The following is a 143,576-nucleotide window of genomic DNA, read 5'->3' on the forward strand; positions in this document are numbered from 1 at the left end:
ACACCCCCACACCCAGATGGTCAGAATGCAGCAGAATTTAGACAAAATCTATGTCCTCAGATTCCCCAGGGAAATAGTCAAAGGAGCTGGTTATAGTATTTTTACACAGACCAGGGACTCCTCACACTGGGCATACCCTGGAGAATATCTGGAGAACAGTACGTTTCAATGCCAGCCTCCTGCCTGGTGTTGCCAAGTTTGAAAGTCAGGTTGAAGAAAAGCTCTAGGTTCCTTTCTTTTTTACTCAGTACATGTTAGCAGCACTGTGGTGATGACACAGTTTTAAAAATAAAATAACAAAATAAATCAGACTTAGGAATGTTTTATAATTCAAGACCTAGACCAATGAAATGCTATAAAAAGGCAGGAAAGAAAACATGACAGTTAAGATTTCAACAGGATGGTTTCTCAGATAGGCTTAGAGCATGGAATTGACCAGAAAACTGGAAAAGCATTTATTTACAAGGCATGAAGACACAGGTCATACCTGTGTCCACTCTAAATATATAATGAATATCTAAATGCACATTGTTGAAACAAATTGAGTACAGACAGCTCTTTCTTTTTATATAACATATGGGAATGATCATGATGGAATTACTCTTTCCAGAAAAAGGCTTCAAGGAACTACAATAATATAATTGCTTAGAGAGAGAAAAACAAAACAAAACAAAACAAAAAAAAAAAAAACCAACAACCCAAACCCAGAATATTTCTTCTAGTAAGAAAGATTCTAATCCTACTTTCTTTGCTCCTATAATTCTTATGCAAACAGCTTCACTGAAGTCTGCTGCATGAAGAAGCTTTCTTCAGTGAGTGAAAAATGATAATAAAAAAGCTAGTAACATTATTAAAGCTTCACAAATAAATGTATTTGTCTTGAGATGGTAAATGAGAGGTTTGTCTTGAGAAATAACTTGCGTATAAATTTTTTTTCCACACCAGCATAGCAATTGCTGCAAGGGTTGTGCATCATATCACAGGTGAACTGATTCAATGCCTGCTCAACAAGTAGATACATAAGATATCTCTACAACAATGTTTCATAAAGCCTGTTTATTTGTTCAATTAATATCCACTCTGCTACTTTTATCCAAGAAGGATAAAAATATTTAATGATACTGACTATCATTGTTCTAGGCTATGTTAATAAAAACAAATCAGTAGAGCAATGCTTCACTACACAGTGTTCATTTTAACTGCTGTGACAAGGTTGCCCAGCAGCACCAGCTGTGTGTAACTCCAGGTAATTCAACTGCAGCACGTTGTGAGGACACAACAAAGTCAAATAACTTACTTAAAGTAGCTTCAGAAATTGCAACCCCACTTTTCCAAAACATGCACTTCACAGAAATGTTGTAAACCCTTTTAATGTCCCTGCCCTAGGAGATCAGATGACACAGATATGCCCAAGTAGAAATGCTTGAGCTGACACCTGGTGCTGTTTGACCAATGTACAGACTGCTAAAAACAACTGTAAATGACAGAAACAAAGCAAGTAAAGAGGCACAGATAAGACCTAATCATATTTATTATCAAGAGACAGGCTTGAGACATCAATCACACAAACTGGATTCCTTTTAAACAGTACCTGAGAAAGCTTTAAAAAACCCCAAAACAACCAAAACCTAAATGACCAAACTAAGAAATAAAGGATCATTCAGTCTCATTTCTGTAGCCTGCAGTTCACAAGGACAGCAAGTAAAGTTCATATTTCAAACCTTAGATAATTTCCAATAGCACACAACTTGCAGGGGTCCATCCAATTGCTTAGAAAAAAAAAAATTAACCTAGTTAGGTAATAACCTTACATCTTGTCATGAGAGAACAGCCATGAGTCCACTCTGGTCAACAATAAATATAGACCAACAAAGAACTAACACAGTCAGAGTCACTGAATAAATGTAAAAATCCATCTAGCCCTGTAAGAACTGAACAATAAGACTTTTTTCATCAGTTCTGGGTATTTTGTTGATGTTCATGTGATCACTTCTGTCAACGCTAGACAAAATATTAATTCGTGTAGATATGTCTAATTAAGCAAGTTCACATCTTAAGAATTTTTTGATTGCAAGAGGAATGGTGAACTAAAATCTGCATCATTTAAAATGTGTTTTATACTGAGCTTAACCTTCTTGCAATCTCTTTTTCCTGCATGCTGTGCTCCATTTCTTGAAGTGGCTATTATAGAACTTACTTGTCTCTGAGGAAATGTCAGATACCAAACTAAGCAACATTTCTGGAACACAGCATTTTATCTGTCTCCTTGAGTGCTTTGCCATCCTTGGAGCCATTCTTCCAGCTTTCCACAGCTTTGCTTCAGTCTGCAGTTCTGCTAAGGACTGTCCTCACCATTAATCCAAATTCCAGTTCTCTGCACAATATTATCACAAACACAATATTATCACCCAAAACTCAATTGCAAGAAACAGATAAATCCCACATTAGAGATGGAAAAATAATATATGGGCATCAGTGAGCTCCTAGGATCATAACTTTATGCACAAACAGCTCTTTTTAATAACTGCAAAGCCTGTTTCCTTCCATCCCTTAAACCAAATGAACATTAGAATGGTTTCTCTACTCCTTAAGAATATGGATTTATTTGTTTCCATTAAAAAAAAATCATTCCAACTTCAAGTTACTCACAGTGCCAACAATCGCCTGAATGTAAACAGCTGAGCCTCGAGCCAGGTCTGGGAAATATCACTCAAATAATCAGTTTATAAGTGTTTTAAGACAACAGGATTTTTTAAATATTTCTGAAAATTGTAGATAGGTATTAAAATAGTGTTAGTATAACAAAAAACCTGCTTATTTTTCTGACATGAAACACCAAGGGCTAAGAAAACCATCCCAAAACAAGAGCAAGACAGTTTTCTGAGAGTTTTTAAGAGAATGGTTGAGATGTTTCCATTCAAACCAAAAATCAACTTCAATCAAAAAAATTATAACTTTTACTTCAGTCTACATTTTTAAATAACTTTTCAACCTTTACCCTGAAACACAAAAAACTCCCACTGAACAGGTCTCCGTTCTAAAAATGCACAATTTAGAGTTAAGCATTTATTGTAGCAGTTATACCACTCTATTAAAATGGTAGTGACTGGTGAAATTGGGAATAATGTTTGCACTTCAAACCACAGAACAAACTTCCTTTTTTTTTTTGATTCAAGCAGTTTCTTTTAGTGCATTCATGATCAGACACCAAACTTTTAAATGTTTGATTCTATGAAGCAAATAACAGTTAAATAAGCCTAACCACAAATTCAATTAGAATGGTGAAATGGCTCCAAAGGAAGCACAGTGGTCTGCTGTGACAAACCACAGACCAGGGGAATCCACAGGAGAGTTTAACCCAGTGCAAATTACCCAGCTGAAAAAGGGCAAAGCTGAGGATGTCTTCAAGGAATGCACATCTAACAGCTACAGAAAGTTGTTGGTTCATTTTTCAAGTGAATAAGAGTATGGTTAGCTGCTGCATAAAGAAAAAAAAAATATAAGATCCAGCTACTTTTATGGTTCTTCTCCAAGGCAGGATGGTACAGGTGTAGAATCCTATGAAAATGGTTGTTTTCCTTTGCCTACAGAAGGAACGTGGCTGGTTTGCTTGTCTGATGTTTGGTGGTTTCTGTAGAGTTTTCTTTTTCCCTCCTCCCCTACTCCCTCTCTTTTAAGTGGAGAGATCAAATTTAGCTGGATGTTTTATTGGAACTCACAGGGCTTGGCTCATTATTCACTCAGTCTGATTCTATTCAAATACCAGGAAGTTAATATTCCACTTTACAGTTTATCACCTGCTGTCAGAGCTCTGGTGCCTCCTTACAGCTCCCAGGGTCTCCTTCAGTCCCAGGGGACAATGCAGCACCTCCTCTCTCACTTTGCTGCCTTTAATTCTCAATACAGAAACACAACCCACCTCTCCAATCACAGGTTTCAACTTCAAGTTGTTTTTATTTTCCCTTTACATGCTTTAGAACCATTTTTTTCTTTTTTCCTCATATCACAAGGCTATCTGGAATAGTAAGACCTGTGATTCTACTCACCAGGATTTGTTGTAAACCTCTGTGCTTCAACCCTCCTGTTTATGATGAGGCGAGCAACATAAAATTTTATCTTACAAAACGAACCCAGTCAGAGTCAGGTCTGTGACACACAAGAAGGGGCTTTTACTGACTTGCAGAAACCTGGCAATGCGGGCTGAGTGCAAAATATTGCACAGGAAACAGCTAAAAGTTCCTCTACAAGGTAGTTGTCCTTGTTCTGGGTTTTCTGACATGTAACTAAATTTCATCTTACCAGCATTATTTTAATAATCTCTGCTGTTGCTGTTTTGCACAATCTGTTTCTTAAATTCCCTCCGGGTTACCTGCAGGAAGGTGAAGGCACACAGTGTTCCTACAAAAACCTTTGCTGAGATCACTACTGTCCCCAGAGCTTTAGTGCCACCAATGTTACTCTGGTCAGTAAGCGTGCACTTGTTTCCTTGGAATACCATTCCCAACCACATCCCAGGATAGCACAACATAACCCTCTCCATTAAGGAAAAGCTAGGGCCCCTGTCAGGGAGCTTTTCTTTAGGGCACTGCACGATTTTCTCTCCACCAAACCTGTATAATTGTGTTCTTTATATTCCAGCTTGTTTCTTTTATTTCCGGTACTTTAAAAATATTCAAGTAGATTTCCAAGATGCTTTGTAATTGTTTCAGACCTATATGGGGCGAAAAAGCAATTGATGCTCCAATGGAACAGTGCTAATAAGGTGACTATTCTACCCATTTACTATCTAGTACATACAACTGTTGCTTTGTCTGTTCCATATATAAAATGTACCTCATGTCAGACAATTCTTAATGTTGGAAAAGCCGTCCAAGGCCATGGAGTCCCAGCCGTGCCCGATGCCCACCTTGTCCCCAGCCCAGAGCTCTGAGTGCCACCTCCAGCCCTTCCTGGGACACCTCCAGGGATGGGCACTCCAGACCTCCCTGGGCAGCCCTGCCAAGGCCTGAGCACCCTTTCCATGGGGAAATTCCTGCTGGAGTCCACCTGAGGCTGCCCTGGCCCAGCTGAGGCCGTTCCCTCTGCTCCTGTCCCTGTTCCTGGAGCACAGCCCGAGCCCCCGGCTGTCCCCTCCTGGCAGGAGCTGTGCAGAGCCAGAAGGGCCCTGAGCCTCCTTTGCTCCAGGCTGAGCCCCTGCCCAGCTCCCTCAGCCCCTCCTGGGGCTCCAGCCAGGAGAGAATACTGCTGCTGCACAAAGAGCAATCTAGAGACCTGACATAGGTGCCTTTGAAATAAATGGGCCAGGAGACCTGCTCCTTTTTGAGGCCTTTATTGAGTGACCAGCTCTTGGTGGGGGCCCGAGGGGTCGCACACACCACCGCTGCTCCCACGTGGCGACACAGAGGAGGAGATCGGGTCTGCTAGGCAGCAGAACCGGGGCTTCCGTCCTCGCGGGCGGGACCAGGAAGGCGATTTTCGGCTCGTCGTCTGGGGCCCTGATTCCGCAGTCGCACTGTTTAAGTTAGGGCGGCATGGCGGCGGCTATTCCACGGGCCCGGCGATGTCCGGGGACCTCTTGCCGATTGTCCGATCTGGTCCCCGGCCCCGAATTTGGCGTGGCTCGTTGTCCTTGGCGTTCTTTTTGGGATTTCGTGTACAGTTTGTGATTTGCATATTACTGGAGGTGGAGTGGCCACCATTTTGGGGAGCAGCAGCGGTAAAAACCCGACGGTCACACAGTGAAGGGCAAGCGGAGCAAGGGAGAAACATAACAAGCGTGCACATAAGGGGATTTTAATGGGGTTTGAACAGTTAACAGCATTTTAATTAACATTTTCAATATAAAACTGAATTTATTCATAACATGTTGCATTAGACATAAATTGGAAATTTCATCCCCCGTGGCACCCTCGAAGTTCTGGGTGTGTGGAGAGAATGAATGCTATCCTTAGGAACCATATTACCAAATTAATGATTGAGACCAGATTAGCATTATTATGGATCAGAACTGCTCCAAGAAAGGACATGGGAGTTTCTCCCTATGGAATGTGGTTTGGGTTACCTTATCTGGGAAGGGAGGAGAGTTTACCAATGGCTGAAACTAATTACTTGTATCTCAGAAATTATTTGCAGGCAATTGCACTTTCTTTCACGGATCTTAGATGAAAAGGGTTGTTACCCCAAACATCACCTCTAGACTTTCATATACACCAGGTAAAACCAGGAGATTGGGGTCTAATAAAATCTTGGAACGATGCTACCTTAACAGCAGCATGGGAAGGTCCCTTTCAGGTACTTTTAACAACTGAAACAGCTACCAGGAGTGCAGAAAAAGAGTGGTCTCACGCCTCTCAAAGGACCAGTGGAACCTCCTCCCCAAACTTGGACATTGGTACAAGGAAGTTGTGGGAGATGGCCATGGGAAAGATAGGGCTAGGATGTCATGGCATCCCAGCCCTGTCTTCCCCATGGCCATGCAAAAGTTGTTTTGTTTGAGGGATTTTGTGGGGGTGAGCCATACATTTTCTTTGGGTTGTGGCACAATCCATCCAGCCGCTGCTTGGACACAAAGATGATGATGGTGACAGTGACTTTCACAGTGTCCTGGGGTGTCTTGGGAGGTGTCACTAGGGTGGCCATTAAGTCCTCAAATGGGTCAGGTGTGCACTGATTAGATTGTAAAATAGGACCATATGTTAGGAATAGCTGGTGTAGTGTGGGTGGCACTTGCTGTCACTGCTAAGGTGTCTGTAGAAAATAGCAGGCTCCAGCACAGTGTCGATGAATGGAGGCAGAGATCTCTGAAGTTTGCTCTTGGGGAAAGAGGTTTATGGGGGTGCAGAAAGGTTCTGCCTCGTCCTCCCAGATGCAGCATGTGGCCGGGCTTGAGAGGTGGGGTAGGGGAGAGACAAAGGGATGTTCTAGGAGAGGGGAAGCTCCAAAAGGAGGAAGGAGGTTCCAAGAGAGGAGGAAGTTCCAAGAGAGCGCGTGGCCCCTCGAAGCCTCCTTATAAAGGGGCTTCAAGGTGGGTTGGAATAAGGCATGGCCAATGGGGTTACAATCTGGACATCAGACCATCACTTCTGCGTGTCCAGGTCCTTCCAGGTGAACACTGACTTCTGGGACTTGCTTGAGTCATCAGTGAACACTGTGACCACATTTTTGATTGGGGTTTTGCTTTTATATGATTTTGGGGCCAAATGAAGTGCATCTTTGAAAAGCTTATGTTTGGGGTAGTGGATCAAAAGCTGGCCAGGATAGCTATCTAGGGAAATTTGCAAATTTCATTAGTTTGTAACACTAATGCTAATTAGTTAGCATCCAATTATTCCAAATTAAACTGGAAATAAATGCACGCCAGATCGCAAGCAACAAGTTCAGGTGGAGTTGTTACTGTTTTGCAGGGTCGGTGCAGCAGGAAGATCCATTCAATAATAAGGAGTGGGTCTCTAGAGGTGTCATCCCACTGAAATATCAGGGCATGGAAGTTTGGGCACTTACCAAAGATGCCGATGTTCAGGGGAAGAGACCAATCCATTCTGTGCACCTGGCGAGACTGGATGGCATGCGTGACCCTCTCCAGGGCGCCAGGAGCCTCAGGTGTCAGCAGCCATTGGGAAGCCAGGTCACTGTCTCCCCGTAGCAGTTCAAAAAGCGGTGCCTGTTCTTCAGTGGTGAGGCCAAAGAGAGGTTGAATCCAGGTGAAGATGCCACACAGCTGTTGCATGTCTCGCAGTGTCCGTGGATCTTCGTTGATTGTCAGGTATTGGGGTATAATGGTCCTTCTGGTGCTTAGAAAACCAAGGTACTTCCATGGACTTGAGAGTTGGATTTTCTCCTGCGATATTTGGAATCCTGCACCTTCGAGGCTGCTGTGGTCTTGGCAAGCACTGCGTCTAGGTATGACTTGGTGGAGGCACAGATTAAGATATCATCCATGTAGTGTAATATGATGGCTTCAGGGAATAGTTTGCGCACTGGTGATAAAACTTGCGCTACAAAAGTCTGGCATAACACCGGGGAAGTTTTCATCCATTGCAGCAAAGTGGTCCACTGGTAGCTTTTAAAAGGTTCTCCGCGGTTGACTGAGGGAATTGGAGAATGCAAATATGGGGGCATCTCCAGGGTACAAAGGGATGTTAAAAAGCAGTCCCTGATGTCCAGGACTGCAAGCTGCCAATCCCAGGGAAGCATGGAGGGAGAGGGGAGGCCAGGCTGAAGGGGACCCATGTCCTCAATTACATCATTTGACCCTACGAAGGTCTTGGAGCAGGCACCACTTGTCTTTGCCAGGTTTTCTTATCAGAAAGACTGGGGTGTCCCAGAGGCTGGTAGATGGTACTAGATGCCTTGGGCTTACCTGCTCCTTGGCCAGTTTGTTGAGCGCAAATAATTTTTATTCGGTAAGGGGCCACTGGTCCACCCACACTGGTGTGTGTGTTTGTTTTCCAATTCAAAACTCTGCTGTTTTAGTGTGTGCACTCTGCAGTGGCCCACACTAAAAATCCCACTTAGGGTCAGGAATGTCAAGATGGACCCCCCACTGGGACAAAATGTCCCTGCCAAAAAGTGACATGTTAGATGAAACTACAAAAGACCAAATGGTGGCAATCTGCTCCTCAGGCCCCTCCACACCTACCAGCAGTTTCCTTCTCATGGAATTGGCAGCTTGCCCAATGCTGGAGATTGTACCACAATGGGGAACCAACTCCCAGTCACAAGGCCACTTTGCCTTGGAAGGATGATAATGTCTGTGCCGGTGTCTGCCATCATGTGTAGTTTGATGGACTTTCCTTTCTGGGAAAATGACAGAAGAAATATGAAGTGACCTTGTAATCTTCAAAAGATGATTTAATAGTGAGCAGTCAAAGGCAAGACTGGACTGACCTTTGCATTTGCCACCAGAGAGACTTTTGCTCCAGTGTGGGCTACAATCCCTCAGCTGTTGAGTAGTGGGAATATAAGTCAAACCAGACCTTGACAAAAGAGGAATAGGAAATGATGTTCAAAGACTTTGGAAATTGCTGGATGGAGTGTCACGGCTTCTATGCTTCACATCTACATCCCTGCAGTGTGCTGTTCCAGTGCACAGGACTAGAAGAAAGAACAGGAAGCAGGTATGGGTAACACAGAAGGTAATCTTTGATGCTGCAGTTACGCTCTGAGGTTTGCGTCATCCGAGCAAGCAGGGATGGAACTGCTGATGGGAGGCACTGACCACAAGTGTATCTACAACTTACTGTACTTGGAGGAGAACTATGGACAGCAACGTGAACTGACAAATCAGGAACTTGCAAATACACTGAATTTAACACTGACCTCATAAAAAAACTGATTAATCATATTTATAAGTAGTTCACAAAAGGAGCCAGTTTGTGCTGACCAGACAGGGTAATTAAATCAAGGGCTTCAGCAAAAAAAAAAAAAAAGGGATAATAAAAGGAAAGGGTGGATTGTGAGAGACGATGTGATATTTTGCTGAAGCCAAAAGGTTGCTAGGTTAAAAAATGAAAGGTGTTGGTTCTATGTGTTGTTGTTTGGGTTGTTTGGATTTGTTCTGGTTGGCTCAGTGTTGGTGCTGGAACACCATGACCTTCCCAGTGTGCATGTGTTTATTTATTATATTAAGAAGAAATAGCCACTGGTGTCCCTCTGCAGGAGTGAGGGAGGATGACCCTTTACTACATGGGCCAGAGAAGTCAGTACTTGGGTTTCTCTACAGAAAAAAACAAATCTCTCTGCACCCCTTGGCAGCTCCAGCTGCTTGCCCGCAGTGTATTTAATCTTAGTTTTACATGAGATGTGGTGATACGTACTCTGGAGGACTGAAGGCTGCTGCGGGGCCAAGGACATCTGCTACTGTGGCACATAGTCTTGGTCACACATCCCACCTCAAGCTGCTGCCACTGGAACCCCTCAGCCTTTACTGAGTCCCAAAGGGTGACCGACACCACCGGTCATGAGCTTCCCAGAGGTTTGGTTTACCCTTTCCCAGAAATGGCTTTTCCTTTAAATACTGTAGTTGGAAATTGGAGAGAGATCTGTATGGGGCCTGCCTACATCCTGCTAAGGGGTATCCTCATGCAATGGAAAAACTTCAGCAGGACAGAGGAGTCTGCTTATTAACTCCAGGACAGAAGCAGCAGTTTTTAGCCTGGATGCAGCCGAGGAAGCAGGAGCTGCCGCACGATGGCATTGTCTGCTGCAGAGAGAGCAGAGGCTCCTCCAGCTCTGAAAACTCCGCAGGAGCCTTCCCTGGGGGCAGAGCACGGTGTGAGCTCCTTGCACTGTGTTCAGGATAAGGTTACACTGCCACTAGACTGGACTAACCCTCTCAAAATGGCTTTTTCCTGATGGAGGAATCTCTCTGTTCCCATTCCTGGCTGAGGTGTTTGAGCAGAACAGACAGAGCCTGGCAGGAACCTGCTGTTGTGCTGCAGGATTGTGTGAGGGGGGTGTTGCCTTACACTGAGGGAAACTACGAGCAGCTATTTTAGAATTAGACAGTCAGGAATGAAATTAAGTCACTGAGACAAACATTTATTAGTAATGAAAAAAAACAAAATGAAAAAGGGTTACTCTACTAAAGATGGCTAGAAAAGACAGAGCAAGAGGAAGAAAAATGGGAAAGGAATTGGTGGGAGAGAGAGACAAAGGCCTGGCTTGGAGGCAGGGAGGGCTGGACACAGGTGGCTCAGGGACACAGACGAAGCAGGCAGGGCATCGGTCAGGGATGCAGGGAGACAGGACAGATGTGAGGACAAGCAAGATCCAGCGAGGGCCTCAGCAGGCTGGAGTCAAAGCAGAAACAAGACACAGAAAGCCCCCACATTCAAAAAGCAAGAGTCAAAGCCCACCCCCCTCCCCTCCAAAAGCAAAAAGCAGAGTCTCCAAAGCCCACCCCCCCCTCCACTCAAAAAGCAAGTTTCAAGAAAACCCCATGGCTTGTGTTGCAGTTATTTTTATGGCCCTGTCTCCTCCCAAAGTCTGCCTGCTGACAGGAGTGCATTAGCCCAGGCCAATGTCCCACTGCAGTCCATCGGCAGAGACCTTTTTCCATGGACTGCTGAGTGTCTCTGGGGTACAGTGCCTCTGGGATTCTCCTGCTGACACATGAACTGGCTGCCAGGCAAAGCTCCCCAGAGACAGGGCTTTCCTCTATCTTCTCCTCGGTGCCTCCTGCACCTGTGCAGCCCTTCCCCATGTGCCTCTGACAACCAGGGTTGACACAAGTCACAAGTAAAGTGGCTCCTCACACAGGGTAATATGCTGTCACTGGTTTTGACACTGATGGGTCTGTGCCACAGTTTCCTAATTAAAGGCCTCAATTTTCTCTTGATTTAATGATGTAAGGTTACCTCCTCCCTTGTAACTTCAGTTGTTCCCTTTCTGATGTTGCTTGCCAGCAGCAGGGAATATGATCACTGTACCTGTCCATGAGAATCTTTGATAAAATTCTTGGCAGCTCCCTCTAAAACTCGGCAAGACTTGGCTCTGTATTTAACTGTGGAGGCTGAGGTGCCCTGGTTCACTTCTGCCTGCTCATCCAGGGAGCTGTCTGATGGTTGTGCTGTTCGGTTGTTGCTGTAGAGCTTTTGAAGTCTCCTGCAGGCCTCAGTCTCTGTAGCCCTGAAGCTGGAGCATGACTGGAGGAAGTGTATTCTGTGTCCCTGATGCTTCTTGCCCACAGTACCTCAGACCACTGAACACTTAAAAGATCTCTTTCCTGTCCTAAAGGAATGTTTTATTTGGATAGGGCTCACACTTTCAAAAGTAGTTCACAAACCTTTTTGAACAGCTTCACATAGATTTTCTTTTTTGATGTGCTTGCTTCCCATGAGTTCATACCAGATTCTTTTCTTTAGGTGTGTTTGTAGGGCACTGCCTTTTGTCTTCATTTCTTCATGTTCCTACCCACGCTTCTCTCTCAAAATAGAGAAGGTTCAACACCCCTGCCACCACCACCTTGTTAAAATAAGAGAAATAACCAGCAATGTTGACTTTCTGGAGCACTGTTTAGCTTTTTCTATCTAATAATTGCTTATATTTTAACTTGATTAACCCAACAGTAAATTTAACTTTTCTAGACTGAAGAAATTAAACCATTGAATTAAAGATTTGGAAGTAGTATAAGCCGCTTCTGTCTTCCTCTTAAGGGGGTGTCTTTAAGGTGATTAGAGATCCAGCCTCTTAATGCAGAAATTCCTTTTTGGACTACACATGCTTGACAATCCCACTGATTTCAAGGTCTCTGGGGAAATTTGGGTGACATTCAGCAGAAATAATTCTGATGCTGCAGCTCAACCAAGATAGTGTTGGTATTTGGATCTGATTTAGTAACACAATCCCCTTCTCTAGCTGAGATTCCAGATACTAGTCAGCATCTCCATGTTTAAAGAGAGATGTTGGCTCGTTACCTGCCATGAAAGGACATTGCTTAGCTCATGATTAAAATATGAAGCCAGAAGTTTTCTATATCTTTTTCTTATGTGGGGGGAAAAATATCTCTTTTTATAGTGCAAAATGCCAATACTCCTAGAAACCTCAGTTTCCTTTGTCCTGACTTCACATCCCGTGTTACTTCTTCCTAAATTTTATTTTTGGCTGTAGAAATAAACTGCATTTTGAATGATTTCTTCAAAGACTAAGGCAAATGCCAGCACTTGTACTGTGATTTTACAAAGACATTCCTGCTGAATTCCAAATTCTTGTCTAAAATGGTTACCAACTTTAATTTAAATCATCTGATAAATTAACCAGCTAGACTTTAGATATAGAATTACTTCAAAGTAAGAGAAAATCAAGCTGCATGCTCAAGAAGTAGTTGTGGCCCTCCCTTTTTACCCTGAAATAAAAAATATTTATCTAGAGTGCCCAAGTTTTCTTGCAGGTTTTCTTACAGTGGATAAAAAAGATCAAACAAATGATAGTTTACATGGGTACCCAAGTGTGTTATGTCATACAGGGAGATAGCAGGTGTGATCTAAGCTTTCATATAGGAAGATCATTTCATGAGGACTTTAAAGCCCTCTACTGATGTTTCAAAAAGACAGAAACTCTTGAGACACACAGAGATCACAATCAGGCAGTGGCAGGGCATTGTGGCAGTAAGCAGTCCTCATTTTCACCCCTTAACTGGGACTTCAAAGTCTTATGTGGCCAAGTTCTGCCATTCATCTTTAAATACCTTCTCTGATCACTTGTTCATGATAATTCACAACTTACCAATATTCTAATCCATCTGCACAATTTCTAGAGGGAGAAGAATAAGAATGCTGCCCCCATACAACAAGATGTGCTTGCCACAATGAAAGAAACCTAAGAATGCTCTATGGGCTCTCATCTCCTGACCTTTTCCACTCAGAATTTCCAAACACACTGACAAACCCCGGAGTTTATTGGACCAGATCTGATTTCTCAAAAGACTGGTGCACTGAAGAATCATTTTTCTTGTTTGCAGCCTGGCAGGCTTGCTATGCAGCTTTTACATTAATTTTGTCTCCAGAAATCACCTTTATCTGACGTTTAGCTGATTATTGTTGAAAAGCACATCTGAAATTATTCTAATACTTTTTCAAAGCCTTTAAATTATTTCCAGGTGTTAGAAAAATAAATTACTTGTTGGTAGAATTGCTTTGTTAACTCTAGAGCTTAACAGGCTTCAATGATTTCAGAGCTGGAGGAGGTTAGCAAAGCTTGGAAAGAAGAACGTGATTCTGATAGCAGGCATGGAGAATGCAGAATTTACAGGCCACAAGGACACTTTGAAGAACTCCCAAGATAAGGAGGAAACTAACAAATTTAACTCAGCAACCATGCTAAAATCAACTCCAGCCGGGTAGAAGGCAATTCAGCCAGGGGAATATTGCAACCACCAGCTCACAGCCACTGACCCAAGAAACCCAGTGTCTGAAAAGAGAAAAACTGTGCATAAGACTAGTTAGCATGGGAAGCCAAATAACCATTTAACCATCAAAGGCAGAATACCAGTTAATAAGAGAACCAGATAGCTTTTAGCCAGGGAATGCTGATGCCTTTGTTTGCTAAAATGTTGTGAAGTTTCAAAAAGCCAGCCTCTGGTGGCTTACCCGCCGGATCCCTACTTTGCACAAACAAGAGCAGAAAATAGAAATACCTTGCCTTGGTGTGTGAATTGGCACTGTGCAGTGGGCAGCGAGCCCACAATGGGGTGAGAGAAGAAAAAGAATGGCACAGTCAGTCCTCTTGTGTAGTTACACTGCTGCCAGCAAATGGTCTCATTTCAGACTACAATGCCTTTTTTTCCATTATCTTCCAGTACAGTGAACTACAGCTACAGATGGAGTAAGTACATAGAATCACAGAATCGTAGAATGGTTTGGGTTGGAAGGGGCTTTGAAGTTACCTCATTCCAGCCCCCTGCCATGGGCAGAGACATCTTCCAGTATCCCACGGTGCTCCAATCCCCATCCAACCTGACCTTGGAAACTTCCAGGGTGGGGCAGCCACAGCTTCTCTGGGCAGCCTGTGCCAGGGCCACACACTCAGGATTTATTCCTGATATGAATTCTAAATCTACTCTCTGTCAGCTTGAAGCCATTGCCCCTTGTCTTGTCACTCCAGGCCCTTGCTAACAGTCTTTCTCCATCTTTATTGGAGCTCCTTCAGGTACCAGAAAGATCCAGTTAGGTAGCCCTGAAGCTTCTCTTCTCCAGACTGAATAATCCTAATTCTCTCAGCCTTCCCAAAATGATAAAACCAGAACACTTATCTTAGTGTTATTATAATATTTAGTACTGTGCCATTATCAATAGTATAAGCTGACCCAAAGAAGTTCACTAGCATGCTTAAGTATAAAATAAGGAACTACTTCTCAAGGTGAATGTGGCATTAAGATTTTTCGGGCCCATTTCCTAATTTATGAGTTTACTTATTAAAATCAGTAAAAAATAAGAGAGATGTGGTTTTGCTGTGGGATAACTCTGACAGACAGATAAACCCCACGTACTTTCTCATCTCTGCAATGGGGTGGGGCAGAGGGTCAGAAGGACAACACTGAGAAAACCTGTGCGTCCAGAAAAAGACAGATTAGTAAGTGAGGCAAAGCTTTATGTGCAAGCAAAGCAAAATGATGAATTTATTCCCTGCTTCCTAGGCAGGCAGATGTTTGGCAATTTCTAAGAAAGTAGGGCCTCAGCCATAACTCCAAATGTCCCCCTTTCCTCCTTCTTTCTCCCAGCAGTGTCTGCTCAGCAAGATGCCATGTGGAATAGGATTCACCTTCCATCTGGTGGGGTGTCCCAGCTGTGTCCTCTCCCAGCTCCCCATGCACCTCCTTGCTGCTGGGGTGGTGGGAGAAGCAGAAAAGGCCTTGATACTGTGTAAACACTGCCCAGCAATAACAAAAACACTGGTATATTACCAGCATCGTTGAGGTTGTAAATCCAAAGCATGGCATCACACCAGCCACTGTGAAGAAAAATAACTCCATTGCAGTAAAACAGAATACAGGTTGTGAACCTTGCCTGCAAACTCAAATGCATTTATTCAGTGAAAAACCCTGTTTTTACCAGCCCAAGTGAGATGCAACCTAGAAGCTATGTAATGAACAATTCCATTAGCATCTTAAGAGTGTTCAGAGGAAACCAATCTCTGAATAATTGGTGTTTATGTTTGGTTTTATTGGTAATTTTTTTTCCTCCATAGGGAGAGTAGAAAAAATACAGGGAGAGTAGAAGAGAATACAGCAGCATGCTCAGTTGGTTTATTAAAATCAATGAGTTAGAAAGCAGTAAGTAGCTATGGAACTGAGGAAAAGAGAATATTAATAGACCATGATAAAACACTCCACAGAAAGCACAGTAATGCTAAAGAGTATCCTTTTCCTTTCTGCAGAAGGCCCATCACAATGGGCACAACCAGGGTGGTACAAAAAGCTGCATCAAGAGATTGTGGGGGAAAGAGAGTTCTTTGTGTTGTAATGCCTATGAAAATTCTGTGCAGTGACAGAGCTCTTGTAAAAGCTGTAAATTGTACAGTGCCTTCAGGTTCAAATTCAAGCTAGAAGCATCTCTGCTCCCAGAGCAGCAATCTTTCTGTCACTGCTCTTGGACTGTAGCTTCAGGAACAGGCAACACAGACCTCAGCTTAGAAAACCTAAAAGCTCATTTTGGTTTCCTTGAGCAGATTCAGAAGCCACCAGTATTAGACATGTGAATACTTAACAAGGAAAAAAATAAGAGCCTGAAAAAAGGCAAAACAGCTTGGTAATTTGCAGAAAGTGACTTTGATCAGAAACAAAATGTGTTAATAGATTGGTCTGAAGATGGCATTCAATTTTCCTGGCAATATTGTGCACTGTACTGTAACAGTGGGTAACAATTGAACATAGCCAGTAGGATAACTGGATATGCTTTTCAAACTTATTCTTAGTATTCATTGAATTATTCATTGAATTCTTATCCTTCTGTACACTTCAGCTCTGCTGTAAACTTCAAAGACATTTTTTCACAAGCCTCTAACAAGTTACTCTAGGTCCATAATTACTGAGACCAAATTGAGTCAAAATGCCAAGTGGGATTACTCTTTCTCAAAGCCTGGAGTCACACAGAATGAAGCAGTACTTAAATCATCATGTGCATCCCATACACATAACAGTCCAGTTACAGACCATTTTACTTACAAAGGGAGATTCAACATGTGCAACAATTTTTTACTTTTGCTACAAATTACCTTAAAGAATAAGCTACAAATAATATCTTGAATCTGTTTAAATTCAGGGATGGCATTGCAATACCCTAAAAAATTCTAATGGTACCTAGTGCTGGTGCAGTAATACAAGGGAACTGTAATACACTGTGTGTATTGTTAGTTGTTATTCACATTAGGTAAAAATGGCTCAACTCAGCTTTACAAAGCAGGAAGCAAGTCTTGGAGAGTTGAAATGATGGAGCTGGGACAATGTAGCCGGTCTGCTTTTTGTGAGAGATGTTCTTAAGCAGTGGCAGTAGTAATGTACTCATCTCCCGTAACTTTGCTCCACTTTACTATCCACCTCTGCAATCCACCATTTCTGACCTTTTCTTCCCTACATTTCCTCAGTTGAGTACCAGAAGGAAACACAGAACCTCAATGTTACTACCAAAATAATGTATTTTTTTTTTTCAAAATAAAAAATACTCAGAGCTTTTAGAAACACAACAGAAGTGTTGGAATGTATAAACAACAGAAGATATTGAACAGTATTTTTACATTATACTACATCAGCCAAATAAATGGAATAATAGGGCTTGAGGAACAAGGATATAAATGAAGTTTTGTTAAAAGGGCTTATTTTGGTCTCTGTGTGGTAACTGTCATCACCATGATGTAATTATTTCACAATCCACTTAAAGTTTCCTAAGTTGTATTATTTCATGATCAGCTATGATTTATTTAATTTCTGTTGTATCCATCACTGAATTACCTGAGCACAATCTCCAAACAAGCCAAAAGGTAAAGTAGCAAAAGGCTGCAAGAACTGAGCAGCCAACAGGATAAGCCATACTGGCTTTGCCAAATCTTCTGTGAGTGTTTTCATTTCTTTTCCTCTTTGGTTTAAAATGCAACACATTTTCATTACTTCTCATGATGGCAAGGAACTCTAAACTGCATCTGCTGAAGGGAACTGTGCAGTTCTTTTTAGTGCCTATGATCAGAAAATTGCTTCATTGCTGCTATGATTCATACAGAGCTTCACCAGCAAGAGAAAGCCCCTGGCTAAGATAAATAAAATAATACAATTATCTTAATGCAAATCAACCTTAGGAAATGGAAGTCTCTTTTGTTTTTAAAAAGCCCAAACAAACAAATCTAGCATCCTATACTCTTGGAGATTCCTTTGGAAATATCTTTGTTAATACATTCTACACAGGGATACAGGTGGGAAAAGACACTAAACCAATTTTCCTATTGATAAGAGATGTTGTGGACTATAGGGCATCACAACAGCTTAAATAGGTGTTCTGAACATGTTTTCAAAACATAATTTCTTTCAGATTTCTTTTTGGCACTAGACAAAATTTGGTGACAATAGACTGTAAAAAAACCAATGTTTTAGAAACTCAATGTATTAAAAACTGCCTTGACTATGCATTAAAGCAGCCAGAACATACATCACTATGATTTTCTACTTTAATTTATAACTACTAGAAAAATAAATAATTTAACCTAACAAAAATATTTATAATACTTTATTCTAAAAACATGATTTATGCTTCAGAGAAAATTACTGAGATAAAAATTGCATTCTAACTGAGGATTTGTTTTTGCCATTTATGTGTTACTTCCTTTGAGCAACGGGGTTAACCCTTATTCAGATCTTCTTGTTCCTGTTAAGAATAGAAACTGATACAGAGACACAAGTCCTTCTTGAACACAAACCTCATTGTTCTTCAAAAATGAAGTGGTGTCAAGTACATCAAGAGTATCTAGTGGGGGATATTTCTTTTGCACAATGGTCCACGGGTTGTTTGGTTTACTTTGGTTTGGTTTGGTTTGGTTTCATCTCCACACAGCACCAAACTTTGCATTTAGCTCATCTACTTCAGTTTTTGATCAACCTTCCACTGGGTCTGTGTTTCCAGTAGCAACTTCAAATTCTTCCTTTAACTTCCTCCAGAAGTATGGCAACACTACAGTCAGATTTATCCTGAATGGTTGCTCCACACCATGAAATTCAGGCATGAACCCTCAAAACAGTATCTGATGCTGGCTGAATAAAGGAACCTTATGTTCTGTAAGTAAAAGATCTGAATCGAGAGATAATGTTGCCTGCAACTGCCAGCATTTATCCACAAGTACACTGCTCCATTTCCCTTCCTTTCTGCATTTTAAACATCACTTTCTCAAAGAAGATATATCCCCAGCTTGACCAGCAGGTACAGAAGGTGATGAAAGAACTACTAATTCCTTTTTGCTCAGGTTCTCACCACATGTTCATTAATATTGTCACTGCTTGTCTATACTCATCAAATTGAGTTCTGTGTTTTCACTTTTACAGGTCCAATCACTGGCTGCTGAAGTCAGAGGAAAGCCACCACTGGAATGCTTTTACTGAAGGCTTAAGTGATATGAATGACCATCCTGTAGCCTGTCTCTAGGGTGGCTAAATTTACAGTCAACTGTCAGAATAAATCCTGCTTTTACATCAGTGTATGCTTCTGTACAGCATCATCAAATATTCTTAAAGAAGTGCTCAGGAATTAAATCAAACTAATGGAATCATATTATGCAAAAATACCTGCTATACATTACTTCAGTTGCCACAAGTGACCTGTGCAATTACTGGTTCTACCATACATCATGTTTCTACAAAATGGCCATCCTTCAACATTTTGACTTGCAAACAGTACCCAGTTAAGGTATTTAGGATAAATTACTTTTGGTTCAGGACCAAGGGGTAACAGAGATAGCTTTAAATCAATATGGGGAGGCTTAATCAGAAGACTCACAAACCATTGCAAAACAAGTGCAGTTTGAAGGCCCCGATTCACTTCTTTGGCTGTTGCAGACTGCTGGAGTGATGCGTGTGAGCTATCCCCTAGTCTCTTCATCATTCTGGGTGTCACTTAGTTGCCGTATGCTATGTGCTTTAGTTTCCCCAGTCACTCTCTGCTTCACCATTCATTTGAGTCAGAACTGTAACAACTGTAACACTGCCAGCAGAGTGAATCATTTGGAGACAAGCGCATGTTATTCTTTATTCAGCTGCTGCCCGCCTGGTCATGCATTCAAATGGTCAGATCTAAAGTGACAGAACCTTGTATTCCCCATTGCAGCACTGAATTAGCCAAGTGCAGGGAACAGGGAGGGAATATTCATGGTATTAGCAGGGGAGAAAGGGAGAAAAAAAGGTTCCTCATCTTTAAAACAGTTGGATCTTTCAACATACTGATACTTGGAAAAAAAAGTGAATGGCATCGCTTTAATATGTCACACATAAAATTCCTGATGGTGTTAATGAGCTGGTTTTGAATCTCTGTCAAAACATATCTTAAGGATAACTTAAGTGGTTTCTGAAGCATCAGACTTCACTTTTGAAAAAATATACTTGAACTTCTTGAGGTAATGGACTTAGTGAAGCTTCCCTGAGGCTAGTACTATTTCTCCTTTGCTCCTAACATGTATTTATTTACTGCTTCATTCATGGCAGGCTTAGATGACAAATTCTCAGAAATGGCCTTTTAAAAATACATTATCTAAAAGTTTTCACAGACCACAGAGGGAAAAAAAAAACTAAATTGCAAAGGAATAGGAAAATTCTCTCCATTCCTCCACTATCTCACTTTGTTACTGTTAATGAAAATGTTTTATTCCATTATGTGTTATAGCTAAAATATTTCCAACAGCTTTGGCTTCCTTCAAATACTCGAACACAGAATACATGACTCAAGATGAAATAAATGCACATTGTGAAATTAAGGAGTATTGATGAACTCAGACCACTACAACTCCACAGCCTAAAGAGAGGGAGGTCATAATCCCCAAGAGATGACAGAGAGGTCCTGAAGCTTCTCAGGATCTCAGTTGCTGCCAGCAGGTGTGGCTTGATGGAAGAACTGTACCCACAGGGAGGTCTGCAGGACCACTTGCCATACACACAGCATGCTGCAGTGAATTTTGGAACTCCATGAATATATGCATCATTTTAGGCTGATTTACTCAAACCGTGGGGCCATCCACAAATTGGTATCCATGAAACCACAACTAGTGATCCCCCAAAATCCATGCTCAGCTGCCCCAGGGGAGGCTGCAGACACTGACCCTCATTAACACAGACCCAAGTGGCTGATGTCCAAGCCTCTTTATTAGGGACCCAAACCAGGACAGTCCCAGGGAGTTCCAGTGGATGGGTGCCTTGCAGGATGCCCTGTGCTCATATTAAAGGATTTAGCTCCTCACAGGAGCCAGCAAAGACCAGCACTGATCACCAACTAATGATTGTCATATAAAGGCTTAAAAGTGCTCTACAGCAGTCTCAAGCTTGTGTTTCTTGCTGCAAAGGTGTGTGTCAGTCGTGAGGCAGCTGCCTGCCTGCATGGTTCTTCTGATGCTAAGAGCGCTCACTGAGCTGGGCCGGAGAAGAGCTTCAGGACAAGGAACAGGGCAGGTGTGACTCTGCACACTGGGCTCCCCAGTGAGGATCAAGACCCAGGCATCTCAAATGAAGATTTAATCCACAGTGCCATGAGCTCTGGGGCACAGAGGGTGGCTGGTCCTGTCGGGCAGCCTGGCCTCACACTCAGCTCAGCGGGCTTTGGGCTTTGCACTGGACTGAGGTGACAGTGGGACTGTTCAGCCTGGAGAAGAAGAGACTCAGGGACCGTCAGGGGTGATCTTATCCCTCTTCTACAACTACTTGGAAGGAAGGTGGAGTCAGGTGGGGATCGGGCTCTTCTCCCAGGTAACAACTGACTGCATACTGTAACAACTAACAGGACTTAGTAAAGCTGTACCGGGGAAGTTGAGGCTGGACACTGGGAAGAACTTCTTCACAGAAAGACGATTAGACCTTGGAATGGGCTGCCCGGGGAGATCGTGGAGTCCCCACCCCTGGAGGTGTTTAAGGACTGGACGGGGCTCTCAGTGCGGTGCCGTGGGTGACAAGGTGGGGATGGGTCACGGAGTTGGGCCGCGTGGTCTCGGGGATCCTGTCACCGGGCTGGCTCGCGGCTCCGCGCCGGGGGTGCCGCGGGCGGCGCGGGGGCGGCGCGGGGCGGAGGGCGCTGCGCAGCCGGTGCAGTGCGGCGGGCGGGCCCCGCGGCTCCGCGGCCATTCCGCACGGCGGCGCGGCCTCGCACGGCGGCACCGCGGGAGCCGCCGCAGCCCCGCCATGGCCAAGGAGGGAGCGCAGCGAGCCGAGGAGACGGAGCAGATGATCGACAAGGAGGGCGGCAGGGAGGCGGCCGAGGGCGGCGCGGGCGGCAGCCTGCGCGCCGGGGACGCCAAGGAGATGCGAGCCGTGGTGCTGTCCGCTTTCGGGGGGCTCAACAAGCTCCGCGTGTCCAAGAAAGCCATGCCGGAGCCGCAGGAGGGCGAGCTGAAGATCCGCGTCAAAGCCTGGTCCAGTATCGCCCCTCGCCCTCTCCTTGCCCCGGGGCGCGGGCGGGTGCGGGGTGGCCGCGCTGGGGCCGTGCCCCGCGGCCGCGCATCCCTGCCCGGGGCGCGCCGTACGAGCCCCGCCGCGCCCGGCTCTGGCGCCCATTTCCCCCACCTGTGGCTTCCCCTCGGCGAGCCCCGCTCCCGGCAGCCGCCCCCCCGTCCCTTCCCCGGCGTTTTCGGGATCGCCGGCTCAGCGCTGGGCTCCGGGCCGGGCCGGGCAGCGGGGCTGGTGCGCGCCCGGCAGCAGATGCGGAGGGAAGGAGATTGTCGGTGGTATTTCACGCTGCCGGCTAGGATGAAACGGGGGAAAGTCTGGCCAAGTGCGTTCGGGGTTTGGGTTTCTCTGAGAAATGTGGGTGCCAGATTGTGCGCCTCTTTCCTTTCTGACACACTGGCTGTTGTTTTTCTCCTGGGAATCACTTACTTAAGTCCTTTTTCATCGGAGCTTCTGTGGCAGCGTGGCCAGAGCTTGGGATAATTTCCCAGTGTTAGTCCCTGTGTCCAGGTGACAAGTGGCTACGGTCTGGCAGCATCATCCTGAAACGAGCTTTCCTAGATGGCTTTTCTTCTTCTTCTTTTTTCTTTTCTTTTCTTTCCTTTTTTTTTTTTTTTTTTTTTTTTTAATTCCCCGACAATCGGAAGAGACTGTTCTTTCTAGATTGCTGGTTCTTAGTGCACATGTTCCTTTGTGAAAATAGGATTAATTTTTCTGAGTGACAGAAGCCACATTAGGATCTTACTACACAACTTGATGTTTACCAAAGACTGAATTAATTTTGCCTAGGCAAGGATTTATCTTTTGTTGTCCTTTTCTGCTATGTGAAAACATGGTGCTTCTGAAAGATAAATTCCAAGGTGAAGGCCAAGTTGTTTACTTTAGAAGGAGCTTGTGTTAAAAATTTTACTGGTTTGGTGGAGGGAGCTTGTTTTGAATCATGTATCAGTGGATCTGCTTCAGATTTGGAATATCGTGGTAGGTTAATGTAGCTGAGTGTCTTGACGTGTTCAGATGCTGTACTTTCCATCCTGTTCTTAATGGGGCTCATAAAGTTTGTGACCATTGTGAGTATTCTCCCTACCAAGGTGTTGCCTATGAAAAATAGTGATATCCAGTAATCTGCATGAGTACTAGTAAATAATGGGCTGGGATTTTTTTCATTCAAATTTGGTATTGGTATTTTTTTTTTTCTCTCTACTAGCCACAATGGGAAATGCAAGAAATTCTGTGTTAAGTGAATAGAACTAATGGTTCTTGTTTCCTGAGGGTTTTTTTTTCAGCTGTTGGGTTAACAAAAGTTAACATTCAAAACTAAAAATGTTATTAGCACATGGATATATTCCTCTAAATGTGTCAGGGGCTTACAGCATTTTCCAGTACCTGGATGAATTCCACTTTCATGAAACCAGTAGCTGTGTGCGTATCACAAATAGCAAGCTACCTACACAAGAACACTTGGCTGTAAAATAGAATTGTGCAGCCATAGCTGCAGCTGCTCTCCAGGGCTGCAGTGTCTGTAGAGCTGTGTGAGTTGCACACGTGCTGTTTGACACCAGCAGACCTGCTCAGCTGCTTCACAGGTAACTGCCAGGTTGCACAATGCCCCGTGTGTCTTGGGAGCGTCCCTTGTGCTGGAGGAGCCTGCAGGCTGGAGAGCATCTGCTTGTCATTCCTGACTGGAAATGGCCACAGGGCTGAAATGTCACCAGGTCACCAAAGTGTGCTTCCAGGCAAGGGAAAATCAATTTGCTGATCCTCTTGACCCAAGCCTGTAAATGGAGAGGATTGATTGGGATGATCATGGACTTGGGAGACAGAGTGAGAAAGGGGTGGGCTTTGCCCAGGGCAGTGTGCACATGTTGATGTGGGCAGTGCTGAACACACGCAGGATGGGTTGTTCCAGTCATCAATACTTCTTACAAAACACATATTCTGTTGAATCAGTTTTGTAGTTGACCATCACTAGAGATTATTATTATTATTTGACTCAACAAAGTGATGGAGAAAAATAAGCTTTATTTTACAAAGGATATGCACATGCTTGATAAATAGTGTACACCAGTGTGGTAACCCTGTGGATAAAACCAATTGAATCACATGTTTAGACCCCTTAAGTTGTATGCATACACTTCATAGCATGGTACTAGAGATGGAGGAGATGTTGCTATTAGCACTAAGCCAGATGAATAATTCTTTTGAAGGTCTGGAATATCAGTGATCCAATTGAAAATGTGTCAGCTGAGATGAGTCATGTGTTAGGCTCATTCAGTGACTAAGAAATGGAACAGCCATCGATGTCCAAGCTGACTCACAGCTCGTGCATATTTCTTGAAATAATTTTTGATTGATAATGATGAAGCAGTTGAAACTCCTGTGTTTGTTTGTATTGTAATTTGCAGGCAGCAGAATGTTGGGATACAGACTGTTTAAAAGATGAGACAAGTAGCTGGAATGAATGGAAGCCATATTTCAGACACGTTGTGTGAATAAGCAATAGTGTCCTATAATTACCTCCCTCTGATGTTCTTTTTTCTCTTATAAGTATTTTTTCCTTGTGCTGCTGTACATGTGCATTATGAGGAATGAGGCAGAAGTGACCCTTCTGGCTTTCTGATTATGAGATAAAGGCACTTTAAAAAAACTGGAGCAGATAAATCCTAACTCTAAGAGAGTAGTGGAAGAGAATCAGTGTTGCTCCTTAAGGTTGTCTTGTTTATATGGTGTTGGTTTCTGCATAAAAAGGATGATAACTTTAAACCTTTCCTTTATGTATAGATATGGTTGGCTTTGTTGTATTTTTTTTTTTTTTTTTTTTAATTTTAAGATTGGGCAGCTTGCTGGCTGTGGTTAAGAGGAAGGATTTTAAGAATGCAAAACTCAGGGTCCTCTTGTTTGCTCTGTGGCAATTTATTAATTTCAGTAATTCATTTTAGTGGATGTTTACAGTGAGATAAGAAAGATCAAAAGCAGCACCTCTTCAAAACAACATGTCATGGAGTGGTCTTCATGATTTGGGATTTTGCCGTGGAAGGTACTGGGCATCCTTGAGTGTGTGGGATGGAACAAGGAGAACCTAATTAAGTGTTGCCACACCTAAGAAAAGGGAAATAAAAATGCAGCAAAACTAAACCACAAGTATAGCAAATAATATTCAAGGCCCTCAAAAGGATCTGGTGTTAAGGTAGAGCATTGCAGACTGAGAAAGTCAGATTCAGATTCAAGGATAATTCCATATTTGATAAAGTCTGCCTGCAGTAATGCACAGTTTGTGCAGGTCACAGAGACATCCCTGCTCTGTCACAGGGAGGTTCTGGCAGAACCCCTATGTCAATGTACTGATCTTGGTAATTCATACCCTTCCCTATCTTCATTTGCATCCAGACCTGGATTTAGGATTAAAAACAAGCTGTGTACTGTTAGTCACTGGATTGCTTTGTATTTACACTTCTCCCTCTGCATCTGCCCTTACTTAAAGTTCAGGAGTCCCTTTCTCTGGCTGCTCACCAGAACAGGTGATCCTGGTTTGCACTGGTACAAGAAATAAATTGTGCTTAATCTCTATAAATCTACCACTCTTCATGAGACATATTTTCTTGTGATGCTCTATGCAGTCAAACCTTTCCTGAGTGTGCTGCTGATTGAATCCCAGTGAAAGAGCTGGGTATCTTCAGTGAAGTTACAAAACTTGCCATCCATCTTTAGGCCCTCTTGGCTATTCAAAGGAAAGAAAAAAAAAGCTGAGTTGACCAATACACTATAATCATGCTTTCTGACCTACTGATCTTCAAATTTCTCAGGTAAGATAAAACTTCTGTCCTTTCTTCAATGTGGAGAATAGGAATCTATGAGAGTAGCAGGGATGCCACAACATGTAAGAATAAGGGAGATGAAAGTGAATGAAGAAGAAACTCTCTATAAAGTGACTAGAAATTATTAGAAAGCCTGGTCAACTCTCCATAGTTCAACTAGTAATTAAAATAATAAGAACATGTGACTTGATTATTGTTTACCTTGTGTAGCATTTTTTCTTCCCTTATCACACCTGTTCTAGTGTGAGGTCCTGTAAGTTCAATGTAATAGAGATAAATTCCCGGTATAATTTTGCTGCTCTTTTTCCCCCTTTGGGGAAAAAACAGATGAAAAAGAAATGGCACTAGGACAGAACTCAACTGCCAGTATTATGTCATTAGATGTAGAGCTGAACATGTGCCTTTTCAAAACCTGTCTGACAATTTACTTCATGAGAAGGAGTCTATTTGTGATCATTGTCAGTAGCAAAGAGCAATGGCTTTTGCATATCCACCTATCCCCTTCTTGCCTGCTTGTTATGACACCACGGGGTATGTTCCTGCCCAGGTTCCCTCATCACAGTCCTGCCTCCAGCTGCCTTTTCTTGCAGGAATGTAGGGAAAAGTTAACTTTGCATAAAATGCTTTCAGTGTGGAAAGATGCATTTAAAAGACCATTGCTGAAGTTAATGTACACAGGCAGAGGTTGCCACCATCAGTGCTGTGAGACTTCTGGGTTTGTGGTTTGTTTTGGAATTTTTGTCTGTTTGTTTGGTCCTCTTCTCCAAACAATGGCTGCCTTGCAGGCATTTTGCTATTTGGAATTTCTCTTTCATATCAGCATCGCAGTGGCGATGTAGGAGGTGGTCTTACCCACTGGATAAGCAGTGACTTTTCCAAAATAATTTCAAATTTGCCAGCTTAACTGTGTGAAAACTCCTCTTAACCTTCCATATGGTTGATATTATAAGCTTTGTGTATGAGTATGGTAAAAGTTGTGGGTTCAGGTTGCTCTTAAACCCTCCACCACAATTATGCATGCTTATATTTGGTGGGATTTCCTTCCCCCTCCCCAGTGACCTACATCCCATGAATGCCATGCTGTCGTTGTGCTAGGGCTGGGTGTCTGTTCTGTCTATTAATTTGTTGGGTCTGTTCAGTCTGTCTGTGTCTTGATTAGTATCTGACTAAAGCTGCATCTGATAAATCCTTTGCCCATCAGTAATGTGATGCATCCAGGCAGTTGCTGGTATCACGTGTGTGAGTAGCACTGGCTGTGTGCTTGGCTAACTGTAAAAACAGGGCTGTGTTTTGGAACAATGGATTAATGCTGAAGTGTATTTCAACTAGTTAGGAGTTTTAAAGTTTTAACTATGTCATTAAGGCCAGTAATCAATATATGCACATAGTAGATAAGCGGTGCCTGGTTTTTTTTTTTTGTTTGTTTGTTTTTTTTTTTTTTTTTTTGTTGTTTTTTTGGTTTTTTTTTGTGGCTGCCTAGAAAACCACAAAATTTTCCTTAATAAAATTGCATACAAAAGAAAATGCAAAAATGCTTTAGGATTTTTGCAAAGCTGAGGCTGCAGGGAAAGACCTGTATTTTTTTTCTGAGCATCAAACATGACGACTTCAAAGATCTTAATAAATTTTGAAAAAACATACAAACATGATCCAGGAAGGAGCAGTTTTAAAACAAAAGACTAGGACTCCTGCGTCAGACAAACACAAGATGCATTCCTGGGGTCACATCCAAGGTTAGGAGAGTTAGATCATGTAGCTGCTAGCCCAAAATAACTATAATGTGTGAGGCTTGGGGTTTTCTTCTTAAATGGACCTGGCTTTACTTGCCAGCTAGTAATGCATTTGTAGCAATCACAGCGTTTTCTCTGTCTTGAATTCTGAAATGCCCTGTGTGACTGCTGAGCACTCTGGGGCTGCTGGCAGCTGTGGTGACCTGGCACGTGCACCCTGTGCCCAAGGCTCAGCATCCCAAGAGTGGGAATGTCTGCTGGGTCCCATGGGCCTGCAGAGCCCAGCTTTTTAATGCTGCCCTGGAGTTTCCTGACTGTCCCATTGCTCGGGTCAAGTTTTCCTTCTCTACTTTGATCTGTGGTAATAGTCTTGATTTTATTTTTTTCCTGTGTTTTGCAGTGGTTTGAACTTCATTGATTTGATGGTGCGACAGGGGAATATTGACAACCCTCCTAAGACTCCACTTGTTCCTGGCTTTGAATGTTCTGGAATTGTAGAAGCTCTTGGAGACAGCGTGAAAGGATTTGAGGTAATTTTTTTTATTTTCTAAGTGAGAGTTATAAGTGTCATATAAATAATCACCATTTCTAATCCCTTCTGCTCTGCCAGTGACAGCAGCCTTCACCACCCTGTTGAGAATTGAAAGGTCAATTTTTCCTTGCTGCTTCCCAAGCGTGAGAATGACCTCTTGAATTAGTTTCTGAATCCACCACTGTCATCTCCTTCAAATCCTTCCTGAAAGTCACTTGTGCCATGTGCACATCCTGATGGCTAAATAGGAACTGGAAAGCATAAGTGATGTACTTTAACAAAATGAAAGAAATTAAGTTAACTTGTTAAGTTTCCTTTCTTGGCCGTGTTTCCTGTCATCACTGCTGTTTTACTCAAAGCCCAGGTGCAACTGGTTCTGGTTCTAGCTTTTGATCTTGAGTTAACAGAGTCCTCTTTACAGTAAGCTTTGCTTCTTAAAACTGTGTGCATTAATGAGGTGCAGATTAAATTAGAATTATGATTCTGGATATAGGACTTAGTCTGATTGCTAAAATAGGAAAAATATCTATTTCACCTGACAGGTTGTGATAAATCTCAAATAGTTGATGTATATAATATAGCTTTCATAAATGGTTATGGACTCTTTGGTATCTCTTATGGCATATAAGCAGCATTTTGTCCTGCCTCCTATTGCCTCATATTCTACCATTGATATTATACATCTATATTCACTGCAAACTTGTATTTTATTGCCTAAGTAGGTTGAAAATTTTGGAAATAAATCCTGAGTTAATACATTTCAATCCTATCTTAGTTATTTGCAAAGTCAGTCATGTCAAAAGCTGATCAAATTTTCTGAATTCCTATTATATCTGGATCTTAAGAAGATATAAGTATTTTTATATAAAGACAAAATTTTTCTTTTCTCAAACAGCTAAAATTTGTCAGTTGGATGAAGATAATGGCCAGTTTAGTTTCAACTATGGTTTCAGTGATGAGATCTTCGTAGGGAATTTGTCTCTGTCCCATTCCTGAACTTCCATCTCTGCCTTGAAACAAGTTGTAACCTTTCAATATATTTTGTTGCAAACAACTGAATGATAATTTTGCCCTTTGAAAACCTTTGCTGCTTCAGTAGTTCTGCTCTAGCATCTGTACTTCATAGCTGTGCTCCATATTGAACAATGTTCTCTGAAAGGAGTCTAAAAAGCCTCTGCTCCAGATCAGCACTCTCATTTTTAAAGTTCTTGCTATTTTTAAAGGGCATCATGAGGCTACAGCATATGGTGCTTGTTTGAATAACACTGCACCTGACTGAATATACTGTATCTCTTTATAAAGTGACATCTTTGTTCTGACTGTGGAGCACATTTGTGCACTGCTGTACTCCCTGTAACCAAAACAAGCTGTAGTATTTTATTTTTTACACACAGCCTTCACAGCCATGGTGTGTTTGAGTGATCTAGAAAAGGGTCCACACTCAGAGTGACAGCTGTACATGGGTCTGAATCCATCAGCAGGAGAACATGCCATGAGGAAGATGGAAGAGTTCTGTTGGTTTCCTTATGGAATTCTTGCACAGAGTAGGGGCACAGCAGATATTTGGTGTCTCCTTGGCATATGTTGTTACCTCTGTCCACAGTAATGGCAGAGATTGCACCCTGCATCTCCTGACCTCCTTTCCCTGGGTAGATCTCTTCAGTTCCAGCCCTTCTAAAATAGGTGTAGAGCCTATTCCTTCTCCCATTAAAAGAAAAAGCTGCTTTCTGATGATGACAGCTGTATCAGGCCTGATCTCTCTCTAGTTTTAGGGAAGATTCTCAAGAAATGAGGTCTAATCTGACTAGGCTCTGAATAGTGTCTGTGGTAAAATGTGGTATTTAATGTTACCAAGAAGTGCCTTGCGAATCACCAAGAGGGACTTTTCTGCATTCTTTTTGGTAATCATTTATGATTTATTGCAAGGATATAGGGCATATTAACATCTGTACTAATTAATCCTAGCAGACTTTCTATTTTAGATGCTTCTCTAAGAGAAAAGGGAACCACAGAGTGATTACCAGTGAGGCATTGTTAATTTGAATGTTTTTCAAAAGGAGGAGGCATTTCAGTGAAATTGGAATGACAGCTCTATTTCAGCATTCTCATTCTAGAAGAGGCAACCCTTCAGAACTGTCAGCAGCACCTTAGCTTCAAGCAAACCTGCAATATCCCAAAGCAAAAGTGATGACTCAGGAGACCAAAATGTGCTTCTGCTGTAAACGTTTGCCTGAAGGCAAAAGTGTTGTGCTTTACTCCATACTTGCAGTTCCTAAAGCATTAGAGAGTATTTGTAGAATGTAAGAGAGCATCAGGCAGATAAGCAAAGTTATTTTAGAGGGACAGCTTCTGTTAGTTTCAGTTAAAACATGAAGGCCTGGAGTTTGATGCTATTCCTGTATTATCCTGGGGCTCCATTGCAGAGCTCCTTTCATGGTTCAGGCTGTTGTTTTGGTTGGTGTATTCTAGAAAGGCAGAGTGTCTAAGGCAAGATAAAAGATGCCATGGGGTTGCTGGTGGTGAGGAATTATTGAGTTTGTAAGAGTTGTACCTGTGAAGATTTTAATACACACTGGCCAAATACTTGCTCAGTGTGGCTGTCCCTTGTAGACCCCTTGTAGATGCAGCAGCCCAGCTTCTGCTTTAAGGTGAGTGTTGTTTTCCAAGCCTGTTGTGCCTTGTTGTTACTCTTGTCCATCTGAGAAGGGTCAGTATCTCTGATTTAAAAACCTGAAGCTACCATGAAAACCATATCCAAACAGTTGAGCTTGATGTGCCTGGACCTCTGAAGGGTTCCTAGGAGCAGCCAACTGTATCTAATATTTGCAGAAAGCCTTTTTTTCTCCATAGTGAATTGTGCTTTCACTACCATATATTTTCAGAAGAAACTCAGCAGAGAAATGTTGCACTGAAAGATAATATTTCATTGCTCCTTTAAATCTTGCCAAATTCACTTTGTAGATTTAACAGTACCTTAAAATCCAAAGGTATATTTTTGATGTTAAAGGTGGCTTATTTGAAGTCGTAGAACTAAATTCTGCTCTGACACATGACTGTGGAGATTACAATCATGGATATATCTTGGTAGAATCAGTTAATAAGATGATAAGAATAGAGAGTGGGTACAAATGGTGTTATCTTCTGAATGTGAGCTTTTGCAGCCCTTTCATGTGCTCCGTCTACCAGATCATAAGCCCTTCCCTTATCAATCCACAGAGAGGAAAAGCAGTTCTAAATTAGTGTGAGGACTAAGAAAACAACGTGAAAATTATCCTGGGTATAATTTTCATTATTCCATGCTTCTCATTAATATAATTACAACCTTTCCCCCTCATCTCTTTCTCTTGAGCAAAATTTCTGGTTATTGCTAAGAATGCTGTTTTTGTTGTTTACGTTTACATTTGTTGTTTGGAAGCTGTGTTAGCAAAAGATAATCTGTATTAGTGATGATAGAAAACTGCTCTATCAGAGAAGAGTGGAGGGAAAAAAAAAAAGGAAGAGATGGCTTTAACTTTTTTGGGTTTTTTTTGTTAACATTAGAAATGGTAAAAGCCCAAAGCTGAACAGCTTAATTGCTATTTTTCCAAAGATGTGGAGCACTATTTTCCTCATAGTCAGCCAGTGACCCACACCTTGAACAGGAGATTTGCAGGTCTCACAGGTTGCTCTTTACAGTCTCAACTGCAGTCAGATCCTCAGTGTTGTTTTCTTCCTTGTTTGTAGATTGGAGACAGAGTCATGGCTTTTGTAAACTACAATGCCTGGGCTGAAGTTGTGTGTACCCCAGTAGAATTTGTCTACAGGATCCCAGATGACATGAATTTTTCCGAAGCTGCTGCCTTTCCCATGAACTTTGTAACTGCCTACATGATGCTCTTTGAGGTTGCTAACCTGAGAGAAGGCATGTCTGTGCTGGTTCACTCAGCAGGAGGTGGGGTGGTAAGTTGGAACTTTATTCCTTTCCTGAGACTGAGTGACTGAAAGTCTGATGCGTCTTAATTCCTGAAATGAGCCAGAATCTGCAGTTTGGTGTGATACTCCTCTGTGTGAGGGGTTGCACTGGGAGGAACTGCATCTGTTTTACCATCAAAATGCTGATGTCAATGGTTGTCAGGAGCTTTTGGTGAAATAAAAATGCTCTAGACTCTGTGAAAAAATCTCATGGAAAAACCCATCATTGATTGTCAGCAGATCAACTGTTGTCTCAAATACTGCACTCCTGAACTTACACATGTTGTACTTCTATGTTAAAGAAGGGTGTAGTGAAAGCAATAAATAATCTCCCTGCAAAAGGTATTTGTACGTAACCATAATCCTCTTTATAGTAAATGTCCCTCTCAGAATACTCCTGCACATATAAGGTGTGTGTGTGTGGTGCTTTCACTGTGAAAGATTTTCTTTTCCCCTTTTTGTAGAGGGATTGAAAGCAGTGAAAAATTCTCACATGAGCCCTGAGGAAAAGGTACAAATTTGAAATTGTAGCCAGTGGTGGCTGCTGCATGTTGTAGTTTGGATCATTCCTAAGGAGGCATTGGGTGGCATGGGCAAAGATTGAATTTGTGGGAATACCAGGCCACACAGTGAAATAAAGAGGCAGCATTTTGTGTCTTCAGTTCCTTGAAGTATCTTTCAGGAAAATCTCAATCTTTTGAAAAGTATTAAAGTTTTGTGCAAAATACTGCGATACTGACTGGGGAGTTTGTTTACATTTGAAATTATGCAATCCTTTTTCATAAGACAGATTTTATGAGCTGAGACCATTAGCAGATAGCAGCCTTTGAAACTGGAGTACCTTTTCTGTGTTCTTGTTATGCCTTATTTATGCTAAATTAATGTTCTGTTTTCTGCTGAGGTCTGGTGGGCAGCCCCAAACACTGTCCTTAGTTTTGCACCCTTAGCCCTTCTTTCAGGTTCTCATATAAATGAAGGCTGTAATCAAAGGAATAAATTCATGAGTTCCCTGTACAAGGTATTTTTAGCCAACCATAATCCCACTGGCAGTGAAGGGTCAGTCCTGTTGGAATACTGGTGTAAATGAATGGAATTTATAATCGTATTATGCTCCAGCACAGTGCGGCCCAGAGTGTTATGGCTGACTATTGTTCTGTAGTGTTAAATCTCTTCCTGTGGAATTCAGGGCTTCTAAAGCAACATGAGGCCACACATTCAGGGGAATATTCTACAGGAATCAAAGTCTCAGTTGTAGCTCTATTTGCCCACCTGGCACTGTTCAGACCCTGTGTAGGCTGAGCATACAGAATTAGCCCCAGAGCAATCCAATCCCTGCACATACCTGTGTATCTAGAGAAGTTGAACCCCTCTTCCTTTTTCAGATTCCTGTATTTCTTTCTTTTTCTGATCTCACTCACTTCTGTTATTTCCTCCTTCTTTTCTTGAAGGACTGGTAATGCTCTGTTAATGTCAGTTCTCACATCTCTTCTGCTCTAGTGCCCAGCCTCTGTGCTGGGTGTTCCTGGAAGGAAGCTGCTGGCTTCCTCTCTCATCCCAGCTGTTCAATGGGCAGCTTTTGGCTGCCCTCTGCTGTGACTGTTCAAAACCTTCTCTGAGAGAAGCTAAAGGAAGGATGGGTCCTGCTTGGCTGCCAGGAGAAGGAGGAGAAATCAGATCCATCACTTGCTAAGTAGTTAAATAAAGCAGAGTTTCCAAAGGGAAGGCCAGCCATGCAGGGATGGAGGGCTGTGCAGGATCCAAGAGAACTGTAAGTAAGAGGGAGACAGGGCTGGCCAGCCTGCAAGCCAGGATGCTGATCACTGTCCCAGGGGAGAGGGCCTCACACAGCCCCTTGGTTCCTGTAAGGGAAGAGCATGGAGAGCAAGAATTGGAAAATTTCCCATTGCTTGATAGGTTTTCCAGGTAATACATTATTCTGAAGATGAGTGGATTTTTTTTCTTTCTGCTAAACAGACATAAAGATTTCAGAGGGGTCTGTGTTACTCCAATAATCTCTGTTAATCCTTTGAAAAATCTGACAGTTTCAGATTGAACACATCATTCTCACAAAGGTCTTTGTTAATGAACAGAAAACTGGCACTGAAGCTGCTATAGAAAGGGTTATCTTTGTGCTGTTGCTTTAATAGATAGAATGCCCTTCCCTACTTTCAGCAAGTGGGAAATCTGTCCAGTTTGTTTCTAAATGTCAGAGAAATTCCAGAACACTTTAATGAGACAATAGGCTCCATGTGGGACTAGAAGTTTCTATTTGTTCATTTCTCATTATGCAAGATCATTATTTTAGCTGCTTCAGGCAGTTTATGAAAAAGAACTTGTTGCTGCAAAAATGTTTATTAGGTTCTTTGTTCTGGCTACTCAGTCTTCTTTAGGAGGATATTGCAGCTTTTTCAATAAGTGGAGACGGGGAAAATTCTCTAGGGCCTTTACTCTTGTGTATTATCTTAATTTATTCATGTGGCCTTCTTTTGTTGATAGATACTTTCGGTAGGGAGGTAACTATAGCAGTCGTCTTCCCATCTGTGCCTGGACTGTGATTAGTAGGTTTAATGTCTGACAGGATGCTTTAGATAAGTCAGTTTATTCATTCCAGAAGTTCCAGGAGACATCAGAAGATTAGGGAGAGAAAAAAGGAAACATACCAAGATAACTTGTCTTGAAAAGGTCTCACACACCTGTCTCTGTGTTACAGACTTGAATCAGGCTCCATGTACCAAACGAGTGCCTTCCCTGGCACCCACTCCCTGGAGAGGTCAGGGCATTGTGCCAGCTTCCCTGGTCATGCAAGGAGATGTGGCCACTTGTAGGGAGGCACCTGGACCAGGGGACAAGAGGACACCCACAAACTCTGCTTCTGACCCTTGGGATATTGCACCCTTCCCTCAGAGGAGGAGGAGCTGCAGTGCTTAGAAGGGGGATTGAAGGGAGAGATGATACTTGGTTTTCACAGAGCCAGCTTGTTGATTTTGAGTGCTTGGAAAAGGGTCTGCTTTGGCTTTCCTGTCTTTTTTTTCCTCCTGGGGATGGGGGCAGTTAGGAGAGAGCAACTCTCAGCTCTCACCCTGGGCAGGGAAGGAGGCTGAAGATATTTCAGGAGCCTTCTCAGAAAGCACAGAACAGGCTCACAGTTGCATTGCATGATTCCCTCAGGCTCTGACAAGAGATGAACACTCCTGAAGTCCTGCTGCTGACTAAGATCTAACAGAGTTGCCATTTGCTCCCCTTTCTGGCCTCTGCTTGGCAGGACGCTTAGAACTTCTGATTAAATGTTAAATTGGGTAGCAGGGCAGTTCAGTAATTAACAAAAAATAGAATTGTCTAATACAAATACAGTTTAAATGCTTGAAGCTACAGAAATGTTCAAGTGCCCTTCTGAACTGATTGCTAAATCAGGGAGAAAACCAGCTAACACTAAACATCATAAATAGGCATTAATGCTCAAAATAATGACTTTGGAAGAACATATGGCTTACTGTAGGACATATATTGGTCTATCTTAACTGTAAAACACTGCAATTTATGTTTGAAATGACCGTAAGACAGTGGAAGAGTAGCTCCCTTCACAAATAACACTCCCACATCTCTTTAAAGTGAAGCAAAGTGACGACTGAAGAAAATACCCCAAGAAAAATGAGCAGAAGTGTGCACCCTGCTGGGACTGGTCTGCTCTAAGAGGGAATTAGTTCTTTAAAACAAAGAGTCTAAGTCAGTGCATTCAGTGCAAGTCACAGCACAGGCTTGTATGAGATTATAAAGTTTTGCTCACAATTATTAATGTAAACAGTTGAATTAGTATAAATACAGGACTATTGTAGTAAACAAAAATTGAAAAAAGCATTATGGTTTTCTCCTTGAGGTTCAATAAATCCAGTCTGTGATATCTACCTGGAAAATTAATTCCTACAGGGCTTTATATTTGTGAGAGAGAGCCATTATGTCCATTTGCTTGTTTGTTTGTTCTTCATGTACTTCCTATTCTGAATATTTAGAGCACAAACCTTTGGTTTTTTACCAAGATTTTGTAAACACCAGTCTCATCACTTAACTCCTCAGACTCCAGACAGAATTATCAGCCAATTCTTCAGCATTTTGATCTTGTAGATACTAAAAATAAGCCGCCTTCCATGCAGGAGCATTGATTGCTTCTCCTGAAGCTGTTGTCTGACCTTCCCTTTCAGGCTCAGCAGCAAAGGAATTGCAAGCAGAGTAAGTTACAGATGCAGTTCTCATGTTTGAATTGAAGGGTAAATCTGACTTGGCAACAGATTTAGGCCATCCTGGCAGGATTTGTTACTGCTTGGCAGGAGACCTCTTTTTTATTGTGTCTCCCCTGCATACATTGCAAATATTTGAGGATGTGTTCCCAGCTGAATCACTGAAGTGGTGATATTTTATCTGACAAAGAACTGGCATTTCATAGTGAATCTAGTCACCTGCTGCCACAAACAGCATATAGGAACCCTTTCAAAAGAATGGGTTTCTTCCTAAAAAAATACCTAAATGTTTATCTATTCAGATTCTCTCCCTCTGTCTTACCAGTGAAGAGCTTTTCAAGACTTTATTCATGGCCAGTAAATGTATTTTTGTTCTTCTACATTTAATGTATCTTTTATTTAATAGTATTATCCATTAATTAATATTAGGTCTTGGATCACTTCTTTTTGATCTTTTTGGTAGGATATATATGTTTACACCTACAACAAGCTCAGCATCAAATCTCTCCTTGGACTGTATTTTTCAGGCTGAAGGCAGGTTTGTTTGCTCATACCTTGTTTTTCTAAGGTTAGATATTTGTTTCCTGGGTCATCCTCCAGGCAGGTCCTACTCCAGGCAGATGTGGATGTGTTTCCTGAGCTCTGAGTTGGTTGGGAGTAAGATGGTAGGAAAGCCAGATCCTGTTAGAACATATCTCAGAGCATTCCTGATCCTTTTAAATACATTCCTGATCCTTTTGAATACTGTATGAGTAGGCTGCACTTAGCAGGGAGGAGGACATGAAACAGCACTCCTGTGTTTAAGTCAGAACTCCTTAAATGTGAGTAATTAGAACTGACTCTTTTCCTGTGCTGGTCCTGGCCACCACACTGTGCATTAATCCACATATATCCAGCCCACTTTGCTGACACCTTCACCTGGTACCAGGGCTGCACTTGCTATTTTCACATTAGCAGTTCATAGCTCGTCTGCATTTGATGAAGTCCTTTCCTCTTGTTTCATCTCCAGCAGGCAGGGAAGGGGATAAAGCAGCTCCCACGCTGTGTCACCAAGTCTGGGCTGCTGTAAGTGCCCAGCTGTAGAAGGCAGGCAGGGCACTGGATGCTGGTAAATGCTTCTGAAGCAATGGATGTGTTCCCTCAACAGCACAGGGAGTCCTGGTGCCACGGCCCAGCCCATTTCCAGACGCTGCCTCAGAGCACAATCTGCTCATCAAACACAAAAGCCCAGCGAGCCATGCACAGAAAGCAATTTCCCTGGCCAAAGCAAGCTGCAGCCTTTGAAGGCCCTTTCTTTTTGCCTCTCTCAGCCCTGCACTCCCCAGAGGACATGTCCTGTCCCAGGTCACCTGCAGAGCCAGGTCCCCAGCAGTGCTCAGCTCTCCCCTGGCTGTTCTGCCTTTCCAGGTGCAGTTTGTTTCCCCTGGCAGAGTTCTGCTTGGGCAGCTCCACTGAGCTGCAGTGGATTTGTGCCACATGGAGATTCAGCCCTGAGTTCTTGATGCAGCTCAGCTGCACGATTTTGCAGGGGTAGGAAAAAGGGTAGGAAAAACACAGCCTGCTAATTGTTGCAGAAAATGTTTTGAGGGTGAGAGAGATCATTATCCCAGGGTCACCCTCCCTCTCCCTCCACTCCAAAACTCATTTGTGGTGCGCTGAGAGTAGCAGATGCTTCCTTATGCTTGTCCAATAATCACATTTTAGTTTGTCCACTCTGCAATGTTCACCCAGTGTTTGGTTTCCAATTTCCTCTGCTGTAATTGGGAAATGACACCTTCAGGAGATTAAATGTTGTGTATCAGACTTCACCTAACACCAGAGAAGAGTTCTGGAGATCAGTCGATGATTCCCCTTGCAGTTTTCTTGTTGTATTTGAGCACTTCACAGCACCTTCAGGTATGCTTAGGTGGAATCAAAGTATTTTGCAACTTGGATTCTTCTCACATCCAGTTCCAGACAAGTATTTTGTGCAAGATTAAGTCTGAATGCTATTTTTAAAAATGCTGTAGCACCTTTGGGCTGCAGAAATATATCATGGAAATGGTAATTCTTTACTGCTGCAGTTTTGCAGGGTGGTATCTTTGGCATGGTTTATTCTCTCCTGCTATCAGGCTGCCCTCAGTTTACAAAATAACAAAAAAGATGCTTTCTTTTTTGGATTCTGCCCTACACCTGCTCTAATTCAATGTGCAGCTGGCACATCAGGCTGGTTGCATTAGGTGAGACCTTTTTGGAAAGCCACTCACTTGTACACCTTATTTATATTTCATCCAGCATTAAGTTTGTGTTAACAAGGTAATTAGATTAGTAAGTTTCATTCTATTCATGCTTTCTATATTGATTTTTAAATATCAGTGACTTTTTTTCTTTGTAATCGTTGAAATGCACTAAAGTCTATTTCATTGTTACTTCCTAGAAAGCTACTTTTCCATTCTTTTAGGTGATTATCTTGGTATGAGAAGTTTCCAATCCTGCAGGCTTAGAATTGAGTTTTAAAGCAATGGAATGTGAAGAATTTTTTTTCCCTGGATCTAAAACTGCTGTAAGGGTATAAATTTTTATTAATTTCTGTAATAATCATATGTGTAGATTAGGTCCAACATACTGGTTTTATGAATTCACAGGATGTCTTGAAAAGGAATCCATCAAGCAGACTGTGAAGCTGTGGAGCTACATCCAGCATTAGCAGACATCCTTCATTCCACAAGCTATTAATTTCTTTAATCTAAGCTATTCAATCCAAGCTATTAATTTCTCTATGGTTTCACCACATGATGTTCTGCCTCACTGGGAGTGTTCAAAAAATGTGTGGATGTGGCACTTCTGGATGACTTAGTGATAAAACATGGTGATGGTGCCGAGTTGGTGGCTGGACTTGATGGTCTTAGAGGTCTTTTCCATCCAGAATGACTCTATGATTCTGTGATAAGTAGTAGATAAAATACATGAGTATATTAAATGAAATTAATTCCATGAGTATATTAATTCCATGATTAATTTCATGAGTATATTAAAGGAGATTAATTCCTTTAAGGGAATGTTGTGTAACCATGTCTATCCCTTCAGTGCTTCACCTGATTTCTTTTCTATTCCCAAAGACTGCTAAATTCCCTTAAAGGTAACATTAATTGTCCAAGCGATCATTATTTTTTGCCATTAAAACTTACTGGTTTTCCTAGGTTCAGAAAGCAAGAATCATTACTTCTATGTAGAAATTGGCATTGTATATGAAAAAATTAGAAGTGTGAAGGATATTTTTCAACCCGTGCTTGTGTATTTAGCACCCTCTTGGAAGGTTTTGGAGTTGATGCACTATTTCTGCTGACATGGTTCTTGCTTCCAAAGCCAGAGAGGCTGGTAGCAGAGTTGATGTGGTTTTGCCTGGGCAGGGAGGAGACAGAAAAGCCTCCTGTCCCTTTTGCCACAGAGCAGTTGGCAGGATCCCAGAGCCAGGAGAGGGCTGGTGTGCCCGTGCTGGGAGCAGGGGCAGGAGCCAGCACAGACACCTCTGCTGCCCGGGGAGGTGGATGTTCCTCCTGCAGCAGCAGAACCCTTTGTGGATGCTTCAGCTGAGATGTTCTGAACACTGGCCTCAGTATTTGCAGTTAAAATGTGTAGCCTGCTGAACAGTGGCAGCTAATCCAGAGGCAGCTGCATGTTTGGAGGGATTAGAAAGGAGACTTAAGAGTGACTTACATAGCCACAGTGCTGTTTAGAGCTTAGCTGAATTCCACAGAAATTAGGGAAATGGTTGAGTTCAGTTCTCCTGTTTTGATGGGGAAAGTATAAAAAGTCCAATATCAGCCTTTGTTCCTAGATTTCTGACAGAGCTACTTAAAAAGACTTTGCACAGAAATAAGTAAGAGTCAACTTCAAATGAAGATTTCAGAAAATTGTAGAAGAGTGTTTTGTGGAATTCCTTCAAGTACTTCATCCAATTATAAAAGTACTGGTCATAAGAGTCAGTTGCAGGCTTCAAATACCTACAGAAAGCTGGAAGGTATTCCCAGCTGATCTGGGATTTTAGATAAGCTTATCTCTGGGGGGAGGGAGAGGTGTACTAAGGAGTTTGAGTCAAGAGGAAAATAGGTTATTCCCATCCCTGTGTTTTTGTGCATTTCCCCTATTCATCTGACTGTCAGTTTATTAAATGTTAATCATCTTCTGAAGGATAAAAATCAGCATGCTTTTTTCTTGAATCTTTGACCTTTTAAACATTCAGTGGTTTTGATTCAGGATATATTCATTAGCCCTTCTCTGTCCAAATTAGATTGAAAATGCAGCAAACTAATTAGAGAATAGATCAATAATGTCAGAATTTCATTCAACTACCATGCATTATAAAATACTGATTTATCTAAATTACTGTGGGTGTTGGGTTTCTGCAAGATGCAGAGAGTGAGAACAGGATTGCTTATGAAAATTACTAAGAGAAGAACAGCTACAAAATCTCCAATTTTTTGTCTTTTAGTTTTATCTTACATTATTTGTGGAGGCTAAAATCTGGGAAGGGTTTAGAATTATGAGATGGTAAGTAATAGAGAAATGAAATACTAGAATAGTGAAACATTTTCTGTTTCCTGCAAACATTACATCTTTCAAGATGAGGCCCTTCAGGAATGGATTTTCCTATGGTTTTTGAGAGATTAGGGATTCCAATGCAGGAAAATGATGGATAATTTTAAAAAGAAAAGGTAATTTTGAATTTGGAGTTGGATTTACCATGCCAGGAGTAAGCATCGTTACCTGTGAGCTTCTCTGAGCTGCTGGACAAGCTGTTCAATCTGCTGTGGTGTACTATCCCTCATCTGCAGAATAGGAATAAGAATGATCCCTTCTCTTGCTCTCTTTTCTGTGTCTTTTTGCTTGTCTAAAGGATCTCCTAAACTGTGCCTTGCTGAGCAGGCATTTACTGACTAACCCAGCAGGAAATCACTCTGAATTCCTGGGTGCCACCATGTATAAATAATAACCTTGCCCTCTCTGGTGATGCTCAGCTTGGAGTTACATTCAACAGAATACATGAGGATGCCAAGACCTCCAGGATATGCAGGGTTAGCTAATTATCCTGCTCTAAATAAAACCCAAGTACTAATTACTGGGATGTGCAACTAATAATGAGGGTTTCTGGTTGGAGTGAACAGAAATGTGTGTGTCCCTGGGTGATTTTACTAGTCATGCATACAGTTTACAAGTGACAATCTTTAGGCTGTAGATGTAAGTAAGAGTCTGCTGAATTCCATCTGACAGGTTTTTTGGAATGGCAGTGCCATTTTTTTAACTTCAGGGTATATCCATGTAACTGTGCTGGCTCCAGTGCAATAATATGGTTGCAAGAGGAGGTGGGGTGTGGCTACCAAAAGTCTGGTTTCCTTTTGTTGATGTGTTAAGAATGAAAACAAAACCTAGGGTCCTAGGAGGATGACCTTTTAGGATGGTTTTTGAAATCTAGATGGCTCAGCTGTTAAGCTTCCCTTCTCTCAGCCTCATGAAATCAGAGGTTAAAATTCAGTAAATTCTGGGGCCCAAAACTGGAATCTCAAAGTACAGACATCTGATTGCACAAATTCTTCAATGCCCCAAGTGCTACCTAAGGCTGGCATAGCATCCGATGGACCCTACTGGATTCCTGCCCAGACCAGGAGGAAGAATGATTTTCCTGGACGTGCTCTAGGCTGTTTTATCCCCTTTGCTGTTGATCAGTTTTGAGCTTGGGGCCCTCCTTCAGCAGACCTCTCTTGGAGTGACTGGTGGCTATTCCTGCATTTTGAATATCAGTAATAACCATTGTTATCAATAAGAGGTAAAGCAGATTTTCTTTATTATGCAGCACTTGTTACATCAACTTGCAGTCTCCCACTGAAACCTTAAGGAGACATGATACTACTGTATTGACTGCTTTGTTTTCAGAATATCCTTGTGATTTAGGTGTGTTTTTTCTTGTGGCTGAACTGCATTTCTGTGGAAATAAACTAGTTTGGGAAGTGCTTGCACATGCTTGGTCTCGGGTTTTGCTGTGTCAGGAGTGAATGGTCAGCTGCAAACTCTGTCAACCAATTTCCATGTCAGTGAACTAACATCATTGTGTGTTTGCAGGGTCAGGCTGTTGCTCAGCTCTGTTCAACCATCCCCAATGTTACTGTTTTTGGAACAGCTTCATCTTTCAAACATGAAGCAATCAAAAACTCAGTAACTCACCTGTTTGACAGGAATGCAGACTATGTTCAAGAAGTAAAAAGGTAATCTTGTGTTTTCCTGAGTCAGGTCTGTATAGTATATGGCAAAATACTATGAAAGGCACCAGGCTGATCATATTTATGGGAAGATACTCCATTAGTGGATTTGGGAGCTGTAGTTTATTCCAGTTATTCCATCTGTCCACTAGGGACAGGATAGCAAGCATCTCCCTATGTCTTGATAAGCAACATGAAATTTTTCAATCCCTGTCCCTGTTTGGACATCTCTTGTGGCAAAGTAAATTAAGTGAAAGAAACTAAAGGTCTTAACAGATGGATGTAATTTGCCTTCATTTGCATATGTACTGGCTCACTGTAATGCAGCAAATAAGATTTTTTTTTTCAGTGGATTTGTAAGGTATCCAGGTTTTGGAGTTCTCTGGTGTGCTTTTATCTGCCTGGGTTTTTATCCTCTGCCAGGGATTGATATCAGAGCAAATGATGTCTGCTTTAATTTCAGATCCTTAGATTTTGTTTGTTTGCATTCAGATTAAAATCAGCCTGTTGCCTTTTGAAGTCATCATGTGTGTTTCTGTTTATGTGCTTTCAAACACTTTGTTTTTCAGTTTGTCTAACTGTTGATACTGGTGTTGGTGGAGGTGGCAGAACTTCTCTCTGGGCTGTTAGCACTACAGGCTGGTATTGCAGGAGAAATCAGGGTGGGTACAAGAGATAAAAAAACATGGGTGTAACAAGCTAGTTTGTGCTTCTTTCCTTGCACAGCAATGTTTAATATCAGCTCAGTGAATAGTCCTGATTGCAAGGCAGAACTGGCACCCTGTAGAATGTGCCAGTACTCTGATTTGTTACTCAGACCCTTCCGTTTTCCCTTTGCATTGAAAAGATTTTTAATAAACCTACAGCAGTAATTCTGAGAATGATGTTTTGACAAGTTGTCTCTTGGCAGCAGCAGTGAGGGGAATGGTGTGGTTGTTTGGTTTGATGGATATTAGCTGTGTACTGTGTTCTGCTTAAAGTGTTCATTTGTTACAAGTCTGTCAGCAGAAAAGGATGGAGCTGTGATGGAGAAAGGACAGTGGTAGGAATCTGCTTCATTGCAGGTCACTGGGGCATTCATCAGGGAGAAAACTCAAAAAACAGAACAAAACCAAAGCAACCACCAGTGACTACAAGCAAATGAGAAAAAAAATCCCCCGAAAATCTGTAAGAGAGGTTATGAATGTGGAAATGTTTATAGGGGATGAGGAATCAGTTCAACCAGGGAAGCCACCAAAAGCAGTTTCATTGTAAAATTCTTGTTCCTGTACAGTGGAGGCTCATCCAGTGGCCTGAATAGAAGCAATTTCTTGCCCCAAATGTGGCAGTAGTACCAAGGAGTGAAGTTTCCTGGTTTTGCTGCTGTTTGTAACCAATGGATGTCTGGGTCTCACCTTTGTTTTGTGAGGAAGCAGAAGATGCATTACAAGCCATAAATCTTCTCCTCTCCCCTAAATCAGGATATTCAGTGTACTTTTTTTTCTTCCTCAGCATCATATTGACATTGCATTGACAGAGCTGTTTGAAAGTTATAAATATTCAAACTGTTTATTAAAACAGCACAAAATGGCCTAATTGTAACCCTTGTGCTAGATCTCTAGCTCTTGGTGACTTCTCTTGATGCTTGACTTAAGTCTTAGCTGATATCTAGTTGATAAAGTATCTGAAGAAGAAGACTCTGTAAATAACTTTACAAATAATTCTGTCTGAAAATAAAATAAGAAGATCTGTTTCCTTACAAATTCAGAAAAATAATATTAGATGTGACTAAGAAAAATATCCTTTTACTCTATATTATTCACGAAACAAGCATTCTCTAATATTCGTATTCAATCAAAAAAGAACTTTTTATCTGTTGCTGGTCTTTTGATAATATAATTTTACTGAAAGCCCTGAAAAAGGAGAAACAAGATGGTTTGCCCCTCTGTAATGCCTAAGAGGCGTGGCTTGATTAGCCTGAAAAACTTGCATTGTGCCACTGAATGAGTCGGAAATATATTTTGATGAGGGTAAAGTTTTCACATGGTCAAAGTCTCAGCCTTAAGAGTCCTTTCTAAAGTACCTAGAAAATGTTAGTATTTTGTTACCAACCAGCCTGACCAGCCAGCCCTGTGTATATTACTGAAAAGTAAGAGATTTTTATTTGTTTTAGAATTTCAGCAGATGGAGTAGATATTGTTTTGGACTGTCTTTGTGGAGAAAATACTGGCAAAGGCCTCAGTCTTCTCAAACCCCTTGGGACTTACATTTTATATGGTGAGTGGGAAAAAGCAGGTACACATTTCAAAAGTAAAGCTTTCCAGAGCTTAAAAGTATCCATGCCCCTTCTTCCAGAGCTGGAGATTGACATGCTATGCTTGCTCAGTTTGATAATTTCCAATCAAGAGTTTTAGTAAAGCTGACCATGAACTAAATTTTTGATAAATAAATAATACAAAAAAAAATTTAGAAAAGTAAATCCAAAATTGAAAGTGAACCTACATTACAGATTGTTAAACATAATTGGGTGATACAGGAGAAGGATGGGGGAAAGTTTGGATCTCTCATTCTGGGAATCATTGTGTGGCCAAGGAAATTGCAATGTAGTTTTTGTGAGAGAAAAGCTTTAAGGACAATTTCAGAAAGGATGCTCTTGGTTTTGACATGACTTTGATGAATCCAACCCAGGCTTCTGTTCACAAATTTCCACTCCTGTTTGTGGACTGCTCCTCACATGAGCAGACACATCTCCCCTGCTGCTGTGCCAGGCTGCCCTGCTGTGTGGGGAAGCTCCTGTTGGAGGGCACAGCTGAAGGGTTTGCTGCATTTATGGGATATCCAACAGAACCTAACCTGTCTCTGACAATTTGATTGATTGTCAGTGTCATCTTGGAGTTCCTGTAAGCCTGGAGGGCTTGGTTGCATTGGCCTCTTTGTTATTTTTTATTCTCAAAGTATTTCTACTAATCTCTTTTAAATCTGGGCATGTTTTTTTCTTAAATATGAATCATAGAGATTATTTTCCATGTACTAAATGGTCTGCTGTTGCTTGTAATTATAGGTTGTGTGTGAATGTGTTCATCTTTTACAGGTTCATCTAACATGGTTACTGGGGAGACAAAAAGCTTCTTCAGTTTTGCAAAATCAGTAAGTGTTTCTGTGACGATGCTCTTTCCTCTGACTTTGATCTTTTCTGTAGCATTTTCATCTTCATAATTTTCATTTGTCTCTGCTGAGTTGTTACTTCTGATGTTGTGGTTTTGTGCCATGTTTTCTTCTGACAGCACAGCTGGACCAGAATTGGATCTGCGTGCATTTCACACTGCCATTGAAATTGTCTGTAGGACATAGATTCCTTACACAGCTGAGTTTAGACTGCATTATTTATTTACTTGTGGCAAAATATCACATCTGTGGATATGATTAACTGTACCCTGAAGGTTCCTTGTATCTGAAAACAGTCAGGACCATGCAGTGAATTAAAGGACATATATCTCTTAAATGTGTCCAGTCATTTCCAGCTGTTCAGAATTTTGTTTCATACAGAAAAACATTTTCCAGTTCTCCATGTTCAAGTGACATCAAAGAGATGATGATGTGGCATTTGCTCCTAATTGATGATGTCAATAAATTCAAAGTTCAAATGTTTTTTTTTTTTTCCTTCAGCTTACTACAACAGAAATCTTTGCAGAAATCCTAGAGATCAAAAATAAGACAAATAAGTCACAGAAACTGCCAGTAAGAAATAAGTTAACCAAGAGTGAAGGTGATTCCTTCATACAGGAAAAACATAGGGAAAAGTCTTTTCTGAACATCTGTCCTATGATCTTTTTGCCAGAATCTCATTTACAGCTTCCAGCAACACCCCCTTCCCAGGAGGAATTGGCTTCAAAAGTGTAGCTGAAAACAAGATAAGTCAGAGACTGTAGCAAGGAGCTGTTCTTTGCCTCCTACATTGTCTCAATGGTTGTAGTGGAAGGATCCTTGTTATTGTCACACACTTGTGACCAAAAAATAATCTTTGCTATGCAGCTTTTTACTGGTAATGTAAGAATATCCAGGTGCATATAATGTGTAGGGTGGGTTGGCCCAATTAAATAAATTTCAACTGAAGTCTTTTTTAGATAGTATTGGTATTTACTGATGGAATAAATATTAATAAATTGAATTAATAAAAAAATAAAAATTTTGAATACAACTATAGTTTCTTTATGTAATTGTGCTGCAAAACTAACTCATCAAAATTGTATGAAAATTCTAATTAAAAATTTACCCATTCAAATGAAATTTGCAGGGAAGTGGCATCTCTCACTCTCAGTGATGCTCTTGAGCTAAATGAAATAAAATCCTTTCATCAGATACTATGAGGTATGCTCGAGTGTCATAAACATAATAATGGATGTACAGCAGCTGACAGGCAGTGCCTGGTTCCCTTGGCTTTGAGCAGTCATGGCTGGGAGCTGCCAGTGAACATCTGGGCACTCCAGTGGCTGGCTGGAGACAGCAGGAGAGCAGAGGGTGGTAGGAAAGCCAAACTCCTTAACTGCCACACCCTCTTAAAAACCCAGATGTGTACACCATCCTTCTCACACCTTGACCTCCTCCAACACAAGTTTGTGTTTTATTTCTGCTTGTCAGTCAGCTGCACACTTTCTTTCCTCATCCTTAAATCAAATCCTCGCTGCTTCTCTTGGCTGTTGCTTCAGGCCTGGCAGAGGAGTAATTCATCACATCCGTACACACAGCTTGCTTGTGAACTTTCCTGTACATTTCTTGAAGAATGTTTTTCTAACCATGCTGTTGTGTATTGATTTCCAGTGGTGGCAGGTTGAGAAAGTAAATCCTATCAAGCTGTATGAGGAGAACAAAGTCATTGCTGGATTTTCCCTGTTGAATCTACTTTTCAAACAGAATCGAGGTGGCCTGATCAAGGGTGTGATGGACAAACTCCTAAATCTATATAACAGTAAGAAGATCAAGCCTGTGGTTGATTCATTATGGGCTTTGGAAGAGGTAGGAGTCCTCATTTTGAAATTCCTGAAAAATATGTACTTTTAGAGGTAAAATCATATTTAAACATGTTTTCTAGTTATTATTGTGTTCTGCTTTTTAGTTTGTGCCTGAGTTGTCTCTAGAGCCTCTGCTATTTGTAAAATCCAAGATCCAGAGTTATCCACATATTTTTCTTCTAAGTATATATTTATTGAAAATGCTAATAATAAATGTGTTTTTTCAGTATTAGATAACTTTCTTTTTCCTAAGTGCATGAAACACTAACTAACTAACAAATTCAGAGTGAAATGCAAACAATGGAATTGAAAACAAGTTAGATTTTTTCCCTCAGAATGCATTTTAATACACAAGCTTTAGTTTCAGTGCCACAGTTGTGCTAGCAAGCCTTGGAAGTTTGCAGGTTTTCTGGCAGTTATTGAAAACGTGTCCAAGACAAAGAAATCAGAACTCCCTTTAAATGTAAGTTGCAGTTGTGGACTGTGGATTTCTTGTGCTTATTTTTTTAATTCCTTTAATTCCTCAGCTCTCCTTAAAGACATGCAAAGAAACTAAACTGCTCACATCCTGGGCAGTTACAAACCCCTTGTTCAAAGTGCTGTTTGAGACATTTTTAGTTAAGATGCTGGTGAAGGAAGATAAGTATTTTTGGAGGTGTGAACAGGCATTACCATATGAAGAAACAACACAATTATAGAGCACCACCAGATTAATGCTCATGGTTTATGTGTCTGGGAAGTGCACTGAGCCTGGCACATCGCTCAGGATGTGTGTCTGTGACAGCTCTGCTGAGTGGGGTTGTGTCTGTAGTGTTTATTTCTTGTTCAGAGGTGCTGCAACAAAATCCTGTTTGTGTTTGAACACAGTAGGTGGTGTTACCATGAGGGAATAGTAACCAGCACCAGGCTCAGTCCATGAGTAGTGCAGTATTTTATTAAGATTGTGGCTGGCCTGTGAGCTGTTTTCTGAGCCCAGCGTGTCCTGTGCTGTCCCTGCAAGTGCCCAGTGCATCTCAAGGTGCCACTTCATGTGGCAGAGGTGCAAAGGGTCCAGCCCCTGTGGGCTCCTCTGTAGTAACAACTTCCCCAGGATCCCCCTTCTTTCCCTCTGAAAGGTCTGCCTGAGGCCACAGTGTCACCAGCAGCACCCAGGGACACCTGGGGCTGTCCCAGCTGGGGACACCAAGGCTTGGCGTCCCCCTGCTCCAGGAATAGCAGATATTGTGATAAATAGCAGCTGCTCAGGCAAGACAAAATCCTCTGCTACTGCCTGAAAGGGAGAGCCCTTTGCAGAGAAGTATGGACTAGAAGTGGGATCAGATTTATGGTTTTGATGTATCTTTTTGAATTTAATTATTAATTAAGGTTATGAAGGAGCTTAAAAATTTAAGTGCACAGGTCTCTAGACAAGCATTATGCAATTTCTTTGTTCATGTAAAATACATACTTTTCATGTACTGGTAAGAGAAGGATAATTAAAATAGTAACAATAGCTTAAACAATACTTGATTGAGGACATGCCATAACATGAAAAATTACACATGGCAAGCAGGTCTCAATAGTCAACATAATGGGAATTTGCTGGGAGACTTCTGTTTGATAACATTTCATCTAACATTTGGCAGTAGCATGCACCATCCCCACCAGTAGATTGTGATATGTGTAAATACATCTGTTGTAAAGCACAGTCTAGAAAACTCCAGCTCATTTGTCACACCTGCTGGCTTTCCATGAGCTGTCTGAGAATTGGCAGAGGAGTATCTGGCTGTACCTTAAGGGATATGGTAGTGCAAGAGTTGTTTATTTGATTGCAAAGTATTACTGAAATATTACTCATCCAGGGCATTATCATTTTTGGAGTGTATTTTGTGGGCATGAAAGTAACGTGGGGCTGACTCTCAAATTTATATGATACACAGAGAATGTGTCATAGCTGAGGAGTAAATGGAACTACACTGAAGAAAGGTTGGTGCATATCTGTTCTGTTTTGGTAGGTTTTTATTTTTAATTCCAGAGCTTGAACATCTCCTTTCAGAGGTGGACATCTGATTGTTTTTCAGTTCCTGTTGGGTAAGCTTGGTGAGCTCCAAATGTCCACTTTCATTTGACCTCTCCCAGTAGACTTTATTAGAGACTAAGCCAATACATGACCAGCTTTTACCAGGTTTCCTAAGAAAACTTCCTGACCCATAAGAGCATTGAGAATGTGCATTAACTAGAGAGTGGCAGACAGTTGGACTCCCTACATGGCATTTGAAAATGAATGGCTGATTAGTTTTCTGTGAAGGAATATTGCTTTTTCCAGAACCTCATGGGGGAATTCATGTGTCCTCTGTTTAGCATTTCTACCCTAGAAATTATCTTGAATGCAGTCAGACACATTCAAAATGAAAATATTGTAAGGAAAGTTCTCAAAGGAGCCTTCACCATGGGACACCTTTCCCAATGCTTTATTTTAAATACCTGAATGTATCATCACATACATAATAGGTTTGATCTCTGTATGAAAGGCATATCCCCAGCACATCCCTTCAGCTCGCTTTATTCACTCTGCATCTCCATTTGTTTTCATGTATTCCTTAGTGAAAATGTCAATTCACAAGTTAATGCAGGCTTCTCTGAAGCCAACATGGAAGATACCTGGTTTTGTTTCAAAGCTGCATTACAGTACAAATGCTGCTCTTTTCAGTCCTGTATCAGTTTCCATCCACGTATCAGAGCAGAGGACAATGAGTTATATCCACAGTGGTGTTCCCCTTTGCTGCTCAAGGCTGGTTTCCTTGCATGATGACCCCAAAACTGAGGGCTTTATGTTCCAGTGCATGTCAGAACAGCCAGAGACAGGCTTTGTGTCAGTTTTCATGGGTCTTCATGAAGTGTAAAAGAAATACTTCATTCTTCTAAAAGCCTGGTATTGTTCCTTGAACAGCATTTAGTTCTTAATAATTTCTGCAGGAGCACACGGTTTGAATTTTAAAGAATATACTGATGAGAGAATACTGTAATGGCAGTGAGATTCTCCATTTTACAGTGTTTCAAGTGGCAGTAATACAGAACTTAGAGAAAGTTATTAGATTCCCATTTGCCTATTATGCAGTCTGTATTAATGCTGTCCAGTTGATTGTCAAATTATTTTATAGCGTGAACTGCTTAGAAATTGCTAGATGGACTTAGTTTGATACTGTTCCTGTTGAACCATGAAGGTTTGCCTCAGTGTCCATGAGATCATTCTAATTAGGATATAAACCCTTCAAGTGTCCTCCTTTCTCTGCTTTAGGGCTGCATCCAAAGGCCACGAAGTCTGTGGAAGGATTCCTTTGTTTTAGGATAAGCATTGCCCTGCCTCTTCAGTGCAGGCTGCTTAAATAAATTTGCCAACTGACTGAAAAGAGGAACTTTAGAAGTGACTCAGTTTTCTTTAGTGCATCAGATTACTGCTCACACAAGGGAGCTCTGGATCCAGACTCTTGACTGCTGCTTTGGAGCAAAACTATTTGTATTGCTGTGTTAGCTGCTGCTGTTTGTTTGGGAAGGGTAATTTTAATCTCAAACTTAGATCCATAAATCCCAGTAAAGCCCAGTCTTGTCTCAAGTAGGCAATTAGAACCACTTTATTGTGGAAAAATAAGAAGGATTTAACTAAAAGAGACAGTAACAGAACCCACAGATAATTTAAAATGGAAATACAACTTGGGGATTGCTCATCATGAGATGAATGAAGTCATACAATAAATTAGCTGCTGGTGAGATATCTTGCTGCTTTGCAACTATTTGTTTATGCATTCAAGTGTTTAAAAGATGGGATGATTTGTAGTGGCACATGCTTAAAATGCTGCTCTGTAGCAAAAAGCTGATTGTCTGATAGGATTACATTTCATTGCAAATAGCAGAGTTTAAAACAGAATTTGTATTCAGTGAATATTTTTTGATCTTTTTAGTTGTTTCTTGGTTAGTGCCTATTTACCACTCGTCTTCATTCTGATTAACTTGTACTGTGCATTTATGCATTAGCATTCTCCTGAGGGTCTGTGAGTATTTGGCTTTACATAGTAATCAATTAGTAAGCAGGATGAAAACTGACAGTTCTCAGAAAAACCTAGTGTGTTGAATAAAAACATGCATGTTGCACTTTTCTATTAAAAGTCTCTGGTTTTCATCTCTTTATAGTTGCAAAAGAAGATTTATGTTCAAGGTATATTGACACAGAAGTTAAATATGCCTTCTTCGGTGATTCACAGCAGCCAAAGTTAGCATTGAGCATGTGTAAAACAAACCTCACAAATTCTTGCACAGGAGCTGCCAGTCATGGTCAAAGTCATCAAAATATCTGGGGTACCTTTCCCTTTACCTGAACCTGCTTCTTTCAAAAGGGACTCTCAGCAGTCAGAAAGTTTTCAGACTTGGGCATTTTGATCCATGTGGGTGACGAGTGAGATTATGGAAAAACATCCTGACTGCAGGTCTGTGCCATGTACCAGAGGATTCATTACATTCCTCTCTCTCAAAGCATTTAATGCAGTGCCCTGCTATGGGCCAGGAATGGTATCAAAGGCTCCTGCTGCCTTAGGGTCAGTAAGAGTGGTGAGATACTGAAACCTCTGCGAGAGAGTTGTTACTTACTCTTGGAAAGTAAGAGATGTGACAGTTTGCTAAGAGATGTCACCACTGTCACTGGTTTGTAGTGATAATGCAATAATGCCTTTAGCAGCACCTCACTTAGTGAATAGTCATGCAAAAGCCATAGCCCAGGCCCAAGAATACACCATGGCACTCAGCTGTGATCAAAATCAGTGGAATTGAGGCACTAAATATTGCAGATCATGATATGACTATCTGAGAGCTCTAGTGACTGTGCCTTGTGGTCAGTGCAGAGATTATTTTTAACTGGAAAGAGCCCTGCACCTTAATTTAGTTTGTAATGAACACTGCACTGGGTCACTGGGGTTTTTTTGGGTGTATAATTATGAGAGATCTTCCTGTAAGGTTTGTAATATTTTTCCTTTGTGTGCAAATAACACTGATAGATAATGCAGAGAACAGATACATGTGAGAACAGCAACATATGAGAAAATGTGCATTTTAAAGGAATTACTGTATCAGTATGTCTAGCTGTAGATATAGTTATTATCTAAGTGAGATTTCCTGCTCTTGAGGCCAGAGCTTTTATCCGGTAATTTGCTAAGGAACCCAAGCTGTGTTTAAGAACCTGAAGCTAAAGGAATGCAGTGCAACTGATCACATTACAGTGATATTATAGAGAACCTGCTGATACAAAAATTTCCTGTAAAAGGCACATTTCGTCATAGGCTGCTGTTATCACACTCTTTGGTCTCTGCATTAGCTATCAGTGTTCTTAGCAGGCAAAGAATAGGTACCCTACTTTAACATTACAGCTTTATTGAGTTACAATCCAATACAGAATTTATGGCATGTTTTGGGGAGGGCAGAGCAATCACAATATGTCTGGTTTTAGCAGTGCTCCCTGGCTTCAAAGGATTCAGGTACTGTAAACCTGTGTTTTTCCAGTGAACTCATCCTCTCCTATAAATTACCATCTCAATTCAGGCTGTTAAATATCAGCAATATCATTATTTGAGAGCTGGGAGATGGGAAATCTCAAACTCATGATAGCAGAATAATAACAGTGGACCCCCTAAAGGAGAGATTTTAATTTCATCAAAATTATTTATGCATTCATGTGATCTTGGCTTCAGGGCAAAAAGCCTGTCATGTATCACTGCAGTGAGACCCACAGAAAATTGGCCCATTAGTTACTTTTAATGTAGAAAGAGGGCAATCTCATAATACCAGATTGGGCTGGTATCTTGTTAGGAATACTAAAAACCATCCCAGGTCTACTTTTTTTTTTTTTAATAGTTACAATGTCATAATAATGTGTGCAGGTTTTTTTTTTGTCTTTCCTCCTTGATGAGAACATTCTCCAGCAGAACAAATTATGCCTTTTTTGAAGTCAAGGACTTCTACAGTGTTTATTCTTCAGGGTATACAAAATAATAGAGTACCAGAATAAAAGTGGAAGTAAGTTTTTAATCAAAGTAATAACCCACTCTGAAATACAGAAAAGATTATTTTTTTCATAAGTATAGAACAATTTACTTTGCAGTGATATGGTGTCTAAAGAGGGAACTGCAGCTCATTCTGTGAAACCTCCACGAGCTTGTCAGTGTGTCTGTGCTGTGATTGCTCCCCCAGCACCACAGAGCAGACTCTGCTTGTTTTGAGTATTTCTTTGACAGAATTTCTTTGCAGTTGTTCATGAACAGCTTTCCTTATGGACAGGTGTTAACTCTGCAGATATCCTGTCCTCTGATACTGCCTTGAACTCTCTTTGTTCTTCCTGTGTGAGGATTCTGTTCCTCTGACTGGATGAAATAAATACTTGTAGTTCAAAGTAAATTTAAATGCTTTATCTGTTCATCACCACTGCTTCCTTGTATACACACAGGTCTAACACAAGCTTAATACAAGCTTTGTGCAGATATCAAAGCACACAGAAATGCAAGGATCTGTGTCTTGCTGATGTAACAGGTTTGGAAATGAAGATGTGGGGAAAACAGACTGAGAAACAAAACTTGAATAATTCAGGGCAGCTTGATTATGTTCACAAGCAAATTATACAGAGGCCAAATACCTTTCAAAGATATTTGAAAAAAAGACCATATCTTTCAAATGTAGGGAGTCTCAGATTCATGGAAAGGTTTGGGATGAATGAGACCTTAAATCCCACCCAGTGCCACCCTTGCCATGGCAGGGACCCCTTCCCCTGTCCCAGGCTGCTCCAGCCCCAGTGTCCAGCCTGGCCTTGGGCACTGCCAGGGATCCAGGGGCAGCCACAGCTGCTCTGGGCACCTGGGCCAGGGCTGCCCACCCTGCCAGGGAACAATTCCTCATTCCCAACATCCCACCCAGCCCTGCCCTCTGGCACTGGGAGCCATTCCATGTCTCCTGGCACTGCAGCCCTTGTCCCCAGACCCTCTCCAGCTCTCCTGGAGCCCCTTTAAGCACTGGAAGAGGCTCTGAGGTCTCCCTGGAGCCTCCTCTTCTCTAGGCTAAGGGGAAAGCTATTCCACCTGAATTTTACCTTGCTAACATGAAATATAATGAACACAAGTTGTAAAAGAATGAAAACTGAGCCATGAGTAAGGTGATCTTTAACTTAGGATTGGCAAAGATTTTTTCCCAAGATGCATATCTGAAATAAATATTAATTAAAACTCCAAATTATTTTGTTGCTGTATGCTTAGATGAATGAAATATACCTTGAAAGCACTGGAGATTAATTAGGTATTGCAATTTTTTTTCCCTCTAAAACATTTTGTATACCTGACTCTGGGATCTTTACTGCTCTTGGGTGAATTATTAAGTTCCTACAAAGTGCCTATAAAATTTAATTTGCTTTTCTTGTGCATTTAATTCTGTTTAACAGGACTTCATGTTACTTTATAATTCTTCTACCCTTCCTACCACTATTAGGAAGCAATGGCATAACCCAGTGGTCTTCTTAGATTCACACACTGTTGATGGCAATGGTTATGATGTTATTAAAAGCCTGGGATAGAAACAAGACAAGACTTTAATATAAACATGGTGGCTCCGTACTAAGGCCTCAGATACGTGACATTAACTGTGATTACCACAAAATCTGATTGGGTAATGAGCTGTTTTAGGAAACTCAGACTTGTTAAGTATGTAAGCAAAAGTCAGTTCTTTTCAATTGCTATATATTCTTCATAAACGCAGTATGCAGTTCAAGCAACATGAAAGGAATTTAATTAGACCAGTAATTTATTTCTTCTCTATGCCTTCTAGTATTTTTTTTTACAGCCTCTGAAGTTTAGCTTGTTTTATCTGGCCTGCCAGTTAAATACCTGTATTTAAACAACAACCTAGAGTCTTCAGAATGTTCCTTTATGCACAGTGAGAAAATCTGTGCTATAATAGCCATTTAGTAGATGAATGACAAAAGAGATGGTGGATGTCATTACCTGCCTGGTGCCATGCAGCACAGTAGTGGAAAGATCATGGATCAGCCTGAAAATCTCTAATTGCCAGTTCTGCCTCTCCCTGCCATAGCCCTGGGCTGTGCCTCAGCATCTCCAGGAGCCCTTTGTGACTGAGTGCCTTAATGGGGGCTCTGATGCACAGAGGAGTGAGTTCTCCCTAAGGTCAGTGAGCTCTTTCCTTCCAGGAATGGTATTTTCTTGTTTTGGAATGAAGTGGCAAACACAAAAATGTGTTTTGGCAGTATTTCTGATGAGCATTGATCCTGGGCTCAGATTCTCTGTTGCAGAGGTTAGAAGCTGACCAGCCTGAGACTGAACTTCTCCATTAACATAAATACAGCCTGCAGCTACAGCTCTTTCCTGAGCTACTTAGTAAGCTCTCTGCTGAGAATTAATTCGTTATGGAGACACACGGGCAGAAAATACTTGGTGGAAGGCATGAGCCACTAGAGTTGAAAGTGCAGTGGTGAGTCATGGTTGTGTTTCTGGGGCAGGCCAGGCTGTCACTTCTGTTTGCCCCTGTGTGCCACAACAGATGCTGCAGCTGCAGGGAAAAGGGAATAACAAGTAGATTTGGTTCCTGATGGATAATGCAAAGGCAGGGGGAAATAGGCAGGAAAATAATGTAGGAAGCATTGATGGATTCCTCTGAAGAAAAAGTGTGCACTATTAAAGATAGTCACATGCTTCCAGTTAATTAAATTAGCAACAGGAGACTATATGGGGAGAGCTGCTTTGCCATTTATTAGAAAAATAAGGATAAAGCTGTTATATTAAGCAAGGTGCTGATTAATTACTGTGAAGAAGCAGTATTTTACAGGAGTAGTCTGCCTTCTGAAATATATTAGCTGGCTTCTAAGTAATAAATTGGCACACATTCCTTATGTATGGAGCTGGTCTGGTGATGCTGCTCCCCTGCAAGGAAATAAACAGAGACCTGGTTAAGGAAAGCTTTACTGTGGGCATCAGTGACACCAACACATGTGCATAGCCCCAGAAGATAGAGTGTATGTCTTCTGTCTTTATTTTGTATATCTGGCTTTAACACAGTTGCTTTACACTTCATTTTTGCTGTCTGTGTCATGAAATGTAAGCACTTCTCAAGAGACAGGAAAAGAGAGTGTCATGGGATCATTTCCCTGTCCAAAAACAATTTCTACACTCTTCCTGAAGCATCAGAGAACAAAAGCTACTTGCTTTTATACCTTGTGATTCAAGTGTGCTTCAATCCATGCCTTTTTATTTCTACCTGATAATGCAAGGAAATATCTGCCTATCTTCTTCCAGTCTTGCATGTGGATGAGATAAATGCCAATACATTATTGCACCCACCAGCAGAAATAGTTTTAAATTAATTCGAAGAGAAAGTTTCCTGTGTCTCCTGCTCCACGGAACTGGTAGTACCACTGATTGGCAAGGAATTCTTCAGGGCTGGAACAATGAGTGTTTTCTGTCACTCAGACATAATCACTGGATGCTGTGAGTGAGACTGGCTAAAAACAGCAGGTACTCGAGGGAAAATATTAGAAACAAAGTTTTCAAAGCCACATTTAGATGCTCTTTCCCTGTTGTGCTGGGCTCTGCTGGTGTGTGTAGTTTCAGCCACAGAGCCTGCGAACAGAAGCTTGGATTTCCCTTTGTCAAAGCATCATGCTTCTTTCTTAGTTAGTTGGATGGTTTGGGAGGAAAGCTCTTGGTCATTCAAGGTAGGCTGGCAGGGAGTGCTAATGTGAGAAATTCAGCTTTTCTCTAGGGGCAGCATGAACCAGAAATCTGAGGTTTGTGTTAACAATTCCTCCTGGTTGTTTACATTCTCTGAGAAACTTCTTTTAGTCTGCATTCAAATTAAAGAAAGACCTATTTTCACAGATGCTAAGGATTAAAAAAAAAAAGAGAGAGAGAAAAATAATAAAGTCTACTTGGTGATGTTGAGAGAGTTGACATATACGTCTGTATATGTCTGGCACAACAGAAAATACAAATAATTTGGATTCCTCCTGCCTTTGAAAAATTTCCTTTTTCAGACTGATGCTTTTGGATTAGGTTTTAGCCTCTTGATTTGGGAAAAAAACGAAAACAAACAAACAAACAAAAAACAACAACAACAAAAAAAAAACAGACTAATTTTTTTGTTTTGTTTTCCTGGCTGTAATCTGTGAGTCTCTTACTTCATTAATCAACGAATGCCTGGAAATCCACTTAAGAAGTCACTGAAAAGAATCAAAAGAGAAGTGGGAGATAAGAATAATGAAAATGTCTGTATATATACTTAAATCTGATGGGTCCATTTTTGTCTAAATGATTCTGCATAGGCAGCATCATCTCTGAGGCCATTTCTGTTGTCTGCCAGGGAGCAGAAAGCTTTACAGAGCAGAAGGAAAAGGGCAGCAGCTTTCATACCTGCTGCATGACTGTGGTGACAAACAGCAGTGGAGGCTGTGCCTTGAGCATTTCTGCTGTGAATTCTGGCTCACATCTTTCTGCTTTGGGGAATATTGGGTGCTTGGCCTATAGAGAACATTGACATAAGCTTTTAGCTGCAGTAGAAGGAGGTTTAGATGTTAATAGATACTGAACTCTGGTACAGTAAATTAAATTAAATGGGCCTTTTCTTGGTTTTAGAAATGCCTTTCTAAGGCATTCTAGTTCATTTCCTGGGGTTAACTTCTGGGTGTATCTATGTAACAGTGGCCAAAGAAAAAGTAAATTATTAGTTCCATCAGAAAAAACAGTTCTGTCTCTCAGCGACTGATCATATTGATGACTAGTTTTGGCAGGCTGGTAGGAATTTTGGAAATCTCTTGATCAGTAGCACAAAATTATTCTCCATGGTTGTTTTAATTTATTTTTTTCTTTGGTACTAGTGGTCTGATTAGGTTACTAAATTGCCTTTATTGCAAAGAAAACATAGGTTTTGTGTTCTATTTCACACAACTTTGATAAGATAAAAAAAAAGGCAATAAAAATCAAAATTATCAAAATAACACTTCCGTTTAGTGCATAGCAATTGTTAATCAAGATAATTGTTCTCACCTAATGATAATGGCTCATATATTCTTTTCGGTCATTTTAAACACAGATGAATTTTGAAAGCAAAATTACTCTTGGGCATAAAGAAATCTCTTAGCATAATGTAATCTAAATTTAATGTGATAATTGAGAGTTCTATGTGGTATTGCAGCTTAGTAATAGTATTATTGCTGATTACAGATAATGATTTAAATTTACACCAAGACAGAGAAGCAGATACACTGTCGATGCTAAAAGACTCCTAAATATATATTAACCTGTTGGGAATGATTGAACCCAAAGGTATTTTGTCAGGGAAAAACTCTGTGTTTTGAGCACTGACTTTGAGAAAACAATGCTAAAAGGAAGCAATGCAATTTATTCAAATGAGCACTGATTTTCCAGAGTTTTGATTGTACAAAAAATGACAGTTTGAGTGTCAAAGCTCAGGTGGTGTTACAGTGCACACATCTGAAAATGTTAGACCTGTAAGAAATGAAGCCTCACACATCACAGGCAGCTCCAAACCTTTGTTTAATTAATTCAGTTTAGTAGAATAAAGATTGTGCAAAAGTGAATTCCTGACCACCACCAAATAGCCACAACCTTGAGAAGAACCTGAGGGCTTTTTCTGTTATATGCTGTGATTATATCCTGGGTAAAATAACAGAAAGATCCTGAACTCTCCTGAGCAAGAAGGGCATAACTTTTGAGTTCTTTAGCAGAAGTAACACAATCCTGTATCTTTCCCTTCAATCTGAACAAAACACCCAGCATAATTCCTAGAGTTCCTGCAGTTAAACCTGCCTTAGCCTCCAGCTAGCAAAATATATGTTAAAAATGTGAGGTTCTGCCTATTTCCCTGCATTGCTGTGGTCATGCACAAGCCTTTGGGGGTTGGGGTGCTTCTACAGGTGCAAATTCCACAGAATTGGATGAGAAGCTGCCTGGGCTGCAGCAGGGATGTTCTGTCACACAGACACTTGTGCTTCAGCTCCCTGCTGCCAATTCTTGCAGTCTGGGCTGGGTCAGGAGCATGGAGTGCTGAGCTGAATCAGTGCTCACACACCAGCATTAAACTTGTTGTAAATGAAATCAATTTTATAGCAGTCACACTGGTACAATGCTAATGGGAGGTTAAGGTCTTTAATACTGGCTTAGAATGAGACATTTTTTAACAGTGCCAGGAGAAATATTAAGTAATAAAGCAAATAAGACTGCAATGTATATTGTAAAACTGCCAACCAGCAAACAAGATAAATGCAAATACCTTTTATCTTGCCTGGATGAATTATTTAAATCTTGTTGTAAAGTGATGTAGCTCCAACTGAGGATAAGCATGAATCATTCTGTCTATCATAACAGCTGTATTACAGTTTAATATAACAGAGGGTTCTGGTTTTGTTTAGTTTTAATGAAGCTACAGAGCGGCAGCCAATGGTAAGATCTGACTTGGAAAACTTTTTGAATTATCAAAAAATACTGTGATAACTTACAAAGAATTAGGTTTGCAATCCTCATGGCACTACTTTCTGGAACAAAAAAAATGACACAAGGAAAGCAAAAGAGAAGTATTTTCTTATTTGTATAATTAGGGACCTTTGGTATTTACCTTGATGAGTTTCAAGAATTTACATAATTAGTTTACTGATTTGGGATGGATTTTACTGAAGATAATCCATTGTTACAAAATAAAATGGAGATAGTTTACAAAGTCACAACATTAATGTGTTCTGCTAATCTGATCCCAGTAGGTGGATTTTTACATGAAGCTTCTCAGACTTTAGAAATTAGAGTGTCAAGACTTTTTACTGATTACCATCTGGAAGACTGAATGTTTATTGTATTTTGTAATCATTAAGTTTAGTTTCCATGGTGTTGGAATACTGATTATGGAATAAAGCACAATTTCTGCTCCTTAGTAGTAATAAAGGAAGATTTAGAGTTCTTTGGAATAAGTAGAATTTTCTCATTGTTTTATTAATGATTTTAATATCCCATATTGTGAAATAAGTAGCTCAAAATAGAACTTAAGGACAAGTCTGAGGAATATGTAATTTAAGGTCTTTGGGTGAAAAATATTTGGGTCACTTGAATCATTTAGAAAGTAAGATGCAAGGTTACAGGGGCTGAAGCCATGCTGGTCACAGGTTTTGTGCCTGATTTTCAAAAAAATTCACCTGCTATTTGGGAAAAGTGCAGGACAAGAACATGTTTTCTTGTTTCACATAGAAGAAAGTAAGATAAGTTAAAGGGAGAAAAAAGGAAAATTACTCTCATGCAGGTTGTGATGCTGAAGTGTGGCTTCAAAAGTTTGATGAGAAATGCAAAAAAAATTACTGGTGCTGGTAAGAGATGGAAAAACCTCTGACAGACTGTAGAAATGAGTTTTGTGTGAAGATCCAGTTATTGGATAGTGGTTCTAGTGAATCAGAGAACTGGAACAAGCCTGACAGACAAACCAGGTGGAACTAATGCAAACCATCAGCATGGAGTGCTGGTAAAATAATAGGAGATACAAAAGAACATTGCTTTTGTAAAGTTTTGCATCTTCTGGAAGGAAAGAAAATCCTCTCTAGTGAAGTACACACAATGAAATACCTTCTCTATAGAAAATTAACTCTTGTTGTGAATAGACAGAAATTTGAGTAAACAGATGCTGATGAAAGCTTGGGAAGCAGCAAGAAAGTAATCACCCGTTGAGTTCTGGTTTTGGTGTATCCAGAAGGGGCTTGGAAGGGCTTTTGTCTAAACATAAAATTAAAAAGAAATACCTTTTTTACACCATAGTAGCAAGGAATTGATAAAACAAATTATTTTATGCTTACAGACACAAGCCCAAAGGGCATGTGTGGATCTGCATCACAAGGAATTCAGAACCTCAGGGTTTCCTCCACTCCACTGTGCTTCTGGGAGGACAAGGACTGCTGGTTTGAGGGAGACAATAAAAGAAGCAGCACATGGAAGAGGCACTCGAGTTCTGTGGCATTCCTTACATGATTTGACCCCAATACTGGAAGTTGTAATAACCTGAACACTAAAGCAGGCATGTGCTGGCACACAGCAATATTCCTGTGGAGCTCCAGAAAGGCTGGAGGATTTTCACTTGTGTGGAGAGGGCTCTGCTGGATTCCCACACACAGGTAACCAGGCAGCATTGCTGCTGCAAGGCTGCAGAGAGCTGCAGCACTGCCCTTCCACAGTCCAGGCACTGTAATTCAAAAGCAAAACAGCACCACAAAAACAGAGTGCTTAGGATCAGGTCTGCATGTTTTGGGAGTGGAGGAGCAGGAGACTTTAATGACACTCATAACTACTGGAGCTGAGGGCAAGACAACAAATAAGATCATCTTCTGGGCTGGTGCAGTTTTTCTCCAGATGATTTTTGAAGAGATCACAGGGCACCATTGCTGAGGGAAGAGTTTAAAAACTGATGGCATGAAGCTTGATAGTCAATAATAGCATAAGATGTCTTTTTTTTTTTTTAACTGTATAGTGATGAATTTAATAAAGTTTATTTCCTGCCATAATTTGTTATAGCAGATTGTAATGGAATACAGGAATGCAGCAAACTGAGCATCATGTATTAATTCAATTCAGTAACAGAGTACAGAGGGTCTTTTTTCTCTGTGGCTGCCAAAATTCATTTGCAGTTAAAGGAATTTTCCTCTCCATAAAGCTGTTGCTGCAGACCAGCAACTCTGAGTACCCCAAGCTTCAGGGGTGTCTGGGGTGTCCCTGTGTGCACACCTGGCTGCAATTTACTACAAGATGCATTCATGCCAGAAAGGTACCATGAAGGGGACCAGTTCTGAACTCCTCTACTTGTGGCTCTGATATGCTCAAAACCATTCTCCTAGCATTGGGACCATGCTTTTGTAATTTCTATCATCAGTTCCAAAAGTTCTGCCAGTCCCTGGGAGCCAGTGGCTCACAGGAATAAAGTAGTAGTTCTGGCTTTGTTGCTGCTCTAAAAGAAATACGAGTGGAGGACCCTAAAGCTTCATCCTGACTCATGATGTGTCTTCTCTCAAGCTCAAATGTGTTCCAAGGATTTCATCACCAAATTTCTACCCCACAGAAACAACTTTGTATTCTGAAAGGAATAAGGTTAACAATTTTCTATAGTGATGCAGGAAAAATACTACTTGGTTCGAGATTATCTTAATATTAAGTGTTGCTGAGGAAAGTGCCAGTGTAAATCAAACTGAGTGTCCATTCTGGCTCTGTGCAGGTTCTGAGATAATGCACAGTCACACAGAAATTCTATAGCACTTTGCTGCAACCAAAAGTTTGTCTTTAGCTGTCAGTGCTGAATGCCCCTGAGCTGTCCTAACCTCCTGGAATTCCCCGTGTTGGTGGATCAAATTTCAGGCTCTTCTCCTTTATCATGCAGAAAAGCTCCCACCAAACTGATAATCTAGGCACTGCTCTTTAGTACTTCTAAATATTTAATTTGCTGTTGATTCTGCCCTTTTTTTCTGCTTTATCCCTGTTGACTCAGTAAGTAAAGGCTGGCAAGATTTGGCTCAGTTATTCTGTAATTACAAGGCTTTGAATCCCTTTTTCTTTGAATTTTACAAGGCAAAACAAATACTCATTGACGTCAGCAGGAGCTTGTAGGAATAAGGAAGGAGTGAAAACAGCACAGTTCTGCAGCTGTAACTCTCCATCCAGAAGATGTATCACTTAATAGGTGTCTCCAGCAGCCAAGGGAGGACTCTCAGTTTGCCTGTAGCATCAGTTTTTATTCCTTTGACATTTTTCTCATCTTGGGCCTGGTTTTAGTCTTGCTGCCATGGCAACATACAGAGAGGCTAAAAGGTACTCCAGAGAAAAGGTCTCTCCTCGCTGACAGGCAGCAGAAGGGAACAGAGGCCATTGCTGCTGTTTGCAACTGCAAATAGCAGTGAGGGATGAAAGAGATACAGAAAGTATTTTCTGTTTGCACGTGTGCTGGCAAAACCATTTCTGCAAAAGTTCAGTGTGACAGAGCATAAGCAGTGGTGTTGGATAAAATCATTTCTGCTTTCAGATGGCTTCAAGCAGGACAGGACACGACATGATGTGACGTGACATGGAAACAGACTTCATGATCCAAGTTTTTCCTGTAGGAATACTACTTTAACTAGCTCAAAATCATTGCTAGTGATACTAAATTTTTACATTTTCATTGTATCCATGTTTTCTCCATGCCCATGTAGGCGTTCATGAAAATTGGGCCCCAATACCCTGAGTTTGATGTGTCTTCTTACATATGCTCAGTGCTCAATTTCTGCATCTTAAGAGCTGGCTGAATTCACCACAGGCAGGAATAGAGCCTATTCAAAATCCTGTAAATATTATGCTGCTTTTCCATCTGCCACGCAAGCTGCTGCATACCCTCAGCCTCCAGGAGAACAGAGTCTGGGAGGTCTCTCCAGAATTAATGGTGTAGGTGAGAAGGAGAATCCAGGCTGGCTGCACATGTGGGTTTGCCAGCCTCCCATATACCCAGCTCCCACACAAACAGGTAATTGAAGGATTTTGTCACAGAAGATAAGGCAATTTAACACTAGAAGCACTTTTCTGCTGGCTATTCTGCCACGCAGTGCAAGGGAAATATTCCTACCACGAATGCAGATCATTCCCAGGGAAGTGTGCTGTGCTGAATACAGGTTATTCCATTGCTCCCAAGGGAAATAATCCCTTACAGCAAAGGATGGCTTTGTCCAAATAACTGTGTCTAGTAGGATAACTCTCACTAATGACACAGGAAAATAGTTTTTCTACAAAAGCTTGTACAGAAAACAGCCTGAGAAAGAGAAGTATTGCAAACTCACTTAAAAAAAATAAAAACAAAAAAGCTTTGGAAAAAACCCAGCATGTTTCCCACTGAAATATTACCTTACGGCATCCTATTGTATAAACATGAGAGAGACATTTCAAGATTATCAAAGAGAAAATATGCCAGCGATACAGCAGGACTAAACTTTGACAGAGGCAGCTGTGAGCAGAGGAGCCAGTGGCTCTGGCCACGCGTGTCCTGGCTGCCCTGGGAGCCGTGGCTGTCCCCTCTCTGAGCCCAAGCCACCCCAGCAGGGCTGGGGGCTGCAAAGGGACATCAGCCTCTGCCCAGGGCTTCCCCTGCCCTGGCAGGCTCTGCAGGGAGCAGAAATCAGAGATTCCTTCAGAGCTGCCAGCAGGTTCAGGAGCTGCTGTCCTTGGTTCCTCGAGTTCCTTCCCGTCCACAGACCAGACTGACAAAATCCAGGCGACAGATGATGTGGTTTTTCTTTGCAGTGACTGCGGTGTTAGTTTTAAAAGCCATATATTCCAAAAACATGAAACAAAACTCTTCTCTTGGTCTGAGAAGTGCATCTGAAATTAGAATGCAGCTGACAATCCATATTAAAGACAGCATAGCTTTGTAATAGAGCACAGCAGTGAGCCTGATAAAAATTATTTTGCTCTATAGCACTAATGAAAGCTATAGTATTAAAGCTTGGCTTATGTGGGATCTCAGCTAGAATCAACTGCAGTATGCATCTTTTTTTCTTCATTACTGTCTAGAAATAATGCTTAAATAATTATTCTTGATATTATTGTTTGTAATTCTAATGGAGGTAGCTCTGGGCTCATTGAAATAGTGCCAGATTTGAGCAGCAACAGAACAGAGTCAGCCCTGGAATGAACAATGGGCATGTTTTTAATTCAGATTACTTTTTCATAAATGTGAAGGAGATTTGGATCATTACCTGTGACACTTGGGTTGCCAAAGTAACCTTGACTAGCCAGCTGATGTTTGCACAGCGCATGGCACCGTCACCATGGAGACCTGCCCGTGTGATTTTGCAGGCATGATGCAGTTGCAGGCGTCTCAGAGAGGAATTAATTGTTGGTGAGCAATGCTCGTGCAGACAGCTCTGCCCTGGCAGACAGAGCCTGCACTCAAACACCAGGGAAATCTTTCCTTTGTGTTTCAGCTGTGCAGAGAGGAGCAGGGCAGGGTAGCAGGAGGGAGCTCTGGGCTGGTGTGAGGCAAACGCCGAGTTCTCCTGATGGAAAGGACATGCTCGGATTGGGAGGAGTGGTCAGAGAGTGCTGATCTGTGTAAAACCCATGCTTGAATGATAATATTCATTTATAGAACATTTGTTTGAGTGATTGAAGCTATGGAACATTCCTGATACTCCTTTATCAACTGAGGCTTTTTTCTCCTCCCAGTACCTGCTCTCCCTCATTCATGTGTGACCTAGTGATGTCAGGGAAATTACAGCAGTGGAGCAGGGGCTGAAATCTGTCTGTATAGACAGGATATTCCAAATTCTCCTCCAAAAGTAGCTGTTATGCTATGCTTTCCATTCTGACCTCTGATGAACCTCACAATGGGACTGTGAAGTGGATTTTGGATCTGTTTTGCACAATACCAAACCAAAGACCAAACAAACGTTTTGATAAGAGATACATTTCTGTTTCTGATGGTTAAGCAGGTTAAAGGGTGCTCCCTCCTTCCTCCCCATATTCTTTGGAGAGCAGAAGTCAGCCAGCCTCAAGATAAAGTCATTTTGCTGAGGTGAAATGCTTTGTTCCACCTCTTTTATTTAATTATGAATGGGCTGGATGACGACAGATGGTCAGAAGGTGCTGTTGCTATTTCTGGGTGCTACAGCTGTGATGAGCAGGCTGCAGTAGGATCAGCAGGGCTCTGTAGACATGACTTACATCCCTCAAGGAGACACAGTCCAGGCTTCAGGAACTGCCCAAGAGCCAGGATGTGAATGGGTGAGCCAGGAGAACGGTGTCACTGGGTTTGAGGCATGCAGTGACACTGACATTTGGGGAACTGCTGTAAAAGAATCACTGGAGCACCAGCTTGGGAGATGTCTGTGTTGGACACTCTCTTACATGAAAAAACCCACCAAAAATGGATGTTTAAAAAAAATACTGGGCAGAAGTGCTCAGAGGAGGGGGTGTGGGCAGAAGGGACTTGGATTGGTGGCCAGATGCAGGGAGTAAATGTTGTTCCTTTTGTTTTGGCTTTTGGTCTGAAGAAACAGCTGAAGGATTAAAGAGAGGGGGTGTAGCTGGAAAAGCAGGACTTTGGGCTGATGTGTGCACACAGCTTAAAATTTATGAGGGGATTATTTCATGGCTAGAGGGGAACAGTCATGACATGCTGGAAGGCTTGGACATTTTCAGTGTGTAAGAAGAGGATGAAAGGTGATTCTTTGAGATGATGTATAAAAATAAACAGTAATCTTGAACCTAAAGGTCTGGAACTAATGAGAGGGAAAATTGCAATTGTAGATCATTACCTAAAATGATGCTAGGCTTCACTGTGCCCATCTGGTACTGAGGAATGTTTCCTTTGGGTGCTGATAACCTTTTTGACAGCTTGAGATGGTACAGTGTTAGAATGACTGGGGAATTTTACAGATTACACTGAGATAATTGAATTAATAGCACTCCTGGTTTGGTTTAAATTTGTAATCTTGGCATAAGATTCTTTAGCCTTTCATGCCATGGCCTGATTTATCAAAAAGGGGAGTGAAGGATTCCTTTAATAAGTAGAAATCCTTTCAAATACCTCAGGGAAAAACACTGTCATCAGAGGGCCCCAGGAAAAGAAAGGACAAAATCCTCTGCCACCATCCAATAAACCTGCCTTAGCTGACAGTGAACAGGTAAAGAAGTTGTCTGCAAAAATGGAACTGTAATCTGTAGATGGGAGTTTGTGCAACAGGCTGCATCCAACCTCATGCAGCTGAAGGATATCCCCTCTTCTCCTGCATCAGTGTCTTTCAGTGGCTTTTTTTTTTTCCTCAGGTAAGTGTAGAACGTCACTAAAAAATAAATCAATAAAATTAATCACATTACTGAGCCAAACAGCTTCATGTAGGATGATGAAAACATTGTGTTGTAACATTTCCACTAGGAAGCTTTTCCATGGTGTGTTGCCTTCGTTGTTTCTCCCTCCTAAACCCCACATTTCTGACGTGGGCCTGGAGCCCTCAGTGTGTTATGCTGGCAAAGTGAGTGGTTTCATGATTCAGCTTCCCAGGCTCTTTTATTTTACTCCTGAGACTGGTTCCTTGTAAGAGCCAAATACAGAAATGGATCATTATGTTTAAAATAATATCCAAAGGCTTGAAAATAGCATCCATTTCTTAGGTAGGCAGCATTTCTCTTTCACACTGCGAAATGGTGCAGCAGATAATTAGTAATACATTTTCCATTTAAATTTCCTTGTATTTATAAAGCAGCAGACTGCTCTTGCTATGTTCTAGCAGTAAAATAAAGTTCCAGAGCCAACTAATTTATGAATATGTCAGTAGAGATTACTGTTGGCTCTTCATTTTGAATGCAAGCAGCCAATGAATTAGTTTGGTAGTAAAATGGGTAAGTGGCTTGACTATAGCAATACAAAGTTGGAGCATAATTGTTTGTTTCAGGCATGTGTTATTTAGAGAGGATCAGACTTGCACCCAGGAAAGTGTCTCTATTCAGGAACTTTCCAAAGGAAAAGGAATCAGGACAGCAAAAGTCCTGGTCCTGAAATGAAAGACTTAAGATGAAAAGCCAGACAAGAAATCTGTCCCAGTTACTGATTTCACCTGGGGAAAGGTAAAAACAAACAAGAAAAACCCAAGGAGAACACAGGGATGAAAGGAGAATTAAGGCAGGTGTATAACATGTATTTCAGAGAAAAAAAGAGTCTTTTAGTTGATTTTAAATTGACTGGTTTTACACCATAACAACAAGAGCTGTGGAAAAGCAAAGTAATCAGAAGCTGGCTGCAAATATCCAAATACAATGCCAGCATGTGATATTAGTTGTTCTGTTTGGAATACACCTTGGTTTTCATTGTTTTAGTATTGCAGATACCGTTTGAGTAAAAATGGTGTAGCGCCTGCTATTTTTAATTTCAATACAAAAATCTTTTTTGTCTGGTCTGAGTGGTTACAGGTTGTAATAATATGCTTAATTTGGAGCTTTTTAAACCTGTATTTCTCTAAAAGAAATGCATTGCAAATTAGTCAGAAGCACTGACAGAGATTTAATTAAATTTCTCTAAGACATTTGTGGGTATATTGTGATTCCTGAAAGCTGATTTCTTACTTGCTGTAGTAGTGCTTCACTATCTGCTATTATTAGTACTTTACTATGTAGAAGGAAGAAATTGACATTATTATTCTCTTTTTTCTATGCAAGCTTTTATTTTACTTTAAAGGAAAATTGCTATAATTTCACTAAAGACAGAATAACTGCAATAAAATCATACCGTGCTCCCAGTGCATACACAGGTGCTGTGGTCAGTAGTGGAAAATAGTTTATGACTGTTACTGTAGAGGATTCACTTTTGCTTTTAATGAAATAAAAACTTTGCAAATAATTAACTAAAGTGAAATTGAAATATGGGTTTTCTTGAGAGATACTGTATCAGTTCAGTGCATCATTGCTGCCAGGACCAGTGGTCCACTAATGTGTAATAGTTCTGATTCCATTGCAGAGCTTTGAAAGAAATTGTGTCAATCTAGGGGCTCCCAAGGCTAAAATCTGTAGTTTGGCACTAGTTCAGACACTGACCCTCTCAGGGCTGAGCCATACTGAAAACAAACACAGAAAAATGGAATTTTGTCCTTTATTACTCTTCGTATCAGTAAAAACCTCTTTGCACTGTTTCCAATCCAAGAGCCCTCTGATGATGATACTGCAGAAGAATAATTTCAATGAACTCATCCACATAAACAAAAGTAAAATCCATTTACTTGGCTTTAAGCTGACAAATGCAAATAGCAACCAATATGGAATAATTGGTGAAAAGGTATTTAGGGATTCTTCTTGCAGAGTGCTGTGAGAAGATGGAAACCCTTTTGATTCTTTCTGCTAGAAGGGAATCAAACTTCAACCACTTCAGGGAACCTCCAGTAAATTCCAGATTTTCTACCTACCTCCCTGTACAACCAATGAAGCCTGGGTCTGGTTTTAACCAAGTACAGAGGGATGCACTTCCTTCATTAGGAATATGCAAACACTGAGGCACAAACTTACAGAACCTCCTCCCTCTGTGAAAGGCACAGTAAAAACTAAAAGTTTCCATATAGTCTGTGCAGAACAATGTAACCATACTTGCACAGCAAAGAAGGTTTTTAATCCTCTCTGTCCCCTGTAGGAGAAGAGGGAATGGTTTTAATAGGCAACTTGGGAAACAAGTAGTTGCAGTCTTGGCTGAACAAGTGGACTGTTAGCAGCCATAAACATAAAATTAGTAAATTCTAAAATAGCTCATGGTCTCTTGACTCAGACATCGTGTGCTGAATGTCATTGCACTAGGACAGAATTGGACTGGCTGGGTAGGTAAGTTGCAAATAACACTAAAAGGCACAGATGTTGTATCAGCTTTTCAAATTATTTTCAAAGTTTTTATATATTTTAATAGCTCCATCTGGATTCCATAGCCACTATTACTGTTACAAGCTTTATTGTTCCCTCTGCCTGCTGTTTGCATTTGCAAGTTACTTACAAGTGTCTTGGAAACAACTGAACCTTTCTCCAGGGGCTAAATTTGATATTGTGTATGTGAAAAAAGCAGGGAAGGCACATTTTCTCAAATTTGCCTTGCTAAATACGTTATGGTACAAATTAAAATAAATGTTGCATGCCCTGCTTTCCACATGATGTTCTGGTTATAAATTTCAGTGGATGGGCAAGTGTGTTTGCTGATTTCTCCAATTCTGTTATTTATGCTATGCTGTAACCTCCTAAAAGCATTATTTGGGTAATAACAGACATAAAAATTATACAGCTGCTGCTTCTCCAGCATCATGGTTGGATAAAGGAATATTATCCACAGGGCAGAGCTAGTCTGACAGGATACTTGAGTGTTGTTTATGCTCTAAGGTAGCTTCATAAAAGGTATTGTGATTTTGTGGACTACACTTGAGGTCAGCCTGCTATCAAGTGGGATTCATAAGATTGTGTTTTCTGGGGTGAATTTACAATAATGCCCTAAATTAGAAAGCCATTGTGTTTGCAGTGCAATTTTTCTTTTGTTCTAATATAATTTTTCTTAAGTCTGGTATTTAATAACTGAGGGAACACCTCTGTGAGATTCAAGGAGTAATTCTGAGTTCACTGCAGTTCAGCTTCCTAAGGCTGACAGATGGGAAAGACATTTTGTGCTGTGACCAGCATCCATTCAATTTAATTGGAAGTTGAATGCAGTATACTCTTTAAAAGTCACATAGCTCCTTCTGTATTAGACATTCAGGGAATATTTTGGGGGCCTGGACCCCAGTTCAGGCTTTTAAAAGTACTGTGAGATCCATCAGGTCCCAGCTCAGCGTTTTCTTTCAAACACATTTGCCATTATTCTTAAAATATTCAATAGAACTATGTCACAGGTGCTAAATCCTATTAACATAAAACTCATTTTTGTCTCAACCGACCCTGTTATGCTGGGAAAGAGGAGCATGATGAGGATCTGGAGCAGCCTTTATGGGCACATATTCAGTTCCTGAAATTTCCCATGGTGAAAGTGAGGAAACTTTTGACATCTTCCAATTTTTTAGTGATTTATAGAACCATAGATTGGAAGAGACCTTAAAGCTCATATCATTCCAACGCCCTGCCATGGCAGGGACCCCTTCCCCTGTCCCAGGCTGCTCCAGCCCCAGTGTCCAACCTGGCCTTGGGCACTGCCAGGGATCCAGGGGCAGCCACAGCTGCTCTGGGCACCTGGGCCAGTGACCCAACAGTGGTCTGTATGCTGCACATTAAACATTCAGTGCAATACACTCACATAGAAATTCAGTTTATCAACAGTGAGCTCTCCTGAGTTGTGAAACTTCACACATCAAAATAAGCTTCTCTCCAGTGCACTTGTAAGAAGAGGTTCTTGTGCCTTTCTCATATGCACTAATTGCAGCCAGCTGTTAAACAGATGGTTTTGCTGATATTGTAGGACACCAGTTATTTAACATTTTTTATTTTAAAAATAAAGAAAAAAGTGACAAAAATAAGGAAATAAACGTTTCCCTAGGCATCAAGACCCACGGTATTGCATTAATCCTGGCCATAGCCTGGGCATGGCATTTCCTCTGTGGTAACCCATAAGAAATTGAAAAATATCTTAGGTCAATTAGAAAAATGTTTCATACTTTCAGCAAAAATAGGATGTCTTGATAAATAGTCTGCAAAGATGGAATGCAGTGAACAGCCTTTTAGAATTGCCTCCCTGAGCCTGTATTTCTCCCTGCACCTCAGCTATCCATCACTTTGGTTCTGCATTAAACTTATGGATGTGTTTTGCTATTCAGAGACTGTCCTCAGGACTCACATCCCATTTGGCAAGCACAATGCCAGAGCCAGGCCTTACAAATTCACTGAAAAATGTTTAATTCTCAGTCTTTGCTCAAGCAGCTCTTTGAGTGACCTTGCACAGAGCATGCCTTAAACGTTTTGCTGGCTTTAGAAGGGAAGGACTGAAGGGTGTGGCTGAAAATTATCGACAGTGATCTTTCTTTTCAGGTAAAGGAGGCCATGCAGAGAATCCATGACCGAGGAAATATAGGAAAACTCATTCTGGATGTGGAGAAAGCACCCACTCCTCTGGTGAGTGCAAAGCACAGGCATGATGTACAGCCAGGCATGGTGCACACTTTTGGACACATGTCCCTCCCTTGCAATGATTTTTTGACACTGATTTCTTCTAAATCTGTGGCACCCAAATACAACCAGTAACCATAATTTCTGTATTTAACCCAAGTGAAATGTACTTCCTGAAGTGCCAGCAGTTACTTCTCTCTACTGAATCACTGTCTGCTTCTCCAAAAATGTGCCAGCAAGTGTTGGACTGGGGTAAAACTGCCACGTGTCTTTCTGCCCTTGTGATGAAAACAGACTTTTCTCAAACTAAAAAATTCCTCTATTAACAGGTGGATTGAACAGGAAAGCACCTAGTCAATATTGCTGCAGTGTGCAAACATAAAAGTGCTTTCTGATTCCCACACTAAAGCTAAAGTATACTTTTGGTAGGAATTTAGTTTACTGGTTTGTGTAATATATGCAGTACAACACGTAAATATTTCCAGAAATATCCTGAAGGAAGATATTTATGGAGCTCTGGTCCACTAGATTTGGGGCACTTGGGATGGTACAGAAACCTTTCAGAGAGCAGTGGTAAAGGAAAGCTGGGCTGCTCCTGAGCATTTGCTGATGGTGTAGGAAAGAGCAGTAAAGAAAGTAATGCAAACCTGACTTTAAATCAATACTGATGTATGAAGTTTGCTTTCAGACCTGAGAAACCTCCTGTTTCAAAAGAAAAGAAAAGAAAAGAACCTGGACTTAAGAGTTAAGGTCTTACTCACTCTAGAAGTGCCCCCCAGTCTCATACAAACTCTGCAAGGAAAAGGAAGGCTTTGAGGACCTCACATGTGGAACAATGCACTTGCATGAAAGGGTATTAACTCAAAAATATGGGTAACTTCAGAGCAATGTTTTTTCTGCATTAAAATCAGGTTGTGTTTGAGATTTTTATTTCCACCAGAGGCTAATAATCAATCAGGGAAGGAACATCATTGCATTTCTCTTTAAAAAGTAAATGGATCCCTTGCTTATTTGGTTTTGAAGCAGTTATAAGCTCTTACAAGAATCTTGTGTCCTAAGAGAGTTAATGTGGGTGTGTAAGAGAATCCAGTCACACTAATGTGTGCTGTTAAACACTACCCCCATCCAGTGAGCCAGACTCTTGTGCCTCCACAGACCTGTGACATTGACAGGGTGAAGTGCTGGAGTGCCCTGCACCTTTACACAGCTTGTAATAAATACTTCCACATGAAAAAACCACAGTGTACTCCCTAAATACTGTTCTGAGCTACAGATTCCTGCAATTGCCTAGTGCCTGTGCAGGCATCTTCAGTAAAATATGAAAATTTGTGTGATCTGGGATCTGCACTCTGTTGTGGGTCTATCCTGCCAGCATTTACATATTTACACTGCTCTGTAAAGTTTCATTGGGTTTTTAATATATAAAAGAAAGGAAATTGCTCCCTAAGTTTTCACACTGTGCCTCAGATGGGACCATCCATTAGAGCAGGTACAGGAGTTGTAACCCACGTTCTGTAAACTTCCTACACAGCTGTGTTTCCTTACTATCAGTTTACTCCGGGTGCACAGAGCAGAGTCCTCGTGTGCAGCTGTCCTACAAACAGCCTTCTGCTAGGAATTAGAGCTGTGAGCAGTGGGGGAGCAGCTTGCAGGCTTAGCTGGAAGTGGTGCAGAGCCAGCCAGAATGTTTATTTTCGTGTGGCAGCCCTGTCTCCTTGAGTTTCCAAAGTGGCTTTATCCAGTGAACCAAACTGAAATGAGGAGGAATCAAAGGCTGGGGAAGGAGCTCTGATGTCCTTGATCTTTCATGGTGCAGATGGCCAACGACAGCACGGAGACGAGCGAGGCTGGGGAGGAGGAGGAGGACCACGAAGGCGACAACGAGAACAAGGAGCGCATGCCCTTCATCCAGTAGCAGCCAGAGGCGGGGAGGCAGGAGGAGCCGAGGTGGAGAAGGGAACAAGACTGGGAAATCTCTTCTGTGCATCAGTGAACAAATGCTGTAGTACAGTGTGTGTTGTATTTGTTTGCAGTCAGCTGAGCTATGAGCTGTTGATCATTGTTGTTTTGAACTCAAGTGCCATTCTCATCCAGTGCAGTATTATGACATTTCTGTGTAATACCCAGTTTCCCTGTAGGAGTCCCATGGATTTTTCTGTTCTTGTTTGAAAGCCTTATTAACTTACCGTGTAATTTTAGATGGGCATCTTTCTCGTGCAAATTCCAACATCTTGCATAAAGTTATTTGGGAGGTTTGGGCTTTTTTTGTAAGTTGGAAACAGTAAAAAAAAAAAAAATCCCTACTCGCTGTCTGAAAGATTCTAGTAACTGGACGGATAATTTTCTATTACTGGATTTTCAGAGTTAAAATAGTTTTCCTTTAATGAACCACAAATAAAAGTTGCAACAAAGTTTACTTTTTATTTTCCTCAGTCATACTTCATCACTTCACAAGTAATCCTCTCTTCATTTTCATAAGTACCTCATCCAGAGTCAATAGAATCTGAAATTGTGCAAGAAACCATTAATTGAGAGGCTTTGATCAACACCTTCTGTTAAGGACATATTGACTCATACGTCAAATTCAAACCAATTTTAAATTTTGTTTTTAAATTGCATTGGTAAGGATCACTTGTCAGGATGTGGAAAGAAATTTGGTGACAGAGTTTACTGCTCTGAAATTGCTAATGTGTGGTTAACTGTCAGGCTGGAGCTGAACTCCTGCAGAAGTTAACCCTGTAAAAAATGAGGTTTAGGCCTTAATCCCACCACAAATCATGTGCAGGGATAACTTCTATCTAGAATTGTTCTGTCAAAAGCTCTGCTCCTTATGTACAGTTACATTTATAATTATTTACAGGATCAAGTATTCAAAGACCAGCTAGTCTTATCTACCTCCCACTAGTGGAAACTGTATCTAAACATGAAAAAAGTAAATATTTTTCCATGTCCTTCCCCTGTCTAAACAGCAGCTACTCAGGTCCTCAACTGTCTAGTAAAAACAGTTATTTTAAAATTACTGTGATCACGTACAGTAGAAATGCTGAAGGACTGGCAGAGACCTTGCATAATGCCTACAGCTTCAAATTAATATTAGTTTTTTAAAAAGAAGGTATTTACCCAGACATGACTAGTTGTTCACTCAAATCTACAAGTAGCATGATACGATAGAAATTAAAAATCAATACAGAAAAATGAAAAGTGAGGGTTTCTCAGGCTTTTCTCAGTGTGAGAGGACTTCTGGGTCTGGATGACTTTTATGTGTGGTTTTAGAAGATTCTCATTAGGTTTTTTTTGTTTGGTTGGTTTTGCTGCCTGAGTATTAATGTTCATCTTTTTACACTGTACTCATGAAGTCGCTGTCAGATAATTGTGCAGATGCTTCATTCTGAAGGAGTCCCCCTTGGGTTGAACAAATTCAAAAATAACAGCAAGAAATAACTGTGGAGAAAAATGCTAAAAAGCTTTTGAACTATTGATCCAACCAGAACTTAATTTTTCTCTTCACTTCATTATAGTTGAGTTTATTTTCAAGCTGGACTTTCCTATACTTCCAGTGCCAGTTCAGGGCCAAATAGGGACTTCATCCACTGAAGAAAATACGTATTCAGTGAGACTTTTCCATTTGTTGGGCTTACCAGTTGGACATTTAAGAAGGGCCATTAGGTTTTCATGACTCATCAGCTGACAGCAGTAGGAAACATGCCCAATTTTGTTTTGCAGCTAGTGTAATGATGTTGTCCTGCAACAGACCTTAACATAACTAGAAATTTTGATTTGACGCCAAAGTGAGCAATATTGCTGGTGACCTTCGAGCTGGCAGTAAGTGGCATTCTCAAGGCCTTAAATTAGTAGGGCAAGCAGAATAGCAAACCCATTGTTCTGTTCTAAACCACAGTCTGGTGGGCTCTGCTTCTAAATTACCCTGCAAGACAAATATGGGTGATCTTGGTCATGGCCACAGACACCACAGGGACAACAATCACATAATTTTGGCTAGTTCTTTCTGGTTTTGTTCGCAAGGCAAAAAATACTCTTCATTCTAATTCATACCAATTTTAGGGCCATTTTCTGATCAGCAGAAAATCAGGTAATTGCAGTGAGTACAAAGGAATGCTACTGGAACTGCCTGAGTGCAACGCAGCCGAGTGACCATCAGCCAGCTAAACTCTGCTCTGTGTTTTACTGGTGTCAATACAGCATGGAGGGAGGCTGCTGCTGATATTGGTGGAAGTTTTTCAGGCATCCATTCTGGAAGCAGGATGTGTGCTAGCAGAATTTGGCCCACAAGCCCTAAGTACCTTTCAGGAGACCACAAGCAGTAGTGTCACGCTGGCAGGGGTGGAGGCTGTGCTGGTCAAACTGGTGAAGCCAAGGCTTGTCACTGACCAAGTCTTACTGTAGCAGAAATGAAGGCTTGTGATTACTACTGACAGTGTTGTTTAAACAACTCTGAGACAATTGGATAGTTTCTTCAAGTGAAACAAAGTATTCCTCAATTTGCCTTAAAGGAACTGTGAAAGCTTCTTTAACTTAAGCCTGATTGAAGTGAACTGAAACACTGTTTAATTGTATTTGTTGCTTTAGAGCTTTTGTTATATTGTGCCTACAAAGCAAATTATGTTTACACAAAAATATAAATAAAATGTTGAGCATAGCATTATCCTTGGTCTCTTATGTTTTATTCTAGTATTATGGCCACTTTTCAGGGAACTGACTTGGAACTGCTTAAGAGAAAAATGTGAGAGGGTCTTATTTTCCATTTTGGTCACTGTAGGATATACAAATAATTTATTTTGACTATTACAGAGTAAATCAAGGTTATTAAAACTGCTCTGTGCTGCTTCACACACCATTAACAATGCAGATATAAAATTTTGAATGTCGCAGTCTTAAGAAATTCAAAACATAATATGGACACCTTTTACTAAGTGTTTAAGGAAGTCTATTTTGATACAAAGAGAAACTAGGACTCAGACTGCCATAAAAGTTATCCTCAGAGAGATAGCTCCCTTCAGAAATTAAAACTCTCTAACGGAATAATCTTAATATAGAATCCAAAAGCAGTCATCACCAGATGAGCTTATAGAAAGCAGGACATGAATGAGTTTTGAATCCCACTCTCCTGGGCCTTGGTTTCAACCCAGGGCTCCGTGTCTTTGGAAGAATTGGTGATGCTTACTGAGCCCCTACAGTCATCTCTAGCCTGTACTTGAGTACATGGCTTTAAAGGTCTCCCTCCATGAGGGAAAGAAGTGAATGAACTTCAGTTTAATATCTAGACAAAGGGGGAGTATTTGCTTTGGTTCATTTTAGTCATGCAGGACACATTCCAAAGCCTGTGATGTCCCTGGAAAATCTCACTTCAGTAGTTACCAAATCTGCTCTATAATCTCAAAGCTCATAGGAACAGTGCTGAGTATGAAAAGTAAATTTCTGCCCTCTGTTTTTAAGCTTTAATAAGCCAGTAATGATCAGTGCATCCATAATCATGAGGTCAGGATGAGGCTGAAAGCAAACAGCCATAGCCTTTTGCAAATTCTCTGTGATTACCCCCAAAGCTCTGCCTTCACCACCTTTCCCACTGGGAAAGTGCCCTGTAGTGCCCTGCAGTGCCCTGTACATATTCTATCACACAGCAGAATGTGGCAGGTTGCCTGTGTGCAGCATCTGCATGAAATGCAAAAATCCACCTCAGTACCCCTGGTTTTGACCTCATCCTCCATTTGGTGCTTCCCCTCTCATTTTCTGGGAGCTCAGTGGTTCCTCCTGATGGGTTTTGTCAGGAAACATTCTCCCAGTTTGGCCACAATTGCCAGCTCAGCCCCCAGCTCCAGGAGAGCTGTGCAGGAGTTTGTCACCCTGGCAGCACTGGGGTCCCTTGATGTGAGCCAGTGCTTTGTTGCACTGCAGAAAGAGCCAGAGCAGGGCACACACTCTAGCAGCCTGTGGAACAAAGCACCTTTCTCCTGGGGAATTTGTGAGAGCCAGCTGCTGTCCCGCGTGCCCCTGCAGGAGCACAGCTCAGGGCAGCGCTGCTCTGCCTGCTCAGCGCTGGCTGATGGTGCCCAGCTGGCCCTGCCCGAGCTCTGCTCCTGTGCCTGCCTGGCATGGCTCTGCCAGCCCCCACCAGCACTCTGCAAGGCACTGCAGGATCTGTGCAGGTGAGGAGGAGTGAGAGGATGAATCTGGGGGAAAAAGTGAATTGTGTGTCTCTGCCCAAGAGTAACAAGGGAGGAGGATATGAAGCATGTTTTCTGTTGATTGATGTGTGTGCTTGAAAGATGTCCCAGCCTTTTTCTGAAGGGGGTTCCACAGTCCCTGCAATACTCAATCGTCATGGTTGTTCTCTGGTTGCACTTCAGGAATTTTTTTTTTTTTTTTACCTTCTGAAGAGTATGGGTCACATCCACTTCCATGCCCCACAGAGAGTGACACAGAAACTCCAGGTAGACATAACACATGTGGATTAACCCTTCTTCTCACTTAAGGGAACTGCAGGCACTTTGGGCAGGATGAGGGAAAAAAGGGAAGGAACAAGCATTGACAGCCCTCATAGTGATTGTCCTGTCTCTAAAAAACTCCTACATTTGCCATCATGTAAGATCAGCTTTCATTTAGGAAAGAACAGCCTGCATAGTTGGTAAAAGCTTTAAAACTGTTTCAAATGAAACACAATCTAAACAATCAAAGGAATACTCTTTCAGCTTCTGAAGCCTCATGATGATTAATGCTTGATACAGATACCAGCAGTCAAACAGGGCACCCAGGGATTCAACTAAGAGATGCCACTGGCATTTGTTAGTTTAGGACCAGCAGCTCCCAGATACTGAAAAGGGGATGGGGTCTGTGACTGAGGGAGGGCTGCAGGGCTGGGGACTTGCTTCTTTTCCTTCAGATATTAGGAGGGCTTTGATCTGTCCTTGCACAGTGACCAGGCTGAGAGGTTACAATTAGCCCAAAAGAGGTGGGGAAAGAATTGAAGGAAAACCTGTTTTACTGTGAGTGCTGAAGGGCTGGGGAGTAGAAGGTGAGCATTTCTCTGAGGCAGGTGTGCTCTTAGAACCACAGGGGTGAAGACCTGGGCCTCCCATGCCCACAGCTCCTGCAGTGTGCCCCTGCTGCCCAGCCCAGGTGCCCTGCCAGTCCTGCTCCATCAGCCTCCAGCTCCCTGCTGGAAGCACCTCTGCCTTTGCCTCTGCCAGACTGGAGATGGGCCATGTTCTGCCCCACACTGGCTGTGTCCCTGCCAAACATCATCTCCCTGAGAAGCTGCAGGCTGCAGTACAAATCCTGTTGTGCCTGTCTGCTGGGGAATCTGTGGAAATGTTTCCATGAGAGCTGGGGCTCACTGTGTGAGCAAGATTTGATGCAGCATCTTCCTGCCCTGGAAGAACACAGTGACATGGCAGAGATGCTGGATGCATTGTCTGTGCTAAGGATTTCTCTCCTTGGGCCAGCCAGGTGCTAAGCTGATAACCAAACATTTGTAAAGGCTGGTGTGCCAGGTTTGCTCAGCAGTGACTGCTGTGACTTCTGTTGTGACAGGCATTCTGTGGCCTGGAGCCCTGTTAGATCAGTGATGTTTTCCAGAGGCTTCTAGGAGAAAACATTTCTTTTGTTCCTAATGCAGAAGAGAGATGATGATGATAAATGAAGTGTTTTTCTAAGTCAGTTTGATTTGGCAGATTATTTTTCTGTTTCTCAGCTGCTGGTTTTTTTTCCTTCTAGTGTCTGCATTTCATATTAGAAATATTTTGCCACTGTAAAAAAAATAAAGTCTCCTGTAACTCGCCATGTATCCCTTTGCTTGTACAAAAACATCCCTTTGAGTTTCTGAACCATTTCTGCTGTAGAAAGGAAAAAATAAATTATTTGTCTAATGCCATAATACTGCCATTTGGTTTAAAGGACTTATGGTTCTTTGGCATTTAATTCTCCATTTACCAAAGGAACCCTAATTAACAGCAGTTGACCTGGAAGCTTTGCCTACATGGCTCACAGCTGTGTCTCAAATCACACCTGCTCCAAAGAAATGGAGATGCACAGAATCATGTTCTGAATGCACTCTGCTAGGGCCCAGCCAAGAAAACTCCATAAAGATATAGGTGTTTGAGAGACAATAATCTAAATTTTCCTTGCTTTCCCATCAGATAACTCAGAGCACAAATCAACACTGAATGTGGCTATTAAAATAATTTTCTGCTATTTTCTTGATCATTCTCTCCATGCTCATCTGAATAATCATCTCTGGTGAGGGCATCCCAGGGAAAGGGTGACCCCCAAACCCAGCAAGATCCTGGATTCAGAGGAGGCTGATCCTCCCCTGGTGAGCAGAGCTGAGTTTGCTCCATCTGAGGATCAGCTGGGAAATGGCATTGCAGAGAGGGCTGTAAGAACAAGTGCCATGCTGAAGTCTGGTTGCCAAGGGCTGCTGAACCCACAGAGCAGGGCTGTGTTTGTGCAGGGGGGCTCTAGAGAGGGCAGTGCCAGGCTCAGCACAGGCACAGGGCAGCAGATTTACAGAGGGAATTGTTCTCTCAGGTCCCACTTGAATGATCGATCTGGATCCCCTCACCCAAACCTGCTGGATGCCACTGGCTGTCCTGCACCACACTTACTCCTGCCACTTCTCACCATCCACACACCAAATGTCTCCATTTCAATACTCTGTTTCTTCCAGCACATTCCCTGAGGTTGTGGTTTAACTTCATAGAGCATACATAATATGATTCATGTGAGATCTTAGATCTGCGTTTTGTCCAACATGTCAGCTGTGGATAAAGTCATTACAGTGTTCTGTTCACTAATCAACCAGCAAAACAGGAAAATAAAAGGGTAATTGTTGCAAGCTTCCTTCCTTATTTTCATTAGGATGGCAAGCTCAACACAAGCTGGAATCTCACAGGTCTCATCCCACTGGCTTTGACAGGGACAGCATCAAGCTGATTAGCCCTCTAAATGAATCCAGTCATAGCTACAGCATTAAAAATGCAGCAAGTAATGTTTATGTTCCTGTTGTTGCCTATTTGGTGGGGGGAAAACCCACAGGATTCCTTTTTAAATCCTTGCTCAACTTTCCATGTTAAAATGCACATTGCTGAACCCAATTATCTTTCTTGAGGATGCAGTATTGGTTTATACAGGGGTTTTTTTGAGCCACTGGGGCAAGTAAATGATCTGAAATGGAAAATACTTGCCATCAGAAGGACCTCAGCTGTAGGTTTTTATTGTGGAACAGACCAGCTGGGGATGTAACTTGTCACTTTGTTACATATTATATTTATTCCATGCAGAGTCCATAGTATTATTATAGGAAACGCTACTGACAAAAGCAGGACAAAATATCCCAAATTCCTTAGAACATTTCTACAACACCAAAACCCCAGCTGTACAGAATGATTGACCTGTTGGGTGTCTGTCTGCAGCTGCTCTTCCAAGAGTAGAAGCCCCTAGAAAATGTAAATTCAGCCTGAGCCTGATTTACTGGGTAACTCTGGTATGAGGCTGCACAGCAAAAGGGATCTACCCTGAGATGAAACAGGCAGAGGAGAGGCTGCTCTTTTCTCTTTTAGCTTGTTGGATAAGCAATATAAAATCAGAGTTGTCCTGATCATTCCTAGGGCACTGAAGACATCTGCTGGAAATGGGAAAAAACTGCAGCAAGAATGTGCATGACTGAATAAGGAACATTTCTGAGAAGTTTATATTTACACAGTGCCTAAATTGCTCAGCAAATGCTACAATATTTTCCATTTGAAAGTATTATTTGAACATATTTGGATAAATAGCCTGTTAATTCCTGCTGTTCTTGTTGCCACTGAGGAACATTTCAGTTTCTAAAACCTGCAAGTCTGAATGCAGTCTCCAAATTCCCTTTATTCCTGATGTGTGAGGTCATGCCACAGACATATATGGACAGTATGTGACAACATGTGCTGAGGCCTAGGTCAGGTTTCCAGCTTTAAATGGATGTAAGTTGTTTGTAGCTGGATACAGAAGAGCACACAAATCTCTTTCCATCTTTCCAAACAAATCTTGATTACAAACCAATATCATACAAATCCTGTTGTGACTCCAGGTCCTCTTGAAAGTGAGGTTTTAGTTTTTACATTTTTCAGATTCTGTGCTGCTTTAGTGTGTAGTTCTGAGCTCCATATGAGGGGATGGAGAGCTCTCTTCACAGAGCAGGCAGACAAAACAATTCCTTCTCTAGCTGGGGACCAAGGACAAATGATCCAAATCTCAGGCCCAAGAGCACAAACAATGGTGGGCTGAAGAGAGAAAGACAAGAAGGGTGGGACTTGATAAGCCAAAGCTGGAATTGGACAATTCACTCCAAGGTGCAGATGGGCCAGAACTGATCAAAGTGAGAGACCTTGTGAGCGGTCGTCCATTCTGGGACCGTTCTGGGTCCATCTTGGGTGTGGGCCTGGCTGGGCTCTTGTGCTAACCAAGGTGGATCCATTGAGGCCTTTTAGCAAATCCCTGCTTTATTCTGTAACTCTGTCCAGGCTCTGTTCCAGGCCAGCCTTCTCAGGGCATCAGACGAGCTCCCCAGAAGATTATACAGCCTGTCAGGGAGCGTGGCCCTGCCTCTGGCACATCCCCAGCTGGTCCCTCCACAGCAGAAACCCAGAGCTCAGACTGCACCTGCTGGTGGCCCTGGGAGGGGATGCTGCACCCGCCTGGGAGCACCTGGGACATGGGCAGGGGTCCAGGAGTTTGACCTGAGGGTCACACATAGCCCAAGCACACACAGAGTGTACTGTCTTTGGTATCCCCCAACTCTACCAGAAAAATCTAATTTTTAAGGCAGAAAAGAAGGCAAGGAGAGGTGGGGATTTGTATCTTGATTTTATGACCGACAGGCACTTTCAAGTAATGTTACAGCATGAATTCCTTCAGTTCTGAAGGATGCTATGTCCAGACCCACAATCCCTGCTTATGAAATCTCCCTGAAATGCAGATATGTGCATCCTCTCAGGTGTAACTGCAGCCATCTTCTTGCTGGTTCCTTCAGCTTTTCATTTAAACACTCCAGGGCTCTCCCAAACATGTAGGGCAGGATTTGGAACATCCTGCAATCTCTGGAATGGACAAATCCTACTCATTAAATACTGCCAGTACCTCAGCCAGGGTCTGGCTGCACCTTAGACTGTGCAGTGACTGCATTTTATACAGACATTAACAAGTTGGCTTTGTGCTGGATAGTTTGAGTGCTATCAGCAAACAAGACACAGAATGCAGCACAGAAGACACAAAAAAATCTGGTTTGCTCATCTGCACTGGTGGCCTCACTCTTGTGGCTTCAGCACCCCCCTGCTGGGTTCCAGGTCCCTAAGGACAGCAGCTCACTGGGCAGGAGGATGCTGTGCTGACTTGTCATGGTTCTCTCTGCCCACACTGGAATTCTGCAGGAAAAGGCAACTCACACTTTAAAAAGTCCTCACAGATTTCTGTGTAGTGCTCAGTAAAATGTTAGGAGAAGCTTTTGAAAAGACATCCAGCAGCAGCAGCAGCAGCATATCTGTGTGTGCTCAAATAGAGCCTGGAGGGTAGGAGAGCTGGATGGGAGGGGAAGTTACACCCAGGACTTTTCCCAGTGGACTTCCCTCCCAGAGACAATGCTATTTCTGACTGGACATATTGGGCCATTAGTGAAAATTACTCCTGTACTGGTCAGTGTTTCACTCTCAGCATTCTTGTGTGAGCATCATCCAGCTGCTGATGTGTGGTTTTCACTTCCATCCCAGCACGTGGGCAGGGACATGCACAGAGCAGGAAGGCAGGGCTTGGTGCAGGATTTGTTCTCCCTCTTCCCCAGCCTCCAGCTAGCCAGGGCTAATTCCACTGCTTGAGTTTCCCTTCAGAGACAAGCAGATATCTCCCAGGCAGTTACATTTAGGTATTATTTCTCTTTTCTGACTAGGCAGCTAAAAACTCTGTTTCCATTTGAAAGAATGGTGGTTTATTTGGGCTACATCCCAAGTTTTCCAAGCCTGGGGCCTGACAAAGGAGCTGATTATGCCTGTGCATGGGGACAGTGCTGCTCCCAAAACACAGAGAAGCAGGGCCAGCTGTTTGCAGATCCTGTGACTCAAGTTTTGGTTTGGCAAGGCAGAAAGCCTCAGCCCATGAGCAGAACCTCCAAGTCCTTGGTGAAGTGCAGCCACCAAAGGCAGACATGATCACACTCCTGACAAATCTGAATTTTCATCCTAATGAGGAAAATCCAGGAAACATCTACACATCCCAGAACATAATCCCTGCTCTGCCCAGCCCTCCTGGCAGTGCAGAGCTGCACTGTTGGAAACCTGCTGTGAGCCTGTGGATGTGCAGCTCAGGCTGTCTGGAGAGTTTCCTAGTGCCTAACCAAGGCTGTGTCCAAATCAGTTTGTCTGGCACACATAAGGATGAGCAGAGCTGCTGAGATCATGCTACTGTGAGGCTGGAAAACCTCATATTAGGGCAGCTATGATGATCAAACCAAAATATTTAAAGGGAGAAATTAAATGCTCAGGATGTCACTTTCAGGAAGGTTTTTACCTTCCTGGTAGCATACATTACAGGAGAAAAAAATTAGATCAACAGGTAATTTGTGTTTACAAAAGAGAAAGAGACACATTCTCACACATATCCTGAGGGCTAAAAGAGCTGAGCTGCTGCCAGGGCTTTCCAGCGTGGAAACTTTGCCAAGTCCAAAGGAGTACCATTTTAAAAGACACCATTCAACTCTTTATTTGCACCTGAACTGCAAAGAAACTGATTTAAATTTTCTCCTAGACTCCCTTATCTTTAGAGATGCCAGAATCAGCTGATCTGTAAAAGGTCCCCTTTTTGAGAAGGATTCTGGTTTGCTCTCTGTGCACATTTCACATACCCAGCAAAACATTCATCTCTAAACAAGCACCTATTTCTTTGGGGTCCTTTCTGACTAGAAAACCAGGCAATGACGGGCAGAAAAACACTGTGCACCTTCTTATCTTTGCAGCTAAAGGCCTGAAGTAAAAAGATTTGGTGACTCTGTCATTCCTTTGAGATACCTGAACACCACAAGAAAGGACCTGTGTCATTGAACAGGAAACCAAAAAGAAGAGCTCAGTGGCTTTTCCCTCCTTGCTTTGTATAGATTTGGTGAATCTCTTCTGCATTCTGAGTCTCTGGCCTGGATCATCTGTGTTTTCTCTGCCTTACAACCTGTAATCCATATCCAGTGCCATTGCAAGAGAAGGACAGGAATACAGGTGAGATTATTTGGTTACTTAGACATGGTGGTGCTATTGGTCTTAAATATCTGTGGTAGATGTAAGACAAGCCTTTCTGTTGCATTTTGCAAATGATTTCCCCTCCTCTCTGCTTGCTGAGACCTGTCTGTGAGATGCTTTGTGACAAAGACCCCAAAACAAGAGATACAAAAACTACTGATTTCAGAAGCTCAAAATACTGCCCTGATTCATCTTTTCAGTTCACATACACTATTATATCTCAATTTTTCAAATTTTTTTTAAGCACTGGACCTGTAGGCAGTAACAGCTCAAATACCACACTGAGAAGCAGATTTATTGATCAATCAGGAACAGTCCACAGTGCCAAGGTGAGACAAGTACTTGGGAGAGCAGAATCACATATCTAAAGAACACATGAATGTCTTCATTTCAAAACTCACTGACAGTCAGTGCAGGTCACTGGTGGGCAGCCTGGGTCTGCAATAAACATGGAACCACCTTTAATTCTGTTAGACAGAGCAGGTCACTTGTGCCCAGCAAATTTCCTTTCAAAACCCCGAATTAGCATGACAGAAAAAAACTCAAATTGATGGCAAAACCCCAAAATATCATTAATAAACCTCAGATACCATAAGGCTAGCCCTTCGCTTCTCTAAACACAGTTTGTTTGTACAAATTTCCCCAAAATAACTTTGGTGTTGGGATGTCAGCCATGATCCTGCCTCACACCTCTTAGGACTGAGATCAAATCCTTAAAAAGACTTTGCAAGACTTTTCAAGGCCAAAGAAACCAAGCATACAATAATTTTCCAAGCACGACATAATGCTTGACTAGTAGAGTTTGTAAAATTTACTACGTTAAATTGAAACAAATAAAAATCAACCAGTGGGTCCCATTTACCCAAGACAGTCATAAAACCTGATGTATTGGAGGTGATAAGCCTTTTACTAACCTTTGTGTTAAACCCTTTTACTAACCTATCTACTTTTATTGACCATCCTGGCTCTTCAGATTACCTCACTTGCAATTCCTTAGTCTGGCAACAGCTCTGAGCAGTTTTCATTTTCTCTTTATACTCTCAGTAGAAGGGGCAAATAATTACTTACCTACTCCCCAAATAAATGGCTTCATTTTCCTAAAGCTGAGCTTAATTTTCTAGAACTGAAATGCTGCAAGGAGAATAGAGTTTGCTCTGATTCCAGGAGCAGAAAGAGCCCATCCATTTCCCATTTCTGGAGCACACTGTAGGTTCAGTAAAACACAGACAATCTACTGGCAACATGTGAGCAGTTCACTTCCCAACAGACTGCAGCACTAAATCTTTCCAAAGCTATTTTTTACAATTGCTGTTGTACATCTGCAGCCAGACCTATTTCAGGAGCTCAGCATCCAGTCCTCATCTCACACTGGCTTCTCATACTCTGTGCCCCATTGCATGTTCTTTCCATAAACCCAGGGGTGGCTGAGAATGGAGAGGAAAAAACAGCTGTATGAAGACTTTTCCTGAGCCAGTTTAGAGGAGCATATAAAGGTAGAACTGTCTCTGAAGGAAACAGAGTTTTACCTTGAAGAGTCTCTGTGGAGAAATTGAAAAAAAGCCTTTCACCAAAGGATGTTTATGCTCTGAATGGTCTGGTTGTCTGAAAGCAAAAGGAATGAGGTGGTGAGATGGGAGCCAAAACCCCAGGTGCCACTGCAGCACAGCAACTCTGGCTTTTGCAAGATTTGAAGTGCTCTGACTGCTTCTTATCAGACAGAGCACTGCAAGAGTGCTTCGAAGCGAGCTAAGTACTTCAAGAGAAACCACAATTCTGTCTGCATGCACAAGTTCTACTGTAGTGATGTAAATAAAAATAAAAACCACAATCCCATCCTAGTCTGGATGCAGTTCTAAAGCAATGAGAATATTTACATTTATATAGTATACTCTGATGAGGAAAGTGGGATAATTTGTTTCAAGAAAAACTACTTCTATCAGTGTATAATTGTGTTCATTCCCTGAGCTATATTATATTAAATATTATAGTATAGTAACTGTGTCAGTAAAAGAAAAATCCACCTCTAAATGACATTATAATGTTGATTTCAAACCCATACACAGCCCAGGTACTCACTTTAGGGAGTGTGCCACTCCTGTGTGGCTCCATTTTCTGCTTCCTCACAGTAGCCCTGAGAGGTTACATCTTCCCAGCAACATACTTTGACTGTTCTCTGGCTCTCCTGCCCACACACCATACCCAGGAAGTTAAACCAGTTTCCCCACTTGCTACAGGTTAGTCTTAAATGTGGAAATTGTTTCTTGGGTACTCCAGAGGAATTCTAGCCTCTGTATCCTTGTGGTCTATCCCAGCAGCTGCAAGGGTAGCTTTGTGACTCACTTTTTAGGAGTGAAGTCCATCTGAGCTACTTGTAGACTGGAAAAATGCTCATAGGAAATACTGAATGAGGGGAATTAAGCTTTCAAAACAGCATTTCAACTCTGTTCTTGCAAGGACATTACACGGCGTGCTCCAAAAAGCAGTTTTGCACTCAGGCTCTTGGCCAAGAACTGTCAGAATACCAAATCCATGTTTTCTTTGTCCCTCTGTTTCTAGTGACTTGTGTGCTGCCCCAGTAGAGTACAAATCCTTCTCTGTCAGATTCAGTTCACAGGAAGAAAAGGAGCCTGTGTTAGCAAGCTCAGGTTCCTTGGGCAGGAACAAATCCATTCTGGTACTGAGACCTTGAACACACACACCAAAGGTTCTGTTGACCCCAGAGAAGCTCCACATGAAACAGCTCCAGGGGTTTGCAGCTCCCTTATCAAGGCAACATGAAATTAGCACAGTTTAATTTGTCAGGCTGAAAGCTGCAGTGGTTCAGGATCACCTTCATGTGCAATTCCCCAAGATCTGAGAAGGCACCAAGTGAAAAACTAACTGGAGTCAGTTATTGATTCAGCCATCTGCCCTTAATTAACTTAGATTGATGCCCCAATACCATTGGGATAAAGTATGGATCAAACTTAACTTTGGGCTTGTTCTAAAGGACAGATTAAATTTTGAACTAGACCCTTGCAAAGCTCCTGATTTTCCTCTCTGCCAGCTCACATTTCAGTTCTGGGGTGCCAGCCCTTCCCACATTTACCATGGAATGCCAGCCCTTTTTACATTTACCAATGACTGAAATTTGCAGCTGTGTGAGATGTTTTGGGTGGGTGGGACCCACAACAGCCATCTCTGGTGTTCTGTGCTCCAAAACAGCTCTGAGGGCTGAGCAATGTTGATCCAGAAGTTTCCCTACACAATTGATGCAAATACTTCAATATTTTGGAGCAGGACCACTGGAATTAAGTTTGATCATATCAGATGCATTTATGGAAAGTTTCTTAGCTAATGGTTATGAGATATATGCTAGTTACAGACTATGAGAATAAAGGGAATTGTTTAAAGGTGTCCAGGACAGACAGTGCAGGTGTGGTTTGCACTGAAAGTACTGAAGTGCCTTAGTGGGGGTTGGAAAAAGCCAGCAAGTATTCATGCTGTACACCAGCATATTCCTAAATCCCAGCTTTTTGAAAATAAAGTAGTACATCCCTTGATCTTACAGTCCTGATTAAAAAAAAAAAAAAAAAAAAGTCAGCAATGTGAACAAAATGTAATCAAGGCAGAGAGGGAAAAGGGATGTCAGGAAGAACAGCTCTGAAGGACAAGAACTGCAGCAGCCAGCACCTAGCAATGGCTCTGGGGTCCACATTTAATCAGACCCTCTTTTAATGGGGGAAAAAGAAAAAATAAAAAGGGGGATGGATGGGTATATTTTTGTGACAATTTCATTCGTTCACCAAAATGAGGGAGAGGTTCTACTTCACATAGCAATCCCAATTAAAGGCAACCCCACAGAAGTGCACAGAGCCTAAGGGCAAATGAAAGAAATTCAAATTCAGCGACTTCTCCAGATTCCAGGGAGACACTGTCCTGCTTCAAGCACTCTTCCTCTGACTTTACAATCAGAACTTGGGAACCTTTGGGAGAGCACTGCTACTTTTTGTTCCCCTGAGTAGACCCTGCTGATTTCTGTTCTCAACCAGAAATGCAGTCATATCAAGCATTTATTAACTCTTCATAAACCAATAAACGCATTCCTCTCATAATGTGATTTTAATGTATTTATCCTCTGTGTGGGTCTGTAGTTGCAGTGCTTGCATTTCTTGAGGAAGCAGCATCCTGGTTGTGCTTCAGTGGAAGGTGATGGCCACTGCCATGACTTAACCAGCCTGGGGCAGAGCCATGCTGGGCGAGCCCCTGGCACTTGTGGAAATCCCCTGGCTGCCCCTCCTGGAGGCTGGCAGAGCACAAGAACCCGTCTGGCTCTGCTCAGGTTTTGGCTCCGCTGTTAAATCAGGAGATGTGGTGCTCAGTGTTCAGGGCTGGGACAGCTGAGCTCAGAATGGAAACAGCACTTTCAGATGGGATGTGAGAACAAGGGGGTGTCTTATGCTACAGCCAGCTCAAGCACTGAACACATTTCGTGAGCAGGAGCCCAGCCCAGCCTGCCAGCACGCCCTATAAAGCCGAGCCCAGGCAGCCCCTGCTCAGATGGCTCTGGGTGGCCTCTCTCAGAGCTGCTAAAGGGGATCTCCTCAAGCTCCCTCTTAGGGTCTTTCAAAGAGACATGGCACAAACTGGACTTAGGATTCTTCTACTCATAAGCTTACTACTGCTGGATCAGACCATCAGCCAGGCCTCCAAATTCAAAGCCAGGAAACACAGCAAACGTAGAGTGAAAGGTACTGGGTCTGAACTGGGAGGGATCAAACCTTATAGACTGTGCAAATTTACTGTGTACTCTAAACAGCACTGCATGAACCAAAACTAACATTACACAAATGTTTATTTATAAAGGACACTTGAGTCTATATTATATCTGTCTTTAAAATATTTTTATGTGAGTTAGCAAAGTCACAAATAAGGTGCGAAAATGAATTATGAAAATAGAGCTGTGTAACAGCTGCAAATATATTGCTTTGTTCTGGCTGTTCACTCTGTCAACATTATTTAGAATTCACAGGTACAGCTGAGAGAGGACTCTGGCTGATCATTCCTAGTTATGTAGCTATATTGAGTAAGATCAGAAAAATGGATATTTATGTATATGGGGGAAACAAGCAGAAGTATTCAGGCTGCAAGGATTACTGTTCAGAATTTTGTACCATTTCCTAATTTTAACAGAAGACCTGTCTACTCTTTGTGGAATATTACTCCACTTGTATGAAAAGCACTGTGAAAAGAGCAAGTCAAACTAATTAGCAGGTCAACATCAATGAATTAGCAGAAGATAAAGCATCAGTTCCCACAGCAAAGCTTAAGAGTAAATACAAAACCACGGAATGTTGTTTAGAAATGTCTGTGTATTCAATTTAAAGACTAATTTATAGTAAAAGCAGATATGATGGAGGCTCACTGATGGAGAATATTTGAACACCTATTTAATTTTAAAAATGGTGGCTTTAATTGTACAAGAAGATTGAGCTGCTCTGGAGCCCCACAGTTTTAAACACTTCCTTCTGCTTTGGGGTCTCTAGGTTTTTAAGCTTAGGTGTCCTAAGGACAGACTGCTTATAAATTTTTTGTGTCAGCACAGAGTAGCACTGATTGGAGAACAGAGAATTCTGCCTTGGGGAAGCAGGGAGCCCTGAAAGATACTATGATGATTTTTTAAAAAATGGAAAAGAGGACATGAAAATGGAGTTATGTGCAAATTAGCTTCTTTTCTTGTCCTATCGGATTCTTGGTGCTTTTTTAAGTGCTACAAAATGCTGATTCAGAGTGATTTTGTGTGACTCAAGTCCCCAGGTCCTCTCTGTACTGAGGGACAGAGGAAGGCTAATCCTGGGGAATAGAGATTGCAGCTCAGCAAGCACATCTGCAACATTCAGGCTGTCAGGTCAGGTTTAATTTGTTGTTACTCCCTGTGCTAAAACAAGAGCTGTGTGAAACTTTCACACTCACAGAAATAACATTTCTTTGAAGAAATACAACTTGTGTCCTGCTATGTTTTGTATGTCATGCCCATACACCAGATTGTGCAATTTCAAAAGAAAAAGGGACTTTTTCTGTAAATTAGATACCAGCTCACTAAGTAATTATTAGCTGCAATAATCTATGATTTTCAAACAGTTTTTAGGGCAACATCCATGATAAAATATGAGAAGGAAAGGTAAAGATGGGTTCCTTGTGTTTTTTATAGAAATTCTAGAGGTATGTTTTCATTAAGAAGAAATCTTTAAAAATAAAAAGCATTACAGCCATGCAGCAATATCAGCATGATATTTTGAAACAGATTTTAATACGTAATTTTAATTTTTTTTACTGTGTACATATTTGTTAATTTCTATATATTCTTTTTGTGTAAGAAAAAGATGACCTGAAGACCCAGATTGACAAACTGTGGCGAGAAGTAAATGCTCTGAAGGAAATACAAGCACTGCAGACAGGTAAAGCAGCTTATGCTGGCCAGTGGATTCCAAAAGTTCCCACTGCCTCTCTTCTTCACTCCTATCCCTCTCTTTAATGGGATTTTATGACTGAAGAGTACAGCTCCATAAAACCATGGTGTGCCATAGCTTTACCAGACAGGCAAATGTTGAAGGAAGCATTCAAGTAAAATCGGGTCTCAACTGCTGGGGAATGAGTGGTGATTCTTCACTGAGAGCAAGAATTACTTTTGTCTTTGCTATGCACAACTTCAAGCTCTGAGTTTTGTATCATCAAAGGCAGCAAAATGAGGGCTCCTGGGTCTGAGAGTTCAGGTGGTCAGTGAGTTAAGTGCCCAGCTTTGATATGAACATATATTCAAATGTGAATATTGTCATAAAACTGCAAAGTTATATCCACTGTGAGTTCAGAAATATTCTGGACCAACTGCAGAGTCCTTTAAGTATTTCAATAACCAGATGGAAATTTCCAAACAAAATAAGAAGGGTAAATACACATGCACCTATTAGACAGTTGTGCTTTTTCACAGCTGTTGACATAAAACCTGGCATTTAAACACGTACAAGAGGACATTACAGAGGAAATGACATCATTCTCATGAAACAGAATGTATTTTCCTTAGGGATGGTAATATCTGGGTTGTTCAGTTTTATGTCTTGGGTTACATAGAGCTTTTGGGGCTTTACAAAATATTTTTATTTCAAATGTCTTATAAGAAGGCTTTAGAAGTTTCTTAAAAGAGGGAGCCTGTGCTAGACAAGTAACTCTTGTTTAAAAGTAATTCTTGTATTGCTTCCAGAAGGAGCTTGAGAGGAAGCATACAGTGGCTTAGAAATGAAACCAGAACTGGGAGACTTTCTCTCCTCAAGACTTATTTTGAGCTTTATTCTAAATTTATAACCCACACTGTGCAACTGGAATCCAAATGTGGCAAAAGGACACCTATCAAACCCCTGTCTCTGACTGTCTTTGTTAATGTCCTTGTAACAAGTGAAAAAATGAGCTCCATTTTTAGGTTATGGGTGTTTCCAAGACACACCATAAAAATCTGATTTCTTCTTTTGCTTGAACATCCTGGGCCTCCTTTCTACACAGAGTGAAATGGGAAATGCTGCCACACACCATTTTGCAGCACATACTTCTTCCCTAAAGACATCCAGTCCTTGTCATTGCTGCAACACTGCTGAAGTCTCTCTGATCCTTCCCATGAATATAAATTTGTTAAAGAGTTCCACATTTAATAAACAGGTTCATTTCTTTGGCCATTTGAAGGATTAAAATTTGAAGAGTAAACCCTAATAGAAAATTATGACTCTGAAAATGCAGCTAAGGAATGCAGTGAATACTACAACTGGAAATACTAAAACTTGAGACATAGGATGTGGTCCAAAGTGACTTTGATATCCTATTGATCAAAGACATAATTATTTTTTTACAAGAACAGATGACAGGGATTAAAAACAGATTACAGAAAACATCAGGAGACAGAAGATGTACATAAGTACAAGATGATTTTAAGGCTATAAATGAAATAATCTGCAAGTAATAACATGCAGGATTCTAAAAATAATTTTTACAGGAGTCTATTCCAGGCCTTTGGTACCTTCCTCAGCTCAGAAGAAACACTCCACCAAGGAGGGTTCACCTTGCCATCATTATTTTTCTTGGGAGAATCAGTTTTTCACAAATCTGCATTGGGAGAGCTGGAAGGCAAAGTTTAAGGATTCCCTCCTGTGTTCCTGCCCCCACAGACCTCGGGCTGGAACAACCCCAGCAGCAGCTCTGCAAGGCAATTCCAGTGACAGAGCAGCTGCCAAATTAACCCTCTGGTCCATTTTTTAGTCTTTACATCAAGACTTCCCCAGCAGAAGTAAAAGGAAAGAGATTTATGAATTCAAATGGTTAGAAGATTTGGTCCAGGTTGTCCTGTAAGCTCAGTAATAAGTGTGCACTTTTTAAAAGCACTTATAGCTTTAAGTCACTTTACCTCATTTAGATTCAGAGTTTGAAGGGGGAGACTTTGCTGGAAAGAAAATAAATTAATACCAAGGGAGGTGAATATGCAATCTTCTACAGGTAGAATTACACTTTTAGTAATCACTCAGAGATTTGTATAACGAATTTCAAATCAATATTTTCCTGGTGAGCAGGACACATTTAAGACAGCGCATTTCTGTCCTGCCTTTGCTTGCTAGAAACTGAGCTTAGATAAAATGCAAAAATTTTCTTTACTTAAATATCACCAATATTAAAAGACATTTAGATGTCTCCACTATAAAGCCAAATACAGATTTCCCAATAACCAACTTACATCTGACAACACAACAAACCTCATCCGCTCCATCAGTTTCAGGACTGCTGAAATAAGGTAGAAAACATGTGAAAGCAGCACTATTTGGTAAAAGGGGCACTGAGAACAGGCCTGGGTTATATTTCAGCAGTCTGTTTCCAAAGGCACACTGACATGCTGGCTGCACACAGGGTCCTACATGGACCACCAGCAGGTAAGTCTGATCTTACTCCAAATTTCAGGCCGACTCTGTGGAGTCAAGAGCCTTTCACTTGCTGAAGGATTTGCCTGCTCAGGTTTCAAGGTGCTTTTGTTAAATTATCATTTGGAGAGCCATTACTGAAAGCTGAGGCCCACACTCGTGCTGAAGTTTCAAACTCCTGTCTGTTCACAGTGTGTCTTCGTGGGACCAAGGCCCACAAGAAGTGCTACCTCATGTCAGAAGGCACCAAGCATTTCCATGAAGCCAACGAGGACTGCATAGCCAAGGGAGGGACGTTGGCTATCCCGAGGAGCAGCGAGGAAACGAAGGTCCTTCGCGATTACGGCAAGCAGAGCGCGCCCGGCACGGCCGAGTTTTGGCTGGGTGTCACCGACATGGCCCATGAAGGGAGGTTTGTGGATGTCAATGGCATGGCTCTGCAGTACTCCAACTGGGACCGTGCCCAGCCCAATGGGGGCAAGAGGGAAAACTGTGTCCTCCTGTCTCAGCCAGCCCAGGGCAAGTGGGTGGATGAAGTGTGCCGCACTGCCAAGCGGTACGTTTGTGAATTCCTGATCCCGTAATTACATGCACGAAAGAACACGGCCGTGTTTTGGGTTATCAACACACACTTCTGCTTAGTAACCCCTCCCTCTCAGAGGGTGGTGAGTTAAAACTATCCCTCTCCTGCCTTAAACTCACTCTTTCCTGAAACACAAGTTTTCTCTGTTAATTTATTTTCTATTTGTATGCTAAAAATGTTTAGTGAGTACTCTCATTATGTACAGGGATATATATTATGTTTTGGCCTACGTTGTATCATATTTTGGCATATTACTTCTGTTTGGGTTGCTGGATTTCACCTCCTGTTTCTGTACTTTAATTAGAAAATACTACTGCATGGTAATGCTTTCCAGTACAAGCAGTAGGGATCCTCTCTGTTATGAAGTTTAAGAGGGAATTTGGGATTATGTGAGCTCCTGTGAAAAACAACCATCATCCTTTACAGAGTTTAACTGGAATAATCTGTGGCCAAAAGTTTTACCTATGGGTTAAGAATGCTGAATGAAACAGAAAAATCTGGTGTTAATTATTTAACTACATGCAGTTCGCAGTGATACACTCCTAGAAAAAGGGGGAGTAGCTGGTTTAAAACATCAGTTAGTCTAGACATGTTCGCCTCTAAATGTCTCAATTATGGTTAAATACTAGATGTCATTTGGAACATTCCCATAGAAGAAACCAGCCTGGGACTAGATCAGACTCTGCTGTGTGAGGCTTTGCTAAGCCTTGTCTCCAGCAGGCTCAGACAGGCTCTGCCATTCACAGGGAGCTCCTGAAGCTCTGGGAGGGAGACAGGAGCTCCTTTCTGCCACAGCATTCCTTCCTCTCCCATGGGAAGGGCAGCACACCCCAGGGGAACAGCAGAGTGTGGCCAGAGCACATACAAATGTTCCAATTTAACACCTGGCATTTGAAAACAAAATAAAACATTCTGTTCATGCTTTTGGCTGTTCAGAACTTCACAATAGAGATTTGCCTTCATGTCATAAATAGCAGTTTCTCTCATTTTGCTTAAATATTTAAATATATTGCTACTTGGAGGATAATTCCTATTCCTTCTCTATTAATCCTGCAAGATTTTCTTAAATAATGCAATAAATCTGCAATTACCATTATTTAATTGTTGTAGTATTTTTGACAGCTTATGCACCCATGTGAAGGCCATTCTTTTCTAGGACTTTTCTTGAGGATTCAAAAAGGGTAATTTTTTCTACTATTGTACTTAGAGGCCACAGGATAAAATTTGGATCCCTGCTGTAAAATGCAGCCTAGAAGCTCTAACTACTCAAGGCATCTGCAATGTGCAGTGTTTAAAATAATTTTCCATCACTTAATGTATTTCTAAAATAACCTGATTCTGAATTCTTTTATTTATTCCTGAGTTAAAACAGAGCAGCCAAAAGGGCCCAAATATATGCAATTTTCTTTCAAAATCTACCAGCATTTGATATGGTTGGGGTAAAAATTTTTGTTACCTATATTTGTATATGATTAAAAGTCTGTATGGCGTCTTAACCTCTGATTTGTCTGAAGTAAATCAGTATCTCAGCACATCCCTACAGCAACAGTCAAAGTGAAAATTTACCACAAATTCCACACCTTGTGTAACTGGCACAGGACTACTTTTTCATAGGCTGTTTTGCTGGTGTACCCATTATAAAGAATGTGAGCCACTTCATGGAGTTTCCCTACAAGGTGTAAAATTATCACATAAAAATCTCATTTTTAAAAAACACTTTCTGTGTGATCCTGTAAGAAAACATTTATCATCTTCAGACTGGCAATAAAAACAACCCTGTGACAGTGGATGGTTCTCGTGGAGAATCCAGCTGAGTTCTTGGGATCAGCCCTGATTACACTGCAGAACCCTGGAATGCACATGGAGCTCTTGAGATCAGACAGGTAATGAAGAAAACATCTTCAGCTTCCTTTTCTATCCTCTGCTGTAGAAACACTGTGATAAACAGAAGACAATGGGCTCATAGAAATTTTGTAAATATATAAACCTTCTCAGAATTTTATCTGCACCGCATTATATTTTTAGGAATTAAAAAATATTAAATATATTTGCTAACACATGGTAATTAAGTAGCATCCACTGCATCTTGCTAATATACCAGGGGCATTAGGAGACTTGATGTAGTCCTTGCCAACCAGAAATAAGCTTTGATGCCTTTTCTTCACAATTTTAAATCCAGATTTTTCAGTCTTCATTAGATGCCCTACGAAACTCGAAATTCTGCTAGTGTTAAAATAAAATCAGACAGTTTCAGAATGTCAGAACTGTACCTGCTCACACGTGTGTATATGCAGCTGCTCGGTAATATTAATGACTACAGCCTAAGTCCATGAGGGCACTTCTAGGAAGAGTAAATGAAGTTGCTAATAGCACCCTACCTGAGCAGTGCATACCACAAATCACTATACCTCAACCTGAACTCTGATGGTTTGCCAGACACCACCAAGCAGGCTGCAAAATGGTCACTCCCCTTTCAAAAAATCAATCCTATGCACATGACCAAACAATTAAGACAAAGTAAAAAGAGATATGTTACTGTTACTATGAATAATAAAAATGTAATAACCTCATATAAAGGATTTTATGGCAATGAGGTACAAAATATTCCAAATCCACAAGACTAGGCAATCAGCATGTTGCTCAGGATAGTAGGTAACCCTTGGTTTTCAGAAAGTTTGAGAAGTACTCTAAGCCCAACAGAAAAGCTTTTTCTAGGTATGAGCAGTTTATTGGTTGGCTGGTCCGTGTAGTAACTGTTTACTAAGGAATACATTAAGCACCCTGTTACCGTTAACAAATTATTTATAAGTGCTAATTAATGAAAACCATGCTTTTGTTAGCATGCTGTCAGCATGATTAATCTGTTCTCAGTGTCATGGAAGACAGATGCCCCCAATAGACCCATTTGGCTTTCTTGGCAAGTGGGAATAAGTAGGAGTGAATAAATAAGGTTACATAGGAAACACTGATTAGAAGGAAATGATTACCATATGAATTGGGTAATTCTGCTGAAATATTGATGGAAGGTGATCAGAATAGAATATCCAGGAGACTCCACCAGGTTTCTTTCCCAGGCATTGAGTTTATAGTGCTGCATTGAAAGAAGAGAAAAAGGCCTTTGGTGAATAGGCAGGGAAATGTCAAGCTTTACTCAAGGTACAGATGTTCTTCATTATGCAGGGTACAAAACCTCAGAAAAAGAAGCTCATTAGTAAAGCTGGGTGAAGAATGGATTGTCTGGTTTTGTGGTCAAACCAAAAAAAACAAAAAAGGAAAGAAAATTGATCACAAGTCTACCTTAGCTTCCATGTCAACCACATAGCATTAAAAGGTGAATTTAATACCTTCTTTTTTGTCATGATACAATAAACTTCACTGCAGTTAAGAACCCCTGCTTCTCTTACCTGTGCTTCTTGCCACCCCCCCTGCTTGGCAGAGTATTTACACCCTACAGACATCTCTGCTTCCCTCTTGTGTCAGGAAACAGGGCTGGGTCCTCATTTTTCTGTAAGATAAATACACAGCTGACTTTTACTGATGAAAAATTAAATAATGCCTTATCAAGTCCTTCACACAGAGGGATGACACTTGATATTAAGAGCTAATGAAACATTCAGGAATATGATCTTTAGCTGAGAGGGCTGAGATCTGCTTTTTAATACTTTTACATGCTACTCCCTGAATATTGTATGCAGTTTAGGGCTACAAAAGTGTGTGTTTGGAGATATTTTATAGCATACTTTGGGAGTTTCTTGTTACCATCAAAGATAGAATAATTGTGAAGAGTTATATGAGTTTGATCAAAGAGTTAAAAGGTTGGATTCTCTCCAACTATGGAACAGGGGTCCAGCATAGAAATGTTTGTGCCAAGAAAAGCAATTTAGAAATGAGTAATGAGAGCACATTGTTAACCATTAGTCTTAAAAGAGCTATTTTTCATTTTTAAAGGCTTCACAAGCACAGACTATTTTTGGAAGTAACTCTCCCTTTGGTCCCTCTTAAAACCCAGAGGAAAAAAATAAATATATTCTTATTCAGTAAGGAAAGGTTAACACCTTAAATCAAACATTGTGTGCAGTCAAAGCAAGACTTTCAAGGGAACTCATGACCAGGTTTCAAGGAGTATATTCTGACCCAAGACCCAAGGTCCAACAGTGTTCAACATTCAATAACTGAGCCTTTTGAAAGTTCAGCTACTTGGTGCCAACATGATATTCTAGCCATTAGAAATTGTTTTCTCTGATAGTCATACCAGTGCACCGTGTTTTCCAGGTCATTATGTACCAGCTGAAATGAAATCCAATGCAGCCATTAATTTGTACTTCCATAAGTGCTTTATAAATGGTTTTTTTTTTTTCTTTTTAGATCATCTTTAAATTAAGTTAGTAGATTAGGCAACTGTGACTGATTTTTTTGTTACTGAATTGCAGGATCAGTAGATATCAGGAATGTAAATGACTGTAATGGTAGCCTCTTACTGAATTCAAACTGATTTTTAGGCAGAACAAGAATTAGCTGGAGGTCCATAAAATAGTCCACTGAATTGTACGTCACATGCATAGGGGAAGAATTCCCACAGTCTTACCAAGGAAACAGAGTTATGACTACAAACCAGATGTGATGTGCTTTACTGGCATCACAGAGAGAGATGGAAAGAAAAACAAGATCAACAGATAAACATGCACAGTGATCCAAAGGGAAACAAGAGAGGGTGTAGAATGACCCATGCAAATGCATTACTTAAATTATTTGAAAATACAAGGTGGATTCAAATCCCTCACAAGTGCAATGTCACTATGTCAATTGTTAATAGCAAAATCAGAATCAGGTCAAGATTTTTCAGAGTATTTAAAAATAAGTTTACTACAGTCCATACTGCACTAACTTCTCTGACTTTATTAAGTCTTGTTTTCCTTGACATAATTCAGCAGCTAGCCTCTGGAAAAATAAAAACTCCAGTAAAGTATTTTTGTAGAATTTATCAGAAATATTGTTTTTCTTTGTAGTAGTAAAGAAAATTCACTGGACTGCTACAAATTCACCAGGATATGGAGCTGACAAGCACATCCCATGCTATGTTACCTGATTTTGTCTCGAGACTGCTCCAGCCTTAGACTTGGCAGGTTTTGTGCTGTCAGTGGGTAGTAAAGCCAAACTCTGAACACACAGCTGAGGCTGCTGTGACACTGCTGCCCAGCTGCAAGCTGCACTCTTGAAAGCAGATGGCAAGCAGAAAATGGTCTCAGATAAACCCTGCCAGCTCTTCTAAATGGTTACATGAAAACTTGTAGTCTTGAGTCTGGTTGTGTTAATTGGTAACCCTAAGTGCATTAGGGTTTTTGAGAGAAGAGAAATTCTGATAATATGAAACAAATATTATGACATTTCTTTATTATGTGGTGGGTTTGTAAATGAAGTTGTATTTTTTTTCCCAGAGTATTTTCATATGTACTGTAAACTACCATCTTCAAAGAGAAATGTGTCATAAAGCAAAGCATTCTGCACTGTAGGCTGGGCACCTGCTGAAGGGATTTTGAAAATCAAAATGGATGAAAATGGTTTGTTAAAGAAGTGAAATACAAAGGGCAGAGAGAGGGTGCTGCCAGACTGCTTCTAGTCCTCAGGATCCACACTCTCAAACCAATTTTGCCATGTATGAAATAACTCCTCCAGGAGAGTCTCCAAAGTGTCTGAAGTGTAAAAAAAAAAAAAAAAAAAAAAAAAAAAAAAAAAATTACAAACAAGCTACAAGAGGATCCAAGAGCCCAGGCTGTGCCAATTCAGTGCTTGCTGACAGTGAAAGATGAACTGAGGTGAACCCAGGAAATATCTGAGACCTTGCCTGGTGCTACAGCAACTCCACTGCAGAAAACCTCCTGAGTTTCAGCTGCACTTGGAGACGCAAAACAGAAGCAGGATAGAAGTCAGGTCAGTGACTTTCTCAGTGGCTCTGGAAGATCAACAGACCCTCCAAAGAGGGTCTAAGGGCATTGAACTCTGGTCAGAAATGCCCCATTATCTGCTGAGACAGAGCAGACAGTGAGGTGGGCACTAACCCAAGGTACTCCAGGAGTCAAAGACACTATTTCACCTTAGAGCATCCTCAGGGATGGCTGGGGAGCTGGAACACCACCCAGGGAGCACAGCCTGCCCAGCATCTCACAGGATGCACTGGCTGCTGCTCCTGCAGGAACAGGTTTTGCTTCTATTCTGCTTCTAGCCTGCATTTAACAGCTTCCAACCTAGCAGCACCCCAAACCAGACATAACCCTTGGACCTTGGCTGAATCACCTAAACCCAGGAACAAACCCCAAAACCAAACACACCCAAACTCAGCAGCATGCATCTGACACACAGAGAAACATCCCCAAAACCAAACACACCCAAACTCAGCAGCATGTATCTGACACACAGAGGAACATCCCCAAACCCTGAAGCTCCCCCCATAACTGGCAGCACCCACTACAGTCAGGCACATCCCCAAGACCTGTTGGCAAGATCCAAACCCATAAACACTCGCAAGCCCATGGACACATCATAAACCCACCAACAGTCCTGCATGCCCAGGAAGAACCACCAGAGACATCACTGAACCAGGCACCTTCCCCCAGGCCAGGACGCACCCCAAAGCTGGCAGCACTGCCCAGCAGGCTGAGGCTGTGCCACGTCCCCCAGCCAGGCTCCCCAGTCTGACAGGACAGGGAAGGAAGGCACTGTCAGTCCCAGGGAAGAAGAGAATCCACTGGTGCCATGAGTAATACTGACCTCGAGAAAGGCAGAGGAGGATGACTGACAAATGGGAGTGGGATCACCCAGTGCAGATGAGAAGACTTTATTGTGCTGGGTGAGAGGGGCCCAGCCCTGGGGCTGGCACACGGCTGCTCCTGGGCTGGATTTCTGGACGGCTGTAGGGCTTCTTGTCCCGCCGCGCCTGCCTCAGGACGTGCCGGGTCCGTATGGGCCCAAAGCAGGAGCAGCTCTCCTTCCTCATGGCCCTGGTGCACGGGGAGCACCCCCAGGCAGGGTCCTGCTGCACCATTGCCCAGTGGCCAGGGCGGTGGAGAGAGCTTGGAGAGCCTCTGAGGACAGCAGCACACAGGAAAGGCCTCAGAGCCCCTGCTCTCAGCAGCCCTCTTCCCTCAGCAGCTCTGGGGAAGCTCCTTCCAGGCTCCCATCACCTCTGCAGGGACACTGACACCAGCATCCTTTTAGCACTGCCTTGGGTAATGATGTCACAGTGGCCACTCTGACATCACCGCTGCCCATCGGGGTGCACACAGTGCCCCCAGTTTGGGACACAGCTGTACTTCGAATCTATTGATTCCTTTTTAATTGGTTTGTTCTGTTGTACTCCCACGTTCTCCCCAAACTTATTCACCCCTGATTGTACCCTCCCTCAAAGCTGTCCCTCAGGCTGATCCCCAGCCTCAGTTCTAGCTCCTTCCCTGCCTGTCAAGGCAACCCAGCCCCTTTTGCTCCCAAATCTTCCCTGCCACTCTCACCTTGGGCCAATCCCTGATCGTGCCACCCCTCTGGAGTTCCCCTATTCCTCGATGCCCCATGGGCCCATGTGAGCCATCATCTCCACCCTCCTACCCCAGCTGGCCCCAGACGCTGGATGTCATCCCCTCACTCCTCCGCTGAGGATTCCCTCTTGGCTCCCACCCCCGCGTTTGTTGCTGTGTGAAATCCTGTGCACAGAGGTGCTCGGGACTCTTCTGCCTTGCTCCCTTCTCCTGGCATAAACCTGTCCCTGTGGAGACTCAAGACAGAGAGCCTCCATCTTTCTCCTCTGCTTGGTCCCTGTTGCTGCTTCTGTATCTGGCACCATAGAGCAAGCAGCTCAAAGGTTCTGCCTCTGGTAAATCCCCATCCTGAGGCCGTTCCCCACATGGTGCCGAGTTCCAGGAGCTGGCCCAGCTCCGGTGGGTGCGTCAGGGCAGGAGGCTGTGCATGCACTGGCAGGGACCGTGGCACGGCTCAGTGGGGAGCACAGGGACAGGGACAGCTCTGGGGGATGTGCGGGCTCCTAGAGGGGAACCGGGATGTACCAAGCAAGGAAGCGAGAACCTTGAAAAACTGGGGCTTGGTGATGTCAGGAAAATCCACAAATGCCAGAGGTTTACGTCTAAAAAGGAAACAGAGGAGTCCTTTTTTTGAATAAAGGAAGAGAGTCTATCAGGCCGCATGCATGAGTCGTTTCCCCTGTCCAGGTTTCAGAGCACACCACCTTCCTTTGTCCCAAACTCCTGGCCACATGTTACTCTCTTCCTTTCCCCACTGGCCAAGGTACTAGGAAGGTACCCCATATTCCTCCTTGAACTTACTGTTCTACCCCAAAATTCAGAAGTTCAGGCTTGTACAGACCCCCTTTACCTACTCTAGGAGCCAAACTGCCAGTGCCTGATAACAAACCCGCTGCCCAAAGTCAGGAAGACATTAAGACCCATTTCAAAGACGTTAACACCCATACCTTCACCCATCTAATTATTTGTAAAGATATTAGGAAAGGTGTGTGCTGTCGGAGACATGCAGGTGCCATGAGACCATACAGCAAGCAAGGGACCATGCAGGCAAATACATTCCCCGTGCTTGGTGAGCTTAGGGGTCAGCATCTCTGCGAGTCGGGAGCTGGTGGCTGCTCTCTGCAGCAGAGGCGACAGGCAATGGCGACAGTCGCGGAGGGTGCAGGGCGGAACGCGGTGGGGCAGGGGCAGGCACTCGGCAGCACCGTGCTGGCGGGGCCGTGCGGACACCCGCGGGCAGGAGGGACAGCGCGTCCGCCCGCCGCCCGGGAAACGCCGGCCCGGGGAACGCGAGCGGCGACACGCCGCGGTCGCGACAGGGCTGCAGCAGGCGAGGCTCGGGGAGCGCCGGCCCCGGGGCTGAGGTCCCCGCCCGGCCCGGGATGCCCGGAGCCCTGAACCGTGCCCTGCCCCAGCCCCGCAGGCTCTGCCCCAGGGTCGGCGCTCCCGGCCCGGGCCGCCCCCAGCCCCGAACCCCGCCCGGAGCACCCTGCGGGCGCCGCCGCAGTACCCGACAGCACCACACGGGGGCAGCACCGCCTACGAGACACCTGACGCTTAGGCCGTAGGCGACTCCAAAAACTCACCGAAGTTATGTAATTAACCCAGAGGGATCTTTTCTTATGTTTCAAAGCAGATTTTTGGTTCATGTGTATGTAGAAAATTTGTATTTGTATTTTCAAAGTTGATGGATCTAAGAAGCACTGACTATTTTAAACCCATGCATATAATAATGTATGGGGGGCTACTTTGAAATCAATTTATATATAAAAATGCAAGTTTATGGTTTTATTTATTTTTTTTTTACACCTCTGTCAGGGATCACAACCTCCCTTTTTTTAACAGACTCTGCATGACACCCCTTCCTCTCCTCTCACCTGCTCCTCCACCCTCTCATTCCCTCCCACTGACATTGGGGTGCCCTCCCTGCCCTCATCAGGGAAGGCTTAGAAAACTATTTCACTGAATTCCTTAGTGCAGGAGAATGGTAAAACTCACATATGTTCCAAAATGGATAACTGCACTTACGCAAGGCCCCAGGAAAGCTCTTCCTCATGAAAACCCTGATCAAAACATGCTTGAGGGCAGATCAATGTTCTTGGACAGAAATGGTGTTATTTTTTACACTCTTCTTTACAGACTAGTGCTTTGCATGTATGTATGCTAAACCTAGTTTTTGCTTCTACTTCAATAGAAGAGGCCTTTGTTTTTGAACAAAACTAGAGGTAACTTAGACCTCTTAAATAACCCACTAGAACCTAATCTACCAGCCTGAAAAAACCCAAACACCTTACATTGTTTAGTTATTAAACAAGTCAAAGAAGAACAGAATAAGCGAAGGAAAACATCTGCTCCACAGCTGATTTTTTCAAGTAGGTAATTTCTATTATCATCAGGATGCAGAGCAAGACTAAAATACAGATTACATCAGCTCTGAAGTGTTCTTACACGAGGTACAGCTTTGCCAGTACCTGCTCTCAGGTGAAGGTTATAATTAAGCACAGTTGCTGTCAGGTTCTAAAGTCACTAATGTTTTTAATTAACAATTACAAGAACAAGCCAAAATTACATCAACTATCAACTCAAAAATCAACAATTACATCAACTATTTAACAACAGTACAATTCTCATCAGAGAGGAATTTCTCCTCTCCCTTATTCATCACTTTCTGTATCACTGTCTTCTGAGGACTCAAACCAGTCCTCAGATCCCGCAGGAGGGTAGCTCACTTTTGCAGAACCTGGAAGTGATTAACAAGGTTAATTGAGCTTGGAACAAATACATGGTACCATTAAATGACCCAACTCAGCAAGCCCCAGTGCTTTTGACTACAAACTAGACCACAACACTCAGAATCACTTCTATCTGCCCTTAGTCTGTGCTGAGCTGATAGCAAAGTGCTCTGCTGCCTCTACTTTGCTCTAGAGATCCCCTCAGCTCTTTTCAGAGAATCTGAGCAACGTGCTAGAATAAATTAGTATTTCAGATAAAGCCAATGCAAAGAGAGAATGCAGATCATTTTATGTATTATGAACACAGACTTATTCAATCCTTACCAACTGTAAAAGGCCTTTCATCTTCAGACTCTTCCCAGTGTTCAAAATCTAAGGACACGTGAGGATTCTGTTGACAAAAACACTGTTTGAAATACCTGCTCTGATGCACAGCAAATGTGTTCAGAACATTCAGTAGCTGTCAAATTAATTTTCACTTCACCTTGTTCTTCAGTAATTTGCACCATGCTCCTTTTTTCTCTTTTACCAGTAAAATTACAGCCTCTGTATCCTTAATCACACATGTGGACTTCTCTGCAATTACTGACTGATACAGCTCCAGGTCAGCCACATAAAGTTTGCCTTCTGAATAAGCACTGCAATATAAATTAAGTTTAAATACAGTAAATCCAAACAAAGCCATTTTGCTGATTATACTGAAGTGTCTTAAACCTACCTGAAAGTTACCTTTTCTCTAGAGAACTCACATTTACTGTCAGTTGCCTTCAGTATTTGTACCTTCAGTGACACACTCACATCATCTTGAAACCACTTGATTGGTGGATGACAGCTGAAAGAAAGTTCACTTAATGGTATTTTCCAAAGCAGAAAACCACTGAGGTTTAGCCAGGCTGTCTCACACTGTGGGAATCAGAGCTGAAGGTAACAGAACAGGGATGCCTTGTGGGAATACTCCTATGTTAACTTAGGGAAAGAAAGTGTAAAAACTTCCCAAGGTCCTTCCCTCCCAGATGCATATTGATCCATGTCAATCACCCAGAGTTTACACCCTCAGTCTGGAAAGTTCTGTACCCCAGCCTCATTGGTCTGTTCACTACAGACCAGTGTAGTTTATTGGTTGTTCATGCATCATACCTCCCCTGGCCCCTCCTACTTCCCCCGGTTGATAAACGCTGAACCCACCCCAGTCGGGGCTGCTTCTCGCTACTTGCTTTGTCCCTGGCTCCCTTCAACAGTGGTTGAGCTCCTGCCCCATCACCTCCCTGCCTTCCCACCTTCCTCGTTCCTCTCTGGACCCTCAATAAACCCTGCTGGCTGCTACAGGCTGCACTCTGGTCATTTCTGGTGAGGTGGAAGATCGCAACACCCAGGCATGGGTGTCTGGGTCAGCGGGCACCCCAACAGGACCTGCCCGGGGCACACAGAGCCAGACTTTGCCCATCAAGTCACAACTCAGCCAAGGAGCCTGGGCCATGCAGACCTGACACTAGCAGCAGTGCCAGTGAAGCAGGTGATGGGACACCTTTCAAGCTTCCTACAACAGCATCATACTTCAAATTTCTGGAGGAGCACATCTACAAGTTCCATGGGGAGACACACTCCACTGACTTGGATATCCACAAGAATCACACCTGCTGCCTCATTTCAGGATGCCACCATAATCTGCCCTCCAAGTGCCAAAGGAAAAGCTAACAACAAAACTGACCTCTGACAGACAAAAAGAACTTTTCAGCTGACCACAGGAGACAGAACAATCCTGTCTGGTAGTTCACATCAAAGATGGGAACGAATCACTATTTTCTTACCTTTTCTGCTGATGCACAGTAGAGTCTTCTGCTTCTTTTGTTTGAACTGCATCATCTGAAAAGAAGACATCCAGAAGTATCTTTTTTACTTCCCAATACTACAGAAACCAGGTATTCCCAGAATTTCCCTATACCATCACAAAAATAACTTGCTAGCAACCATATTACTGTCTTTGTCCTTTATACTGTGTACTTCCTATCCTGAAAGATTTCATGAAGTTAGTAATTCAACTAAAAATGTTAATTATCAAAAATACTGTAGTTGATGTTAGAAGATTTTAAAAAACCTAGCCAAACATGCTGTTTTCCAGGTCAGGTAAAGGTTTTCTCCAGTTTCAAAATGTTATTTATTTGACACCTGAAACAAAATTTTGTGAATTAGTGGGGAGGTGCAAGAAATGAAATGACTAATAGTGGTGTTAGCACCACAGCTTGAAACATGGCGTAAATGTGACTATTAACGGGGAAAAAAGCCATTCTACAATAAGCACTCCAGCCTTTTTATCTGCTAGAACTTCTTTACCTTCCACTGCTCTAAACTCATGTGTCAGCTGCTAGCAGGTAATCTGGTCGCCCTGCTATGCCCAAAGCATTTCTAAGGCTCTACTGACAGAAAAGTGAACACGTCCTTGAGATTAGATGAAAAAGAAATGGGAGCGGGGGAAGCACTATTTTCTGCCATCCTTGGTCTTGGGGAAAAAAAATTACCTGTGCAATGAACAGCAAAGGTGTTGCCCACTCTACAGCAGAGATATCCTGCTCACATGTTCCACTCAGAGCCAAAGAATTCCAGTGTCTCAAGGACAGAGCATCCCCCAGCCAGCCCCACAGTCATAGTAGCAAGAGTCACTCTCTCAGCATCTCCTGACTGCTCACTGGAAGGCAGCTCTGGCTGCCTGCAAACATCAGCCACACAGTGCTGCTCTGTATACCCTGAGCAGTCTGCAGCTGCCAGGGTGACTGTTAGGTTGGTATGAAGCACCTAACTTGAATTCACATTTGAAAACTTCTGGAAAGGATTGAAAGCTTACTGCTTGGAGGAGTCACAGGACTGTTAAAGCTTTCAGCAGTGTTTTCTTGTATTGATGGAGCCTGTGGACTGGATGCTTCCTCTAGACCAGCTGTGTCCTCTTTTGTGCTTCTGAACACAGGACAAAGCAGTTTTAAAAGAAAATCCACAAATGACAGTCAGCTTCACCTTACTTTGCCTCGCCCTACTTTAACCTGTACCTTACTAACAAAGCCTCTACTGAAGTTCCAAATTTTTCAACAGTAGTCTCAGGCTTAGCAGGTCTGTAAAAAAAAATGATCCAAACAGTTGCATTACACACATTTCAGCACACAGCATAATCATAAAGTTGTCTGATACCTAGCATTATGTGCTTTCACAATGACATGGAGGTTCCCAACCTTCCTTTCCCAGGAGAAAGGAATAAATGTAAACATGTTGTGCCTGAGATACCAGATGTTTACTGACTGGTAAGCATCTAAACCAGCTAATGAGCATCATGAACTGTAACAGAATCTGAATTCAGACTCCATACTAACTACAGTTAGTAAGTTAGGAGTTATGGAGTTAGGCAAGTTACTAACTTGCCTGTCTGCATCAAATTCTAGGTTAACATTTCCTAGATTTAGAATTTTCTTTTCCTTGGTGTTATGGGGCTAAAGAGCAGTTAATGGAAAGTAGACACAGTACAAACACAACTGTTTCTGCATTTCAATGAACATCACTGTCAGCAGTATCATTCATATTCAGTTAAACAGAATTTTTCTCTTAATAAAGTATATGCTGAAAAAAATTTGCAAACACTTACAAACACTCCAAGCTCTCTGCATGATCCAAAACTGGCATCTGTCTGCATAGCTTCTGAATTGCTCCTACATGTTCAGGATTGTCGGTTCCCAAACCCGTCGACAAAATCTCAGACCGAATGTTGTACTCATTGATCCACATCTTGATTGAGGGAAGACTGGTAACCCCAATCTTGAATTACACAACAATAATAAAGGGAAAGCACAGCTCTTCAATGGTCTCTCTCCAATTCAATGCTGCTCTTTTAGTCAAACTTCAAGTGTAGCCCTACTGACTTATGCCTGCAGGCAATTTAGTTTTCCTGATTTTCAGACAGGAACCTCTTAATGTTTAATAGTTTTCCAAGTATCACCATTATTTACGTTGTAATAATGGCTCAAGTAACTGGCTGTTTGCACTAACAGAACCAGGATGGCAATTAAGTAAACAGTGCCAAACCTGATCATGTAAGTGACACCCATAATATACCTCATGCAGTAAAGAACTTTGAGTCCCAAACAACCCAAGAACAACTGAGGGGGGTGGGGGGCACAATAAAAAACCCCAAAGCCTAGAAATCAATGAAAGGTTGAGCTACACCATATGAGAACAGAAACTACTAAAAAGAGTAACTTCCAGATCATTTTCTCTTTCAAATCCATTTTTCACTTGACTTGCTCCACAAAATCAAGGAGTCTGCTGGATGCTAATGGATGTGAAACAAAAATAAAAAACTCCCAAAAACAAGAGCATCCGTTTTTCATGTTCTGATCAAGACAATGAAGGAGAAAAGCTCTGATGTTTTTTAATTTGCAGAAAAATTTATATTAAAACTGACTGCAAACTAGTGTAAGGGCTGTAAGCCTGAACTGAGAATTTATAAACAAAATAAATTAAATCTACTTTAGGAGCTCTTGGATATCAGCAAACCATCTTGGAGGATCCAAGTTTCATTCTTTCAGTGGAATGTGACAAACTGCAGAACTGATTTCACAATACGAACTATTGAACACTAGTACTTCACAAATACACTTTTATGACTAACTTTGTAGAATAGTCTTGGACCATGTGCAAATATATTAGCACTTCCCAGTGCTGCCATGCTATACCTACCATTGGGTCAACCCAAACTGTCTTTCCCAAGGCATGTATCACTTTTGCATGATGAAGTTTTCCTTTAATTTTGCTACTAATGTGATCAGTCACCTAGGAAAAACAAGTTATCACTGCACTTGAGATGTATGGATACCAACACAGCTTTACAGTCACTTTCACTACAATAAAACATTACCTTCTGAGGTTAACAAGGAAACATGTATTCAACAAATAAATACAGTTTATTAGAGTAAATCAGTGGAACACTTTAACTTAAGTTAGAACAGTACTAGCCTTCAAGGATAATGAAAGATGACTCAAACACAGGTCAATTCAGAGAGGCTACACTTCCCCTGTTCCTCCCCCACAATCCAAAACAGTGAGAACCTATTCTAAAAAGACATTTAAATAAGAGAAAAAAAAATCCCATTAACTTCCCTGTATTATTTCATAGATAAACAAAAAAAGAAAACTGACCTTCTTAGAATCTGCCCCAATTACAGGTATTTAGTGTCAATACCAGTAAGCAATGCAATTTGGTACCCAAGTTTACAGTTTTTAACTGATTTCTTGTAGAAAACAGAAAGAGAAGGTAAAGAATGTGAAGGAAATACCATGCAAAACCTGCTTGTTACCTTTGGATTCCATTCAGCTTCATTCTCTACGGGTTTTACTCTACAAACTATAATTTCCACAGCCTGAGGTGGCAGACTCTGGAACTTCAGAGGTAAGTGAAGCAGCTGATCACTATTCACTTGACTTATCCTGCCTTCATCTATGTATTTAACTGTAACCTTGTAGACATTTTCTTCATCTTTTGCTGGATTCTCTACCACCTGAACCCTTCATATAGCAGGAAAAGAAACACAAAATTATTACTCATGTAACCAGTTGTGCAGGGTATTTTTTTAAAACTGCTCTCCTTTTAAGACTGGTATTTTCACAGCCCACTCAGTAACCGAGTGCATGTGTGAGGAGTCATCTTGTTTGCCCTTTAGGAACCCATTGTAGTCAAGAACTTTTTAAAAGCATTATTGGCATAGCAGTGGTTTTTTTGCTGCTTTTGAGGATGGGCTAACTTTTTTCTTTATCAAACAGTAAATACATGCACATTAATAAAATAAAAAGCCAACAAAATTTTACCTGTGGCAAATGGCTCCCTCACGTAACCCATAGAACACTGACTTCTCCATGGTGTTAACAGAAATCCTATGTCCTGGTACCTTGAAATAATCATTCATTTCTTTAGCAAGAACTGCATATTGGTCCTTTTGTTTCTTGACTATTCGACCAAAGTAGTTTGTTGCATGTACAATGAAGAGAGGCAGGATCTGAAATGATCAAATAAATCAGCAGAAAGGAGGGGTGGATGATTCCTCAAACCAATGACATTTAAGTCCTTTATATATAAGTCACATGCCTATTTCCAGACCCAAAAGGTGACAGATGTTGCTGTACATAGATTTTTCAGAAAACAATGAGTTGTTATTATTCTCAATCCTAACTGCCCATCGTTCAGTCAGCAGTGGACAGCAGTGTATGGAACAGGAGTTGCTGCATGTCAGGGGATGACATTCTACCTCAGTAAACACCAGTGAGTTCTGCCAATTACCTCCTAGGCTATTAACCACTCACACATTCTGCACAACTCCAGCTCTACTGTGAATGTTCCCCAGCCTTACAGGGAAAACTGACTACTTTTTTACATCAAAAGGACTTAAAAAAAGGACTACAAACACGCAGCTGTGCACATCAGTGCACAAAATGCTGCTCTGAGAGCACCTCAGATAAAAGCCCAAGTCTCAAAGGGAGCTGGAGACACAAAGTCAAACTCTTCATAAGGGATATGAAGAATCACTGCAGCAAAGTCAACCTTACAGCAATGAAGGTTTCATGGATGTGAACTACGAAGTCTAACTAAAACAGCACTCTGTAGCAGAAGTCTTCCAAAGCACTGGTATTTTTGAAGGAAATGTTCTACCTACAAGAGAGGACCTCCCCATTTCTTGGGCATACTATAAATGAAAATACATTCTCTAATCCCAAGGCCAGAAAATGCTCAGTTTTTTAGCAAGTTTGCATGAACATGTCAGCTAAGAAAAAATCCTTCCACTTCAACTTCTCTTCACTCCCACAGATTACTGTGTTTCCTTCACAAGAAGTATAAGTTTCTATAAACTCCATCTTTGTTAATTTTGATATATAGTATCCAATTATAAAAGGAATGAATACACAGAACACAAGTCCTCTTCCCACAAAATGTGAATCTTCAAAACAGAAAAAAAAAAATGAGGTAAACTCGGAATTACCTACAAAACAAAACACAAATAACATCTGGCACATTAATCCTACGGCAGTAGGGTTAATGGAATAAAAAAAATTAAGTAGCTGTTTAAGATCTGTCCTCTTGGTAAACAAGCCCAAGGAAAAATAACTTACTGTCACACATTCCAGTGTTTCTATCATTTCATCTGCAATATTCTGGGCCATGTCTATTGATAAATTAATTTGATGACGATCTGGACACTCTGTTCTGTTCCTACATTAAAAAAAAAATCACAGTAAGTTTAGAAAAAAGCTCCTTGCTTTCAGCTGTAAACTACTGTTAAGTGACTTGCAACAGGCAACAGAAAAAAAAAAACACAAGCAAAACATGTTTTATGTAAAAGCATCCAACAAGAAAATTTGTCAAGGAATCAGCAGCAATCATTCAGGGCACAAAAACCTGACATCTCCTTACCTGCAAATCCCAAATGTTTTAAGAGAAGCACAAAGGGGTCTTGAAAATTTCTCGTCTTCCTCAGATTCTTGCACCCTGGCAGTCAAATCATAGAGTTCTTCTGGAATTTCAGCTTCTGCACGCTTTAAATAGTAGAGAATCTCAGGTGCATGACAGGAACTGTTCTCTGTCAGCAGAATGACTGACTTGGCCTTCATATCTTCCTGATCTACAGCAGAATCCTAGAAGTAATGAGAAATATTTTGGGAAAATGTTTATGTATCCACCAGTAATAACCCAACGAAGCATTACCCAGTCAAGGTTCACCCAAACCTTTATGCCAGTGCAGAAGTTGTCACTCATGCTTTGCAGGCGCTGCCCAAAGACTGCTGGAGATGGGAAATTGAAATGGATCACCCAAGTTGCATCTGTGATTCCCAAGGACTGCAGGCAGTCATCTGTTAAAACTAAGCACACGTTTCACACAGATATGTAACTGTAATAAATCAAACATGGGAAGTATCACATCACACACACAGCCGATTTCCTTTTCCCGACTGGAAGATGAAGATGGATTTTTTCCCAATACGTTCCTGTAAGGCTTTTTATTTCTCCAATCAATAAATTCATTAGCATACGGCAGACACAGCATTTCACGCCAAGCTCACAGAATTCTCCAGTTCCTGTCAGCACCACAGAATACACAGAATTGAGCACCACTCAGTAATTCACAGGAGAAAGACAGGAGACAGCTGAAATAGTGCAGAAATTTCCACAGCTCTGTGCAGAGCTAAGTCTTCTTGTTTTTATAGAACATGAAGAACAAATTGAGTTTGAAAATGAATGAAGTCCTTTTTTACTAAAAAAAAAAATTGAAAAACAGCCCTAATGGAACTTACAGAAAATTATGACAATAAATCTTTGTAGTCTGGTAATTATTTCAGACTTAGTATATCCTCTGTACAAGAGACAATTGTGAAATGATGGAAAATCTTTGAAAACACTGGTAATTCTTAAAATTAAGCAGGGAAAAATAGTAACAGGAGAAAAAAGAAGAAAAAAACTAAAGGGCTGTAGCATTAATAAGTAAACAGAGAACTGGAAATGGTTCATAGGGATCTGCCCCTGTGGAAGGGGTGAGATAACCCAGTTTAAGTGCTTGGTGCAGATCTTAGCTCTGCATTAAGATACAATCCCAACCAGAGAATCCTCACCTAACACAGCAGGAGTGCCAGAACTGTACATTTTTCTCCACCTCTCCAAGACACATGCAGCATTACACCTGCTCTCTCTATGCTTTTTCATGGAAACTATTGAGTGGCTCTTCAGTGCCTGCATGGCGAAGTGGAAAGTTACACATTCCTGCAATGCTGCAGTACCTCTTCTCCCATCAAGTCTAATAGGCAGCATCTCTTACTAGAATTTAACACATCTTACTGCAGAGATACAATGGAAGAGCTAATTAAATTTAGGTTGCTTGTATGAAAAAAAATTGTATTAATAGAGATAAGGTTCATTAATTTCCCACATAACAAGAAAACTACAAGCTCATGTACTCATATTTTAATAAATTAAGACATTTAAGAAAATAAAAATGTCAAGTTTTTCCTCTTGTTGATGTTCCCTCTCTGATTCCATGATCTAACAACACACAGATTTATGTTTCAGTCTCTCAGAACAAGTACTCTTCACCACTTGAACCCTTGAAATATTTTCAAAGGCCATGTAAAATATTTGAAGTTGGTGTTCAAAGAATTCTTGTTCAACAAGAATTACTATAAACAGATTCAATCCTACTTTAACATCAACAAGCACTTTTTTAAAGTGGTGGCGGAGCTGGTTTTGGTACGCTTGAACCCTCAAATATTCAAGGGAAATGTGTTAGAAAGATACAATCCCAAACCAGATTTGCTCCTATTAATACTCATTAAAGAATAAACATTCCAGATGCACTAATATTTACATCAGAAATTAATTCATTAAGTATCAGATAATCTATGCCAGCTATTTGCTGACAGTCAGTCTGGAGTTACTTTCAGCAGGAACTATTAACTTCCAAATTCATATTCCTCCTTTATTCTCAGAAGCCAAGATATTTTAGTTTGTTATTACTTTAAAATTAAAAAAAACCCTGCTTATTTAAATTTAAACTCTTTCATACCTTATGAATCATCTCTACTTCAGTTATTGAGTCAGTGAAGATCAGCACTTTCTGAAAATTCTTCTGGGTAAAATCTAGGATTTTGAGCAACTCGGCAGTTCTGTTGCTGTTCATGCAGGGTTGCACCACCTAAAAGCAAATACAGAACAGAGCTGGTAATTCATATAACACATAGGTATTTTACTATTTAAATCTTCCTAATCCTAGCCTTAATGCATCCACATGGACACTTTCAGTTTTGCTTAATCATTAAGGCTTCTCACAACTTTTATTTTCAGTTTTCTTACATGCTCAGAGTATCTACTTTTGGAGATTTTCCAACATCTAAAATCCACATACAACACCATGCTGAGACACACTGTAATTCAAACCAAACTTAAACCATTTTGTGTTATTCCTCAGGGCTATACCACATTGACTGAAAACTAAGTGAAAAGATACCTGAAAATATGTAGCAGGCCATCTAGAAATTTGAGGTCTAAAGTTTGGTATTGTGTGAAAGCAGCAAACCAAATGCTTTACTTCATTTGCCTTGGCAGTGCTTACCTTGTAGTTCTGCTAGTCACAGCTAACAACTACAAAAACATTTTGGTAACATTCTGGTCAGAAACTGTACTGTTTGCAAATGTATCTCATCAAATTTAGACTAACTTGCACTAACCATGAGACAGTCAAAGGACTGTCTTCATCTCAGTCCTATAAAAGTTAAGAGACCTCCAGCTCATTTAGTGACTTGGCTGCACATGATTTCTAACAGACACTTCAGCTCACACTGGGAGGCAGCACTACCTGCTTCCAATAAACCAGCAGCAGCCACATATCCAAGCAGTGAGGTAGTTTCCTAAGTTTTACCTGTTGCACATTTCCAAAGATGGCAGCTTCTTCGATAACAGTTATCACAATGTAAGGATCAGTCATGAATTCCTTTATCAAGGGTGTGATATGCTTATTCCACTGAGTTCCCACAGCAATGATCTGATGTGGTAGATTCCCCTGCGCCTGAGCAGTGGCTTTCTTGTAACAAGTCAGTATAGTACACATCTAGGAAGAAAAGAGGTTTTTCTCTCTCATCATATTCCAGCAAGCTCATGACAGCCCAGAAAAATACACTGTTTGAGAACACTGTTTTCTCCAGTTACAAAGCCACTACCACAGCAAACTACAAGTTTCACCCCCAGTTTGGGATGTACACTTTTACCCTATCCTTTCTATGACTTCAGAAGCAAGAAAAAGCAACAGGACAGCATATGCTTGTGCATGCAGGATTCTGTCCAGAGAAGATGGAAATCTCAAGAAAAAAATCTGTTCAACTCTGCAATATACAAAAAGCCTAGACAAAACAGACCTGAGAGGGCAGAGGCATTCAGCAAAAACTAGGTGGTAACTAGGAGACAAGCCCACCCCGCCAACACAGTAATCTGCAAAAAAAATAAAAAAAAAAAAAACCCAACACGGAAATAAAGAAAAAAAAAAAAAGGAGGGAGTTCACCATAAACCCACTTCCAGTGTTTGTTTCCTCAGTGTGTGCCACTGTTTCATACACATGCACAACTAGAACAGCACTTTACCAAGCAACTGCATAAGTCACTTACCTGTTCAAAAGTGTCAGAGAACAACACCTCAGTCTCATCAAGAACAAGATGGCAAACCCTGTACAACAACCTAGTGTTATGTTCCAGCAGTCTCTGGAGGTTGTATGGTGTAGTCACTACTACTTCACCTACAAGTTGGAAGGAAAGACTGTTACCATTACTACTTGGAAGAGTATTGCTGTGACAACAAAGGACATGGTAGCTTTATTAAAAAGGGTCACACATGTATTTCAGATTTATCATCTCAAAGCTGAGGAGTTTGTATTTTTCTACCCCTGCAAGTTTTCCAACTCATGAGTGGGTGAGGCTCTGATATTTTGAAATCCAATGAAATTTCTGAAGGTTACCAAGTTTACAAAGCAGGAAGTCATCTCATTTTCCAGCAAGCTTCTGGAAGTAGAGGTAATAAATAATTATAAAATAAATATAAAATTATTAAATAAATAAATAAAATAAATAGACAAAAGGGAAATATTTGTAAATATATGCAAGAGCCATTTCAGGAAAGCTTGGTTTCAACAGTGGAATAAAGCACACATTATAGCTTAGGAATTTACATAGATGTGCGTGCACGTGTATCTATCTACACACAGAAATAAAACCACACCAATCTTCACTGGTGCAAATACACCGAAACAGCTCTGCTGCTTGAAAGTCTGCATTCACCCACCAGGCTCAATCTTGAATGATAGATGAAAAAATACCAACTGCTGAAATGAGTTTTACACAATTCCTCGTAGTTTTATCCATAGCTCTTATTCCCCTGGCACAACAAAAGCCACTTTTGAAAATGCAGGTATCTACAAGAGCTCAACAAAGGCACCAAACCAGAACACACCTAAATGTTTTAACTACATATATTAAGCAGGGCAAGCGTCCCAACAGCGTTTTTATCACTTCTATGCTGCTTCTCTGTGGAGCACCCTCTACATGCTGCTGAGTTAGATGCACAAAGTACTGAGCATTTATTTTAACAGAAACTGTAAACCACCATTTAAACAAACAAAACCCCCCAACTTTATTTTATAAACCAAGACCTTGAGAAGCAGAAATTGTTCTTTCACATGCTTCTGCAATTAAGGCAACCCACACCACCTTTAAGCATAACTAAGATGACAAAATTTTCTTACAGGCTTGCATTTCCATTTGGCTGGCTGCCTCCTTGTTCTGCCCAAGAATTATCAGCATCGGATGAAGGGGTCTGCAGCCTTTCCCGAATGTGTTCAGCAGGTCAAAAACAAGTTGTGCCTTCTTCCATCCAGGACATACAATCAGTGCTAGTGGCTACATATACAGGTACAAAAATTGACAACACAATATTAAATAGAAGTACAGAACCTTAAGAATCTTGTCTTACTAGGGTTGCACTGGGACACTTCCAGAGGTTCCTTACAACCTCAGCAATTCTATTTCTATGTTCTAATACAAGCTAGAAAACGCATTATAATATTTAAAACAGCTAATACCCATTTTAGTTTAGTAAGTATATACTACTTATGCAGAAACAAAGCTCCATTGTGTATGTAAATGCCAGGGCATGAGCCATTTGTTGGGGGTTGCTTTAAAATTAAATTTGGGACTCGCTCCATTCACAGAGTCCATCCAAGTCCTCTAACAGGCCTTATAGAAACTGGCAGGCATCAAAAACATACACTAAGATGACATTAATGTATACTTTCCAAACATTCAGAGTAGTAACAGGTTCTCTGGTCCAAGATATACATACCCCACTCATGTTGCGCAAGGCTTGGTAATCCTTTTCCTGCAAAAGTGTAAGAACTGGTGGAATATATAATAAGGGATCATTTCCCTGATGGGAGATGGCAACAACATCACATCCCCAAGCTATTGCTGGCCAACAGTAGGACTGTGTGAAGGTAGGGCCTGAAAACTTGCTGCAAGCAAGTTCCTACAGAAAGAGAAATTAAGAGTTTCCATTAAATCTCTGTACTTAAACACCAACAAAAGACAAAGCATAGTAATGAGTGATTTAAAAACTTTTGACCCACTACATAACAAATATCCTTAACAGGTAATATGAAAAACCATCTTCTGGGCTGAGCTGTTCAATAACTGTATCAAAATTCAAATCCACTTGTAGTAGTGGCTAATATACTAGAAAGAAAATGTGTAGAATTCTTACAGCATTTCTCCAAAGCTTCATTTACTCAATCACATGAACAATCTTGTACACATTCCTCAAACTGAAGTACTACTGTAATTACTATGGTGATTTGAGGCATGAAACTTAAAAAGATAATCAATGTAGTATCATCACTGCTACCTTTTTCAGACCATCAAAAAGTGGTGCTGTTTCCAAAAATGATGATGGTTCAATTTTCTTGCTCAGGAACACAAAATTTTTTTCTTTCCCAACATTTTGAAAACTCTGAAACCATGAGACAAAGAGATGACAATGGCAACACTTAACAAAAGGTGTTTAGCTTACATAAAACTCAGAAGCACTCACTGTATGGCATTTTTATGTAGATGAATCAAATTCTAAATTCACTTTAAATATGATTCATTCATACTGATAAGTTACACAGACCAAGGCAGAGATAAAAACTTGTTATTCCTGAAGAAAGACTTTCAAAGATGGCCTTAAGTGTCTTAAATCCCCCAAGAGATGCAATGGATCTCTGCATACAGCTGGCCCTCAGTCCCACAAGGAGCAGCATGAGGCAGGGACAGCAGTCACCAGGCAGATGGAAATTTCTCTCCATCACTCCTTCTCTCATCTCTGCTCCAGTGCAGGTCCTCCACAGACTGCAGCCCCTTCAGAGACATCTGCATGGAGCTCCTCCTAGTCCTCTGACCCTGGCATTGCCTGCTTCTCACTTTTTTTTTTTGGTCCCTTCCCTCTGTTTTTGCCTTTTCTTAAATTCAGAGAGGCATCCCCAACTTGGCTGGCTGGCACAGCTTTAGCCTGCAGAGGCCAAGGTAGGTGCAGTCAGCCCCCGACCTCCTTCCACAAAGACCCAATGCTACCAAAATGCTTACACAAGAGAAGTTAAATGTTTGAAATACCTGTTGGTCATCTTCAACTATGTGTGTCTGAAGGGAAATGGAATTTAAGAACTGTGGAAGCCTGAGAAACAGAGATATTAAATCCAACATAAATGCAACAGAAAAACATGATTTATAAACACCACCAGTATTTCCCAAGTGTCATGAAGCAATTCACTTTAAGTATTTCTGACATATCTATCCCAATGAAAAAAAAACCCTCAATACAAGAGGAGATATCAAAACTCACCACCTGAAAAGCAAAGTTTAGTGAAAATCATCTTTCAGAATCTTTTTCAAAGTGAGCTGGTAAGTTCCCTGACATTAGAAGAAAAATAGATTGTACTGTAGAAAAAAAGGCATCTTAATGTTCCAAAATATAAAACATCTTTGCATTAGTTTGAAACCAAAAGAAGACATACTTGTGAAGTTTACTACATATGCATCAACTGATCTGCAGCACAGTGAGAGCATTGCACTAATTGGCCCAGTCATATTTCATTAAATCTGAAAACTTTACAAATCACACTAAAAATAAAATAAAGTAACACACTTATTGTGCAGAAGAATACCTCCCCACCACACCCCTGCTGTCAAGCTACTGTTTAGAAATATCTAGTATTCTTCCAGAGTAACTATCAGCAGCTTTGAAGTCCCTCCTTCCCCAAAAGCACGTGTATGAACCTTCCCTTTCCTTCTGCCCTGTAGAGGCCTAAGAACAGTAACTGCAACCATACTACAGCTTCCAACTGTCTGATTATGGAATCATTCTGAACATTTAACATGCTGCAGCACACCTCTCTGTCCAAACTGCTTTATCTTCCTTGGAAGGCAAACCTGGCACCATGCTGGCCACCTAGAAAGAAAACACATTTTATGCAGCAGCACGGCAGAAGCTGCTGAGATCCCTGCCTTGGGGAAAGGCAGACAGCTCAGGACGAGCACCAGCTCGTGCTGCTGGCTGCAGAGTCCAACTCAGCGAGTGACAGAGGCAGGAGGGGTTCCTCCTATGAGGTTCCAGTGGCAGTTTAGTGACTGCACACCAAAGGGGTTCAGGGACGGAAGAACCAGGACAAAGGAAGGGCCCAGGGGTTATATATGGAATGGGAGAGGCAGAGCATCAAGTCTCAGGGCCAATGAGCAGAGGGACCAGTGGTGGGGCAAAGGTGGGGCCAGGGGAAAACAGGGATACACAGGAGGCGTTGCATGGAATGGGAACCAATGGGAAAGTGGGAACAGGGAACATTCTAGAACTGGGAAGAACAGGGGTGATGTAACTGGGGCCATTAACATAAGCAATCAAGGAAGTGTGGGAGAGTGTCACACTGCATCACCCAATCTCAAAAGTAAGCATCCTCTCAAGGCATCCCAGTATCTGTATCTCCCCCGCCAACCTGGGATGCAACAATTTTAAGCACTAAAATACTGTTCAAAAACAGTATTTAAAATACAAGTGGTTTTCTTACTCAACTGTGGGATTCTCCAAATATTTCACAGCATTCTTGCACAAATTCTAAATTTCTTTGACTAAGGCAACAATTTTGATGAAACGAACTTCAGAAAACTAAGAAGAAGCTGGGTGACTACAGCACTCCTGATCTAGCTTATGTATGTTTACATTAGTTTGTATTTCACAATTTAATACAAAATTTAATACTTACAGGCATGATACTGTCATTTAGATCTGTGTGAGACCTTTGGGATGGCTTTTCAAGAACAGAATTACAACCAGCAAGACCTAAAAAGGTAAATGAAATGGAGATACCAATTTCTGATTATCTGAACATATAAAAAGCCAGAGATGCACACCACATGTCCCAATCACTGGGATCCAAACCAAGACAGGACATTCCATTCCACACTTCCAACTAAACACACGAAGTGCTGCATGTAGGACTGTCTCCCCACTTGTGGGTCCCACCTGGCCCAAGATGCGATGACATCTCTTCCCCAAAGGGCAGTTTTGGCCTGGCAAGAAACGTAGGACCAACAAACTCCACTGGAACACACTCAGGATCTAACAACACTTCATCATCAGAAACATCTGAAGAACTCTTGGCAGGCCTTTCACCTTCCTTGTAATGAGCAAAGTGCTTTGCAACCAGATCATCATTAACACAGATCTATAAAAAAAACCCAAACAAGGTATTTTCTGATCAGTGTCAACAAGCAATAAGCTACACCAGCACATCCTTGTTTAGGATTTATGTGAAGCTTTAAACAAAAGCAGTGCTTTTATAAATGAGAAAAAACCTCCCAAAATCCAACTAAGCAGAACCCCACATATATAAGAAGTATCAGTGAATGCTTTGTGTCAAATATGAATTCTAAAAAACGCAAATTCCTATCTTCCTCTATGTTCTTTCAACAGGTGTTAATTAGTAAGTTTCATGTGTCTGGCCAAAATTCTGTACTGAATTAACTGTTTCAATGAGCTCTACGCATCTAAAAGAACGCTCTAATCCAGCAAAGCCTGTTTATTTCTTTTGGATTCAGCATACATCAAAATTTGGCAGGAAAAAAAGAGTAGTATTAGGCCTAAGACTTCTTGTGTGTACCATACAGCTGCTTAAATCTGGCAGAAGCTACAGCAGAAATTTAACACACATTACACATTTTGGCAAGTGGAACTAGACTGGATATTTATCCCAGCTGCTTAAGGACTCATCTGTATGCAAGAGTGTGAAGTTTTAGTTATTTTTACAGTGTTATGCAGCTGCCTTACCGAAACATATTCAAATATGATACCACAAGAAGTACACCAAATAATGCATACAGTTATCCACTTAAATACTGTCTGGACTTCAGTTGCTTGTCAATAATGAAAAAGAAAAAAGGTTCATGCAGAGAAAAATACAAGTTCTGCCTCTTGGAATGTCTCTAGAGGTTTACAATGAACAGCACTGTAACAAAAACCTCTAATAAGTGATTTAGCTTCTAATGTATCTAATTGAAACTACAAAACTCACAACGCATGCTTTCTAGCCTTAAACTAATAGCAAAGTACACCAGAGTTGAAAATATGAAAGTATCTCACCTTTTCATCTCTTATAGTCACAAAAAGAAACACCTCTAACACTTTATCTTCTACTGTCTGTATTGTGGCTTTAACCTCGGTAGCCTCTAAATGTAGTAATAAACACAAGAAAAAAGATTAAACCCTTATCACACTACAGCATTCTTCACTTGTACTTTCTGAGACAGACAAAAATAGGCATCACATTAAAAACATGTAACACTTATTATTTCACCTAGTTAAATGAGGAAATTTAACAATAAAAACTTAAAAGCTCCAAAAAGGAAATTGTCCTTAGTCTTTGGAGGAGGATTGTGAGTTGAAACAGATTAACAACTCCTGAGACAAATCACTCTTAGTTCTACACCGAAAGTCTTGGCTCTCTCTTGGGCTCTGACAGTCTGGAGCACCACCAGCACGTGCTAAGTGCAACATTTCTTTTTCTAGAAAGAAGTTGTAGTTGCACATCTCTACAGCTTTGTCACACTTTTCACTCAAACACAGCCAATAAAGTCCTGAAGCACCTCTGCTAATGCAGGACAGCTGTGATGCTGATTCAGAGTCTCATGTTGAATACAGAATAGTTCCAATGTTCAAAACAAAGGTGACATGAAAGCTCCCTCAGTTAGCCTAATCTAGCCTAAACACAATCTATTTAATTACCAAAACTTATGCAGCATGGAAGTCCAGAGTGCTCAAAGTACAGCTCCACAAATACTTGTGCCTTAGTCACTCCATACTTAGGCAGATCCTTTCTCATTGTTTTTAACGAACAGCATTTATAAATATTATCAGGTATACTCAAGTATAAAGAACTTGTACACAAGTACTACATTTCTCTAATAACTGTTTTTTCCCAAAACAAGTGCTATTTACCTTCAAGAAGCTTTCGAAAATGATCGACAGCAGCAGTATCCCATCTTTTGGCTGGTCTAGGAATATGAACACAACCAGTTTTTCCACATTATCAAACATGAAAGTGGTAATTTAAAAAAAATTCTATACAAGCACAAAGCTCTATATCATGCAAATTCTTACAAAGTGCACAGCTACACAAATCAGCAGAATCTGTATATTTGGCACATTACTTTAGTCTTGTATTGTTCCAGCTCATCAATATCATGAATTCACCAAAACGAAAAGATACTGTTTTGTCAAGGTATCACAGCTTGCACCCAATATAAAATATGAAGAAATCATAGAATCATTTAGGTTGGAAAAAAAAAAAACAGGATCATTGAGTCCACCCACTAACTCAGCACTGCAAGGCCACCACTCAACCACGTCCCTTAGTGCCACACCTTTTAAATCCCTCCAGGGATGGGGACTCTACCAGTTCCCTGGGGAGCTTTGTCCTCTCAGCTGGAAGAGAGTTGATGCTCCTCTTAGTAGCTGGTACAGCTCAGTATTCACTATGAGGATACTGTAGGTTTCTACTTGAAATATAATCCCTTCTAAAAAAATTCTGCACAAAACTCTCACACTTCAGAAATGCACACACAGAATGTATTTACTAGCTCTCCTTACCCTATTTTGGCAGTGTTTTCACAGTAGTCAATATGCAGTGTCAGTGGCTTTGTGCAGTGCAGCCGACACTTCTTTGCCCTATGTGAGATCTTTGCAAATGCTTCTACTAAAACTCGAATGCTGCAAAACAAAATGGAAATTATTTCACTTTACAGGGCAGAATTTCTTCTCCAGAAGTCACTGGTCTCACAAACCATCTCCTGACAACACAATTCTTCCTGGAGTTTGGATTCCATTGGCTCCCACCTTGAAACTACCATCTTACTCTAAGAGATGCCATCAGGACCAACTGGTGAACAGGACTGATGTCTGTGCATTTAGTAACAATACACATCCTCGTTACCTGGAATCTTTCTGATCCTTTGCCACTGCAGTTTCAAGTCTTCTTGCTATTCATCATCTAAATATCTTCATGGTATTTAACCCACTGTCAAGTGGTTTCCAACAAAGCAACAGTCAACTTAAAAACATAGTTTATGTTAAAATACTTTAAATAAATTCTAATTTTGTGGAATATTATCAAAACAATTTGGTGAAGTTTCTTGTGCTCCGAGTTGCATACTTTAAAAGAGAAACCAACTTTTAAGAGCCAGACTAGCTTGCTCAAAAATATTTTTCAATATTTTAAAAACACAGGGTTTTATGTTCATTTCATCAAGTACTCAGAACCTCTGAAAAATCACCTTTTTTGGCACCATGAGAAGACAAATTGTCAGCTCTTAGTAAACAATTGGTCAACTCTAGTGGGAAAACCCCCACATATTTATGTTTAGACCTCACGAGCTGTTGCAGCAAGTGAAACCCTGCTTCTATAGTGTTTGCTCCTGAACTTCACTGGCCATAATTTTTTTTTAGTATACACCAAATTATTAAAGAAGAAAAGAATATAAAGGTAAGTTTTAACTGGCAAGCACACATCTCAGTCACAACAGACTGACATTATTTCTATTCTGAATCTTTAAAAAAGCAAAACCTAAATTGGAAAGCATCTTTGAAGTATGACAAATTAAAGACTGGTTTGCACTTAGGTTCTTTAAAGTGTATAATATTGTTAGCAGCTTCTTGTGGACACAATCTACACCTCAATTAAACCAAAGCACTGACTAAATAAATATCAATAGCATCTGTATCTATTAACAAATTTATTGTATGTGATGTTTTAACAAATACATCACAGTGACAGAAACACATACTTCTCTGATGCAACATAGCAGTACTTGGCATAATCCACGAGGAAACACACAAGCTGGAAACCATCTATATGGCACCGGACTGACTTGACCAGAGCCCTACACCAGCACTTCAGCTCCTCACTGAAAACCACATAAACCTGAGGAAGAGAGAAAAAACAAAACAGCAGGTTCTTTCAAATGGCCCCAATTATATTCAAAGGTTTTTGAAAGGCAAGGACATGGTATTTATTACACAGTCTTCCATTTTCTTTGCAAAATGCAAGCCTTATAGCTTATACAGTTAGGAGCCTTACAGATGAGAAACCACAACTCACACAGATGCTATTTCTGTGTAAAATTAAAAAAAAAGAAAACAACATATATTTGATACCTCACCTCCGAAAAGATTCAAATAATAGATTATTTCAATGCAGAGCAATGACCTTACCTGGCCTTTTTCTATCTCCTCTTGTTTTACTTCATCTGCATCTTTGGAACTATTATAAAACTGTTCCATTTCAGCATTCAGGTTTTCATACACAGTTTCACTGGCTATGCCGGGCGCATATTCTTTCACAGCAATCCAAAAGCAACTTGGATCCTCAATCTGGGACAAAGAGAATAAATACTACTGAATTTTAAGAGTATCTGAGCAGCAGATGTAAAAATTAAACTTGATTTTTACAGGGCAACTTCAAAATTATGGTGACTGACACCGAGATACAGAATGTTAAGTAAAACATCTTTCACCTTTACAGCATTAGTTCATTAAATGGCTTCTCAGCTTCCAAGTTTCTTTAGCACTGCAACAAACATCATGGGGTCTACACGGGAGCAGCATGATCTAAAAAGTTGGTTAAACCATACAGTGTGAAAATGCAAAGACAAAGCTTTTTCCTTCCATATAAAGTCCTCAGGAAGTACATAAAAAACCCTGAAAACATTATAGACTTCACCAAGGGGCTTTCTGCTCAGAGTGTCAGCATCACAGCCCATTTCTTTAGAACAGGGTGACAGCTTTCTGCCAAGCCTTTGTAAACTGTCACATTCCAGTGCTCCAGCTGATGTGGGTCCCCAGCTGTTGTGGCTTAATCCCAGTGGGCAGCTGAACCCCACACAGCTGCTCTCTCTTACATCCCTGCAGCAGGATGACCAGACAATCTGAAGGATAAAAGTGAGAAAACTCACAGGCTGACTTTAGAACAGCTGACTAAGCAAAGCAAGAGCTGCACGTGCAACCAAGGCAACACAAGGAGTGAACTGAATTCACTGTTCCCCACTGGTAGAACACAGAGCTTCATCACACACAGGGCTGCTGGCTTGGACAGGTAATCTGATGACCATAGATATTACATACTTACAGCTTTTATTGCTCAGCATAACATCATGTAGTAGGGACTATCCCCTCAGTCATCTGTCCTGGCTGTATTCTGCATTTTCTACACTCTCCTGTGAAATTCAGGATAATCTAGCACTGTATTACACATTTTTTAACATTGTGTTGCATACCCTCTACTTTAGATTTTAGCTGCATCCCTACTGCTGGGAAGAAAGAACTAGAAGTGTAGAAATAGTGAGGAAGGTGGTACAATAGCTCAAGAGACACTGCAGCTGGGAATGCCAAGGCCTGGAGAATATCAGGGTGGGAAAGCCTATCTAATATGCCTACTGCTGTTGATACTCTGTTTTGAGACATAGAATTTCTGTGTAGAGGTAATACATGTGTTTGGAGAGGCTTGGAGGCACTCTCATGGACATGCTGAGCTCTGTGTTGGGAGAAAGATCAAAACCTCAGATCATAAAAAGCACAGGGGAGCTCACAGGGTTCTTGATGAATCCTGCTGGGATGGGCTGAGCCTGCCACTGTCCACCTGGGTGTGCCCCAGATCCTCCAGTTAGACAGGCAACTAAATAAATTTACTCCCTCTATTTCAGCCTGTGGTTTTTCTGGCCGACAGCCTGTGTTAATTCACACACCTACTTTACAATAAAAACAAAAAAATAAAACCTAAAATAAATGACAATATATATATAACCCGAATATGACTCCACAAGTGCAAAGAAATGCTGGTGAATGGAAATACACAGGCAACATCTTTTTTGTAAATGCAACCTCTAGTCACATAGAAATAGACATCAATCCTTCAGATAAAAAAAAAAAGCAGCATACCTTTAATATCGTGACTTCCATGTTTATCTCCTGTGTCTCCCTTATCACTACTGTAAAAGAGAAACATTTCATGAACCATTTTGATCACCACCATTTTTTTGAAGCCCATTTGAAGAGCATACACCTAAAGTAAGCCTATACATTTTTACTACTCATGTCAGAAGTACCAGTTTAAGCAACTTATTTCTTATGATTTACGTTTCAAATGGTTAAAACCAGCTTTCTTAATGAGGGACTATGCCAAAGCCTAATTAGGATTTACCATCCATGCTGCACCTTTTCCATTCAAAGGCCAGCAGAAATAGGCTGATCACAGACAAGGGCTGCTACAACTTACCTGCATGATAAAATGAACAGAAACACTAGAGGAGAATATTTACAACTTTTAAAAAATCCCTCAGCCTAATGCAAAAGAGGAATCCCAAACTTAGCAGACAAGTTTCACATCACAGATTTTTATTAGTATTTCACATTACATCTATCTGCAACGGTACATACCAGATCTACAAGTTACAACAGAATAATCAAACTTCCATCGAGTAACTGGTATTTCATTTTGGCACAAACCAAAACGAAATCACATCGTGGTATCATCACCGCAAGGTCTAGCTTACAACTTAAAGAATAAACAATTGAAGTAGGTGCCTAATTAAGTATTTCAGAATTTTTCTTTCGACGAGGAAAATTAAGACGTTGTCCTTCCATTTCCAAAGGTACTGCTAACAAGCCAGAATTTAGCAGCAACAGAGCTACCCTGAGGCGACAGACGGCGACGAGCCCTAAGGACAGCACCGAGCATTCCCGGTTTAACATGACAATGGAACAGCTGGAACGACTGCAGAAGCTTCCCCAGAGATCATCCAACAAACAAAGCTCCTGAGTTACTCGTTTCTTACCCTGCACCCTTCTACTGCAACAAGAGATACGCAGTGCTGCCTCGGACTCTTAAAGGAGAAAATTATTTACTTTCAGCAGTAACACGTGAGGGGCATAACTTCAGCTGAAGTCTCAGGTTAATTAGTGCAAACCCACTAAATGGCCCATCAATGTGGCGGGGATGAGGCACACTCACGGAAAGGACCAGCTCTCCCAACTCACTCCGCTTTGTTAAGAACGGGCTAGAAAACAAACGCTTGCTCAAATCCCGCACTTACCACTAGACAGAATTTAACCCATAAAAATGCTGCACGCCACTGAAACCCTCGCCCCAAGCCGCTGCACTAGCACAGACACAGCAGGCGGCTCTGCAGCCACGGCGGCGCGCAGGGAAGCGAACGCGGAGCTCGCCGTCCCTCTGCCCCGCTCCCCCGGCGCGGCCGAGCGAGGGAACGGCGGCACGGAGCAGGGCCGTCAAAAAACACTTTCTTCCCCTTACTCCCTCTCCCCAAACCCCGTTTCCCCCTGTGCTGCCACAGTTCCACGCGGTACCCGTAGGAACGGACCTGGTTCTGCAGCTCCACAAGCCGGCGGGCGCTCCCCGCAGAACCCTCCGGAGCGGCCCGGGCGGTGAAGCCTCTGTGGCGGGGGCGGGCCCGGCCCCAGCGCAGCCCGCTGCTCCCGCCACTGAAAACGGCGGGAACCTGCGCGACGGCTGGCCGAGCTTCTGGTACAACATGGAAAACAAACTCATAGTGAAAGAATAAAAGCCTTGCTGCAAACAATTGAAATCAAGAATATTCTTCTGGGACTTGAGGGAGTTATGACAATAAACCGTTGGGATTTGGAATTTATTTCAGGTTTAAAGTAGCAGAGGCAATGGCAGAATAGTTCTTTGGACACACTGGTAGTTCTTAACTAACCCAGGGACAACAACCACAGGAAAAAAGAAAAACACAAAACAGCTGTAGCAGGAAGAAGTAAATGGACAAGTGGAAAGCGTTCACAGGGATCTGTCCCTGTGGAAGTGGTGAAATAACTTAGTGTAAGTCCTTGGAGTAGTTCTTTGCTCTGCAGGCAGATACAACCTCAGCCAGACAGAGGGAGAACCCTCACCTAAAACAAGTGCCAAAACTGCATTTTTCCACACACCTGGCATCACCCCTGCACTCCTCCCCTGCCCACATTCCCATACCCACAGTCCTACTGTGCCCAGGTGCTAAACAATTTATCAAAAAAATTCTCTCATAATACTTACTTTCTACCATAAAAGTAAACTGGTAAGAGGCAGAACAATAAAAGAAATCTTTTGTGTATTTGAATTTGTGATCTCGAGGTATATGGTCCAGATGGATAAAGTGAAGGTTCTAGGAGAGCACACTGTCACTTGTTGAAGGAATTACTAGATGAGAACTCCTGGAAACGGCTCTCAGAGATAAAGGAGCAGGAGGGAATAGAGCTGTCAGCTCTTTAAACATCTTTTCCTTGAAGTACAAAAACTCTCGATTCTCATGTGTGATGAATCAGACAAGGTGGGCAGGAGACCAACGAAGCTGAGCAAGATCCTTCCGGTCTGAATGGAGTGCAAGAAAGAAATGCACAGGCACTGGAAGCAGGAATATGTATCCATATATTCTTTCTGGAATAGGAAGGGGAGGCTATAGGGATGGTGCTAGGGGGTATAGGAATGGAATCAGGAGAGCTAAGGCACAGTGGAGCTGAATGTGACAAGGGATCTGGGGGAAAAAGGTATATTGTTTAGAATATACCTATTATATAATTATATATAATTTTCTGGGAGAAAAGAGGTATACTGATTAGAAAAGGAGAACTTAAGCAACTGTACACCCCCACCCCCAATACTTCAGTGATAATGCACATAGAGAGGACTGCCAGGGTTTCTTTGACATTTGAAATTTTTTTTGGCTCAGTTTTTGCTGCAGTCATACTTCCCACATTTCCCATGTCCCTGAACTTCAAGGTGAGGAAATAAAGTACTTTTTTGTTGGAGAAAACCAAGATCTGAGAAGCCTGAACATAGACAAGTCCTTGGGACTTGGTGAGATTCATCCTGGGACTGAATCTTGCTGAGGGAGCTAGCAAGGGTGGGTCCTATTATTTGAAAAGTCAGGGCAGGCAGGTGAAGTCTCCAGTGACCAGAGAAAAGGGAATGTTACACCCAGCAGAATATTCAGAAGGTGTTCTACTGCACAATACACAGTGTTCTGCTTACGTGGTCACTGTTCAGCACAGGTTTACAAACCTCAACAGGTTTACAAAACTAGCACCCGCCTCGGTGTGTTCTGAGGGACAAGAGAATGATACATCTTTTTTTCATTATTTTTTTTAATCCAAATGAATGCTACAAATCAAATTTAGCTAATTGTAGCAACAGGTTTTAATTGAAACAGAACAAAAGCTGGAACAAAGTTTTCTGAACAACTTTACTGATTAAGCTGAAGTTATCATTCATTCTCCTTCCAGATAAAAAATTTACAAAACTGCTCCACCGACTCCACTTATTCCACAAAAGAAAAGGCAAATCCAATCAAACAAAAATTCAACCCAAAAATTAAGCAACCATCTTTCCTCTGAAGTTCTTAAATCTCAGTTATATTAGTAAAGTAGTTAAGAAACAAAAAGTGGCATGTTAAAATATAAAAGTGGATATATCAAGGAGGAATATTATTCCCTTAAGTTGTTGATAATCTTTTTGGAGCTAAAAAATTAAACTTTTTTTTTTTTAATTGCTTACAAGTTGAAGATAAAAAATATATTGATAAAAAGAATGCACTCGATTCCATAGAAGACTTCCTCTAAATTAGGTCTACCTTTGAAAATTATATTTTTGAATTATTACCATTAGTAGAAATAATTTAAGTATATCAAATATAAAAATTTACTTTATAATATTATTTTAAAAAGTGCATTATAGTTAATTTATGTACACATCTATATTTATATCTATACATCCATTTCTTGTCCCCAAATTAAAAAAGAGAATAGAGTGGAAAATGTCAACAAATATGTAATGGGAGATTTTATCCATTTCTAGACACACATTGCAGTTACCTAGCAGGTAACTTTGGGAAGCATAGTAAAGGAATCCTTCAACTCTTCTCTGTTCTGAACATAACATATATTTAAATTTTCAGTGAGAAGAGGATCTCTGTGACCCAAAGCAGCGCAACTGCTCTTTTTAAAGACTCAAGAGATTAGATACACAAGGATGTGACACCACACATACATACAGACATAATACTTTGGTAGGACAGAGAAATATTTTCATTACTATTTGGCAACAGTTAAAAAGCACTTAAAACCACAGTGAGCATATATGCAATTAAAAATATTCTAGATTTAAACCAAAGACATATTATAATCTACTATTGTAATTTGAATTATCACACTTTATCATCAGTGGATTTATATGCTTATATTTTGCTTGAATATTAACATAGACAGCAAGATTGTTGATGTCTTTTATTACTATCCTGTGAAATATCCCACCCTCTTTCATGAGATCTTCAACCTTCTTATCTGTTGACATAACAATTTTCTTTTCTCCAGTATAATCTGGATCTTCCGGATATAACTCATCTCCTGCGGGTAGGAAAAAAGATTTAGTTATAGATTGCCAACACTATTGTTCAGCCTTTTCATTCAGTGACACTGGCAATTTCTTAACATTTATCAGACATGTAAATCAGTGGAAATGTGTTTTGCAATGCAAAAGTAAACTGACTCTAAAAATCTTCATATTTAAAGATAGAGCCATACATTTGTGAAATACGTCAGTGATGCTGCAGTGCACACTGAATGTTCCAGAGCTCCTGATAATATGCTATTAATATGCTGTAATGACAGCCTGGGCAGACACGAGTGTATATAATAGGAGGAGCACAGGACAAGCACTTCTTCACGTCTATAAAGACAGACTAAGAAAAGAAATGTATTTTGATCTATTTTGTTGAAGGAAATAAACACTTTGCAATGTTAAGGCATTATGCTCTTGTGCAAGACTGACAATAAAACACAAATATAGAAATCCTAGAGGTCAATTGTGACCAAAAGAAAAAAAAAGGAAAGCATAATGAACAACAAACTTAGAAAGCAGAAAATAATAAATAGTATATGCAGTTTTTCTTAACACTGCATGTACATGATTATGAAATGGGGGAGACTTAAGTAGAAGAAAGGGCAGGAGGAAGATGGCTGAGTGTATAGTTTTAGTCCAGTGCTTTATCACTGCAGCTGGGAGTTGTGATACTGCAGCTGTGCTTCTCACAAAATAACACCTGAAGTAAAGGAGAATTCCCACTGAAAAGGACTAAACAGAAGGAGTTTTTAAACATTCTTCAGGTTACACAAAGCTGAAATGTACAGAGGAGTACAATTTCTTCACAAATACACATATGATGACAATGGTGAAACAATGAGATAATGAGTAACTAAGAAATAACTGTGCTGTGTAATGTCCTGGCTTGTCTCTGACTGCAGCCACTGTCACAACTGTAGCAAACAAAGTGGAAACAGCATGCACTAACTTGACTTAGAGGAGTATTTTCCTTACAGTTAAGGATGGTTTATGTCATATGGCTTCAGCACACAGCATTCAGGAGATGCTGTGTATTTAAGGGAAACCTCCAGTGTGTCCTTACCCGGCAGCAGCTGGATGAATCCATCTGCAGCATTCAGCATCACGGGCATCCAGCGCTCACAGCCCTCCAGAGCACGTGCGGAGCTGAACTGCTGCAGCTCTTTGAGGGAAGGGAAGTTGCACAGCCTGCAGAATTCATAAAACTGAGGTGGGGGAAACCAGATCTCTTGAGACTTAAACCGTTCGATGGCTTCGGGAGGTGACGACCACTGGAAGATGAAAACAAGTCTTGAAATAATAGTTTCAGCAGCGGATAGAAAGTCTGAATAAACTGAAAAGTCATTTAGCAAGGAAGTCTATGCAGCAAAGGAGCTTGCAACAGAGAGTATCTTCTGAACACAATAAAAACCATGTATAAACTGCACCAAAGTAATAACAAAGATTCTTAAAATTGAAAAACAAGCGATAAAAATTACTCTTTTTTTTCCCAATTAAAAAAAAAAATATTTTACATACAGACATGCCAGGATTAAAAACTGGCATTTGTTTTAGGGGCATGACAGAATAGTTTACTGAAACCAACAGAAAACATTAAACTTACTATTACCAGAGGTTGCCACTGATGCTTTGAGCTTTAGAAGTACCTCTAAACATCTGCTTCTTAGAAGTATTGTTTTCAGAGCATGAACACCCAGCTATTCATCATAATTCTGCATGTTTAAACTATTGGTAATCTTGATTTTATCTCACATTGTGACTTTAATAATATGTACATAATTGTTTGCAGTAGATTTATACTGTTATTGACAAAATTACAACATGAACTCTTGAAAGTCAGGTTTCAGGTTGAAACCTGAAATTTAAATTTCTGTAGCAAAATTTCTTAAACAAATAAATATAGCAACATCAGTAATGCCAACATTGTTAGGTAGGCTTTTACAGAACTGTCTGGTTTCTCATCTACTTCTAACTTGTAATCAAACTTCAGAATCCCTAGAAAAGCTCAAGGACCCTAATGTACCTGACCTTGAGCTCTCTTAAGAGTTTCTTCATGAAGTTTGTTACTTTTACACTCTCATATAAAAAAAAAAATAAAAAAGTTATAACTTCAACATTTTTACTAGACTATTTCAACAAGTTTGCATATTACTTACAATCTTCCAAGTAACTCTGAAAGAAAAACTACAAGCATCTCATGCAGTCCTGGAATATACCTGGATATACCACATGCATGTCTCCCAGAATAATGAGGAAATGTGACAACCCTGCACTATACTGCAGGAATGAATGTAAAAAAAATGGTATTTGTCAACTGCCTTTGAAAGAGACAGTAATTCACGGTGAGAAGGGTCTGATGTGACATGGATCATGTACAATCACCTCACAAAAATCCCTCTCCCGACAGCTGCTGCAGCTGCACCTGTGGCGATGGTGGCAGCTCCAGGTGCCCAGGCGAAAGGGGCACCGTGCAGGTAAAACCTCCCTCCCCTTTCCTCACGTCTCAAGGAGCTTTATCGGGAGGGCTTGGATTGCTCTGGAGAAGAGACAGTTGTGTGGAGACCTCACAGCACCGTCCAGTGTCTGAGGGGACTGCAGGGAAGCTGGAAAGGGATTCTTTGTCAGGAACTGCAGTAACAGGACAAGGAGTACAATGGGTACAAATCGAAAGAGGGGACTTTTAGATTAGATATTAGAAGGCAGTTTTTTTAATGTAAGGGTGGTGGGACCCTGGTGCAGGTTGCCCAAAGCTGTGGATACCCCTGGATCTCTGGAAGTGTGCAAGGCCAGGTCGCAGGACACTTGGAGCTTGGAGCAACCTGCTCTGGGTGGAGGGTGTCCTGCCCATGGCAGGGGTGGGACACGATTTTCTTCAAGGTCCATTCCAACCCCTCCCATTCTATGATTTTACCCCTGTTCGAAGTGCAAGGGCACAGTCTCGACAGAGCCAGGGGCCGTGGGAGAAGGGCTCGGGCAGGAGCTGCCGCTCCCATCGCAACACCCGCCCGGCCGGGCTGTGCTGCATCGCGGCACGCCGGCGCCTCTTACCAGGACGGCTGTCACCTCCTGGTCGTCCTGCGAGACGTGCGGCGGCCGCTCCGGCAGGCAGCACAGGTAGAAAGCCGTGTCATAGCGGCGGCCGCCGCGGCCGGCCCTGCCCACGGGCGTCAGCCAGTTGCTCCACTCATGCAGCGCCCAGATGTTGGGCGCGCAGCCCAGGCGCCGGCACAGCCGCAGGAAGCAGGACGCGTCCTCCCGCACCCGCCGCCGCCACTCCCCGAGCTCGGCGGCGGGCGGCAGGCGCTCGGCGGGCAGCGGCGGGGCCGGCCCGCGCCCCGGCACCAGCAGCAGGATCCCCGCCTCCTCGAAGGTCTCCCTGAGAGCGCAGATGCGGAAGGCGACTTCACCCGGCAGCGGCGAGCCCAGGCTCTCCCGGCCGGCGGCGAAGAGCGGGGCGCGGCTGCCGCCGGGCGGCGGCGGCTTCACGGCGCCCAGCCCGCAGTGCGGCGAGGCGGGCAGCAGCCCCAGCCACTCGGCGGAGAAATCCGCCGGCTCCGCCAGCCCGCCCGGGAACACGTGGGCGCCGGGCATGAAGCCGCTGCGGGAGCTCCGGCGCAGCAGCAGCAGCTCGTAGTCGAAGGGGCCGAGCGGCGAGCGCGGCGGCCGGCCCGGGCCCGGCGTGCCCGCCGCCAGCAGCAGCGTGGCCGCCTCCCGCCAGTGCCGCAGCCGCGGGTTCATCTTGGCGAGGCGGAGGGCGCCGGGGCAGCCGCGCTCCCGGGGTGCCGCGCTCGGCCGGCGGCACCGCCGCCTGCGCCCCCGGAGGAGCCACTGCAGCCCGCAGCGGGGCGGGCCGCGCCGGGGGAGGCCCGCGGGAGGCGGGACAGCGCCGGGATGCCTCAGCCCCCCTCTGCCCTAAGCCGGTGAGTCGCGGGTGTCCTCAGGGGGCGAAAGCTTAGGGAAATACAGAGGGTTTAAGGCAGCGATGGCCGGGAGAAACGAGGCGATGGCTTTAAGTGGCTTGGGAAGCGGTGGCTTGGGCTGGCTGGCGTTTCCCGGGGGCTCGCAGCACGGAGTGTATTTACAGCACCACAAGGTGTAAGTGGCCAGGAGCTTCCTCGGGGCGCAGGGGAAGGGTCCGTAGTTCCAGCCCCGGGAGCCAGCTCGGGCTCAGCAGCCGAGGACTCGGATTTGTGCGCCTAATGCTGCTGCTGACCCGCCAGCTGGCCCCACAGAAATCTCCTTATCTCAATTCCACAGCAGGCCATGCTGACAGCAAAAGTCATTTTAGGTCTGTAGTTAAACGTGATGTTTGCCAAGTTGTTTGAATGTTTTAGTACATTCCAAACAGGAGGAGTATGTAGAGTTTGAGTTAATCGTTACAGAGCTCTTCTGTTTTGAGGTTTTTAAGTACCTTGTTACCTGAAAAAAAAAAAAATATTCAGCAAGGTACCAAAACCTGGAAAGGTTCTTTGAACCTTTAGGAAGCACTTTATTTTGTTAATTGATATTGATTCCTCAATTTTCCTTAATCTGTAAGAAATTTAAACAGAAAGAAGTTGATGACACAGGCTGAGAAGTTTGTGGCAATGGTATTTACATGTAACATGGGAAAATCCTTCTCCCATCCATAATCCTTCTCTTGTCAGACTGCATTTGGCAAATACCCTCATACCTGTACATGCCTCTGACAACATCTCAATTTGATGTTATATTTGAGCTTGTACTTGATGCCTATGACATGTGTGTCACTGGAACTGAAATGAAGTTTAGAAGCAGCTGAAGCAGTGGGATGCTGGCTCATGTCAACTGACAAATCCAAAAGTGACCTTGAGGTGTGCCCAGACGCAGCTGGGCCATAAGCTTACCCTGGTGCCTGGCTGCAGTGGGCAGAGCAGATCAGCCAAGCCAGCTGATGCTGCTAAAATGCATGGCCAGACAATAGACAAGCCTGCCTCCCTCTTCTTCCCTTGCTTATCACCAAATATACAAGCAAAACCAATGATATCTTGTAACTTGAGCAGCCCTTTTCCTCACTAATTTAATAATTTTTGCTCATCAGTAATTACCACGTTAGGCAGTTGAAGCACAAGGCTCATTAATTTGTTGTTTTCTACTAAGGTACTTTGAATCTAAAATCATGTCATTCGTCTTGATATTTGTTTTCGTTTTTCAGTCTTTGTGTAGTTAACTATTTCACTGCATTAAGCATACATCTTGTTAGGAATGTGCTTTGCCCAAAAGCTGCTTTACTGGTGAAATATTAATAAACTACTGAGGTTTTTTAAGATTTAACATCCAATGAACTTGATGGCTGATCAAAAAGATACAGGGTCTATTATGTCAGATAATTTTAGCATAAAGGCATTTTAAGTAGAAAGTGCTCATGTACCAATAATGAATGGTGTCACTTTCAAATCATATATAATACCCACACATATACAAAACTGTCTTAGGATGACAAAAATGCTGTGTCTGATAGCCCTGGAACATAATTTCAGAACATATCTAGGAAAATCTAGCGTCAGAGAATAGCAATGATTATAGTGTTATCTTAAGTTTCTAACTGTAATATTAATTTGTTTTGTTTTTTTTTATCTTGGACAGTGTAAAGGCTCACAAGTGCTAGTATGCAAAGCAGGGATAACTTGGCAAACAAAGCATAGGATCATAAAATGGTCTGGGTTGGGAGAGACCTTAAAGATCACCTGGTTCCCCCTCTGCCATGGGCAGGGATACCTTCCACTATCCCAACTTGCTCCAAGCCCTGTCCAACCTGGCCTTGGACACTTCCAGGGATCCAGGGGCAGCCACAGCTGCTCTGGGCACCTGTGCCAATGCCTCATTACCTTCATGGGGAAAGATTTCTTCCCAATATTAATCTAAACCTATTCTCTGTCAGTATGAAGCCATTCCCCTCTGTCACTCCAGGCCCTTGTAAATAGTTTCTCTTCATCTTTCTGGCAGGTTCCCTTCAGGCACTGGAAGGGCACAAGCAGGTCACCCCAAAGCTGTCTCTTCTCCAGCTGAACAATCCCAATTCTTTCAGCCTTTCCTCATGGCAGAGCTGCTTTATCCTTCTGATCACAACTCCCCTGGTTTCACTGGCACCCACTGGTATTAAACTCTGTAGGCATTCCTGCAGGGCAGTGGAAATGGGATGTGTGGCTGTCATGGTGCTGTGGCCTCAGCCACCCAGAGAATGCCAGGGCTGGGGTTACAGTTCTGTTTAGAACTGAGCTCAGCATCCAGAGCAGTTCTTTGGGCCCAAAGACAGCCACCTGCAAGCTAAAGTAAACTTTCTTTCACCTACTCCATTTGCAGTATATGTCACCTGTTAAGAAGGTGCCATTCCTTAGCTAAGGGTCAGCAGATTCACCCTATTGCTGGCAGTTTTTTTGACTGGTTTTCAGAATTGTCTTAGAGCAGTTCAGTATCCATTCACTGCAAAGCTGAAGTCATCTCACGTGAAATTCCAGGAGTGTGTGAGTCTTTACCTGACCCAGTTAACAGGACTGGAGGTTGCAGGAGGTTCTGAGAATGAGCACTCAGAAACTCTGTGAGCAAAGATAAAGGATGCAAAGTGATGTTTTGCCCCTTCCAGGTTCCTGCTAAGAAATGCAAAAGATCAGCTCTTAGAGTGTGTATCTGCCTCCTCAAAGCTATAGCTGATCTGCTGGAGGTAGCTCACATGAATATAGAAAAAGTGTTAAAGGCAAATTAGATGTAAGGTTATCTATAGAGCATGTTTCTTCATCTCCAACTTAGATGATTTTTTTCTTCAATATATTCTGCTAGAATGCAGAGCTTATCTTACTTGTACTTACATATTCTATAGCTCTATGAGTGATTTCATAAAAAAAAGATAAAATCTATCACTAATCCTAAACCAAGCACACCAGTTGTTTGCATTACTGTGTGGAAGGATTCCAGCACAAGGACATGATGCTTCAAGGGCCAGTTGTGGGCTGGGAATACAGGGCACTTCAGTGTGGAGAGAAGTCTTCCCATAGATAGATACATGTGTGACACTCAGTCAAATGTAACAGAAGGCTGAAGAGTCAGAGGTCCTCTCCAAATTAAATGATTAAAAAAAGAAAAAAAGGTGTTTTTGCTAAAACTAAAGAATTCAGCTGTCTTTCATGCTTCTTGTATGCCAGAACATTAAATTTATTTAATGGACTCCTAATACTTTTGTATTTCAGGTTGTTTTCAAAACCAGATTGTGTTGTATTGAAAAATAAACCCTTCTGAGTGATGCAAAAGTTACATCAAATAAAATACCATAAGATTATTGCACTGATAATAATTCTTTCAGGAATCACATTTCAGCAATGCAGAGATTACTTTAACATTTTTCTCTACAGTTCAGTTACTGCTTACAAGAAAAAAACATGTTTGTTTTAAAAAAAAAGTTTAGTGAAGTCACTAAATATGTAGAAATTATTCTCAAATTAATTTTCTGTTGGGTTTTTTTTTTTTTTTTGGTATGTGATTAGCCTACTTAGCAATCTCACGACTGTAATCATTAATTTCAGATGAAAAACAAGGTCCACCAATATTTCATCATTTAGTTTACATGGTATCCTGTGAGTTGGAGATAATTATACTAAGTCAGTTCTTGGTTTAACTTAGATGCATCTTTGTCCCCATGCAGATGCAATGTCTACAATAATAATTCGTGACAACTGCAAGTATCAAAAAATGCAGAGATTTCACTAGGTTTGCCTACTGCTTCTTGAACTGGCTTATTGTACAGTATTGTAGAATCTCAGAGTTATTTAGGTTGGAAAAAAACCCCAAGATCATTGAGTCCAACCACGAGCCCAGCAATGCCAAGTCCACAACTAAACCATGTCCCCACGTGCCCCATCTACACATCTTTTAATTGCCTCCAGCTATTTCTAATGGTATGTCAAATATCTCCAGGTCACTTCGAAATGACATGCTAAAGCTTTTAGATTGTTTAGCTCGTATAATAGCAACAAATAGGCAGACTTAATAATTCATATGAAAAGTAAATAGATTATTCACTGTATATGTTTTCAAGTATCATTTCCAAATTGTGAATAAATGTTACATCTAGGAAATGCAGGTTTATGATAACACCATTATAGAGATTGACTAAAAAGAAAAATAAAAACCACAAAACAGTTAACTTCATACAAAATGATATTCCAACAAATTAGGCAGATGAGAAAACTAGGTTACGGATAGTATTAACAACTGGAACTGTTCTACTTCCAACTGACACAAAATGGATTACAGTCTTATGGAAGTGGAAATTATTATTCTAATTCTGCACCTTTTAGTTATGTGACTAGTTTTCACACATGTATTTTCTTGCCAGACTGAGCGCTGGTGTCTTGTTTGAGGAATCATTTGGAGCACACCTTCCAGGACTCAGAATTCAAATGTGTATCTCTTAAGTTACACCTGCAATTAGCACATTAGATTAAGTTGCTAAGGGAGTATCATGTTTGCTGTCTCTGGCAGTCGTCAGTCATTTTATATGGTATAAATAGTTAAGTATTTTCTTTTGTCTTTTTTTTTTTTATTTCCCCTTTCTTGTGTTTTTTTTTTTTTCCCAAAGTTTATGCTATTTTTGTATAGATTTTTCTGGATCACACAGAGGAATTGCATTTAATTTTTTTTTTCCCAAGACAATTGTAGATGACTGTAAGATACAAGGTTTATTATTATTTCAAAAGTCCCATGATTTTTAAAGTAATTTTTTTTTCGCTGTGTGTTTTTTCAGTGCTGTGGCACATCTGTGAGTTCAACTGTGTGTGTTATTTCAACATTTGTATGTGAGAGACAGACTTGACTGCTCAAGTGACTCCAGTGACAATTTCACACACAGTGGAAATGATCAAGATAACAGACCACATTTATACCACAGCTGTTCAATCCATTTCTGTGCAGCTGAATTACACCTAGCTTTCAGAGGATTTGTTTAATTTGGTGGAGATTTAAGTAGATGATAAATAATGTCATGCAATACAGTGTAAATAAAACATACAATTCAAGGAAAGAACAAAACAAAAACCCACCTGTGGAGGGCTGAGAAGTCAGTTTCTGTCACTCTGGTAAATCACAGTAAATAGTCTCACAAATGACTGGAAGTGAGCAATGAACATCATTGCATTTGGAAAGTGGCCTGTGTGGGTGGCAGTTTCAGAGGGGTTGTGGATTTGTGTTTGCAGTCACATTGCTTCCAGCAATGGAACACTCGTGCTTGCCTGGCTGAGAGGATCTACCAGAGCCCTGGTGCTGGTTCAGTGCCCTGTGACTTTTCACCTTTGCACAGGTTCTGCAGTGGCAGCTGCTAAAGCTACATCCCAGCTGCACCCAGTACCACAGCAGCCAGCTGTGAGGATGGGTGATGGGATCCAGCCACGTGGGACTGCCTTCTTCCAGGAGAAAGTCACTTGTAGTGTGCAACCGAGGGAGACAAGGATTGTCTTCTGTAAAATGGATAACAACATGCAGCAAATCAAACTATTTTTACTGTTACTCTGTAAGAGGTAATAAGAGAATAGAGTCAGTTCCCCTCAGGAATATTTTATATCCTCTGTCCCATTGGGTGTAAGATATTATCTTCTTTTATAGAGAAGCTGTTGTTTAGCATTGGGATGCTGTTGCATATAACAAAAAGCAAACTTTGGTATTTTCTACATACATCCATCTCCTTTCCTTTTTTTGAAACAAGTGGATAATTTTATATGAAAGACATTATTTTCTAATCCCACTTTTATTGTACACTTACTGTAGCAAATGCTGCTCACGTGTGAACTATTTTGTCCAGATCTCTTCCTGCATTAAAAGACTTACATAATCGTATTGAGAGAAAGCACTTAGAGATCTGTAATCCACTGGTCTTACTGAATGACTTTTTACATAATGAAAATCTGTGAAGGGTAAATATGTTGACTAGGAATTCCATTAGCACTTAAATAGAAGGTATTTGTGGAAAGCAAACAAACAACACAAACCTTCCAGAGAAGGAAAAACAAGCCTGTAACCAATCCTCTCTATGAACAATAAGCACATGTTTAATTTTTAATCTGAAAGCTAATTACATCAGTTATTTGGTCCAGTTTTAAATAATTGCATTACTGTAAAAATATTTTCATACTTACATGAAGAATTTTGAAACTAATTTTATTTTATATTTATAGTGCTAAAGTTTCATGTTACATTGTTTGCAACACCAGAAGAATCACATTAATTACGATCCTGTGTTCCTAAACTATAAATGTGTAATGGGTTTTTATGGTGATAGGCTGGAAATCCTGGAATGAAATTACATATTGCTGTGTTTAACAGACTCGGTTCTGGTGGTTTGATACAACTGTTGATCATTGTTGCTACCAATACCACAGGACTAAGTTTCACACTCCTTAGATTGTGTAAATCTTTTACTAAAGTAAATGCCAGGTTTGCTGGCTGAAAGAGGCAGAGTTTGGATCCTAACACAAGGAGAATCCAATTGTTAGTCCAGTCTAGTCTGGTTTTCAGGTTGTCCAAACCAATGGTTCTGTACTTGCCACCAGTGCTGAAGGCAGAATCACCTGTTTGTAGCTGTTTCCCAAGGCAGATATTTCCTGGCTTTTCAGACTGTGGCTTCCCTGGCAGTGTATGCTACATCACTATTCAATTTTGGGAGTTTGAGAGGGCTGTGTTTAACAATGCCAACAAAATGAGAGAGCTTAGCACATTACTTTTATTACTGTGTTTGAAACAGGAACTTTAGCTTAGAAGAGCCTACTACAGATAAGCCATATTAATACTCTAGCTTTTCAAAGAGTCATAGAATGGTTTGAGTTGGAAGAGACCTTAAAGATCATCTGGTTTCAATCCCTGCCATGGGCAGGGACACCTTCCACCAGACCAGATTGTACCAAGCCCTGTCCAACCTAGCCTTGGAACATTTCCAGGGATGGGGCAGCCACAGCTGCTCTGGGCAACTTGTGCCAGGGCCTCACCATCCTAACAGGGAACAATTTCTTCCAGTATCTCATCAGAACCAGCTGTGTCAGTGTGAAGCCATTTCCCTTTGTGGCTCCATCCCTTGTGAACAGGCTCTCTTCATCTTTCTGGCAGGCTCCCTTCAGGCACTGGAAGGGCACAACTAGGTCACCCCAAAGTTTGTCTTTTCCAGGCTGAACAATCCCAATTCTCCCAGCCTTTCCTCGCAGCAGAGGTGCTTTATCCCTCTGATCAACTTTGTGGCCTCCTCTGGACTTGCTCTGGCAGATTTTGTTTGGTTTAAATTACTGCTGCAAGCAAACCAGTAAGTTATAAGGAAGTACTTTATTTTAAGTTAAATAAATAGTGACAGTAACAGGTTTGCATTATTCAAAGTGTAGAAAATACAACCCATGCACAGGCAAAACCAGTGTAATTCAAGTCAGGAGTAAGATTTTAGTATACAGCAAATTTAATATGTGTATTCTGTGACTAAAGACAAAAGAGCTGAAGTAGATCAACACTGATATTAATTAAGCAATGACCATCTTCTTTTGTACTATAATTACATTCTCACCAATCAACATGAGAGTATGTGCTTTTTCATCATGCTGTTTCAATACAGAGTATTTTGAAGTATGAATTCCCATTTTTCACTTACAAAGCAGCACTTCCAGTCTCCTTCCAGTTGCATTCCAGTAGGGGGAAAAAATGAAGACTACAAATGTGTATCTCTATTTCTTAATTTAAAGGAAGCCTCTGTACTTTTGGGCAATGGTGGTTTCATTTAGTTTTGGTTTTGTGCAGTGTTGTGCC

The 143,576-nt window shown here is 41.5% G+C and overlaps 6 protein-coding genes across 10 annotated transcripts in view; 3 read left to right on the forward strand and 3 right to left on the reverse strand.

Annotated features, from left to right (window-relative positions):
- The first annotated feature begins 21,747 nt into the window (after positions 1-21,747).
- Positions 21,748-76,875, forward strand: VAT1L (vesicle amine transport 1 like). Its single transcript, XM_021540960.4, has 9 exons — positions 21,748-22,080; positions 28,057-28,186; positions 31,912-32,127; positions 42,468-42,610; positions 44,757-44,860; positions 45,675-45,730; positions 47,402-47,596; positions 72,138-72,221; positions 74,032-76,875. The coding sequence occupies exons 1-9, from the start codon at positions 21,851-21,853 to the stop codon at positions 74,128-74,130; spliced, it is 1,257 nt and encodes a 418-aa protein (XP_021396635.1). The 5' UTR covers positions 21,748-21,850; the 3' UTR covers positions 74,131-76,875.
- Positions 76,876-89,966: 13,091 nt separating this feature from the next.
- On the forward strand, positions 89,967-95,940 carry CLEC3A (C-type lectin domain family 3 member A). Its single transcript, XM_021541118.2, has 3 exons — positions 89,967-90,213; positions 91,840-91,920; positions 94,606-95,940. Exons 1-3 carry the CDS (start codon positions 90,099-90,101, stop codon positions 94,995-94,997), a joined length of 588 nt encoding a protein of 195 aa, XP_021396793.2. The 5' UTR covers positions 89,967-90,098; the 3' UTR covers positions 94,998-95,940.
- Positions 95,941-105,044: 9,104 nt separating this feature from the next.
- Positions 105,045-130,433, reverse strand: TDRD12 (tudor domain containing 12). 3 transcript variants are annotated; one of them, XM_085589464.1, is made up of 32 exons: positions 128,761-130,433; positions 127,319-127,368; positions 125,597-125,755; positions 125,170-125,306; positions 123,977-124,096; positions 123,326-123,381; positions 122,471-122,556; positions 121,355-121,556; positions 121,095-121,171; positions 120,231-120,289; positions 119,455-119,515; positions 118,709-118,813; positions 118,151-118,333; positions 117,555-117,708; positions 116,425-116,552; positions 115,685-115,873; positions 114,833-114,961; positions 113,886-114,003; positions 113,005-113,138; positions 112,693-112,913; positions 112,392-112,491; positions 111,096-111,283; positions 110,588-110,795; positions 109,971-110,063; positions 108,880-109,049; positions 108,293-108,355; positions 108,094-108,203; positions 107,063-107,117; positions 105,973-106,086; positions 105,739-105,892; positions 105,579-105,645; positions 105,045-105,262 (listed from the first exon to the last, which is right to left on the reverse strand). In XM_085589464.1, exons 2-32 carry the CDS (start codon positions 127,337-127,339, stop codon positions 105,177-105,179), a joined length of 3,747 nt encoding a protein of 1,248 aa, XP_085445590.1. In that variant the 5' UTR covers positions 127,340-127,368; positions 128,761-130,433; the 3' UTR covers positions 105,045-105,176. The 3 variants fall into 3 exon arrangements, with proteins under 3 accessions (XP_085445590.1, XP_085445591.1, XP_085445592.1); XM_085589465.1 differs by having other exon boundaries at positions 127,817-130,433; XM_085589466.1 differs by lacking the exons at positions 127,319-127,368; positions 128,761-130,433 and adding an exon at positions 125,899-127,306.
- Positions 130,434-130,619: 186 nt separating this feature from the next.
- NUDT19 (nudix hydrolase 19) lies at positions 130,620-135,557 on the reverse strand. The gene is made up of 3 exons (XM_021541104.4): positions 134,841-135,557; positions 132,856-133,063; positions 130,620-131,797 (listed from the first exon to the last, which is right to left on the reverse strand). The coding sequence occupies exons 1-3, from the start codon at positions 135,528-135,530 to the stop codon at positions 131,571-131,573; spliced, it is 1,125 nt and encodes a 374-aa protein (XP_021396779.3). The 5' UTR covers positions 135,531-135,557; the 3' UTR covers positions 130,620-131,570.
- Positions 135,558-135,569: 12 nt separating this feature from the next.
- The window catches only part of ANKRD27 (ankyrin repeat domain 27), a 54,477-nt gene continuing 46,470 nt past the window's right edge, over positions 135,570-143,576 (forward strand). For all 3 annotated transcript variants that reach the window (XM_021540895.3, XM_085589470.1, XM_021540916.3), the window contains exon 1: positions 135,570-135,712. The gene's annotated coding sequence lies outside the window, so the exon portion shown is untranslated. The remainder of the gene's footprint in view (positions 135,713-143,576) is intronic.
- RGS9BP (regulator of G protein signaling 9 binding protein) overlaps positions 143,091-143,576 on the reverse strand; it is a 4,327-nt gene continuing 3,841 nt past the window's right edge. The window contains exon 1 of the mRNA XM_021540936.4: positions 143,091-143,576. This exon is cut by the window's right edge and continues 3,841 nt beyond it. The gene's annotated coding sequence lies outside the window, so the exon portion shown is untranslated.

This window comes from Lonchura striata, chromosome 11 (genome assembly GCF_050655825.1).
Source record: "Lonchura striata isolate lonStrDom1 chromosome 11, ASM5065582v1, whole genome shotgun sequence".
NCBI lineage: Eukaryota > Metazoa > Chordata > Aves > Passeriformes > Estrildidae > Lonchura > Lonchura striata.

Excerpts from the sequence above, each read along its gene's own strand:
- VAT1L (XM_021540960.4), top strand. The coding sequence starts at position 21,851 with ATGGCCAAGGAGGGAGCGCAGCGAGCCGAGGAGACGGAGCAGATGATC. Across the intron at positions 44,861-45,674 it reads TGGGACTTACATTTTATATG|GTTCATCTAACATGGTTACT; the intron begins GTGAGTGGGAAA and ends CATCTTTTACAG. Across the intron at positions 45,731-47,401 it reads TCTTCAGTTTTGCAAAATCA|TGGTGGCAGGTTGAGAAAGT; the intron begins GTAAGTGTTTCT and ends ATTGATTTCCAG.
- CLEC3A (XM_021541118.2), top strand. The coding sequence starts at position 90,099 with ATGGCACAAACTGGACTTAGGATTCTTCTACTCATAAGCTTACTACTG. Across the intron at positions 90,214-91,839 it reads CAGCAAACGTAGAGTGAAAG|AAAAAGATGACCTGAAGACC; the intron begins GTACTGGGTCTG and ends TTTTTGTGTAAG. Across the intron at positions 91,921-94,605 it reads AATACAAGCACTGCAGACAG|TGTGTCTTCGTGGGACCAAG; the intron begins GTAAAGCAGCTT and ends GTCTGTTCACAG.
- TDRD12 (XM_085589464.1), bottom strand. The coding sequence starts at position 127,339 with ATGGAAGTCACGATATTAAAG. Across the intron at positions 119,516-120,230 it reads AAAGCAGTTTGGACAGAGAG|GCTTCCACAGTTCTTAAATT; the intron begins GTGTGCTGCAGC and ends TCTGTTTCTCAG. Across the intron at positions 108,356-108,879 it reads GCAGAGAGCTTGGAGTGTTT|ACCTGCTAAGCCTGAGACTA; the intron begins GTAAGTGTTTGC and ends TTTTTTTTACAG.
- NUDT19 (XM_021541104.4), bottom strand. The coding sequence starts at position 135,530 with ATGAACCCGCGGCTGCGGCACTGGCGGGAGGCGGCCACGCTGCTGCTG. Across the intron at positions 133,064-134,840 it reads AGGAGGTGACAGCCGTCCTG|TGGTCGTCACCTCCCGAAGC; the intron begins GTAAGAGGCGCC and ends TTCATCTTCCAG. Across the intron at positions 131,798-132,855 it reads ATTCATCCAGCTGCTGCCGG|GAGATGAGTTATATCCGGAA; the intron begins GTAAGGACACAC and ends TCCTACCCGCAG.